This window comes from Nyctereutes procyonoides, unplaced genomic scaffold (assembly GCF_905146905.1).
Source record: "Nyctereutes procyonoides isolate TBG_1078 unplaced genomic scaffold, NYPRO_anot_genome, whole genome shotgun sequence".
Lineage (NCBI taxonomy): Eukaryota > Metazoa > Chordata > Mammalia > Carnivora > Canidae > Nyctereutes > Nyctereutes procyonoides.
The window spans coordinates 61,109,223-61,250,789 of record NW_026575121.1 but is presented as its reverse complement, the minus strand read 5'-3'; the positions used below and the strand labels follow the sequence as shown (position 1 = coordinate 61,250,789).

At 51.7% G+C, this 141,567-nt stretch overlaps 2 protein-coding genes across 2 annotated transcripts; both read left to right on the top strand.

Annotated features, from left to right (window-relative positions):
• The first annotated feature begins 23,880 nt into the window (after positions 1 to 23,880).
• On the top strand, positions 23,881 to 129,923 carry RASA3 (RAS p21 protein activator 3). The gene is made up of 24 exons (XM_055335819.1): positions 23,881 to 24,044; positions 70,921 to 71,038; positions 80,976 to 81,079; positions 88,087 to 88,181; positions 95,397 to 95,473; positions 104,111 to 104,191; positions 104,578 to 104,650; positions 106,911 to 106,987; positions 108,582 to 108,686; positions 110,196 to 110,352; positions 111,131 to 111,279; positions 112,283 to 112,397; positions 113,117 to 113,191; positions 113,924 to 114,047; positions 115,099 to 115,205; positions 115,970 to 116,047; positions 116,750 to 116,827; positions 117,789 to 117,862; positions 118,576 to 118,682; positions 119,138 to 119,220; positions 121,811 to 122,019; positions 123,461 to 123,564; positions 127,829 to 128,012; positions 128,500 to 129,923. Exons 1-24 carry the CDS (start codon positions 23,990 to 23,992, stop codon positions 128,573 to 128,575), a joined length of 2,505 nt encoding a protein of 834 aa, XP_055191794.1. The 5' UTR covers positions 23,881 to 23,989; the 3' UTR covers positions 128,576 to 129,923.
• Positions 129,924 to 132,680: 2,757 nt separating this feature from the next.
• CUNH13orf46 (chromosome unknown C13orf46 homolog) lies at positions 132,681 to 141,040 on the top strand. The gene is made up of 7 exons (XM_055335888.1): positions 132,681 to 132,867; positions 135,627 to 135,678; positions 136,194 to 136,302; positions 136,407 to 136,454; positions 137,341 to 137,388; positions 139,012 to 139,079; positions 140,974 to 141,040. The coding sequence occupies exons 1-7, from the start codon at positions 132,681 to 132,683 to the stop codon at positions 141,038 to 141,040; spliced, it is 579 nt and encodes a 192-aa protein (XP_055191863.1).
• Positions 141,041 to 141,567: the final 527 nt, after the last annotated feature.

Below are 141,567 nucleotides of genomic sequence, written 5' to 3'. Positions count from 1 at the left end.
CAAAAGACTAAAAAATGTCCATTATGAATGATCTGATGAGAATTCATTATAACAGAATTAACAAGGAAATTTGGTTATTTCTGTGCCACACAATATTTGAAGATAGTAACAGAATAATGACTGATAACATTATATCAGGATGTATCAGATTTCTAGGAATGTCACACAGTTTTTGGAACACTTTATACCTAGACAAATGCAACATAAGGAAGGGTTATTATTTCTTATTTGACAATATTTCCCATGTATCTTAACATATTAAATAAGCCTAATTAGTTCAACATCTCCCTTTTCATAAGAGGAAAGCAAATCTTTTGAGAAGTTTCAGGGACCCTTTGGAAAACCCAAAGATAGTTCAAGGTCAAAAAGATTTTATTTAGAATTGGATTTGGGGAAGTTTATAAAAAATATTAAAAGTCTTAAAAATATTTCATTTGTTTATTTTGAGAGAGAGAGAAAGAGAGAGAGACAGCAGGAGCAGAGGGAGGGGCACATGGAGAGGGAGAAGCAGACTCCCCACTGAGCAGGGAGCCTGATACAGAGCTTGATCCCAGAATCCTGGGATAATGACCTGAGCTGAAGGCAGAGGCTTCACCAATTGAGTCACCCAGGTGCCCAAAAATATCAAAAGGTTTTAAAACACTTGGTAAAGTAGGATCATAGGTCATTGTGAAAAAATATTTCCTTAAATAACAAACACTTCACAGGCAAATACAGAAAGTTAAATAGTTGTTTAAAAATAATTTCGTCTTTTTAAATAATAGCATTAATACAGAATATTTTCCCTGAAATTCATTTGGGTTAGTTTCTATCACATTCATGAGAATTTAACTTATATAAGTGCTCAATTTTCTTTAAGCCAATTCAATAGAGCTCATTTACAAATTAATTTTGGCAATATCATCCAGAGACAGAAAACACCACACATCTATAATATATATACATAGACAGGCATGAACTTATGGACAGACATAAGCAGAGACTCACTGCTTTTGTTCTCAAATTACTGCCATGAGTGAAAGTTTCAAATGTCTTCTCCCCTTTTGTTTCTCTTCTGATGAGAATTACCTCCCTGAAGTTAGTATTTTATTTTATTATTCTATTTTTTGAGGTTCTATTTATTTATTTGAGAGAGGGAGAGAGACACTTGAGTGGTGAGAGGGGCAAAAGGAGAGGGAGAGAGAGAGAGAAAGAGAATGAGCAGAGGGGAGGGGCAGAGGGAGAGGGAGAAACAGACTCCCCCACTGAACAGGGAGTCTGATGTGGGACTCCATCCCAGGACCCTGAGATCATGACCTGAGCAGAAGGCAGACGCTTCACTGACTGACCCCCCAGGGGCCCCTAAAGTTGATATTTTATTTTATTTTATTTTATTTTATTTATTTATTTTTTAAAGATTTATTTATTTACTCAGAGAGAGAGAGAAAGGCAGAGACACAGGCAGAGGGAGAAGCAGGCTCCATGCAGGAAGCCCGACGTGGGACTCGATCCCAGGTCTCCAGGATCACACCCCAGGCTGCAGGAGGCGCCAAACCGCTGTGCCACCGGGGCTGCCCTAAAGTTGATATTTTAAAGAACTGACCTGGATGAGAATATAAGAGTTCCCAGAGAAGGCCAGGCAGGACATTGATATCTCAAAGGCATGGGGAAAGAACCTTCTAGAAGGTTTGCTTTGGTGCTCTTAAGATCAGAATTTTTGCAAAGCTTACAGCCCTTCTGACATCAATAGCGGAGGTTTGGGGTTGGTAAAAAATGTTGGTGGACTTTGAATTGTCTTAGAACCACACTTTTGGTTCTATAAAGACTACAATTGTAAAACAAGGACAGTTGTTTTTCAGGCCACCTCCTACATGATATCAAGTCTGAAATGCCCATCCATTTATGTTGGAATGTTTTCCTTTCTTTCCAGGTACATTTAGCCTAGGAGAAAAGTCCTTAAAAAATTCCCACCACACTCTGAAAATCAGCTTCCAATTTGGCCAAATTGCTAATCATAGAGTCACTAAATTCTTTCAAATGTCTTGTAAGGTTTCAGTGGGGGATAAACTGTACATACTTCTGGCAGCATTAAACAACCCATGGGGCTAAGAAGTGTCCTTAAAGAGGGTGCAAAAGTCACCACCTTCCCAAGACCTAGAGTCACCCCTAAAGGTGACCAAAGGTAGAACTGACAGTCTGTATATCCCAGATAGAAATCCAGCCAAGTTCTTAGGACACAAAACAAGACAAGCAAGAAGGCAGCAGCTGTCCCTGACGGAAGGATCAATAACCAGTGGACCCAAAGTTGATAAGGAAGGGATAATGTGAAATTTTATTTCTCTCTCTCAACTGAGTACCACAGACAGAAATTTGGGAGAGCTGACTCTGATAAAAATGTTCACCTTCATCCAGCTTCTGTTTTTCCAGGATCCCCTCTGTAAACTCCAGTATCAACCAGAATTTGGCAAGGTTTTCATTAATTTTGATTTTTTACTTTCCCTTCATTGTTTAAGAGAATAACACAGCAGTTTATCAGACAATCCCTGAGAGGTTGGGTGGGGCCCATGTAGGAGACCTCCTCTGAAGGTAGATATGAACGCATTTGAGTGCATGTTGAAGGATTTACACAAAACCTTTGAGGACAATCTCTTTCCTGGTGTCTCAGTCAGTTGCAAATCAGACACCAATTTTTGGGCCGCTTTTGATGATGAACCTCTAGGAGGGTATAATGGGGAAGTCTAAATGTTGTCAAAGGTACTTTTAGTGGCTTTTATTTTTCATTAGTCTTTTGCAGTGACACTTTCTTTTATTTTTTTTAGTGATTTATTTATTTATTTATTTATTTATTTATTTGTAATTGGAGTTCAATTTGCCAACATATAGCATAACACCCAGTGCTCATCCCACCCAGTGCCCCCCTCAGTGCCCATCACCCAGTCACCCCAGCCCCCCACCCACCTCCCTTTCCACTACCCCTTGTTCATTTCCCAGAGTTAGGTGTCTCTCATGTTTTGTCACCCTCACTGATATTTTCACTTATTTTCTCTCCTTTCCCTTTATTCCCTTTCATTAATTTTTATATTCCCTAAATGAATGAGACCATATAATGTTTGTCCTTCTCCGATTGACTTACTTCACTCAGCATAATACCCTCCAGTTCCATCCACGTTGAAGCAAATGGTGGGTATGTGTCATTTCTAAGAGCTGAGTAATACTCCATTGTATACATAAACTGCATCGTCTTTATCCATTAATTTTTCGATGGACACCGAGGCTCCTTCCACAGTTTGGCTATTGTGGACATCACTGCTATAAACATTGGGGTGCAGGTGTTCCGGCGTTTGCAGTGACACTTTCAATAAAGCTATTTGGGAATCTTAAAGCCTTTCAGAAACTTCTAAAATAAATATCCCATTCTGTTTGTTTAATATGGGAATCTTTATTTACAAGTGCACTTCTTAATTGATCTTATCTAACTGAAACACTCCTCAAAATGGCAATTGTAATTCTAGGTTGTTTTTCATAAGATTTTACATTTTTGTAAATATTTTTGCTTCCAGGACTACAGTTTTTAAGCATAAAATTAGCAAGTGTGCCAGGAGGTGTACTTACCTCTTTTAGAGTTTAAAGATCCTATTTCTTTTAGTTAAGCCCTTGGGCCTCTTGCAACCAAACAGATACATACAAGAGATGTGCCACTGGGTTGAGAGTTGTGTAATGTTTTAGTGTACCTTGTTGCATGGAAACATTCTTAAGTTTGGAGAGTGACCTAATGTCAGTGTAGCCCATTCCATAACCAACTTATCTTAACTTGGGGTCTTTGAGTTGGTCCACCAATTTTTGTGTCTTTTGGCCTCCAAGATACCTGTTAGCAATAGCCTTTATCTACACAAAACAAGGAAAGCAAATATGCAACCTTCATGTATTTGAATTGTATTTACTGGGAGATGTTCCTGTGTCTTGGTCATAGGAAGACCCAGTGGTTCCTACCATTGGTTCCTGTGGAGCCTTGGAGTAAGGAAGGATTGAACAAGCAAACAGCCAATGGGGCTGTGGATGGGGAAACTCTGCATAAATGGGGAGTTACAGACTACCACTATCCATTCTCATGTGGATCTTGGAAAGGAGTCAAAGGCTGGGAATTTCCACCAGTTGGGAATTGTGGTCTGAAAAGACAATTAGGTGAGGAGTTCCCTGCAAGGACAGTGGATCTCAGAGCTGAAAAGAACTTATCCACAGCCCTTTGAAATGGCAGAAGAGCCAGAAAACTTAAGACAGGTTCATGGGTACCACACCCATAATTCTTGCCCCCACGTGTTGTCAGAAGTTTGCTTCAGATCCCACCACTGCCACCTAATCTGTCAAACAATGAAATCCACCTGAAAAAAAAATGTGAAAATCTAATTGGCTCCTTGAATCATGAATCAGGCAGGATCCCGTCTGTTAAATGGAAAGGATTTCCAAGGAGCTGTACAAAATGGAGGGCTTTTATAGGTAGGAAGAAAGGACAAAGGAAGTTTTTAGGAAAAGGTGGATTGTTTCGGGCAAGGTCACCTGCCTTTGGGGAATGGTGGGAGTCTATCAGTCAGCTTCACTAGCAGTAGCAGAAATTCCAGATGGATAGGCTCAAGGTCATGGTCTGGGAGAAGTTGTAGCTGCATCTTAAATCTTGGTTTGCTGTCCGTGGGGCAAATGACTCCATTTTGGATCTGCTGTTTCTTTTTTGGGCAGAAGATTTGACCAGGCCTTTAGCTGGGCTAAGCTATTGTTTTCCTTGAGGTAATGAAGTGCAGGTGGAGGGTTTTCATTCCTGCATGTTACTAACAAAGTGAGTCTGGGAAAAGTGAGTAAAGGGACAGAGCTAGTCAGGGGCCATGGTGTCCTCCATTCCTTCATCTGGTTCACCAGCTGCCATAAACTGCTTCCTCTTCTGAGTGAGCTTCCTGACAACTAATGCTCAATGGACCCTTTCCAAATAGGTTCCTGGCCTTTAGTCTTTATGGAGACCACACTAATTAAGATTTCCATAGTTTTACTTACTCATTGCCAAACCCAAAGATTCCTGTTCCCATCCCATCCCCAACCTCTCTGCAGGTTCTCTGACAGGCTCTTGTGTCACTAGCTTCTCTGTGGGAAAGATGCCAATTTACCCTGAAGCCGGAGGAGATTATGTCAGAGTCCCCCTGCACAGGCCTCCCAGGCCTTAGGAAGACCCTGCTCATTTCTCTCTGTGATTTTAATTCTTTTTTTTTTTTTTTTTCATTGATGCCTTACCTTCACCTCCCAACATGACCAAAGTATATCAGCTTCAGCCTCCACCAAACCTGGATCGGCTTCTCTTCATCTGGAAAATGCTTCCTGCTCCCATGGATTCCATTGTTGTCTCTCCACGAGTGATGTCTACTTAACACACATACTTTTGAAATGAGCTCTTGGTTCATTCCTCATGTGTTTTCTCTACAATGATGTCCCCTAAGGGAGATGCATGAGCCAGAGTATGAGGCCCAGAGGGCAGTACCCTGTGTGCCTCCCACACAATCATAGCAGCTCTTCTTGAATGCACTTAATATGTTGGAGTTATGCTTAATTTTGTTTGAAGAAAATATCCTAGAACTCATAGAAATTATGAAAACCATAGTTCCAAGTAGTCCATAGCTAGTATCTTAAATATTAATGTTAATAACAGGCTAATATATATGATTTTGCTCATAAGCATGAAATAATAATTTGTTATAATATCCAATTTTAAGAGATATCAGTGAATTACACAATGAATCAGCACAGTTCTCAATCTGATGGAGCCACTGGGTGAAACATGCAGCTAGGAGTATGTCATCAGAATGCAGTTTTTTCTTTTCTTCACATTTTGAGCGTAGAGATTTGGCATGTTAGTGAAGCCATAAGGTTTTTACTCACACCACAAAGCATTCTTTTAACTAGAGGTGAGATGGCATGCAGGAAGATAAAACACGAAGAATGGTGGTCAATGGGAACAAGTTACATCCGTGCTGCATATTATTTTACCCAAAGAAATTGAAAACACTAATTCAAAGGGATACATGCATTCTCATATTTACTGTTGCATTATCTATAATAACTATAGATAACTATATCTATAATACCACATCTTCTTTATCCATTCATCTCTCAATGGATATCTGTGCTGCTTCCATAACTTGTCCTGATGAGCACTGGGTGATATATGAAAGTGTCAAATCACTGTATAGTACACCCAAAACTTACATTACATTGCATGTTAACCATATTGGAATTAAAAAAAAAAGAAATATCACCAAAAAAGGAAGATAGAAAGAAAGAAAGGAAGAAAGAAAGAAAGAAAGAAAGAAAGAAAGAAAGAAAGAAAGAAAAAAGAGGGGTGGCCAATGGGAATGTGCTGTGTCCTGCAGAGCATCCAAGAGCAGAGTGGTAGAATCGTGTAAGCAGTTAGAGGTCTCCTACAAACTCTACACACACAAGGATTCAAGATGAAACTATACCAGAGGCCTTCAGTGTACACTGTGTGTACATTAGCCTTATCTTTCTGAGATTGACCATTAGCTAGAAAACCATTTCATCCCCAGGGACCACATTCAATGGTGACAAAAGTGTCCGGAGGATCAACAGTGTCAGAGCATTTCCTCATAAGCTGGAAAATAATGAACAAACAACAGGACAATGGAAAGATGATTGAGGATCATAAAAAAAAATGATGCATTAAAGTGAGTCAGCAATAGAATAAATGTGGTTTTAAAGAGACAGCCTGCTACAGAGTACCCTACAAGGAGTGTGGCTCAAGGCAGTAATTTGCCCTCTGTACTCAGCATTGTCCAAGCTCTTAAGAGAGTAATAGACTCAATTTTTATTTCTACATTTTAAGAAGGATCCTAGGAGTACTATGTAGGGGGTGCTTCAAGTGGCAGAATGACCCCAAGTTTTGGGCACTGTCCTATGCTCAAGCAGTGGAGGGGTGTCATCTTGTTGAAGGACCCCTAGACTGGCTCTGAGAGGTGGGCTGTAATTGTGATGCACAAGCTTTCAGCACCTGCAGTCTGCTCCCCTGCCCTCTTCTTCCCTCTCACCCAGTAAGCCACGTTTCCAGCCTGCAGACAACCAAAGAGGTCTTCTTCAAAGACCTAAAATCATCAGTCTCTGGGCTACAGCTTCTCGTGTGGGTAATTGAACTTTGGGTGAGTGCTTCCACTCTTTTTTTCTTTGTAAAAAGAAAGAATCAAGTAAAAATCACACAAGGGAAGTTACCTGAGAAACAATACAAGAGCACTTCCCAAAGTTGAGGAGGAACATCTTGAGAGTGGAAGAGCTGACAGCATGGATAACCCTTAGAATCCCAAGAGTGAGCAAGCGAGTGAGTGAGCAAGTCCCTCCAGAGGGACGGGGTGGGGCTGGCACCTGGAGGGCAGAGGTGATGCTGGCAGCAACCTCGGCAGGAAGACCATGAAGGGAAACCTGGTTAAAACCAGGTCTAGGTCAAGTGCATGGATAAAGAATAATGTAGTCAAGAATACAGACCTTTTGAGAACCGCAGACTCAAAAGTTTAGAGAGAACTTGTTTGAATTCTCCCCACCGCGGGAGGAAGTCTGTAACAGGCCGCTCTCCCAAGTAAAACTGAGGAGTGGACAGGGTGACTGATGTTAGTGCTTGGATAGAGGAAATGCTCAGCCGGCTGAAAAGGTGGGGTGTGCCCACTTGGAGGGGAGATGGGGAAGGTGAGGCAGGCACCTCTGGTTGCTGCGAGGGCCCTTGGCACTACTAAGTATTTTTTAAATAAATGCGTATATTTCGACACAAAACAAGCTTTTCAAATCCTGAGCCAGGCACACTCCAAGATTCACCGCGTGTTTCTGCGAGGTGTCAAGCCTTGTCTGAGTAAGGAAGAGCTCTCACTGGCTTGTGCTTCTGTCTTAGAGCTGCTCAGAGACCCTGCCCAGGCCCTGCCAATTCCGCTCACACTCTGCCCAACACAGAAGGGCCCTGCTCAGGCTCCACTTAACCAGGAGAAGACTCACTGGGAAGTGGTGGGTCACTTAATTTTTAAACCAACCAGTGGCAACTTATACAACCAAATGAGGGCGGTTTTCCAAGCAGTGGAGTGGGAAGACCTGGTGCTTTGGGACCAAGAACCTGCTGTGGAAATTTCTGCCTCAGTGGAGAGGCCCCCATGGTGGGGATGGAGCATGGGCTTGGGACCAGGGCCGGACGCCAACTAGGGTTCTCCTGCTTGCTGCCATGGTGGGTGAGGTGCCAGCAGAAAAGTCTGTCTGGTGGGACTGAGACCCTGCAGGGAGCCTGGCAGTGGACAGGCCCAGGTGTCCACAGCTCCACACACGGGCCTTGCCAAATGCAGCATGATGACTGATTAGACAAGGTGCCAAGCAGAAGAGGACAGGGTGATGCTTTGTCTTTATGTTCTTCAGAGCAGTGACACATTCTTTGGAATGTCCATAAATACAGCAAGCCTTTGTCTATGAAGGAAAATTTGAATCTTATTTTTTGACACAATCAAAGTAATTTGGAATGACCGTTTTAAAGGAAGTGAATGATAACACAGGGCAGTGGAAGCACTCACCCAAGTTCAACGCACCTCTTAGCTGTGGACGCCATATACTTGGCTGTGGTTCTGATGTCCAACTGTCCCAGTCCAGACCTCAGCCTCACTGCTCACTTACAAAAGCATCTGAAATTTCCCCCTCTGTAAAACAAGGTGACGATGGTTGGACCCCCACACGGTGATTAAAGAGTGCCCAAGTGTCTCAGGCTGCCTGGTGCTGAGAGGTGTCCCCCGACACTAGCCCTGAGTAGCCTGGGCAGCCCAGTTAAGCCAGCCCCCTAGGACCTGGGATCATGTAAGGCTTGCCAGTGGATACTTGGCAAGGGCTCTCCTAGCAAACTTTTCCTATTTCTCACAAGTTATTTTATTTACTTATGTTTGTTTGTTTCTGAGGAACAACTGATTTTGAGCTTCGTGTGAGAGGAAGTGAGAACTGGCTATGCTGGACCCGAAGCAGGTGGTATGTGGATTCTGGCGCAGCTCCAGGGAGCACGAAACAGAAGCAGGAGCCTTGGCCGGCATGGGGCTGGGACACTGGTCCTGCGGGCTGCTCGGGGTTGGTGGCAGCTCCAGGGCCTCGCATGGGGAGCCGATTCCTCTGCCTGCAGTAAGCGGGGCGCCGGTGCTCTGAGTGGGTACACCTGCTGCTCCTGCCCCTGAGACTCTGGCTCCCAAGTGCTGGGCACAGTGTGCTTCCCTGAACACGGGAGCACCGGCCCTGGGCCGAGCCTGCTTGTCATCTCAGTCCACAGTCCTGAGAAAGAACACATGATGGCTCCACACATCTTTTTAAACTGGGTCATCGTGTCCCATGCTAGCCTAGGGCTGGATTGATTCTCCACCATCCAAGAAACTGTAGCTCAGTGGAAGAGGGTGGAAGGGAGTGTGATAACACACTTCACTCCATCCTCCTCCTTGTGCATTTACATCTCTAAGGAGGAGGTATGTAATAAAAATACAAAATTTTAAACAATAAATATGAGAAGTGGGACACCTGGGTGGCTCAGCGGTTGAGCACCTGCCTTTGGCTCAGGTCGTGATCCCGGGGTCCTGGGATCTAGTCCCACATCGGGCTCCCCGTGGGGAACCTGCTTCTCCCTCTGCCTGTGTCTCTGCCTCTCTCTCTGTGAGTCTCTCATGAATAAATAAAATCTTTAAAATAAATAAATAAATATGAGAAGCATAACTTCATCACTGGGGTAGGTGCTTCAGGTGGGTGTTCCTAAAATGTGAGCCCAGGAGATCACCCTGTCTTTGTTTGCCCCAAGAATGCTCCAGCTTGAAGACAGAAGTCCTGTGTCCTGAGAGCCCCCCTTGGTCCCTGGCAGACTTGGACTGCTGGTCACCCATTCCTGGAACATGATAGAAATGTCAACTCTGGCCTCCTTGGACATGCTGACTCAGAGCCTCAGGGGGTGTATCCAGCCTGCTGCTTTTATCTGGCCTTCGGGATGTGACAATGCAGCTCCGGGTTGAGGATCTAGTCCTGGGGGTGCTGGGGTCCAGGTTAGTCTGGTGAGGGGTCACCTCTGCAAACCAGCAGCTGAGGTGCAACACCTGCCCTTGGCCACTGGTCCCACCATCTGCTCTCCAGGCTGTCGGGAGTGGTCCTTACTCAGCTAGGATCTGCCGACTTTGCCTGCCTTGCTCTGGGGCCACCTTCTGGACTTCTCTGTTCACCCGGGGACATGGTCATTATTCCCAGCAGGTGGCACATGCTAATCACCCTTCTTAGAAATCTGAGTAAACTCAACACTCAGTTGCTGAAACACCAGGCGTATGTGTTTGCAAAGGACTCACAGTAAGATTAGGCCACCAGCAGTGATGGAGAGGAGCCTGCAGTGGGCATCATCAGGACTTGAGTGTGCTGCTGCGTAATTACAAATATCCTCTTTGGCTCCAGTGACACTGAGACTGGTAATCACAGATTTTTTTTTTTTTTTTTTTGAGGAAAATAGATACAGGAGGATATTCTGAAATTCAGCACCTGTTTGCTGAGTCACATTTTCAGATTTACTTGTGGGTGTTATGCAGGTGCTGCCAGTTTGGTAACAAGTCTCTGAAATGCCTCCACTGGGACAGAGATGAAAACAAGATGCTTTTGTGACGTGTATGTGACCCAAAATGGAATTTCTTGTTTTAAATTGAAGTACAGGTGACATATAATGTTATAGAAATTGCAGGTGTACAATATATTGATTCAACAACTCTTTATGATGTGATGCTCTCCACAACAAGCATGGTCATGGTAAAAGGTCACTATAGTATTATTGACTACATTCCCAATGCCGCACTTTTTTATCTCCCTGACTTACTTATTTTATACCTGAAAGTTTGTAACCCTAATGCACTTCGCCTGTTTCTTCCACCTCCCCCCTCCCCTGTGGTTACAGGTTTATTCTCTGTGTTTATGAGCTTGTTTCTGTTGTGTTGGTTTGGTTTCTTAGGTTCCACATATAGAAGAGATCATAGGATATTTGTCTCCATCTGACTTATTTCCCTTTGCCAACACTTGTTATTTCTTGTCTTTTTGATATTGGCCATTCCAACAGGTGTGAGGTGATACATCATTGTGGTTTTGATTTGTACCTCTTGTACAATGTTTTTATTTCTCTAGGAGAAAATTTGAGACAAAGTAAGACATGGCCCTATACATTTTGTTCAATCCCCATTATTTCAAAGTTGTCTTGTGACAACTGAAAAACTGCCCCATGTAATACTGAGCTCTGGTGACCCTGCATGTGATCACAGTCTTGAGTCTCAGTATCTTTGCACAGGGGCAAAGAACAATGATGACCCCTGGGCATGAACCGGAGTTGCGGGCAGCATAGCAGAGGACATGAGCCCTGAGCCCCTGGCTCTGCCTTGGTCCATGGAGAGAATTTGGTCGCTCACAGCAGCCTGTGGAGGCTACTGTGGAAACCATGAGTCCTACCTCAGGATGGATGTGGTGACGAAATGCAAGTGAGTAGGTGCCCTCAGTACTCTTTCCACCGTGTATGTGGTGCACTGCACCTTGGATGCCTCAGCTCCTGTGGTTCCTGGATTCTGGGAGGAAAGTCAGCAGTGACATGGGCCTTGTAACTTGGCTCAGAGACTGAGCCAGAGATTAAGTGTTTTGGTGTCATTCCTGGAAGTTAATAGAGTTGGTGGTCCCCTCAGTGCTCTAGGTTGAACCGGGTCTTTCCAGTTAGCTCTAAAGTCCATTGAAAAGTCAAACTTTCGAGGGCATGATGGATGTGGTTGTCAGTTTTAAAAAACAGTGTTGCTGCAAACTTCTGGGCACCTGAGTCTGTCTCGAGAGTCTTGTGCTGATGATCACACAATAGTTTGGCATTTGGTTTAGGGAAAAAAAAATATGAAATCAAAGTGAAGCTTTGTATACAAGAATCTTTCAAAAAAGAAGTACCAAATACTGTCCTTTTTGAATAAGAATTTCAAAACAGTATATAGCCTTTTTTTCTGTATTTCTGATTAAGTCACAGGAAAGTGAAGACCCGTATGGGCAGAGACGCTTAACAAGTGAGAAGAGAGCCAGGGGTCATCTGTATGTCTCGACCCTCTTTCTGAGCTGGACGGGCTGTTTCTGCCTACTGCTCTCATCTCTGCCTCAAACCCCCTTGAGAGTCAGAGAAAATAGATCTGCATGTTCTCTTGCTTGGGCCTTCTCAATTGCCTGTTTAAACTTGGCGTGAGGGTTGGAAGGGATTTGGGGAAATCCACAAACAAGGTGTCTCTATTGGGTTAGTGGTTCAGAAATTATGCTGTGGCTTGCCACACCCTCAATGCCTGACGGAACCCCCAGACCTTAGCTTCTGGGATCCTCGACTCCCTGCTCCAGGTGGGCATTGGTTGTCAGGTTCAGAAGACCTGTGAACTTGGGAAAATGTCCTCAGTTACAACCACAGTTATGCCACCACAGATCTTAATTCTCATTTTAGTCTGTCTTTTAATCCCCATTTGGACCTCTAACTTTTCATTTTTTCAGTTTTTTAAAAGTTGCTTATTTGAATGGATGTGAAAGTAGCCTGTGTGTGTAAGTGAAGGGAGGTAAGAGCAGGGAAAACAGGTCCCACCTCCATGCACACGTGCATATACATGTGCACACACGCACACACACATGATCACATGCACACATGATCATATGCACGCACATGGTCAGGACCACACATGTGTCCACATGCACGGGCACATGAGCACACATGTGTATACATGTGCACACACATACATGTACAAGACATACACGTACACGTGTCCACGTGTACAAATTCACACGCATAGGCACAGAACACTTGTTTGGGGACTGCCGGAGCTGCTCTGTGGAGGGAGGCAGTTTTTGCCTCCCTTGTGGAGAGCCCTGCTCTAAAGAGAAGGAAAGAAAGAAGCTGCTGGCTTCCAGTGGGTGAGTCATCCAGATGGGGCTGGGACCCCTGCAGGGATGGCGTGTGAAGTGCTCCCATGGTGCTGAGCTCTGAAGGGATGTGGACCAGACCCAAGTTCTTCAGATTTGTGTCTGAAGAACTATAGTGTATGAAGTTTAGAAAGCCCAACTTTCAGTTCTCAAAGCAAGTGGAAAGTGTTCCCAGTGGATGCTGGACTTTTTTTCTTCTTACGAAGGAAGGCTATGTAAAATTTAAAAAATTACAATTCTGCTTGGCTTCAGGAAAGTCCCTAGAACTGTTTCTGTCCTTCCATGGAGCGGAGACCACAGAGAGTCACCGCCTTGAGGCAGACGGTGTGACACCCAGCATGGCACAGCTTCACCACCATCAGCATCGTCATTCTTATTACCGCTTGAATATGCCAATTTATTCAAGGAGTAGATTCTCAAGGGTTTTCTTTTTTTGAGAGAGAGAGGGAGAGTGCACGCGTGTGCACTAATGGGGGAGGGACTGAAGTAGAGAGAGAGAATCAAGGATTTTTTAATGAAAAAACTTCAGTGCAGCCTGGGTGGCTCAGCGGTTTAGGTTTAGCGCTGCCTGCAGCCCAGGGTGTAATCCTGGAGACCCCGGGCTCGAGTCCCGCAATCGGGCTCCCTGCATGGCGCCTGCTTCTCCCTCTGCCTGTGTCTGTGCCTCTCTCTCTGTGTCTCATGAAAAAATAAATAAAATCTTAAAAAAAAATTTTCAGAGTATCATCAGTCTCAATGTAGATTAATATTCTCTTTGTTATTGTAAACTGAATTTAGGTTATTTTCACACACCAGGTCTGGGAGAGACAGACAATAAGCAATCAATTTAATAAATAGTAGATCAAGTAGTAACAATGTTAATTAAAAAAATAAAGCAAGGTGAAGAGGTGAGAATGAATGGGGGCAGGGGGGCAGTTATTTGATGTAAAGTAGGGAGATATCTCAGGGATCATTTGAACAAAATTTCAGAGGGAGAAGAGAGAGCAACATGTAGCTATGGAGCAACACTCCCTCCAGCAGAGAGTAGCAAGTGCAAAGGTCCTGAGGCAGGCAAGTGCTTGGGGGACAGCATGGAGGCCATGGGTATGGAGCCCTGAGAAGTGGCAAATGGCATGTCAGGAGGTGAGGTCAGAGGATAAGCCGAGTAGAGGCACATGGACTTTGTTTGTATATAGGGTTTGAGATTTTGGGGAGGAGGCCAGTCCAGGGTTTGAGCAGAGGAGTGACACAGCCTGAATTGAATTTACAGAGGACTACTCTCACTGTGAAGTAAAAAATAGATGTTTGTCCTGTTCTCTGGTAGAGCATGGTGACCATGCTCTAATTCATCTCAAATTTCTAGCCTGGTGAACAAAAATGTAGTTTTAAAGAAATCTACCTCAATGAGACTGAGACCCCTCCTACAATTCTACATCTTCACCTTAAAGGTAACTTGAGGGGACACTTGGTGGCTCAGTGGTTGAGCATCTGCCTTTGCCTCAGGTTGTGACCCCAGGGTCCAGGGATCGAGTCCCGCATCGGGCTCCCCGCAGGAAGCCTGCTTCTCCCTCTGCCTGTGTCTCTGCCCCTCTCTCTGTGTCTCTCATGAATAAATAAATAAATATAAAAATATTTTTAAAAGGTAACTTTAGGTGGCAACAGGGTCGAGTAGGACCCCAGGAGTTAGTTAACTCATCATCATAAATGTACGGTCTGCGTCCCTTCAACTGGGGGATCCAGGATTTAACTGGCCTACAGGACATAGTCCAGCTGGGAGCCCTAGGCCTCCAGCCACCCACCAAACGTGGCATTTCAGCCCTGGAGGTTGGTCTATCCCACAGGGCACGCCAGCTCCCTGTGTCCCTGCTGCCCAGGCTTCCAGAGGCTGCTGGCTCTAGCAATTGATAAGGGTGGGAGAAGCAGTGGAGGCAACGAAGGGGCTTCAGGCTGTGGTCTCCCTGGAGCACATAGCACTTTGCAGCATGCTTCCTCCAAAGCCTAGAGGCCCTGATAATTGTATCTGCTCATATTTAAACATGAGACACGCAGGGAGAAGACGGTGCCAGGGGACCAAAGGTGTCTTCACCGGCCTCACCCCTTCACATGCTCATGGGAGAGGGGCTGAGCTTCAACGCCCACCCAGCTAGGAAATGCATGGGCTACTCCATAGCTTGCACGTGGATGGTGCACGGCTCTCGCTGCTCAGGACTTCAACTCTGACTGGGTGAAAATGCTTACTCAGCGAATTAGTGTAGGAACATAAAGATGACTTTTATGCAAGAGGGGTGGGATTGTGATTATATTCTTTTATATTTCCCTTAATGTTGCATTTTTGGCAATGAAAATTGTTGATGGGAGAAAAACACTTTGGAATATTATAACTAGACATATTTTATAGGGTAAGGACCCACTGTGTCTAGCATCATATGCATGTATTTCCCATTAGATTTTCTCTTTCTTTAGGAGTAGCCTTGGAGGAATGCTATAAGGGCTGATGTCTCACCATGTCTAAATAACATATCTCGGATAAGTTTGGAAGTGCAAATAAAGAAGCACACCATGCAGAGGTGCACACCAGGAGGCCAGGCTGAAAGCACAGACCCCCACACCTCCCAGAGCTGGGTGCTGCGTCGGCTAACTGTCCCCTGGTCCAGCAAGAACACCGGTGTCTGGCTGGCCGCAGGTCCTGAGACCTGCTCCTCACCCACCATGTCCACATCTCAGAAAGGGGTGATTAGTCCTGAATGGGAGAGGTTTCTGCTTCCAGCCCCAGAGCCTCGTAGCCCAGCTGCATGCAGACAGTCCTGGTCTGTGGTGTGGGGCAAGAAGCAGGACTTCGGGCTAACAGCATTGGACCTAGAATGGGAAGAGAGGGCACCCCTCCCACTCAGACACTAGCTGGTCCCGGACCCCGGACTCTCCAGTGACCTCCCTTTACTGTCTTCACAGTCAAGCATAAAGGTGGGAGGGGACAGGGAAGGGAACTGTCTAGTGCAGCACATCTCAAACCGAGCCTTGCAGCCAGCCATGTGCTGGTAAGCGCTGACATCTGACTAGAAATAAAAAGGGGGTAGTGTGTAGTGCTTGCCAATTTCCACGGTGTGAATTCTGCAAGGTGGGAAGAGATGCAAGCAACACGTCATTATGTAGTATTTCCACCATCTAATAGGCATTGGCAGCCTCAAGAGCATGAGTTTAAGTAGCTTTGTAAGCTTTGTAAGCCTATATCATTTCATTTTAAAAAATGGTTCTGTTTAATAATCAGCTGGCAAAACTTCTGAATATTTATTGGTTGGATCTTGTGAGCTGGTACCTCCAGCACTCTAGTTGCTCACTAGTGAATGGAGGATCCTGAAATCAATTAAAAATTAAATAAACAAGATTAGTTTAAGTGAAGCTACAATAGAATATAAAATTTTAGAACACATTATATCTGGTCAGGATAGGTTTTCATCTCATAAAATTTGTGAGTATATCATGTCATCACCTAAAATGTATTTACTTATGTGGGTCTTTTAATAAGAAGTTTGAACAATTCTGCAATCGACACCTCCAGCAGCATTTCTGTACACTGTTGGTTTGAGAGTGACTGTCAGGAGGGCCACCCCACCCACCAGGAGAGCTAAAATCTGACTAAAGAGAGCCCGGTTCTGAATATCTCCTGCCTTCTAGGGGAGGAGGGAGCAAACGAGGCTCTGAGGGATGCCTGTGAGCCATATGAGCCCTGAGGTGTGCACTGTGACTCCTGAGGTCAAACCCCTTGTTTGTGAGCAAGGACACCAAAGGGCATGGTTTCCTCAGGTGTGGCAGATAAACACGATGTCACGCCCTTCCTGTGGGTAGAGAGATCAGCTCCCCACAGGAGAGGATGTCTGCCCACGTGGGGCTGTAGCAAGCGCGGGAGGGGACTGGCGATGAGTCGGTATCTACTGCCATATCGTCCTTCCTTCAGTTGTTTTGTTTTATTTCAAGAAAACTGTAGATTCACAACCCTTATAAGGCACGACACATAGGTCCCGGGCACTCTTCACCATTGTCTCCACTGCTGACATCTTGCAGAACTGCGGTGACTGCAAAAGGATCCCAACCAGAAGACCGCCAGGGTCCCATCCGTGCACCCACCTGGAGGGCTTGCTCCTCATGCACACGTGTGTGTGAGTCTGTCACGTGTGGGTTCCTGTGGCCACCAATGTGGCTAGGACACAGACCATTTCCCTCCACGGGGTCCCTCCTCCTGCTCCCCGCCCCCCCCCCCATGGCCCCACCTGCTCCCCTCTCCACATTTTGTCATTTAACAACGCTGTGGAAAAGGAGTTGTAGGGCCCCTGTGATAGGCTGTCCTCTGGGAGCCTGGGGACAGCCGGCAGCCTGGGGATCTGTGTCAGCACTTTATTCCTGTTTGTCTTTCTCCCACCCCCTGCCAGTGAAGGCCTGTGGGACACCGTTTCCTGGTTGTACCTTTTTTTTTTTTTTCCTGATTTTATTTTTTATTTATCCATGAGAGACGCAGAGCGAGAGAGAGAGGCAGAGACACAGGCAGAGGGAGAAGCAGGCCCCATGCAGGGAGCCCGACGTGGGGACTCGATTCCAGGACTCCAGGATCACACCCCGGGCTGCAGGCGGCGCTAAACCGCTGCACCACTGGGGCTGCCCTCCTGGTTGTACCTTACTGCAAAGATGCTTTGTGTGCAGGATGCCTTTGGGATGTGGGCCACAGTCACCTTGGGTGGCCATGCCTAGTGCTGCTCCGAGCACACCCCCCAAACAGAAGACTTTGGTCCCCTGTTTGGGAAGAGGTGCAGGCCTGCAGGGGCAGCTGACCTCCTGGTGAGGAAATCCTGGGATCCCAGAGCAGGAGCCGGGTGGGTGCTTCTGGACACCTCCCTGCGGTGGGCGAGGGGCAGCTGGCACCCACCAGGTGCTCAGGTGGTTTGTGGCAGCCGCGGGCAGGAGAGGAAAGAGCCCCGCCCTTACCCTGGTGGGGGAGGGGGCGACGAAAACGCCGGCGGCCGCCGGGTGGGGGCAGGCGGAGGCTGATCCCAGAGCCCTGCGAGCAGGCGCCGCCTCTCCCCGCTTTACAGACACTTAGATCTAGTCTTGGGGAAATAGTCATGTTCACATCAAATTATTGGGAAGGAATAGAAAGTGAGGTCGAGCAGTGCAGTCGCTCACTCTTCATACTTGAAGGTAAATGAACGCCCCAACGCGCACGGATGCTGTGCTTGTTCCCGGCCCCCCGCCTTGTCTTTCTTCCACTCTGTCGTCACTGGGCCCCATGACGCGCCCTCTGGCAGGTTTCCTTGTCAGCAGCTGCCACCACCCACTCCCTCTGGTGCCACTCACACCCCGGGGGGCTGGGAGAAGCGAGCGCCACGCCTGGGGCTGGGGCCATCGCCTGGCTCCTGGGCTTCCCAGACCCCGCGTTCACTGCAGCGCTGCTGGGGTGTCCATACTGACAGACTGCACCTGCCTCTAGGACGCTCTCCTCTTTATCTTCTTACCGTGCAGATGCACACCACAGTAAAGCAGGCCGAGGGAAAACTTCGGGGTAGCGACATAAGTAGTTCAAGGGCCCTTAGGTCAGGGGTATGTGCGTGTTTCTCTGGTATTCCCACAGGATCTAGCTGGTTCCAGACACATGCTAGGTGCCCATTAAACATTTGCTAAATAAATGAATTGCTAAACAGAGTAAGTATGCATTCAGACAAATTATATGGCCACTGTGTAAAAGTGTCTATAAATGTTAATAGAACCTTGAAGGAAGCAAAGAAATAAAAATATTTATGATAGGCATGCAAATACATTTTGCCCTTTTATTATTTTTTTAAATTTCATTTACTTATTTTAGAGAGAATCTGAAGCAGACTCCTTGCTGAGCACCAAGCCCAACAGTGGCTCCAGCTCAGGACCAGCTCAAGAGTGCAAGATCACAACCCAAGCTGAAACCAAGAGTCAGATGCCCAACCGACTGAGCCCACTAGGGCCCCCATTCTTGCCCTTCTGAAGTCTTTATTATTATTACCAAAGGGCCAGCTCCTACTGGGCATTTGCCTGGTCGTGGTGCTGAGGAGCACGCCAAGGCTCGCTGCTGCTCCTGTGCTATCTCAGCAGTCTGGTTCCCTGCAGGGAGCATCTGTGGGTCAAAGGGTTTTCTAAAGCCCTGGGCCTCTTCTTCTTTGGAGCTTGTGCTGTGACTCTGCTGAGTATCGGATGTCAGAATAGTCTTGACAACAAATCCCCATTCCAAATGGTGTGAATCAGGTACCCCTCTCCTTTTAACTTTTTCTGGCAATGGGCCAGGTTAGGGTTAGGGTTTCAGATTGATAGGGGGGGGGGAGAGAGAGAGAGGCCGAAGGAGAGGGAGAGAGAGAGAGAACCCCAAGCAGGCTCCACACCCAGCGTGAAACCCGACATGGGGCTCCATCCCATGACCCCGAGATCCTGACCTGAACTGGAATCAAGAGTTGGACACTTCACCAACTGTGCCACTCTGGTGCCCCTTGACAGAGATTTTAAAAGGACAACATATATTCCTGCTATAGGTAAGAAGACAAGATTTGGAGTGTAATTAATTGGATTTCAGGGCTGTCTTCAAAGAGTACATTGATATTTAGCTAATTCACGGTCAAAAGTCACAAGTTAGATGTTATGTTAAAAAACAGTAATTTTGAGCAAATATTCTTCATAGTAAGCAATCAAGATATTACACAAATCTATTCAATGGGTGAATCTTTTAGACATTTAGGGTGATATTTTATGATTACTCAAATTGACAGATGATTGATATTAATAATGATTAGTATTGCATCAATATTAATCAAATAGCATTCCATCAAAACTTTATTTTTTTAAGGTTATATTTTAATTCCACTTCGTTAATATACAGTTTAACATTAGTTTCCATACAACACAGGGTGCTGATCAGGCCAGGTGCACCCCTTCATCCCTGTCACCTGTTTCTCCCACCCCCATCCACCTCCCCTCAGGTTCCCACCAGTGTGTTCTCTGTAGTTAAGAGTCTGTTTCTTGGTTTCTCTCTCTTTTTTTCCCCTTTTTTTTATTTGTGTTGTCTTATATTCTACATATGAGTGAAATCATATGATATTTATGCTTCTTTGATTGACTTATTTTGCTAAGCACAATACACTCTAGTTCCATCCATATTGCAAATGGCAAGATTTCCTTATTTTTATGGATGAGTAATATTCCATTACATATGTACACCACATCTTCTTTACCTATGCATCTATCAACAGACACTTGGGCTGTTTCCATATCTTGCCTATGGTAAATAATGCTGCCTTAAACATCGGGGTGCAAGCCAATCTGTGGAAGGGGCCTCGGTGCCCATCGAAAGATGAATGGATAAAGAAGACGTGGTCTATGCATACAATGGAATATTCCTCAGCCATTAGAAACGACAAATACCCACCATTTGCTTCAACGTGGATGGAATTGGAGGGTATTATGCTGAGTGAAGTAAGTCAGTCAGAGAAGGACAAACAGTGTATGTTCTCATTCATTTGGGGAATATGAATAATAGTGAAAGGGAATATAAGGGAAGGGAGAAGAAATGTGTGGGAAATATCAGAAAGGGAGACAGAACATAAAGACTCCTAACTCTGGGAAACGAACTAGGGGTGGTGGAAGGGGAGGAGGGCGGGGGGTGGGGGTGAATGGGTGATGGGCACTGAGGGGGGCACTTGACGGGATGAGCACTGGGTGTTATTCTGTATGTTGGTAAATTGAACACCAATAAAAAATAAATTATAAAAAAATCGGGGTGCATATATCCCTTTGATAATTTTGTACACTTTGGGTAAATATCCAGTAGTGTGATTGCCCGGATCCCAGGGTAGTTCTTGTTTTAACTTCTTGAGGATGCTCTGTCCTGTTTTCCAGAGTGGCTGCACCAGCATGCATTCCCAGGAGCCATGTTCGAGGGCTCCCCTTTCTCTGCGTCCCTGCTACACCTGTTGTTTCTTGTGTTGTTGAATTTACCATATACACTTTATCAAAGACTTTATTAGTAAGGATAGGAGAGGCTTGGGTTATGCTGATTCCTCAATGCTATTGGCTTTACCCAGGAAGAAGTGAGAAGCTCATTTCTCATTTTTGTGGCTGCAGATCCTAGCAGCCCTCCAGGAGTTACTCAGGGATCTGGGCTTCTTCTATCTCATCTCCAAGTTTCAAAGTGGGTCCTCTTCAATTGCCACTGCAGGAGAGACTGGAAAACATCCCAGTGGCTTTTCTCAGCTTCCAGCCAGATGTGATGTCCCTTCCTTCCCATTTCTGGGCACATGGTTCCTCACTGAGCTGTGATGAGGGCAGGTGGTGTGGCCTCCATGCCCCGCAGAAGAGCTATTGGTACACACCTGTGAGGCTCACGGATGCCTCCTCGGAGTGGGCTCTGGGCCTACTTTCTACCAGCTGCATGACGTCTGGGCTTCAAGCATCCAGAAGGAACCTTAGCGTAGATGTGTTCACTGTTCGGCTTCTGTCTCCAAACACCTAATATTTGAGAAATATTACCCAAAGGTGTGCTATGACTCATTTCTCTAGATTCTCTAAATGCTTTCTCTCACAGACACTCAGGCCTTTGGAGAGCTACCCTCCTTGACTCCTGAGAGCCTGAGTAAATCTTATCAGAGAATTATGAACTAACATCATGTCCCTAAGTTAGCCATGAGACAATGGGAGAAACCAGTATATTCATTCAACAAATTTTAATGGAGCTCCCTCTGTGCCAGATGCTGGAACAAGCATATCCTTGAAGGTTAGTCATTTGAGATTAAAAACATCCTTCCTGAATGTGCTGAATATCCCTACAAAAAAAATTCCATATTGCTTAGTTGGCCAAAAGAGTATTTTCTGAAAAACTAACATACTTCAGTTTATTAAATAATTTGTCTAAAATACTATATTTCTGTATTTCCTTTTCACCTTGATGACCAGGGAACTCAGAGCTGGGCTTTACAAACATTGCTGTAGCTCTATTTACTGTAGATATTTGACACAATAGCTTCTTCCTTCAACACTTTTTTTGGTAACCTTTAAAAATCATTCAGTTATATACTGGTCATTTATTTTATGCCATTTTAAATCCTTTGAAAGTATATTGATCAAATAGGAATAATAAATGATCTAATCATGCTGTCTGAGCAATGCATAAATACCAACTTGTTTATAGATTGATACTTTTCAGGAAATATTTTTTGGGGGTGTACAGAAGAGGATTCTATCAAAGGGAGAGAAATGCAAATGTTAGTCATAAAAAAAAAAAGGATTATACTTTCAGCAAAGCCCTCATGTTTCCCTTAAACCCCAATATTTTCCTGTTTCTTTTTAAGTAGGCTCCATGCCCAATGTGGGGCCTAAACAGTCAAACTCTTCAGCCTTTCTGATACCCATCTTTTCCTCTGGTTGTATGAATGGAGCAATACTCTTGCTAGCAGGCTGACTGCCCTGCTCCTGATACCACGTTTGGCTGACCATCTGTGTTACTCCTTGCAGTTCAGAGTACCCGGGCTGCCACTCCTGCCTCGTTGCTCAATGTAATAATAGCACCTGGCTTGCTTCCGATGGTTAAACGTCACCACTAGGTTTCTATATGTCACTATCTGGTCATCGTCACTGCTATCAGGGAGCTCGGTGTTCTCTCTGTAATGGCCCAGTCATAGAATGGCCAGCTACCGCTGAGACCCTCATCTGTACATTCCTCATCACTTTTGTAACTGAAGTGTCCTCTGGGTTTTCCAGGAAACCTTGTCTGCAACTAGGTTTCCTGGTCGTGGGAGTATATTTACTCGCTTGTGCCACTTCTCTGAGCATTCTGGGGTTTTTCTCTGCTATCTGCCACAACTACTTGGCATTTCCACTTAGTGTGGGATATCACTTTTTATGAGCTTCCCAAGACCATGCTAGTAGCATGGGGTACTTGCCAATGTGCCAAATCCTGCATCATGATGGAATAATTCCTTATCAGTAAACTCTAACCTCATCTACCTTTTTGTTCTGCCCGCCCAAATCCACGGTTCTCTGGATCCGGTTGTGTTTATTCTCCCAGCCCTTTGGGCACATGTTTCCATGGCCGCGAGGCTCTTCTGCAGATAGGACCTTCTTCCTTTGTCAGATCTGGCACTTCTCCAGCTGGGTGATGGTGACATGGTGGAGGAATGGGGCTGGGGGCTGACCCCTGGTGTAATACTGTCTTGCAGAGGTCTCTGCAGTCCTCATCAAACACAGAGAGAGCATTTGTCTGTAACAGGGAGAAGTGGGATATCTCTTCAGGTCCAGAAGATTTTGAGCGGGTTAATCTAGACCTTCTCCTAAGCCTCAGGGTCTCCCTTCTTCCCCGGTTCCCCTGCCTGGTCTCAGTCCATTCCCCTGCCTGGCTTCCTTCTAGCCTGGGCCCCCCCTCGCCCCACTGGGTCCTCCTAACCTAGCAAGCTGCTCTCCCCTGTTTCCCCCATTCCCACTTCTGGTTCCACCTCCTCGCCTCCTCCTCCTGCTTCAGCGCCCCATTCCCTTCCCATCCTCTCTACCAGTGTCCCCCATCCCCCTGCCCAGTTCCTTCTCCTCATTGCCCCACGCCCCAACTCGGCGCCCCGGTCTCCCCTCCCGGGCCCCCTCCATCCCCTCGCCCCCGCCTCCCACCGTAGGGGCCCTTGGGCTCCCTCCCCCGGAGACCGACTCCGCCCCCCTTCAGGCCTCGGCTGAGGCGGAGCTGGGGCTGTTCTGAGGGCGGGGCCGTCTCGCTCCCGCCTCCTAGAGCTTCGCCGAGGGGCCGTTGGGGTCGCTCTGTGGGCGGAGCCATCCTGCCCCGCCTCCCCGCGGGCGCGACCAACGGGCAGAGCCGGGCGGGCGCGGGGGCGGGCCCTGGGGGCGGGGGCGGGCCCTGGGGGCGGGGGCGGGCGCGGGGGCGCCGCGGACCCGGAGCGCGCGGGGCCGGCGCAGAGCGCGGGGGGTGAGCTGCGGCTCGGGTCCGGCTGCTCCGCGGGGCTGGGCGCGCGCGTTCTGGCGAGGCCCGCGGGCTCCCAGCGGGCGACCCAGCATGGCGGTGGAGGAAGAGGGGCTCCGGGTGTTCCAGAGCGTGAAGATCAAGATCGGTGAGTGCAGGGCGCCCCCTCCCCCGACGGCGGGCCGGGCTGCGGCGGGCGGGCGGCTCTGGGGACGCGGCTCCCCGGGGGCGCGCCCCGGGGCGGGCTGGGTTCGTGCGCCCCCGGGGCCGCATCCGCCGGGCTCGGATGCCGCATCTCCCCCGGGCTGCTGCACCCAGAAACTTCCTTCCACGCGTTCCCCAGGGGCGTGGGCCCGGGCCCGCTGCGGGGGGTGCGCCCGGCCCGGGCTCGCGCCCCCGCGCCCCCGCGCCCCCGCGCCCCCCCGGTTGAGAACTGGCTGGAGGAGCCCCGGGCCCCCGGCGCCTCGGGTGTAGGCCGAGTCAGCGGGGAGGTTTCTGCCCTTCTCGCTGGCCCGGAGCTGGGCGAGGGAGATGAGGTCCAGATTCTGGACTAATTGGCGCTATCTGGAGAGGCGCGCTTTTTCCCAGCGCTGTGTTGTCTCGGGAGGGTGACGGGCAAGGTCTTCCTCCCTCCTAAGAACAGGATCCTTGCCTGGAGTGATGTCACACACCGAAGCGGTCCATGTGCGGGATGAGCGGACCCAGAGAGCGCCCGTGCTGGGGTCCTCCCTGCCGCCACGTTGCCGTCTCTTCCCGTGTGAAAAGGGGCCGCTGGGAACGCAGCCAGGCACCCAGTGACTGTCAGTTGTTGGTGACATCTGATGCTGCCTGAGGAACTCCAGCTACCCCAAATCAGCGTGCTCTTTCCTGTCTGCTTTATTTTGGTTTATGGATCATTGCTGAGACACTGTTGATATTTGGCTGAGGAGCACCGTGGACTGAGTGTAGCAGTTCTTCAGGCATGAGGAGTCCGCCTGCAGAGGATTTCTCTTGTTTACTTGGTTGAAATCTGCTGTCACTTTTGTACTGAGAGATTCAAGGTTGCGCTGCTGCTGTAGGGGGGTCAGGGAACTTGCCAGTACTAGGGTCTTTCAGCCAAGAGCCCTCACTCAGCCCTGGGCCCACTGAGCCTTAGTCAAGGGAGCAGGAGGGGAACCTGGGGTGGACGAGGGTGCCAGGCTTTGCAGGTACAGCTGGCAGGAATGGGTCTGAGGTCTTCATGGTTCAGGCCAGGCACCTCCAGTCTCCTGCTCGGTTCCAGGAGTGTTCAGGAACAGTGGTAGACTGAGCAGAGAATGGCACAGTACATGAAGCAGGGTAGTGAGGAGACTGTGGAGATGTAGGAGAGCAGCCTCACTAGCCTACCAGTCCATGTCCATGGGTGGGTTCTGGATCTTGACAAGGATGGGGCTGGTGTGGAAGGTAGGGGATTTGAAGACCCTGCTTGGTTAGGCTTCCTGTCTTTCATGTTCTACTTTAAACACACAAGAGAAACACCCAGCTCAGCTGAGGAATGGTGCAGTGCCTGTGTACTTAAAAATCCTAAACATCTGCTGTCTCTAACCCCACATGAGAGTGGGTACTGTTGGAAGTTTTGAAACACCTTTCTCATGTTTGGGGGCTCAGCAGTGAACACAGCACCACCTTCCAACTCCCCAGATGTTGGTCCAGCTTCAGGAAACTCTTATCTCTCTCTCATCTCTGGGGGTCTTTGTCCACAACGCTGGGCTGCAAGAGGGAGATATCTCTGTGTCACCTTTGTAGCTGGGGGCATTCAGGGAGCAAGGGCCTACACCCAGCACAGACAGGGCATCCTCCTGTGTTTGAGCACAGACATGGTTCTAGGCTGTGCCCCTGAGAGCCTGGGCTGGAGGCCCTGAAGGTTAAGTGGAGGGGCTGGTTTGGGGCTTAGTCTCATTTAACTCGAGGGGTGGTCTGTTAATAGAATGGGATGAGGATGGTCCTGAGCATGGAAGGTGGTATGCTGAGCTTTTGATTTCTTTCCCTAGTCATCTCTCGTGGCCAGTCTTGGCTCTGGCTTGCCTGAATGCCCTGGTCTTTAAGGTACAAGATGATGAGGAACACCACAATTGATCTGGAAGAGGGGCACACATGCATAATCATACACACAGTCACATGCACACTTGCCTCTTCTTGTTCGGGGACACACTGGCCAGGCCATCCATTCATCTTTGAACCTTGTCTCCAGGCTAGCTGGCTGCATGCCTGTGTGCTCTTGGCTGGCTGACCCAGTGCAAATGTCTTCCCCTTCCATAGCCTCATGTTTCCATGTACAAAATGCAGGCAGTAATTGTCTACTGCATCCGGTGGGGGCTTACAAGACGATATTGTTCCGGCTCACATTCATGCCCACCCCCTCACTCCCGGAAAAGCAGAGAAAGAAAAGAGTCTCCCTGAAGTTACACTGGTAAGCAATATCCCTAATCTTGTTGCTAGCTAAAAAAGAAAGGCAGTACGTTTTTGGGGGATGAGTTTTTTAGGTGTCAGGGCCTTGGGTTGTCTGGTGGTTGTGGTCCCCAGGCCGAGGCTGGGGACAATGGGAAGAATCTTTTCCTTGTCTTCCTCTTCCCCTTTCTCTGGCCCTTCTACCTTCTGCAAAAGCCAAATCAGAGCGAGGCATTCTTATTAGATCTGTTTCGGGCCTTGTGGTGAGGAACCTATTGCCTTCCCCATGGAGATCTTGCAGTTATTTTGGGTGGTTCTTCTGTATACTTAAAAATCCTAAACATCGCCTACCTTTGGTAGTAGTTGTTGCTGTTTTTATGCTAGTGTCTCTTGTGTAAGGCCAAGTGCACTTCCTATGAGATTGTAGTTTTGAGGAAGTGTGCCTTTCTGACTTTCCATGAGTCAGGGCCTTTGTGCTGGGAGGGAAGCAACTTGAAGACTGTGAGTGAGGCGTGTGTGGAGGACCCACAGAGAAAGCCCTCTGGGAAGCATTATTTTGGACTCAGTGCTCCTCTCGGCTTTGTGGTATAGCTCTACCTCTCAGTGGTACTTTCCTTTTCCATAATAGTTACCTCTGGTTTTTAAAAGTGTCATCTTATCTTGATAAATGTGTTCAGTTAAGAGCAACATACAAAGGTTTTTCTCTAGAGCTAAAAAACAAACAACAAAAATCAAAATCTAGCCTTGCACTTGAATGAGAAAAGCCCTCTTGCTCTGTTTTTTTTTTTTTTAAATATTTATTTATTTATTCAGAGAGACAGAGAGAGAGAGAGGCAGAGAGAGAGAGAGAGAGAGACAGAGACACAGGCAGAGGGAGAAGCAGGCTCCATGCAGGGAGCCCGACGTGGGACTCGATCCCAGGTCTCCAAGATCATAACCCAAGCTGCAGGCAGTGCCAAACCACTGCGCCACTGGGGCTGCCCTCCCTCTTGCTCTGTTAATGGTTTTCATCATCAGGTTTGACGGCCCAGTTTGGATCCACTGGGCATGTTGGCCTCTGTGTCCCCAGTGAGGCCACGCCCTGCCTGGTTCCAGGCTATCCTCTTTTGCCTGTCTCTCCCTCCCTTCTCCTTGGGCTCAGAGCACACTCTCGTGTTTTTTCTCTGTAAAGTTACCACTTGTCCACCATCAGGGTCGATGGCAGGTGGGGTCCAGTGCAAGCACATTGGAACTGACAGTGCCCATCATTCAGCACAGCATGGCCCAGCCATGGGCCCTGGCGGGCCTGCCCCAGCCTCATGCCCTCCCTCCAGCTAGTTACAGACACAATCCCTCCAGAAGCAGGAGGCCTCTCAGGCAGGAACCAAGGGAGGTGAGAACAGGACATGGTGGCTGAGGGTCTCTGGCCTGTACCTACCTGGGCCAGGTGGCTGCTCAGGTGGGGCGTGGTGAAGATGGCCCAGACCACAGGGCCTGGACACAGGGTTCTGCATCTGCTCTGTTGAAAGTGGGATATTTAACCAAATTTCTGGCATGGGAAGGAGTAGCGCGCTCATCCCAGGGTCCTGTGAGGGTCAGATGAGGTGCTGCTCCTGCTTGATAAGGTAAAGTAGTTATCGTTAGTACTTCCCAGGGCTAAGGAGACATGGTTTTCCTGACCAGAGAAAACATTTTGTGAATATGAGGAAGTGATATTAGTGATGTTAGCTTTTTCATTGTGTGTGTGTGTGTGTGTGTGTGTGTGTGAGAGAGAGAGAGAGAGACAGTGGGAGAAGGGGCCATGCAGGCCACACATGGTTCTTGGCATTAGGGATTTTGTATTCTCTTGAGCTGTCTCATGCTAAAATTAACCTGGATATTCTATTAACCGAGCTGAGCTAGCTGCTGCTGCTGCTATTTTTAACCCTTAAGGACTAGTGTGCAGACCTGGGCTCTGCCTGGGGAGCAGCCAGGCTCAGAGGCCATGGGCGATTTCAGTTTGTGGCTCCCTCGCTGGGGAGGGCTGGGTTTGCTGTGCACACGTGTGGCATGCAGAGGGTTGCAGACTTCAGGATCTAGTTTATGCGTATTATCTCATTTTAATTTAAGTTTCCACAACTCCGTGACATTGAAGTTGAGAAAAGGAGAGCCATATAACTTAAATAACCTGCCAAAGTCACCCAGCCCATGAAAGCAGAGCTGGGGGCCTTATACCGATGCCAGTGTTATTATTGCTACTTTACTACAGCCTGTCTTTCTGTGTGATCTTGGGTTTGAATGGTGGAGGTGCAATGAAGAGCTGGGAAAGACCGGTTCTAGGCCCAGGAGGGAACAGGGCCACTGTCTCCTGTGGGTGGACCATCAGGGCCACTGGCCTGATTGTCTGCAGACTTGGAGTCATGGACTAGGGCTGCTGGGGTAGAAGGTCGAGAGGAGAGAATTGTGGAGATGGGGTCTTCAACAGAATACAGAAATCCAGAGATGAATTGTTAAGCAGGGTCACCAGCGAAACATGTTTTGGAAAGAGGCATGGGGCAGGTGAGCGGAGCATGGGTTCCTATCGGTGGAATCATTTGGCTGGAATATAGCATTTGGTGGGAACGTTCGGTTTGCTTCTCTGAAACCAATGAAGCATCTGAGTATGTAACACTCACACATTCCTGAAGGCATCGGGGAGTCGGAGCATCGGCATATCATGTTGTAGTCATAGATGTGCACATGTTTAGAGAGGAGATGGATATATTTGCTTGAAGCAAGCAGAAGTAGTAGCCGCTCATGCCTGAGAATTGAGATGTGCAAATTGCCCTTGAATGTGTGGCTGTGGGTCTACCGCCTACTTTCCTAGTGACCTTGGAGGTAGTTTCAGGCCTTGGTGGGCACAGGCAGAGTGTCCATGGCTGCTGTAGGGACCACAGCCCCCAGGAGCCAGTGAGGTGAGGAGGGTATGCCTAACGACACCGAGATCCCAGACCCAAGTCTTTGTTTCTCACTACTTCTGTGACTCCAGACAAATCTTTGAAACCCTCTCTGCCTCAGTTTCTTTGTTTGTCAAAGTGGAGAATAAGACGTTTTTCGTGAAGTTTAATGAGACTGTGTGAACAAAGGCACGTCCTCTGTGTGACTTTCCAGGCAGGAGGTGTTCTGTTAATTTGTGACAAAGTGGGGTTCCAGCCAAAGCAAGATGCATTAGTTCAGAGAAAGCTGGACTTCCATATGCGTGTTTGCTCATGGGTGAGTTCTGGAAAGATGTTGGGAGAAAGTGGCCCTGAACCTGCCATGAGGTTTTGAGACATAGGGAACCAGTGTGTGATGTAGATCCTCATGGACACATGGGTGGTTGGCATGGCCCACATGGCCAGCGCTGTGTATGGATGGATGGCCCTCTGGCCTCTGGGTGAACCTTGTGGGGACTTGACGTCCTGTGTGGTGGTGATGGTTGTCCCTGGAAGGTCTGAGGCTGGAGAGCAGAGGAGAAATCAGGATGCTTGAGCAGGGAGTCCTCACTGTCTGGTCTCCTGTTCCTGATGTTGGGGTGGGGGTTTGTATTGGCACAGTGACGGAGGGGCTTCTGTCATGATGGGGAGAAGGGCTTTGACCAGCAGGTATTGATGTACAGGTATGATCATACCCTACATAGTCTGCTGGGAAGTGAAGCCTAGCAGAGAGTGGACACAAAGGAAATACCAATGGGAAGGGTGATTATGCTATGGGGCTTCCACAGTGTGGAATATTGTGCAGCTTCCAGAGCAAGGAGTTAGAGCCAGGCCAGGCTGTGTGACATGCAGGAGTTCCCAGGGGTATGACTAGAAAGAGAAACAAAACGCAGAAATATCTACCGAAGATCATCCCTTATAGAAGAGTAAAGCGTACACAAGAATGGCGATGTGGATGTCAGGGCGCACACGAGCCTATCAGCTAGACTCCCTATGCTGGGGACTGTGGACTAGGAAAGACAGCAAGAAAGATCTGTTTCAGAAAATCAAGGATGTTACTGTCAGGTGCATACACGAACTAGGTATATAGGTAGGCATATGAAGAGTTTAAAAATCACAACCTTAAAAATGGGAAGAACAACTTTTTGGAGAGGAAGTGCCCAGAAAGGTGAAATAATTTACCTAGACTGCTGACAGGTGTGGAGAGTTGGGAGTGGGGCTGCCATTGGAATCTAGAAACAGCAAACCAGATGCGGGGACAGAGGCAAAGTGGTGGGCACACAGGGCAGGGGCTGGCTCCTGAGTCATCCTTGAGTCTGCTCTGACATGCAGAGACACTGAGCAGACCACAGGGAACTTAATGTCGTGTCATCCGCAGCAGGTGACCCAGTGCTTTTCTTTAAGTGTGAGGCTGTGTTCAACACATTCACACTTCAGTATAAACACAGGTCTCAGGATCACCCTTAGAAGTATGGAGATGTGTGTCCCTGATTCCTGGCTTCCCCCCTGTTCTGCAGGCTGGACCTCCCGAGGTGGTTCTCACACGAGGGTTGTTGGGTCAAACTCAGAGCCACTTGGGCCTCAGCATCAGGGAAGCTTTGGCTTTGAGTGTCTCTGCTGTCTTTGCTGGAGGGGGTAGATGGTCAGGCCGACTATGGGATCAAAGATAGTGATTGCTTGTTTGATGTGTGTCGAAGAGCCAGGCATGTTTCTGCTCACGAGGCTGGACTCCCTGGGCTGTAGCTCTGTCTGTTCTGAAATTTAGCATTGCTGGTTTCAGTTTTCTTTTTTTTTTTTTTTAGAGAAATAAAGAGAGAGAGCGCGAGAGTGCACGTGTGCATGAATGGACTCACCAGCGCTTGTGGGCAGGGAGGGAAAGAGGGAGAGAGAATCTCCAGCAGGCTCCACACCCAGTGAGGAGGCCCATCCGTCACTTGATCTCATGACCCTGAGATCATGACCTGAGCCAAAATCAAGAGTCAGACACTTTCTGACTGAGACACTGAGGTGCCCCTGGTTTCAGTTTTCCAGTAAGCTTGAATCCCTCTCCAGGGACAGCTGCATTTGTCCTAGATACAGCTGGTAAATGCTGCATCTCACACGTTGGCCCACATGGGGCACCTCACACACCTGAGCCCGTGTGGGGCACCCCTCATCTGAACCACACAGGCTGCATCTATATTCTGAAAGATGCTATGAGGTGTAGCACACTCTGAGAGCTGGAAGGAGGCTGGAGGCCATGCTCAGGGTTACACAGTAAATCAAAACTTTTTCTAGAAACAGAACAGAGCAGAGTACCCCTCATTCCTAAGTTTGTGGAGGAATGACTCTCGTGCCTGCTTTTTCCTCCATGTTGTTTCTGTTCCTGTTATCTGAATAATTTCCAAAATGTGAAGCATTATTCTGTCTTGACCCCAGTTGCCAGTAGGATAAAACCCAAAGGTAAAGTCTTTCTCAGACTCGGGGTGACTCAGGCTGGAGACCTGTGGCTGGTGGTGTTTTCCTGTCCTTCAGGCTGTGCCCCCCCCCGCCAAGCATCCTTCGCAGTAAGATCTGCTTGGCAGCTGCAGGTGCCTTCAGCGACTCCTCCAGCACTAGGAGCAGGACCCAGTCCCCAGGCTTTTCCTCAGAGCCATCTTCCCCCTCTGTGTGTGGAGACTCCTGGGATGGAGCTCAGGCTTCCAGATTCTTCAGGACATTTAATAGAGTTGAGAGCGCTAATTATTTGTGTATTTCTTTCTGGAGCCTCATGTGTAGACTCTACAGTCCTTTTTGTGGCAACATGGGTCCGCTGAGGCATGATCTTGGTGTGGGCCGGTCGTCCTGTCACCCAGTCAGGGCGGCTCCTCCCTTTTCGTCGTGTTGGTTGTAAGAGCCCATGGGTGGGTGAGGCCTGTTATGGGGCCTCTAGATCTCTGTGGCTTTGTTGGGTGTTTCCCTTCTTCTGAGGACAAGGATTCGTTTTCCTTTTTTTAGCTCTTGTGGTTTCTTTTTTTGGTCCTGAATCCAGTTCTGGGAGGTACGAGAACAGAAGGTTTGCTCGATTTCGTCCAGTTCATCGCACCCGCTCAGTCATCGCTTCGGGAGCCACAGACACGCTGAGGAAGGCAGCACGTCCTGCCCCACCCAGTGATTCTGTGGAGGGTGAGGGTGGGTACTGCAACTGGCCCGCACCTCTGAGGCTCAGAGAAGCTGCTGACGTTTCTAAAATGACACCAGCCAGAGAGCTTGTGAGGGACCCACAGTGCTCAAGGCCCTCGAGCGTTTGTGGTCAGGGGGGGAGCTGCCTTCTTGGGTGTGTTATGGAACTACTTCCTCCGCAGGAGATAGCTGCCCACCCCGAGCCTGTCTCCTCCTCAGTGAATTTTTAGGTCAGGAGCGCGTCTGTAGCACTTGGACACTTACTCAGCAGAGTGACCCCTGGGGGCTCAGAGCCCCCGACCACTTCTCAGCTGCCTACGGCCCACCGCCCGCAGGCTTCTTTCTGATTATCCCTCCTTCTGGGGGGTGCCCCCTGCCCCCCAGGTGACCCTCTGCCCCCCAGGTGTCTCCTGCCCCTCAGGTGTCCCCACTCCCCCCTCTCCCCCAGTACCCTCACTCCCCGCAATGCCCTCACTCCCCCCCCTGGGTGCCCCCACATCCCGCCCACTCTCCCCACGGCCCCCACTCCTCCCCACTGCCCCCCCAGTGCCCCCACTCTTCCCCACTGCCCCCTCGGTGCCCCCACTCCCCCCTGGCTGCCCCCACTTCCCCCCAAGTGCCCCCACATCCCCCCTTTGGTGCCTCCTTCCCCCCAAGTGTCCCTACTCCCCCCTGGGTACCCCCACTCTCCCTTGGTGCCTCCACTCCTCCCCACTGCCCCCCCAGTGTCTTCACTCCCCCCTGGGTGTCCCCACTCCCCCTTGGGTGTCCCCACTTCCCCCCCTTCCCTCAAGGTGTCCGTATTCCCCCCCCCCCCGCCTCCTCTCCCTCCTTCCCCCTGGAAACCCATACTCTGTACTCTCCCCCTCCGCCCCACCCCCACTCCTCTCCACTCCCCCCAGTGCCCCACTCCCTCTCAAGTGCCCCTGTTCCCTACCAGGTTCCCCAATCTTCTCCCCCATGCCAAACTTAACCTTGTGCAGGGAAACCTCTCCAGCCAAGGCAGGTAGTGAAGACATGGCCTTGTGGCAGGTGGAAGATGGGTCAAGTTGGGGCAGTTACACTTGGATATTTCAGGGTGTGGGTCAGCCCCAGGCCCCTAAGCCTCTGGGCACCTGCTTGTTTTGGCCCAGCTACACTGGGACTTTCCAAGGCTGGGGTCAGAGTGTGGTCCGGAGCTATGAGCAGAGATCCAGGAATAGGAGTTGGTTCCGGAAAACCCATCAGTGTGCAGAGCCTAGGGGAACCTGGCCGGGCCTGCTACTTGTTGTGAGGTCTGGGGTGGGTGCTGTGACCCGGCCGGTTTTCCCACGGACTGTGGGATGTGGGCCTGGCAGGGGAATTCCAGACCACTCAGGGTTGAGGCTGGCAAGCGCTGCCTGTTCAGGAGGCCCTGCTAGCCTGTCCTGAGGCTCATTGCCCTAACAGTTGTTAATTTAGGACCAAACAATTGGGTATTTTATTACCTTATAGGGATGAGTTTCAAGGGCAGTAAACTGCCTACATGATGTATACACAGAGAATACTTACACCAACATATAGTATGTCTAGGAGTTGGTCAGGCGTATGGAGGAGCCAAGTATACTTGGACTTTCCTCACAGCTGCACCCTGTGAAGCAGAAGGTTTAGTTAGGGAGGCAGTTGTCCATCTGGTCTTTCTTATGAGGTCTCCCCTTGTTGGAACATGGTTTCATGTGTACACATATACACATGCACAGAATACACACACAGATGCACACATGGGCACACACCATACACACATACAAGGATACACACGCATACATGTGAGCACACCACACGGCCCTGCATACATGTACAAAATACACACAGGCACACAGATGCATACAGGTACACACATGGGCACACACGATACACCCAGACACGTACAGATGTACATATGCACATGCAGGGACACACATGCACATAGGCACACATGGGCACACACCATACGCACAGATATAAGCAGATGCACATATGCACACATGGGCATGTACACATGCACACATGGGCACACACAATGCACACAGGTGCATATATGCACACATGGGCATGTACACACATGGGCACACATGATGCACACACGGACACACATACACAGAACACACACATGCAGGCAGACATACGGGGACACACTGCTCACACAGGTACACACATGGGCCCTAGGGCCTGTCTTGGGGGGTAGAGATGCAGGATGCTGGGTGCCCAGTGTGGGCATAGCATGGAGACTGAAGGGAGGCTCACACCCCTTTGTGACAACGGTTTCCCACTAGCTAAGATCTATGGCACCAGGGAACTGGTCATGCATGACACAGTAGAGTGTGTGGCATTTAAAGAGTTCCTGTTTCTCAAACAAATCAATCTTCTTCTGCCCCATACATTGCAGAGTCATGTGGCCCCTGTGAGCTGATCCCCAGGGGGCCTGGGGTGTGGTTTGGGGGCACCTGTAGTCGGAGAGCCTGCCCTGGAGTCTGTGTATGTGGATACCTAGGTTTCCACTTTCTATGATTTGAGAGCTTTCTCTGGAGTTGTTTTTGAGTTTCTAATTTTTTGTATTTTAATCAGAAGCCTTTTACTTTTCAGGCCCACATCCTGGGCCTTGTAGCTTTTTTTTCCTAGTTGTTTCTGGCCTGTTTGTCAGCTGGCTGCCCTCGGGTGGGAGTTCCCCGTCTTTGGCCAGCTCCAGGGACTCTGGGCTGGGCTGTGCAGCTCAGGAGGACACAGTGGAACTCTGGGAGACAGAAGGCACCGCCGCCAGCACTGGTACTTGAGCTGCGTCCTTGAGGGTCTGCTGCTGGCGTGCTGACTTGGGGCAGGCCTTCTGGGCTCAGGGGTCCAAACCCTGGAACTAACGAGCTTGCTTGTGAGAGCCCCCCTGAGTGGCATCAGTACACACACCTTCCTAGAAGGGGGAGGCCGCACTTGGGGTCACGATTTCCCATTTCCCTCTGAGCCGGTTGGCTGCAGATGGTGACTCCTTGGGAAATCATGGGAGGTGATGGTCAGAAGACCTTCCTTGGCTTCCTGAGCCCCCAGATGGCTCCATCCATCTGGAATCCCCGGCATTCCTTTCTCTGTTCATCATTTCCTGCTGCGAAGTTTGCGACAAGAGTTTGAGAAAGAGTTTCTCAGCATTTGGACCCAAGAATGTGTTTATGCGTGTCCTGACTGGAAAGAAAGGGTCACATGGAAAGAAAAAAACACTTGTCATTATGTTTTTGCTCAGTATCTTGATTTTCTATTTGTGATTATTTCCTAAAGTGTTTCCCAGTGATCCGTTTGGGGAACCCCTTTCCTGGCTTCCTGGACCAGCAGAGCCTTTGGTCAAGGGAGTGGACAGGGTGGTGAGGAGGGAGCAGGAGGGGCCAGCCAAGAACCAGACTCTTACTTCTCCTGTACCACTGTGATCGATAACAGTGTAGTCCAGTGTCTCTCCCTCTGGAACGCACCCCTGCCCGCACTCCCCCCTCCACCCCACTACCGTCGTGCACTGCTGTCTACCCAGCCTGCATTGGCTTCCCTGTGGCAACTGTACAGAATTGCTGGTTTTGTGAACATAGGAATGTTGGCTTTCAAAAGTAGGATGTGTGTGTTGGTTTTCAGCGGAGAGGGTGAGCCGATGAGCAAGCTGCCTCACACTCCGGAAGCTAGTTCCGAGTTCCCTGTTGCCATGGCCTAAAGTGGTGATGCTGCCGTTCATCAGACCTGTGTGGGAGGTCTCCTGTGCACCGAAGCTGGGAGGTGCTGTGGGTCCTGTAAGTTGGTGTTGAGTCTCCGGGTTGGGATGGGGAGGTAGGAGGGGCGGCATCCACAAGTAGGGGTGAGACAGGTGACTTCTGGGGTCACCACAAGGCAATGGCAAGAACTTGATGTGTTAATCACAAATGTTTGTTTGGGGGAAAAGTTAGTTGCTGTTAGTTGCTCCTGCTGTAAAGTGCTCGCAGGTTGCTTAGGTGGTGAGTCTGAGTCACGCAGATCGACCATTGACCGAAGTCAACCAAGGGGGGCCCGATGTTTCTGTTTCATGGTGGTTGGATGCTCTCATCAAATGCTGCACAAACTGGGTATTTCACAGCACACACAAGAAGTGGAGGACTTTCTTTCCAGGTTTTTACAGACTGAAGGATAAATAAAACAAAGTCTTGTATTTATGGGACTAATAGTAGCAGGGATTTTCAGTTCTTGGGGAGGCGAGCCTTCCTCTGTGCTAAGAAGCCTGGGGCGGTCTGGCCTGCTCCTGCCCTCTGGGGAGCAGATGTGTCCATGTGCACCTTGCACACAGGGTACTTCCCTACTCTGCAGATTCATTTTTCATTATTCAGAGTGGTCCCCATTGAACAAGAAGAGCACTTTTATCTTTAAAAATAAATTAAAAATCAACTCCGTGTTCTATGTATTTGAAGATTTTATCTGTTCTAAAGTGCAATTTCCCCCACATTCAACAGCTCTGAAGATTTGCTTCCCCCTCCTTGGCAGCAGGTGACAGTGGTCTGTTTTACAACAGAGGCTTCTCAGGCTCCTTGAAATGGGGGGTATTCCGGGGAAAACGGAAGCAGGGAAGGCTAGGGACCAGGTCTAGAGACTGGGTGACTGGACAGGACGCTGTCTTGTACATTTATGTCTGCAGGTGTGCATTTCAGAGTAGCAAACCGTCTTCAGCTAAAACAGAGCCTGCAGGGCGGGAGAGGGTGGCATGGCACAGGTGACGGTGCCACGGGGTTGGTCCCATATGCCTCCTTCCTTTCCAAACTCCTCTGTAGTTTGCAGAGGCCTTGGCGGGAGGGTGAGGGGGTGAGAGTAAGAAAGCAGTCATTGAAAATGCTTCAGAAATGAGGCTCCCAACTGGGATGTGTGTGGACAGCAAGGCTCGCCCCTTTCTGGGAGGCCTTCCTGATTCTGGGGTTTCCTGAGTGAGTACAGTGGGAAGGCCCCAGCACTGTCTCTCTGGGACCCCAGCTCCTAGCTTCCTGGGCTTTTGCTCAGCACTTGAGAGTCATTGATCTTGTGAAAGCAGAGTGGAAAACCAGAGGAGACAGGGGTCTTCGGGACGGGTGCACCACCATCTTCACACCCAGCACCATGAGACCCATCGTAGGTCCTGCCCCAGCATATCTGGTCCAGGCAGTGCTGATCGCCCGGGAGTGAGTGTGTCCAGACACACACCTTTCCCCTAATGCCAGGGCAGTTTTCACCCTGGGGGACGTCCGGCCATGTGTGGGGTTGTTTTTGTTTGTCACCGCTGGGAGGGGGAGGGTGGCACCCAGAGCCCAGCACATGACAGCGCACAGGCACCCACCTGGAGAATGTCAACACCGGGTGGGCAGAAGAGAGGCCTGGGGCGTCGTGCTGGTGCCTGTGAAAACCAAGGGTGTGTCCGACTAGTGCTTTTGGCTTCTCCCTAGGAAGTGGCCAGGAGGGGAGTAGATGGATCTCATGCTTGCTTGATGGAAAGACCTAGCAGTGTGGACCACATGGATACGGCCTGAGGGTCTAGGGTGTGGACAAGGGTCTAGGGTGTGGACAAGAAGGGCAGTGCCTCTGAAAGGGAGTGTGGCCATAGCTGGTAACCTGGCTCTGCACCTTACTTGCTGTGTGAACTTTGGCAAGTCACTTAACCTCTCTGTGTCTGTAAGATGAGGGAGGATAACAATAGGCTTTATAGGATTCTTCAGTGGTGCGGTGGCTACGTGCTGGGCCTACGTGTGCCTTACCTAAGTGGCCCCGTCCCTCTCTCTCCAGCTCTTCCTCACTCTTAGGAGGAGCCTGAGGCCTCACAGAGCCGGAAGGGACAACTGATGGTATTTTCGGGGCCTATGGAAAGCAGGACTGCTGGCCAGATTCCTCAAAAGGACGTGGCTGAGGGGAAGGGCTGGGCTGGGAGGGCATGAGTTGGTGGCGGGCGTTTGGGGTCTGGCCCCATGCTCCTGGCTGTGGTCTCACCTCATAACTGACCCCTGGACCTTGGGGCCCTCTTGTCCCATCAGGCTGCTCTCCCGGGGACCCGGGGATGTCTCCAGTGCCACTGCAGGCTGGTTCCGAGGCTCTCCTTCTCTTCACAGAGCCTGGCCCTGGTTATTCCTTAAGTGTGCTGCCTGGGACTTGCAAGTAGAACATTAACTAGGAAGCATGATTTCACAATTAAATGCAGGTTTGCAGGGATGTTGGTGCCCGTAGTTAGGAGGCTGTACTTTCCCTTGGGGTGCAGTAGAAGTAGGAAGTGGGAAGCATGTTCTCTGCTACTTTAAACCTCGAGTGCAGCAAAAACCTTCACGCACGGCTGCGGGAGCTTCGGGAGAAGCTGTAGGCACTGTGGTCACAGTCCTGTAGATACCATGGTGACAATCGAAGTTATTTCCAATGTTCTTGTGGCTTTTGTAGCTTCTTTCTGGATCATTTCATGGTTTTATCTCTGTGCCACAGGCCCTGATGGGGAAGTGGTAGTAATGAATCAGATAACTATTTTGGAAACTATGGGAAGTTGTCTTGTGATGAGTCTGCACTTAGAGTGTGCTGGTGCCCCCTGCCCCCCGCCTAACACCAGTGAGGCGAGCGCCGGTTTTGTGTGCTGGGCAGCCCTGCGAGACCAGGCTGGGAGGCTGACGGCCTGGCTGCCTCCTCCTGTTCAGGGTCTTTGGCACGGAGGCATGACGTTCACGTGCTGACCTTGCCCATCAGACACCCAGGAAAACTGACTTCTTTTGCCTCCTGACAACATGCAAATGCTGGGTTGCCCCGCAGTAAGGGAGGCCCTCAGGCTGGAGCTGTTTCCAGGTGGGGCAGTCGTGCCCTGCTGCTCACTTGCTCCGCTGCCCTCGCACACCCATACTGGTCAAGGCACGAGCCTAGCACTTGAGCTGACCTCTCCCTGCCCCAGGGCTAACGGGGTTCTGGATGACTCACTGCACTGGCACTTTATAGAGTCTGCCTTCCCCCTGCGTGTGGAAGTGGGGCTGTGGACAGGTCAATGGAAACACATTTTGGAGTGAGGGTTTATGTACTCTTAGGTTTATACTGAAAACCTGCTCACGTTATATGAATGGATAAGAGCAAACAAGGTTAGTGAAGAATGAAGAAAAACAAATTGGTTTTATAAGTAAAGTTAAATGCATCATAATGTTCCACTCATTTTGCTTTGTGCAGTTTAAAGGCCAGCGAAGAGTGAGGTGTTATTTTTTCAGGGGTGGAATGAGGGTTCTGGCCTACTTGGTACCATGACCCGCTACATTGGGTACCCCCCCATGACACTTGATACCATGTGATGAGCTGGAGGCCGGCGATGCTCTTCCTGCCCCCTGTCCTCACCCCTGCGTGGACAAGGCTGAGATGACCTAGCCTCCTTCCCAGGCACTGAGTCTGGGAAACGAAGCCCCAGGAAATCCAGAATTGGGAGCTAGCACAGTGACGAGAGGAAATCCGTTCCCAGCTGCACAGGTGAATGTGTGGTTTGACTTTGTGTCACTGCGGGGCAGACTCCTGCACATGCAATAACAGTTTGTGGAGTAAATGCTACAAATCTCTAGTATAGATTGTCTCACAATCTTGAAAGGCAGGTGACAGAGTTCACTGGCCTGGTTTCCCCTGACTGTCTTCTTTAGCAGTCTGTCTGTCCACAGCAGCTTCATTCCCGGGGGCTCAGCAGGGACCCCTTTCGTGTCAGGTGTCACACTCAGCAGCCACAAGGATGCTATCTGAGTCATCTCGTGACTGTCCACAGGGTGCCTGGGACCTCCTTGCCCCAGGTGCCACCCTGACAGCAGAGCAGGGAAAGCTTCCACCTTTGGGGCCCGGCGTCGCTCACCTGCTCACTGGGGCTGTTCCAGGACCACCCCAAGCCCCTCTCTGGGTCAGGAAAGGGTGCCCATTTCCCTTCCCTCAGCTTCTGGTCACCTCCCCCCATCCACCACCTTGCCCTGGGGATCCTGGCTCTCTTTATCGTGATATCAGCACATGCCCACCCAGCCCCCACCCTCCCTGCCTTCCTGCTCTCCCTCCCTCTGTTCCCCCAGCCCCTGCCCTCTGCCACCCTACCCCTCCCCTGACAGCCCCCCTCCCCCTGCCCTGGCCCTTTGCATGTCCCAGCCCCCTCCCCAGACACTCACTTACTCACTCCCATGTCCCCCCAGGAGATGGTCTGCTTTCTACTGAGGTTCCTTCCTGAAATTTTTTGCACTGATTGCTGAGTCTGTGGCTGAGCTGGTTCAGCTCTGTTGCTTTTCAGAAAGACAAGGCTGCTGGCCCCCCTGGACGTGCACCCATCACACCGTCCTTAAAGTTTCCACCAGGGCTCTCCAAGTGGGGTCCTCACTGCCACAGCAGCACCTGGGGACTGGTTTGATGTGTAGATGTGAGGGCCCCACTGCAGACCTGCAGAATTGGGGGCTCTGGCACTGGGCCTGGAACCCCATGTCTCCCGGGGTTCCCCTGTGGCGTGAGGTTGAGGCGCCTCTGGTCCAAGAGGAGAATCCAGCAGGGCCTCTGATGTGCTCATCTGTGGAAGGTGCTCAGGTTCTGGGGAGAGGCCCTGACTTTCCTGGTGGACGTCCTTGCCAGGACCACATGTCTGAGCACCTGGCAGGGACAGAGCTTTCCAGGAGCCCCTCTGGGTGCTGTGCTAACACCCATTCGCAGAGACGGGGTGCTTTGTTCCTCGTATTTGCATTTGCTGTCAGCAGATTGGTGTGAGCCCTTCCCGCTCAGGCTGTACAGGGCACCCAGACTGAGGGGCCAGTGAGGTGCCTGGGGCCAGATTCTGTCGGGACGGGGCAGTGTCATGCACCCAGCCCCATGAAGGGGCTGATTTGATGTTTGCTTTTGTTTCTTCCAGTAACACCTGCACCTCATTCTTTGGCGTGAAAGGATAGGGTGCAATGTGTGCGTCCTCCAACAGCAGCATGAACAGAAGGCACTTGGAGTTGGTCATGTTCTATTTTGAATTACTGCTGTGGTACCTTGTTACTCCAACCACTGCTTGGATTTGATATGCCCCTAGAAGTACGGGTCTTGCTCAAATTACAAGCAGGGAGTGCTCTAATTACTGACCTTGGATAGAGGTTTTACATATTCTGCTATTATATTTGAGGTTTTTTTGAACAGCTTGTGTGGTTAGAGGCTATTTTGGAAAGGAAGGTTGTCACGAATGTCGTCAAATACTGAGCTTCTTGGTGGGAGTTGTTGAGAGGTGGGCTTCTGCGTGGGGCTTTTGTCACAGCCCCCTTGTGGCATCAGCATTTTGTTTTTCCCTTGAGTAGCCCTGAACGTCAGCCCCACATCTTTGCCAGGCCTCACGGTGGAAGAAGCCCTGGTGCAGCCGGCATCTGGGGTCAGCACCACACCCCCCCCCACCCCCCACCTGCCCACCCCAGTCAGTCCCAATGGTTGATCAGGCTTTTAAAGTGTAATCACAGTCTCCAAGCAAGCATGAGCTGGAGTTCAGCGTGTCAGTTTTTGGGGGAGCGTGTCCCTGTGCAGTCCCTCTCAGGAGCCTCGGCTCAGCAGCCTGTGGGTGTGTCTCAATTGGTGCTGAGGGCAGGCCAGTGCTGCCACCCTCAGTGTTTGACACCCCACCTCCTGGTTACTCTGCAGGACATGCTGTGGCACCCCTAAACCAGAAAGGCCCACAAGGGCCAGTGCCCACTTCCCTTGTCCACTGTTTCGGCTCCCAGGGCCTCTGGCCCAGGTGTACTTAACCCTCATCTCATAGAGTTCCAGCAGCTGTTTGTGCTGTGTCTTCTGGGTGCTATGCATGTGTTTACAAAAGTAAACATTTTCACTGAAGAAGATTTGGGGGATATAGAAAAGCAAAGTTAGAATATGAAAAATTGTAATTCTACATTGGGTGGCCCCCAGACACTTCCTTTCTGGGGGTGAGATGGGACCGTCACAGTTGTGTGTGGGTGACTAAGACACAGGTATGTTTTGTGGGGCTGCTGCCGCCAGGTGCCAACATCCCATGTGGGTTCAGACCGTCATCTCCACCACTGTCTCTGCTGTCGAAGCTAGCAGGACATTGTCCACTGTGTTCAGAGATTTGAGGGCCTGGCATTAGTTTCACAGGTGGATGTGCAAGACCTTAGTGCAGTGTTAAGAGGACAAGCTAAAGTCTGGTGGCCTGGGGTTCAGTTTTAGCTTTTGACGTTGGCTAGTTTTGTGCTTTGCGAGAAGGCTGATGTAAATGTGGGTTGGATTTATCACTCTTTTCGGGTTGTCAGTGGTTTGGGATTAAGTGAACATGAAGGGTACGGATGGGACATGAGCTGTGCATCCGGTGCTGGAAGCAAGAGGAAGCTATGAACAGGCTCCTGGAGCTTGGATGCAGCTCTGCTATTGGTGGGGAAGAACCCTTGGTGCAGGGGCATGAAGTGAAGGAAGAAACCCGCTGTTTACATAATGCCTTTCTCTAGATGAGGTCACAGTGCCAGGGCTTTGGCCTGACCCAGAGCCAGCCAAGCATCCTGTGACCGAGATGAAGTTCTAAGAACCCATTTGTCAGCCTGGCTCTGGGCTGCCCCTTGTCTGACCTGAGGCTTTCTCAGAAGTTTCCCTTGGGAAACCTGGATCTTGATCTCATTGAAAGTTGTAAGCAGATTGATGTGGGTGCTGTGTCTGGCTCTGGTGCCGGTACTGCCCTGTTTTCATGCGCCCTCCAGGGCCTGGTGGCCTTCTGCCCTGGCCTCTGCTGGGAACTGGGTGATGTTGCCATTTCCTCCTGCTTCTCTCATTTTGCAGGACCTCTCTGGGACCAATGGAATATTCACTGGGACCAGATCTTTCTGGAAAGACCATAATTTACTAGGGGGACATTTGGAGGTGGTAATAAGCCCAAGTGGAGCAGCTGTTGTTGTGGACAGGAGATGGACACCCCTCTGTGTCTGCAACCTCCACATATGCTGCTGCCCCAATCTACCAGGGTCTCCATGGCTCCCCTCAGCGGGTGGACTCCCTGCTCTCCTGTAGTAGCAACAGCGCCCTGTGGAGGGGACGGTGCCTGCTCCCTGCTCAGACACTAACTACTGAAGCTCCTGTGCTGGGTGTGAGGGCCGATTCAGAATGATCCCCATGGGTTCAGACTCTGTGGGTAGGCCAGGAACCATGCTGGGCATTCTCAGGCACTGTAACCCCCGTGTTGTTGATGGGGAAACTGAGACTTAGCAGGAGGCTCATATCCAGTCTGAGGGGAGAGTAGGGGAAGGTGGTTCTGCCAGCTGTCGGGCATCCCTGTGAGTCTGTGTTTCAGGGACAACTGTACATGGCTCCATTCTGGGAATTGCAGTGGTCGTGGGAGCCCCTCTAGAGGCACTGAGGCAGGCCCTGGACTCCTCTGACCCTGGCAGCTCTGAGCTTCTCGGGTGGGTTGGGACAGACTTTCATGGGAGTGGAGTCCATGAGGGGCAGTTGCTGCCACAGGAACCTCCTAGAGGTGCTCCCAGCCACCTGCTTGGCCGCAACAGACATCCAGGTTGGGGAGGCCCAGCCCCAGCCTCCTGGGGAGACTCACACACTTGCTGGGATGTGAAACACAGATACTGCTAGAGCAGTTTGTGAAGGAGGAATTATAGCACAAAAAGGCAAGACGCAAGCTGTGACCGCCAGTGTGAGGAGGACTGAGGGCTGTGCCGGCACCCAGGCTTGCCTGTGACACTTCCTCCTTTCCCTGTGATCCAGATGGTCTTTGTGGTCATTTGGCCTCCTCTGTCTCTAATTTAGGCCACCGTGTGTTTGGGTGTCTGCCCGGACTGGGCTCTCTGTCCCCTGACCTCATGGCCTTTGTACGCCCCCCTCCGCCAGGCTGGACCTCCACCTTTGCTGCCCTTCTCTGCCCTGGGTCCCCCTGGCCCTGGCCACTGCAGAAGCCTCCTTCCTCTGTGTTCTGGTGAGGTCAGGGCTACAGAAGATCTTCATGGCTCAGACTACTTTTCATTTCTTAGACATAATAGTAGAAATTAAGAGTGGGGAGTTTTCTATGAATTAAACTTGTTTTGATTCATGGAGAATTGTGAATTAGTCCTTCATTGAATAATAGGCAGACTGCCTGGGCCAGCCAAAGCCTCAGATTCTAGGTGCTAAAAATAGGAGTGGTGGGTGAAGGGCAGGTTGGCAGAGTGTAGAGGCTCCGACGGGACAGCGAGCTGACACGCGCGCGGACAGTGGAGCCCTGCCCTCCAGGCCGCTGGTGGAGGTCGGGCCAGCCCAGGTTTGGCGAGAGAGAGCTTTCTCTAGAGTTAAATGTTGTAATTAAGCAGCCATGTACGTGCTGTGAAGAGGGGGACTGGAGAGTTTAAGTTTAATTTATGATAAATTAAAGACTAAATGTGGAAATTTCAGCATTGGTTTGTTATTAGCTGCAGCTATACTTCAACAGAAAAAATTGTTCAGATCAGAGGGCAAGGTGCCTGCTTTGTATATAAGTCAGCTGTGTGAAACTTGGGGGATTGGGGAGGTGTCTAGCTCTCGATTTTGGCTCAGGCCATAATCTCAGGGTCATGGGATCAAGCCCCTTGGGGAGGGCTGCCTTCAGTGGGATTCTCTCCCTCAAGTCCCCCAAGTATATATATAAATAAATGATCTCTTTCTTTAAAAAAGTAACTTGGAGAGTGACAAAAGTGCTAGAATTGCTAACTAAGGTGGGTTATTTTTGGTGGTATAGTTGACTTTTTAAAATATCAGGCAGGATCTTCTTAGGTTTCTAATAGAAAGTATCATAGAGAACTCAGGAGATCAGAGCATGTATGGGAGCCTAATGGATGATAAAGATGGCATGTGAGCTCACTGAGGAAAAGGTGGTATATTTAGTAAGCGGAGTTGGCTTCATTGGCTCTCAGTCTTGAAAATATGATGTCCTAATGTCCACCATACAAAATAACTCCAAATGGATTGATGGTTTCAATGTGTAAAAATAAAACAAAAATATCAGGAATGCTTTGGAGACTGTTGTGAATGACCTCTGGAATGTGGGAGAACTTCCCAAGTGGTCCGTAAACTAAAGGCTGAAGAGGAAAAGATGACAAGTGTGATTATATAAGAGTTAAAATGTGGGTAAGGCAAAAGCCATCAAATAACAAATGGCACACCGAAGGAAGCGTCTGGCTCATGGTCATGACCTCTTGCTTGCACTCCGACCTGTGTGCTCACAGCGGACAGAGCAGCTGCCAGAGGCATGGGATGCACATGCCCCCCGACCTCTCCCCGGAAACCCCGGGTGTACAGCAGTGACATTCCCCTGGCGCTTGGCACATGCCCTCAGTCCTGTGGGCAGCCCTGCTCTCTTCCCCCAAGAGGTGGAGGCTGTAGCATGGTATGGTGTGGTTGGGGCACACGGGGCCTGGCGGCAGCAAGTCAGTAGTTGGGTGGGCTCATCCCTCTTTGTGCCGCCTGTGCCATTCCTGAAAAGGAAGGAGGTAAATCCACAGGTCATAGCAGATTTATCGTATGGCGAGGGGAAGCAGCTGGTTGTCTTAGTGAACTCGCTGGGAACCACCCCCTTCCACGCATGCATCCCTTATACAGTGGTGAGATCTCAGAGAAAGCTCTGGAAGCTTTGGAACCAAGGGTCAGCCCAGCAGTGTGAAGGGAAGGAAAGATGACTTACTGTTTCTGTGTGAGCTTTCTTAGTGTGGTTACAATGAATCCGAAATTTCCTTGTAATAGAAATGTTTGAAGATTGATAAAGAATACAGTTTCCTTTTAAAACTTAATTTTATACATAGAGCTTTTTAAAAGGAACTATGCATGTTATTCACTTACTATTAATTATGTGCCTACTGTATACCCAGAAACGGGGTAGATGACTTTGTAGAATGTGTTAGAATTTGGATCCAATTGTTTCTGGAGCTGAAGAGAAAATAACTAATAAAATTATTAAAGTGATCAATTCAGCAGATAGAGATGACACATCTGCCAGTCACCAGGGATCCAGACATCACAGTAGGAAGTGCCTGGCGTAACTGGGGTTTATGGAGGAGTTTCTAACTTAAGGTAGATAAAGTGAGCATTTAATCTCAAAGCTTCATTTTACATTTATTATGTTTCATTTTACATTTAAGCTTTATCAGAAATTGCCTTTATTATTACACATAATAAATTGATGTGGTCAGTGTTTAATATAAAAGGAAAGAATTTTTGGCTATTAAATTTGTAAGCATTTCTATTTAATTATAAACATGCTCTATAGAAATTTGGAAAAATTCAATTCTGAATATTTAAGAATAAGAAGAAAGTGACTCATTTCCCCAGTGGGGGCTTAGCACAGTCAACATTTGGGTACCATTCTGGTTCTTCGGTTCAGCCATTTCTTCTCCATTCTTATTTTTTATTTGGGGATATCTGTATTGCATATGTACTTATCAGATGTTAAATGCACATGTATACACACATATACTCCATATATGCTTTAAAAATTTAACTTCAAACATTTCCATGTACTTCCAGAAGAAGTTCCTCATAAAAATCAATCACTTTGATTGCTGTGTGGCCATCTCCTTAGCCTTACCGCCCCATCCACCCCTCCCCTCGGCCCTCTGCTGACCCACAGACAGGCCACTCTGGAGGCAGCGACCTACCTGCCCTCTGCAGCCTTGTGTCCTGGCCCAGCACTGGCCAAAGGCACTTTGTTTGTTGGAGTTTCCCATTGTTGAATGTTTAAGTATTTCCTTGTTTTCTTGCCAACATAAATATTGTTATACTAAACATTGATCATTAAATCATTTATAAATTTTAATCATTTATAAATCTTTGTCTTATGGATTATAGTTGACCCTTAAACAACATAGGTTGAACTGTGTGGGTGCACTTACCTGTGGTTTTTTTAAAAAAAATATAGCAAAGTACGGTAAATGTATTTTCTCTCCCTTATGATTCTCTTAATAACTTTTTTTTTCTCCAGCTTACTTCATTATAAGGACACAGTATATAATACGTACACTTGCAAAATATGTGTCAATCAGCTGTCTGTGTTATTAGTAAGGCTCTTGGTCAGCAGTTGGCTTGTTAGTTTTTTTTTTTTAAGTCGAAATATAATGTATAATGCTGTTTTTTTTTTTAAAGATTTTATTTATTTGTTCATGAGACACACACACACAGAGAGGCAGAGATACAGGCAGAGGGAGAAGCAGGCTCCCTGCAGGGAGCCCGATGTGGGACTTGATCCCGGGACTCCAGGACCATGACCTGAGCTGAAGGCAGATGCTCAACCACTGAGCCACCTAGGTGTCCCTGTATAATGCTGCATTAATTTCAGGCATACAACATAGTGATTTGATAATTCTATACATTACTCGGTGCTCATCACCACAGGTGTGTCACGATCTGTCACTGTACAAGGTCACTATAGTATTGTTGACTGCATTCCCTATGCTGTCATCTTCATCTCCCTGATTTATTTATTTTATACCTGGAAGTTTGTATCCGTAATGCCCTTCACCTGTTTCTCCCACTCCCTACCCTCTCCCCTCTGGCAACCACTAGATAATCTCTGTATTTATGAGTCTGGTTTTTGTTTGTTTTGTTTTTAAGATTCCATATGTAAGTGAAATTGTATGCTATTTATCTTTCTCTGACATATTTCACTTAGCAGTGTACCCTCTAGGTCATCCATGTTGTCACAAATGCCAAGATCTCTTTGTTTTATGACCGAGTAATATATATAATAATAATAAAGTAATACATATTAATGTAAACATTATAACATCTAATTATAATATAAAAATAATTATGAAGGTGATATAATGTTATAGTAAACATAGGGGTGCACATATCTTTTCAAATTAGTGTTTTGATTTTCTTTGGATAAATACCCAGCAGTGGAATTATTGGATTGTAGGGTCTATATTTAACTTCCTGAGGAACCTCCACACTGTTTTCCAGAGCATCTGATCCAGTTTGCATTCCCACCAACAGTGCACGAGGGCTCCCCTTTCTCCATATCCTCACCAATACCTGTTGTTTCCTGTGTTGTTGATTTTAGCCATTTTACAGGTGTGGGGTGGTATCTCATTGTGATTTTGATTTGGGATCAAAATGATGATGAGTGATGCTGAGCATCTTTTCATGTGTCTGTTGGCTGTGTGTATGTCTTCTTTGGAGAAAGTCTATTCAGGTCTTCTGCCCATTTTTGAATTGGACTATTTCTTTTTTCTTTTTTTTTGGTGTTGAGTTATACAAGTTTTTAAAAATATATTTTTGGATATTAATCCTTTATCGGTTATATCCTTTGCAAATATCTTCTCTCATTTGGTAGGTTCCCTTTTGATTTTGTTGGAAGTTTCCTTTGTTGTGCAAAAGATTTTTATCTTGGTGTAGTCCCAGTAATTTATTTTTGTTTTTGTTTTGTTGCTAAGGCTGGTGTCCACGTGATTATTGCCTATGTTTTCTTTTAGGAGTTTTACGGGTTCAGGTCTTACGTTTAGGTCCTTGATCCATTTTGAGTTTATTTTTGTGTGTGGTGCAAGAAAGTGGTCCAGTTTCATCTTTCTGCATGTGCTGTCCTGTTTTCCCAACACCATTAAATGAAAGTGACTGTCTTTTTCCCTTGGCATATTCTTGCCTCCTTTGTCATAGACTAATTGAAAATATAAGTGAGGGTTTATTACTCTGTTCTGTTCTATTGATCTGTATGTCTGTTTTGGTGCTAGTGCCATAGTATTTTATTATAGCTTTGTAGTATATCTTGGAACCTGGGATTGTGATACCTCTCACTTTGTTGTTCTTTCTCAAGATTGTTTTGGCTATTTGGGGTCTTTTGTAGATACAGATTTTAGGATTATTTGTTCTAATTCTTGAAAAATGCTGTTGACATTTTGATAGTGATTACATTAAAGCTGTAGATTACTTTTGGTAGTATGGACATTTTAGCAATATTCGTTCTTCCAATCCATGAGCATGGAATGTCTTTCCATTTGTTTGTATCATATTCAATTTCTTTAATGAATATTTCATAATTTTTGAAGTATAAGTCTTTTACCTCCTTGATTAAATTTATTTATAAGCACTTTAGTATTTTTGGTGCAGTTGGAAATGGGATTATTGTCTTAATTCCTCTTTCTGCTACTCCATTATTACTGTAAAGGCATGCAACAGATTTCTGTATATTAATTTTGTATCTTGCAACTTGACTGAATTCATTTATTAGTTCTAACAGATTTTTGGTCTTTAGGGTTTTCTATATATAGTATCATATATCTGCAAATAGTGAAAGTTTACTTTTTCCTTACCAATTTGGATGCCGTTTATTTCTTTTTGTTGTTTGATTGCCATGGCTAGGGCGTCTAGTACTATGCTGAATAAAAGTGGTGAGAGTGGACATCCCTGTCTTGTTCCTGACCTCAGGGGGAAAGCTCTCAGTTTTTACCCATTGAATATGATGTGGACTATGAGTTTGTCATAAATGGCCTTTATTATTATGTTGAAATGTGTTCCCACTAGACCTACTTTGTTGAGGGTTTTAATTTTTTTTTATATCATGAATGGATGTTGTCAAATGCTTTTTCTGCATCTTTTGAGTGATTAGATGTTTTTTTTTTCCTTTCTCTTATTGATGTGATGTATCTCATAGATTGAATGCAAGGAACCACCCTTGCATTCCTAGAATAGATTCCACTTGATCGTGGTGAATGATTCTTTTAATGTACTCTTGCATTTGGTTTGCTAATATCTTGTTGAGGATTTTGCATCTATGTTCATGAGAGATATTGGCTTGTAGTTATCTTTTTTTAGTGGAGTCTTTATCTAATTTTGGTATCAGGGTAAGCTGGCTTCGTAGAATGAGTTTGACAGTTTTCCTTTTTTCTATTTTTTGGAATAGTTTGAGAAGAGTAGTTAACTTTTGGGAGAATAAAAATAATACATGGATTTTTTTACTGTGCAGGGTGTTGTCACTGTAACCACTGTGTTGTTTAAGGGTCAACTATATTTTCTTAGGAGACTTAGTTACTGACTTATTCATGGTTTTTTTAAAAAAATTTTTTTTTGAGAGGAAGTACCTGTGGGGGTGGGGAGGGGCAGAGGGAAAGGGAGAGAGAGACTCTCAAGCAGACTCCACACCTAGTGAGGAGTCCAACTCAGGGCTTAACCCCATGACGCTGAGATCATGACGTGAGCTGAAATCAAGAGTTAGATGTTTCACCAATGGAGCCACTAGGTGCCCCTCAGCTGCTGTTATACAGATAAACCTGTCACTTGCTTATTATACAACCTCAATTGTCCAGGGTGTTGGGACGCGGGCAGGAGGCATCCTAGGTGTATCAGATAGTTGATGGCCCTCTGGGGACATGGCCAGGAACCCCTGGGGGCAGGGGCTTAGGACCTTGGGTGGTAGCTGTCCCTCCACCCAGAAGAGGCTGGTGGCGTTTTCCTTCAGGGTATTAGGGCCTCCTTGTTCATCTGTGGGCTGGGAAGGCCTGCAGGAAGCCCCTGCTTTGGGCGGCCAGGAAAGCCCTCTCTGTGGGGTCCTTGGTTTGGGCGGCAGGGAAAGGCCAGCACTTGTCTTTGCAGGGCCTCTGAGTGGGAGACGGTGCGGGTGACTGGGGTGCATTTCTTTGTGAGCTACTGGCTTGCTGATGTTTTGTGGTGTTAGGAAGAGGAAGGTACATCGATCTCTCCTGAGCAGTCTTGCACAGTGATAAATAAGGAAAGAGAAACCAAAGTTTCACATTGTCAGTTTCTTCCTATTCTAAAATTGTTATTAGGACTCAAATCCGGTGGGCAGCGCAGCCTTTTCGTGTGTGGTTCTCCATGGGAGGTGGTAGAGTGGAGCTGCCTTTGTGGCTGGTGACTGCCCTGGGCAGTTGCTCACACTGTGGTGGTGCTGGAGGCAGGGCCATCGGCTGATTCCCAGTGACCAGGCTCAGGCAGGGAGCCTGTGTCTGCTGGCTGAAGGCTCAGAATACGACAGCCCAGCAGTGCTAGACTTTGATGCTGGCCGTGGTTCTGCTGGTGGGTGACTGGTGGTGGCTGGTGGTGACTGGTAGTGGGCGCTGTGGGTCTCTTCTAAGGTTTGGCTGCCTCTGGCCGTTGGCCAGGCTTTAGGCAGGAGCTTTAGGCTTTAGGCAGGAGCTCCCTCCAGGGCTCAGTCCGTGTGCCTCAACCAGCCTGCAGCTCCTGTTGGAGGTGGGGAGTCTCTGTAATTTGTACTGGGTGCTTCTGGGCTTCTCAGTGCATATGTTGGTACCTCAGGTGCTCTGATCAGACGAGAACAGGTGTGCAGAGGACACACCTGGACTGGCCGAGGCCACTTGGAGAGTGTGCACTTAGACTGCAGTCCAGTAGCCATCAGACCATTAGGCACTTGTCCTGTGAAGAATCCCGAGGAATCCTTCAGTCTTGGGGCATTACAGAGCCAGTGGATGGCTATCCGTGACATTGGCAGCAGGCAGTCGCGTTGATCTTTCCCTGTGCCAGTGTGCTTGTCAAAGGAAGACGTGGCCTGGCCCTTGCTTTGGCAGGTGAGGACAGTGAAAGCTAGGGAGTTGCAGGGTGGACTCATTGCTTGTTGAGGACCCAGAGCAACACACACCTTCCATGGAAAGCCGGTCCACAGACTTGGCTTTTGCTGTTTTTTTGTTCCATTGGTCCCAGGCCCTGAAAGGATGGTGCCTGGTCCAAGTTTCAAGCCCAGAAAGGAGAGAGGTCAGGGCACCACTCAGTGCTCTGAGGACAGCAAGTATTAGGGCCCCTGACCTACCGAGTCGCTGTGGTGTGGTGTAAGGTTGCTGAGTGTGAGCTTGGTCTCCACCCAAGCGAGCACTGGGGTCCACTGGCCCTGGTCCTGGTGAGGCTCTGCAGCAAGAATGGTTTAGGTGAAGAGCCTGACTCTGGAAGACCCACATCCAGGTGTGAAGGCCCCCCCGGGTCTGGCTGGTCAGGGTAGCGGGGTGAGCCCAGGGCAGACCACTGTCGAGGAAGCCCAGCGAGAAGACCATACCCTTTGTTACTGGTGGGATTCGCACCCGAGGCCTTGAGGCTCTGCCTTGAGGGAGTAGAAACTAGCGGGACAAGAGACCTTTTCAGGGGAAGCCCCTGGAATCCCTGCCAGTGTGCCTGCAGGCCGTCTCAGGCTTCTGTCAGACTCAGCCAGCATCTCAGGGACACACGTGGTGTGCTGATCAAGCTGCCACCGCAGTGTGGTGAGGAGCTCACACAACCCCATCAGTTTGAGTCTGGGCCCCAGCTCTGCTTCGAGACGGGGGTCACACATAGAAGGTGGTGCCCGCAGCTGGTGAGGTCTGCAAGGTCCCCAGTGCTTGTTGGGGGCATCATGACACATGCGGTCCACTCTTCCCTCCTGAGCATGCCACTGGGGGACTTCTCCACAGCCCTTGGATTTTAAGGCTAAGGTGGCTGGGTTCGAGGAGGCGGACACACGGCTGCACAGAAGTTCCGCACCAGGGAGGGTGTTGGGTGATCTCAATGTGGAGGTAAAATCAGAGCTGTCTCTCCTATGAGTTCTTTTATTCACTATTCCAGCAAAATTTAAAAAACATCCTGTGTGTGTCAGTATGTCCTCGTTCCTAATGGCCCCTGGCTCTCCCAGGGCAGCCGGCTTGTAAACTGGGCAGTGTTTCCTGCCTAATTAGACCAATAGCAATGTTAAAAATAACTTGGGGGTTTTGAGCAAGTGGAACTCCTTGGAGAGCTCTGGCTTCTGTAGCTCGCTGTGTCTGGAATAGCCCTGCCTAGGCCCCAGGGAAGAAGGGGTCACTGCAGCCTGGGGTGCGTCTGGGGAGTGACTCAAGTGCAGGCGGGGACAGCAGCCACATGTGCTGGGTGGGTCCGAGACCTGGCGAAGCTTTCCCCCTCCTGTGCATGAATCAGCGAACACAACAGCCCATGGCCCTTTAGAAATAAGTTTAAAGCTTGTATTACTTCATTCTTTAAATCCCTCTGTAGGTCCTGCCTCCCCATCCCAAGCATCTTCCAGCTGCCTCTCTCCTTGCTGGCCTGTCGTAAAGAAGTCTATCTTCCGGGACATTCCACGGGTGACACATATGAGGTCATCTTGGCAGGCCCAGGACTTTTGGCCTCTGGGTGGTTCCCAGTTAGCTGCAAGGATGTTCTTTTGTTCGACATGTGTTTGCTGAGAACCAGGAATGGCTTTGTGAAGCTAACAAGGAGTGACAGAGCCCATGAGGCAGCCTGGTCTTTGCAGCAAGGAGGGGGCCTCCTGCACAAAATCACAGCGTGTGTGTAGGGTAGAAGGGGAGCATCACGATGGAGAAATGCAGCCCTGCCGGGCGGCTCCAAAGCCCAGAGGGGATGTGGGTGCTCAGGATGTCAAGGCTCAGCGTGACCCACACATGAGGGGGCTCAGGGATGGGTCTGGCATGTGCTTTGGCTCAGGTGAAGTGAGTCGTTGAAGATTGTCCTATACGTGCCAAAGGGCATCAGCTGTGGGCAGAAGTTCCTTCTTTGGTGGGTCATGGGGTGCTTTTGAGGCGTGAGGGTGAGGACGGAAGGACAGTCATGCAGGTGGGGTCAGATGTCACTGGAAGCACGGTTCTTCTGCAGAGGGTGCTGAGGCTTCACGGCCTGGCCGTTCTGCCACGAAGGAGGGTGGCTGTGCCCGGAGGCCTGTGAGAAGCTCGAGCGCCCTGCTTGGCCCGTGTGTGCAGCTGGCCTGCGTGGGCCATTCACAGAGGGTCCCCTGAGGTGAGGAGGAGGTGCTCTGGCAGGGGCAGGTCCGAGCCCGAGTGTCAGAATGGCTGGCTGTTGTTGAGGCGCCGCGAGGTGGGCTTAGGACAGTGAGTGAGAGCTCAGAGTCACCTAGGGGCTGGTGAGGATGCGGTTTCTGTGTTCAGGAGCCCGCCTGGGACGCCCGGGGTCTGCCCTTCCCATGGCACCTGGTGGTGCCCGCTGCTGGTTTGAGAACTGCTGGACACCCAGGTACGGGCACTTCTGGTCCTGGTGCCTGGCCACCCGGTTCACGGAGGGGAAACAGGCAGGGGGGATGGTGCTGATGTGCCCAGGTTGGGGTAATGTTGCCCCAGGCCCTTCCTCCTGCGTCTCTGGGGTGTGTATGTGAACACTTGCATGCGAAGCTGTGTGCAAACGCTACTCCAAGACAGGCCATGCTGGGGAGTCCTGGAGGGCAAGATGCCGAGCCAAAGGGGCCAGACTCGGAGGCAGGATGTGCAGGTTCTGTTACTGTGGAACATTCCCAAGAGGCAGCTCCGTCAGCCGGCAGCGGGGCGGTGGTTGCCCGAGCGGAGGTGGGATCAGGGTGAGTGCTCTCTGGGCTGGCTGCTTCGTCAGTTGATGAAAATGCTTTGGAATTAATGCTGATAGTTGTGCGACTCTGTGAATGTGCCAAAACCCCCTGAATTGTACATTTTAAAAGGTTGGATTTTGTATGTAAAGTATGTCAATAATATGGTAGTAATAATTGCAAACAAATTACAAAAAATGCCCCATTTATTCACTTGTACGGTCACTAACTCATTATTTGAAAATCTGGTAAATAAATGGAATCATCAAGCATTTACCCTTTCTGTGTGACCTTCACTAAAGGGTCACCAAATGGTAGACAAGGGGCAAGCATCTCTGTAAGATCACCACAGTTTGTTTGTTTGTTTATTTATTTATTTATTTATTTTTTAAAGTTTATTTATTTATTCAGATTGAGAGAGAGAGTCAGAGACACAGGCAGAGGGAGAAGCAGGCTCCATGCAGGGAGCCCGACGTGGGACTCGAGCCCGGGTCTCCAGGATCACATCCTGGGCTGCAGGCGGCGCTAAACCGCTGCGCCACTGGGGCTGCTCATCACCACAGTTTATAAATTAAAATGAGAGGTAAAGTTAGGATCTATTTTGCAGCCTCTAATTGATTAACAGACCAGGCTGCACTTTTATGAGGTGTAACCTGGCAGGACTGTGAGCCACATGAGAGGTTTTGGAGGAATGCTGAGCCCTGGCTGGGGAGGGGGTTGACCTGTAATGACAAAGGACGTTGCAGGTGTCGGTGTGGCTGCTGACTCCATGCTGTGCACATACGTGGAGTTCGCTGTGTTGTGTTACACTCCAGCAAGAATGTACATATGCACACCGTTTTCCGCTCCATCCGGCAGAGGAGGTTGGGTGTGATAACCACAGTCCCACAGAGTGGCTACTGCCTTGGTCATCACACTGCCAACCATCTTTACTTTTCTTTTTTACAGTGTGATAGAATGTGCATAAAACTCACCATTGAGCCAATTTTAAGTGTACACTTCAGTGGCCTTTGGTGCACATACTACCACCTCTCTTTAGTTTCAAAGAGAAACTTTGTAATCGCCCTGAGGGGCACCGTGTGACCCCCTCACAGCCAGCGATGGCACCGTCCTGCTACTGCCCACACCCCAAGAGACACATGGATGCGTAACTCCATCTGTCCAGCATTGGCTGCCGTGGCTGCTGGACATCCATGGGTGTGTTCCTGTCTTCGGTTCTTGTGTGTGCATGGCCTGCAGTGGGGTTGCTGGGTCATGCCCTAGCTGTTTCCCATGACAGCTGTACCACCAGCAGTGTATGGCCACCCCACTTTCTCTATATCCTTACCAGCACTTGTTATTTTTCCACTTAAAAAAATTCTGGCCATCCTCGTGGTGAAGTGTTATCTCACAGCAGGGTCGACTTGCATTTCCGTGACACGTGATGCTCAGCATCTTTTAGTGTTCACGCAGACAGTTTGGGTATCTTTGGAAAAATGTCTTTCACATTCTTTGCCCATTATTAAGTGTCTTTAGTTGTTGAGTTGTAGAAGCTCTTTATATGTTTTGGATCACAGAATACTCATCGGGTATGTGGCTTGCAGGAATCTTCTCCTGCTCTGTTGATAACTGTCACCCACATCCACATTGCTGCCGATCTTTGCTTTCGAGGCCTTGAGCTGCATCACCTGTTTCTCTTTATGTCACAGTTGGAGAGAGGCATCAGGTAGCCTGGCGGTTGTAGCACCTTGTTTTGGGTTCTTCCGGCCTGGGGCCCACCCCCAACCCTCCCTGGGTCGGCACTGTCATGGTGGCTGGGCCCTCTTGTTGTCTGCCACCCTCTGCACATGGAGGCTAGCCCTGTTGGAGTTTCGGTAATGCTGCCTTCCTATGGAGGAGCAAAAACAGGTGCGTCACAGCACTGGTACTGTGAGACATGCTGACGTGGATGTTACCTGTGAGTGACTTCAGGGAGCAGGTAGCCCCCCACGATGCTGCCCTAATTGTCTGCATTCTCCCAGAGACCGTCAGTCAAAGACCACCCTGACAAGGAAATGCCAAGTGCTTGAGTGCCTGGGGTGTATTGGGCCACCCGAAAAGATCAAGCTTTCATGAGAAAGGCCTCCCAGTGTCTCTTTATCCCAGAATAATATATCAAGTCTCACTTTTGCCACAGACCCAGGATTTCCACCATATGTCTGTCTGGACCTAGGCCATTCCCTTCAGGCCAGATGTGAGTGAAGAGAGGAACACTTTCGTTTAAAAGTCTTCCTAGAACTTTGTTTTGCGCGGCAGGCATGAATGGCAGGCTCTGATTGTATAAGGTAGAAAATGTTTTTTCTGATCTTTTGTTATTGTCTAGGAATTTCCTTTCTCAAGCTTAAGCCAGGACTCTTTCAGAGAATGGTGTGGGGAAAAGAGAGAAAAGCAGAGTTAGTACCAGTGTGTTCAGGACAGAAAACAGCTGCCTGAAATCCTAAGTTGATTGCTTCTGAACAATAAATCTAGATCTTGCAGAAGACTCTTTCTGCCTGGGACTGGCCAGGTCAGGGTGGGCGTCTTATTTTACATATCAAGGCATTGCTGCCAGTGGAAGAGGCAGGCTGTAGGTGGGAAGGGAAATTTGGAGCATTTAATGTATTAAAAATTTTTTTTTTATTGGAGTTCAATTTGCCAACATATAGCCTAACACCCAATGCTCATCACTCCAAGTGCTCATCAGTGCCCATCACCCAGTCACCCCCACTCCCCACCCACCTTCCTTCCCACAACCGCTTGTTCGTTTCCCAGAGTTAGGTGTCTCATGTTTTGTTACCCTCACTGATATTTTCACTCATTTTCTCTCCTTTCCCTTTATTCCCTTTCACTAATTTTTATATTCCCTAAATGAATGAGCCATATAATGTTTGTCCTTCTCTGATTGATTTATTTCACTCAGCATAATACCCTCCAGTACAATCCACGTCAAAGCAAATGGTGGGTATTTGTCATTTCTAATGGCTGAGGAATATTCCATTGTATACATAAACCACATCTTCTTTATCCATTCATCTTTCGATGGACACCGAGGCTCCTTCCACAGTTTGGCTACTGTGGACATGGCTGCTAGAAACATCGGGGTGCAGGTGTCCCGGCGTTTCACTGCATCTGTATCTTTGGGGTAAATCCCCAACAGTGCAATTGCTGGGTCGTAGGGCAGGTCTATTTTTAACTCTTTGAGGAATCTCCACACAGTTTTCCAGAGTGGCTGCACCAGTTCACATCCACACCAACAGTGCAAGAGGGTTCCCCTTCTCCGCATCCTCTCCAGCCTTTGTTGTTTCCTGCCTTGTTAATTTTCCCCCTTCTCACTGGTGTGAGGTGGGATCTCATTGTGGTTTGGATTTGTATTTCCTTGATGGCCAGTGATGCGGAGCATTTTCTCATGTGCGTGTTGGCCATGTCTGTGTCTCCCTCTGTGAGATTTCTCTTCATGTCTTTTGCCCATTTCATGATTGGATTGTTTGTTTCTTTGCTGTTGAGTTTAATAAGTTCTTTATAGATCTTGGAAACTAGCCCGTTATCTGATATGTTATTTGCAAATATCTTCTCCCATTCTGTAGGTTGTCTTTTAGTTTTGTGGACTGATTCTTTTGCTGTGCAGAAGCTTTTTATCTTGATGAAGTCCCAATAGTTCATTTTTGCTTTTGTTTCTCTTGCCTTCCTGGATGTATTTTGCAAGAAGTTACTGTGGCCAAGTTCAAAAAGGGTGTTGCCTGTGTTCTCCTCTAGGATTTTGATGGAATCTTGTCTCAAATTTAGATCTTTCATCTATATTGAGTTTATCTTTGTGTCTGGTGTAAGAGAATGTTCTAGTTTCATTCTTCTGCATGTGGATGTCCAATTTTCCCAGCACCATTTATTGAAGAGACTGTCTTTTTTCCAGTGGATAGTCTTTCCTCCTTTGTCGAATATTAGTTGACCATAGAGTTGAGGGCCCATTTCTGGGTTCTCTGTTCTGTTCCATTGATCTATGTGTCTGTTTTTGTGCCAGTACCACACTGTCTTGATGACCACAGCTTTGTAGTACAACCTGAAATCTGGCATTGTGATGCCCTAAGCTATGATTTTCTTTTTTAATATTCCCCTGGCTATTTGGGATCTTTTCTGATTCCACACAAATCTGAAGATGATTTTTTCCGACTCTCTGAAGAAAGACCATGGTATTTTGATAGGGATTGCATTAAATGTGTACATTGCCCTGGGTAACATTGACATTTTCACAATATTAATTCTTCCAATCCATGAGCATGGACTATTTTTCCATCTCTTTGTATCTTCCTCCACTTCTTTCAGAAGTGTTCTGTAGTTTTTAGGGTATAGATCCTTTACCTGTTTGGTTAGGTTTATTCCTAGGTATCTTATGCTTTTGGGTGCAATTGTAAATGGGATTGACTCCTTAAATTCTCTTCTTTCAGTCTCATTGTTAGGGTATAGAAATGCCACTGATTTCTGGGCATTGATTTTGTATCTTGCCGCGCTCCTGAATTGCTGTATGAGTTCTAGCAATCTTGGGGTGGAGTCTTTTGGGTTTTCTATGGACAGTATCATGTCATCTGCAAAGAGGGAGAGTTTGAGTTCTTCTTTGCCAATTTGAATGCTATTTATTTCTTTTTGTTGCCTGATTGCTGAGGTTAGGACTTCCAGTACTATGTTGAATAGCAGTGGTGAGAGAGTAGACATCCCTGTCGTGTTCCTGATCTTAGGGGAAAGGCTCCCAGTGTTTCCCCATTGAGAATTATACTTGCTGTGGGCTTTTTGTAGATGGCTTTTAAGATGCTGAGGAATGTTCCCTCTATCCATGACCTTGCACCTAAAGGAGCTGGGGAAGGAACAGCAAATAAAACCTTCACCCAGCAGAAGAAGAGAGTTAATAAAGATTCAAGCAGAACTCAATGAAATAGAGACCAGAAGAACTGTGGAACAGATTAACAAAACCAGGAGTTGGTTCTTTGAAAGAATTAATAAGATACAGAAACCATTGGCTAGCCTTATTAAATAGAAGAGAGAAAAAACTCAATAAAATCATGAATGAGAAAGGAGAGATCACCACCCATACCAAGGAAATACAAATGATTTAAAAACTTATTATGTGCAGCTATATGCCAATAAATTAGGCAATCTAGAAAAAATGGACGCATTTCTGGAAAACCACAAACTACCAAAACTGGAACAGGAAGAAATAGAAAACCTGAACAGGCTGATAACCAGGGAGGAGATTGAAGCAGTCATCAGACACCTCCCAAGACACAAAAGTCCAGGGCCAGATGGCTTCCCAGGGGAATTCTATCAAACTTTTAAAGAAGAAACCATACCTATTCTACTAAAGCTGTTCAGAAATATAGAAAGAGATGGAGTACTTCCAAACTCGTTTTATGAGGCCAGCATCACCTTAATTCCAAAACCAGACAAAGACCCCACCAAAAAGGAGAATTATAGGCCAATATCCCTGATGAACACAGATGCAGAAATTCTCAACAAGATACTAGCCAATAGGATCCAATAGTACATTAAGAAGATGATTCACCATGACCAAGTGGGTTTTAACCCAGGATGCAAGGCTGGTTCAACACTCGTAAAGCAATCAGTGTGATAGATCATAGATCATATCAACAAGAGAAAAAACAAGAACCATATGATACTCTCAATAGATGCAGAGAAAGCATTTGACAAAATACAGCCTCCATTCCTGAGCATTTAGTGTATTTAAAGAGCTGTTAGAAGGGGAGCAGTACCTGAAACACGGCAAGTTGACCCAAATGCTGATTTTTTTACTTTGTCAAAGGATGAGGACCCTCAGACAGGCAGAGATGTGTCCTCCTCACAGCCCAGAGCAGTGCAGGAGGTGCTCAGGTCCCATGGGAAGGAGGGAGGTGAAGGGCCACAGTGTCTGGTGACCCTGATGATAATGGCATGTGGCAGGGTTAGCGTATTTACAAACTGCAGAAACGATAGGTGAGGCATTGATCGGTACAGCACAGTGTGAAATGTTGAATTCTTGACATTGTAAAATGATTGTGAAAACATCATCTTTCATAGCATGGAGTCAATAGCTGATTTTAAATTGATCAACCGAGAAACATCAGTGATGCTCTTTGAATTGATGATGCTTGCTCAGAAACTAAGAAACAGAAATGGGTGAATGTGACTTTCTGGAGACTGTGTTTGTAGCAGGGCCAGGAAGACGTAATATTTACTCTCAGATTCCCACAGCTGCGTTATGGGTTTCTCTGAACAATAACAACAACACAGCATATAAGTAAACAAAATATTTTAACAGAAACCTGTACGTACAGAATGTTCCCACCTCTGTCCACTGCCACTGAGACTCTGAGCCAGAGTAGACTAGCCTCTGGAAGCTCTGCTGTCTTCAGGAGAGGACCTAGTTTTTCTCTTGGGCTGGCTCTGCAGGCTGGAAGCATGCAGATGGACCTGGTTTGTGCATGTCTGGGGACAGAAGTGCCCCTGCCATCACATGCCTGCCCGTCAGGCCCCACTCTCTTTGTGTCTTCAGAGCCGGTGCTTGGACACAGGCGGCATAAACCCAGCATCACTCATGCTGGGGGAAGGGTTGGGGCATCGACTGTCCTGGCAGATGTGGGACATGGAGACCAATGTGGATCAGCCTTGCCACTGGGCCCCAAGTATTTACTGTCTTAAGAAACTTGTTGACACCATCACCTGTCCTCCCTCCCATTTTGTCATCGTAAAAATAGGAAAGCATTTCTCTGATTCCAAGCAATGTTTAACTGAAAAGAATGTCATCCACTGCTGGTGGAAATGTGAAGTATCCCAGCCGCCATGGGAAACAGTTTGGAAGCTCATCAGACAGTGCAGCCCAGGGTGACCCCATTCCCCAGCACCTCCACTGCTGGGCAAGCTCATGTCCACACGGAAACTGCTATGCAGACACCACAGCAGCCCAGACAGATGTCCGTCGGCTGGAGAACAGACACACAGGTCATGGCAAGTCTGCACGGTGGAATATTACTCACCATGAGAAGGAACGGGCCCTGACCCAGGCTGCAGTGTGGACGAACCTTGAACATTACACTACGTGAAAGAAGTCAGACTCAAAAGATCACATGTTATGTGATTCTGTTCATATGAATGTCCAGGAGAGCCAGAGCAATAGAGATGGAAGGTCGGTTAGTGGTTGCCAGGGCCTGGGGGAAGCAGAAAGGATGTGCCAGTAAATAGGTCCACTTTTATCTCAGGGCTTGAAAACGTTCCATCACTTGACTGTGGGGATAGTTGCACAGACCAGTGAGTGTACAAAAAACATGGAATTGTACACTTTAAACAGGTGAATTCCATGGTATGCTGCTCTTATCATAATAAAGCTGTTAAAGTGCAGAAATCAAAACACACACATACACACACAGACACAGACATATACACATAAGCAAGTGTGTGACACCTGGATAGGAGGAAACGGCAGGCTTTGGGCATGGCCCTTGGCCCTGGTGTCCACAGCCAGTCATTCTCCAGGTATTCACCCAAGTGTTCTCCCAAGTGTTCTCCCAGGTGATTGCCCAGGTGTTGTCACAGGTGTTTTCCCAAGTGGTCTCCCAGGTGATCCCCCAGGTGTTCTCCTAGGTGATCCTCCAGCTGATCCCCCAGGTGTTCTCCCAGGTGATCTCTCAGATGTTCTTCTAGGTGATCTCCTAGGTATTGTCAGGGGTGATCTCCCAGGTGATCTCCCAGGTGACCTCTTGGATGTTGTCACAGGTGATCTCCCAAGTGTTCTCCCACATGATCCCCCAGGTGTTCTTCCAGGTGATCTCTCAGGTGTTCTCCTTGGTGATCTCCCAGGTGTTATCACAGGTGATCTCCCAGGTGTTCTCCTAGGTAATCTCCCAGGTGTTGTCACAGGTGATCTCCTAAGTGTTCTCCCAGGTGATTTTCCATGTGATCTCTCAGCTAATCCCCCAGGTGTTCTTCTAGGCGATCCCCTATTTGATCTCTCATGTGTTCTCAAAGATGTTTTGCTCTCTTCCTGTTTCTTATTTGGGTCAGATGATAACTGCTCTGGAGATGGGAGTGCCAGGTGAAAACCATTCAGAGGCTGAGGTCTCGTATGGCCCTGGGGCATCCTGCAGACTGCTTGCTTGCTTTTGTGTAGCCTCCTGTTTACTGTGCAGACATACAGGGGTGATGTTCTAGGAGGGCCCAGAGCCAGCTTGGCAACAGCTTGGATCCTTGTCTTCACCAGGGTCCAGGGACTTTCAGTCTTCCAGACATTTCCATAGTACCTCACCTTAGTTTCCTGCATTAAAAAAAAAAAAAAATCTCAGCATATTCTTGCTGTCTGTGTTCCTGTTACATTCCTTACCCTCCTCCCCTTACTGTAATCTCCTAGAAATTCTTACACAACTAGTGGAAACAAAGCATACAAGAGCAGAAGACTTTGGGCAGCAGAGCCGTGCTGGAAGGTGTGGGGGAAGCACAAACCCTATGGTTTCATTATTTACCTGCTGCAAGTGGGTCTTCCAGCCAGAAATTCCCATTATTCAAGGGCACCCCAGATGCTGCTCACGCTGTGGGGGAAGTGGAGAGCTCCAGGGCAGGTGTGCCTCGATGACAGACTGCCTGAGGGGTGGGGGTGGGGGGACAGACCCACACGTGTGGCTGGAGTGCCCCAAATGCACAAGGCCAGGCAGGTGGCCCCTGAGAGGGTCCGCCCCCACCAGACCCACAACCATTTCAGCAAGGGGAAGTGGCCAGCATGGATAGATCTGCAGAGTTTCCAAAAGGGTTTTTTTTTTTTAAAGATTTATTTATTTATTTATTTATTTATTTATTTATTTATTTATTTATTTATGATAGACACACACACAGAGAGAGAGACACAGGCAGAGGAAGAAGCAGGCTCCATGCCGGGAGCCCGACACGGGACTCGATCCTGGGACTCCAGGATCGCCCCCTGGGCCAAAGGCAGGCTCCAAACTGCTGAGCCACCCAGGGATTCCCCCCCTCAAAAGGGTTTAAAAGAAATGTGAAATAACTTTATTTTTAAGTGGCATCCAGTAACTCAAAATTTAGAGCAGTCTGTATCTCAGGATCACTTTCGACTGAGGGCCCAGACTGAGACTTCAGGGTAGCACCCAGCACAGGATGTTGTCTTCACTGGGGCCACGGCCAGAGTCATAGCACCTTTGGATGCCGATGCCAAAGATCTGTGTGTTTTTATGACAGTGGTGGCTGATGGTGGGAAAGTGTCTCCCATTCCCAGGCTCAGAATATTATGGCTTCCTGACAAATGGACATGACAGTCAGGGCAGCCGCACTTTTCCCTGGTGGGTAACTGCAAGGTCACGGAAAGGCTAATGGCCAGCAAGGCCATGGGTGTAGAACTGGTGGGAGCACAGCCCTTGTCTGGTGCAGTTCAGGCACAGAGAATCCCAGCAGGCCCCCTGGGGGCTAGGGACCCTCATTCAGGGCATCAGTTGTCTTTGCTTGAGTCTGTTGGTTTGTTGAGAACAATATGAATAGCAGTTGGAGCAGCCAGCACAGTTCACCATGGTGGGCCTACTCTGCGGTCCTTTCCCGCTGGAGTGACTGCTCAGAGAGGTTCGCTCATGAGCACTTGTAGCTCTGGCTGGTCCAGCCTTCAGGATAATCTGCAGATAATCTGAGTAATGGTCCCTCCAGTCTTCCTGCAAGGGAAGGAAAAGGAAAGTCTCTTTTTCTGCTAATGCAGGAGCTCCTAATCCTGAGGACACTGTGTGTGCCTTGGTATTGTTTTCCGCAGAGCATTAAGGCTGGGAAACAACAGCTTGTATCTCACATCTTTGGGACCGCAAAAGGCCTGGGTGTGGCTGTGTGAACCCTCTCTACCGTGAGGTCTCCATGGGAGACCTGGTGGATGGGCTGGGCTGCAGGCCCCAGGTGCAAGCCTCACGTGTTGTGTGTCTGCAGGGGTGCAGGGAGGTCATGCTGTGGTTGGGCAGCCCCCAGAGCACTTTTGTGCTGTCTCTTCAGCAGTGGCCATTGGGCTCTGATGTGTTGGCTCAGGTTGGACCAGGTGGAATCCACAGGCTCTGTCCTTGCCTGCTCACCACTGGATGGCTCAGTCCTCAAGGGGAGACAGTGGGCTCGCCTCTCAGTGGCAGGAAGTGAGAGGAATCCACGACTGTCTGTTGGGTGTTTGGCAGGTCTTTGACAGCTGAAGTGCATAATCAGGACTCCTTAATCCCTACCCAGGTGGTCATTTTATTCTTGTATTTACTGGTCTGTTAATTTGAGCAAACATTTATAGGATGCCTACTATTTGGCAGACTAGCAGGCTGTTTCAGCTGCTGGAGAAGAAAGGAAGGAGGCCCAGTCATGTCTCCAGTTCCCCAGGGAGGAGGGAGGAGACAAGCCAGTGGGCCATGGGGCTGGAGGCTGTAGCTGGAGGGTGGAGGTGTGGCTGAGGATCTCTGCTGCATCCCAGTGAGGACTGGTGGCTGGCTCTGCTATCATCCTCGGGAGTCATACCAGCCTTCTTCCTTGGATGTGGGAAGAGATCTAGACATCTCCAGGAGCCGTGGCCATGAGATGTTGGGAGTGCAAATGCTGGTCGCAGCAAGCCGCCCACAGTAAGTATATGGAGTTCTAGCCTCAGCCAGGTGAGGCACAGAAGGCAGAGTCTCCTTGTTCACACCACCTCCTCTGCTGAGACTTCACAGCGTTTATAATTCATCCCCTGTTTCTCAGGATGGACAGGGCAAGTAGTAGCCACAGGAAGCATGCTTTTGAACCTCCTATACACAGGCACATGAACACAGGTACATGCCCAGCCCCTCATCTCCTGCTTCCTGCATGAGGATGGCAGAGGGTTGCTCTAGAACAGTGTGTCCTCCTGGAGGGTTGGTGTGCTTTTTTCTCAAGTAAATTCTGAGAAGTGCGTTTGGCTATGTTTCCACTTGTACCTTGGCGCTCAATTGGTCACTGACTCGCATATGTTGAGGCTGGATAGATATAATTTTCCTTTTCATTATATTTTGAACTTTTAATTTCCACATGAACGGCTTTATTTTTTTTTAAGATATATATTTTTTTATTTGAGAGAAAGCATGTGTCACAAGCAGCAGAAGGAAAGAGAATCCCAAGCAGACCCCTTGCTGAGCACGGAGCCCAACATGGGACTTGATCCCATGACCCTGAGATCATGACCTGACCCGAAACCAAGAATTGGACACTTCACTGACTGTGCCACCCAGGCACCCCATGAACAGCTTGATTTTATTCTTGTGTTTTACCTACCCCTATTACCTCTTGGAAGAAATCTGAAATGTGTATTAAGTAGTTCTTCCTGGCCATGGTTGCCCTGGATGCAGAGAAGGCAGGCATCCAGGCAACTCAGCATGGAGTTTTCAGGCTGACTCTTGTCTGCACTAAGAGAAGCTGCTTATAACTTGATTTAGAAATCGAGTTTTGTCTGTTTTTATGGAGTTTTCTATTTAATATCAAGTGATAAAATAGCAACATATTAAAAAATATATTCAAAAACCTATGTTCAGGATAATAGAATATTTTAGTCATGAAAGTGATGTTTTTGGGGAAATAGACTCTTATGTTGCTATGATAAGCTGTGCTGGCTACCAGGATCTGGACCCATGTAAGTGTGCTGAGCCAGAGTGACTGTGTAAATTCTCCCACGATGTTGCCTTCCACAAGTGGAGCTCCCGAGCTGGGGCGGACCCACTAGCGCTGTGTGGACTTGGTACATCTGAGCATGTCCAGAGAGAACACCCAAGGCTCACGGGCGAACTGTCAGTAGGGCTCTCATCCACAGGCTCCTCTCCTCTCTCCTCCACGCCCCTCTTCCTGAGGTTGTACTGGGTGCTATGCATGGGGTCAGCGGCCTCCATGCTGGGTGCTGTGTGCAAGGTTAGTGGCCTCTGTGCTGGGTACTGTGTGCAGGGTCAGTGACCTCTGAGCTGGGTGCTGGGTGCTATGTGTGAGGTCAGCGGCCTCTGTACTGGGTGCTGTGTGCTCGGTGCTTGTGAGAGGTCAGTGGCCTCCATGCTGTATGCTAGGTGCTTATGAGGTCGGTGGCCTCCACGCTGTGTGCTGTGTGCTGAGTGCTTGTGCGAGGTTGGCGGCCTCCATGCTGGGTGCTGTGTGCAGGGTGCTTGTGTGAGGTCGGCAGCCTCCATGCTGGGTGCTGTGTGCTGGGTGGTTGTGCGAGGTCAGCAGCCTCTGTGCTGTGTGCTGGGTGCTTGTATGAGGTCGGCAGCCTCCATGCTGGGTGCTGTGTGTTGGGTGCTTGTGCGAGGTTGGCAGCCTCTGTGCTGGGGTACTGGAGGGAAGCAAACAAGATCCGGCTCTCAGAGGGGAGGTGGCTGAGAGCCACCGCAGAGTTTGTGGTGTTGGGGTCTGCACCTCCTGTAGTGTCTCTCAGGGCACACACAGCCCCGTTCCTGGGCACCCCAGAGTGTCCTGACGGGGCAGGGGCCGCCTCAGGAGGCTGAACACCCCCTGGTGGCAGTGAAGTGTGGGCATCCACACGTGGGGGCTCCCTCTCTGGGGGTTTGTGGCCCGGGAAGTGCTGCCTGTGGAGGCTCAGGACTGTGGCCTCAGGACTAGCCTCGGGCTTCCGGCCCTGTGCCTGGTTCCTGAGGTGGGAACCGAGTTTGCTCTTTCCAGGTCTTTTGCTCCACATGTTTTAAGGGCTGCCTTTACTTCTGTTGGTAAATGAGGTGCTTGGGGATGGAGTCCGGGTCCTGACCTTCTGCCCTTGTCACAGTTGCGGGTGCAGAGTGTATGCCCCAGACACAGTTGGTCGGAAAAAGACTCATGAAAATGATCCTAATTTAGTTCTTAAAATGAAACCAATGTTTACCCTTCTTTTACCTGGTGGTCATTTATTCATTCATCCATTCACTCAACAATTCAGCACCTACTGTATACTGAAACAGCTTTACTCTCCTATGTCAATGTCTCCATGTGCTGAGAAAGGACATGCTTTTCCTCAGGGACAGAAAGGCATCGTAATATGTAGCCAGGCAGGGAAATGACCTCTGGCCTTTGGGGTAAGTAGTCAGCATGGAGGAAGATGGTTGGGGTGGGACAGCTGAGAGCTGGGATGTCATCCCTGTCCTGGGGTGGGGCCCCAGGCAGGGGCTCAGGATGACCCCTCGTTCTCAGCCTTTTTGGTCCAGAGAGGCCCCCAACTGTAGGGGGCAGAGGACGTGGCTGGGGGTGCCACCTGCTGGGCCCCCCTCCTGGTCCTCGTGGCTTGTCAGTGCTAGCTCGCTGCGGCCCTGCCGTCTCGCCAGTGGGCTTGTGTCTGGGGCCAGCAGGGTGGGGCGGATGCGGCCCAGTCCGTGTTCCCACTGCATGTCCACGGTGTCAGGTGTCTCATCTTTTCCTTCTCTCTTTGAGGAATGTCAGCTACTATTGCTCATGTTCTGAGGTTCTTTGGAGACTAAACAGGAACAAAACCCTAGTTCTCTATTTTCCACCAGTGATCATCTCCTATGAGACTTTCAAACAAGTTTCTTTTCTCCTTTTAAGAAACACAGGAACTTGCAGCTAAATATCTCATTTTTACTGCAAAAAAAATTCTGAAGGGCAGCATGGTCAGCCCTGATTCCCATCATAAAGATGTCAGCTGAAAGTACACAACGTCGGGCTGGTTTTAAGGTTAAACATTTGTGAATGCTGCACAAGTGGTCAGTTCCCAAAGGAGAACCGGGAAGGAAGACAGAAAGCGCTTGTTTGGAGCCTGCCAGGTGTGCAGTGATGGCCTTGTTGGGTCAGCTTGGCAGATGGAGCCCTGTGTCTGCCCTCTTGCCCTCACCGCCTGCTGCCTCTCTGCATGTGTTGGCGAACCTTGCCATCCCCTCTGGTGCCTGTGGAACGGTCACCCAGCCTGCACGTGCACGTGACCTTTCCTATCTGCCAGGAGCCTTCTGAAAGTCTCATTTTTGACATTTAACACCTGACTTGAGGCTGACTCAGATTCACATGCATCTTAGCAGGTTGGCCGTGTTTTCACGTGCTCCACGCGTGGACATAGTGTGTCTGGAACACTGTAATGTTGAGGTGGCTCTACAAGAAAACATTCATCGTTATTTCTCTCTCTTCACCACTAAGAGCCCTTGATGATTCCCCAAAGGAAAAAAACTCTGGATGCTTTTAAATTAAAAGCTTCTTGGGGGATCCCTGGGTGGCTCAGCGGTTTAGTGCCTGCCTTGGGCCTAGGGCCTGATCCTGGAGTCCTGGGATCGAGTCCCACATCGGGCTCTTGCATGGAGCCTGCTTCTCCCTCTGCCTGTGTCTCTGCCTCTCTCTCTCTCTCTCTGTGTCTCTCATGAATAAATAAATAAAAATCTTTAAAGAAATAGATTAATTAAAAGTTTCTTGGAGCTGGAGGAGCCTTGGAGAGCTAGTGTGTCCTCCTGCCCTTGCCATCCTGGACAGTTGGCTCTCTTCCCAGCTGCAGGCAGGAGGGACCCCATGCACTGCCCTGGGGTGTGTAGCTGACATTACATGCAAGTCCAGAAAGCTTCAGAGACACGGAGCTAACCCTGCCTCCTGGAGGCCCTGGCGTGCCCACTCGCAGACTGGCACCTTTTAAATGAGCTGGCTTTCCCCAAGTGCGTTGTAATGTCTGTTTCCATGGGAGTTCCGCAGAAGAGGGTGTGTGTGCCGGGTGTTCTGGTGCTGAGCTCCGAGGAACTCGTGCTCTGGTTCGGGGTTGGTTTCTGTTGCTTCTTCCGTTTTGACAAGACTGAGGCAGTTTGGTCCTTCGTGCTGCTCCAGGTGTTACCGGCTGTGCCCAGGCTGTTGTTGGCATGGGACTGGGCCCTGGGAACTGCCCCATCTCCTGAGCCCTGGGCTGCCCGCGGGGGTCCCCACCAGACGCAGGGACCAGAGGCCTCTGACAGGCAGGAGGGTGTCCGAGGCTCTCCTTCCTCAGAGGACATGTCCCCCAAGCGTCCGCGAGGGTAGCTGCCTGAACGGGGCTGTGGGGCCTGCTGTTCCGGCTTGTTGTGAGCTCACAGTAGGCGACGCTCGATCCCGGCTTTGATAATGCTCTCTAGACAGACCCAGGGTCACACGCGGAGTTGTGTTGTCTGCAGGGCCGTGGGCATGCCGCTGCCTGAGGTTCTTCCATGTGGGGAGGGGCCGCGGGAGGGAGCCCTTTGACCTGCAGCAGGGTCCCCTTGGGACTTACTTCTGGCTGGCTAATCTTCCATAGTTTATTTATTTTTTTTTTAAATTTTTTTAATTTTTATTTATTTATGATAGTCACATAGAATGAGAGAGAGAGAGGCAGAGACACAGGCAGAGGGAGAAGCAGGCTCCATGCACCGGGAGCCCGACGTGGGATTCGATCCCGGGTCTCCAGGATCGCGCCCTGGGCCAAAGGCAGGCGCCAAACCGCTGCGCCACCCAGGGATCCCTCTTCCATAGTTTAGACACCAGGAGGAGCGCCTGGGGCTCAGGTCATGATCCCGGGCCGGGGATTGAGTCCTGCATTGGGCTCCCTGCTCAGAGGAGAGTCTCCCCCTCCCCCTGCTTCTTGTGCTCTCTCTCTCTCTCTCTATGCGTCAAATAAATAAATAAAATCTTAGAAAAAAACCCAAACAGGTGGAGTTTATAGTTTTCTCAATAAAAAACAGTCCTTCTCCCTAATTATTGCCCCAACTGTCAAATCAGATTCAGAATCAAAATCGACCCAGGGAATGAATGGATAAGCAGCAGATCCATCCTCAGTCTTGACAGGGAGGAAGATCCTGACACCTGCTACAACACCCGTGGGCCTTGAGGGCATCCCTGGGAGGACAAATACTGATGAGCCCGCATCCGAGTTACCCAGAAGAGCCAGGTCACAGACACACGGCGCGGGGCAGGGACGACATGTCTCGTGAAGGCGGAGCTTCAGTTTTGCAGGATGAGAAAGTTGCAGAGACTGGTCGCACAGCAGTGTAAATAGGCTTAATGCTACTAAACTTTACACTTAAAGGTGGTTAAGACGATAAATGTTAGGGTATAAGCATCATCCCATAATTTAAACATTAAAGAAATTAATTTAGCAGATTAAAGAAATTAAGGGGGCTAGTGTGAACAAAACAAAACAAATAATCCTAATTGGTAGGCTGATGGATTCCTACTTTTATCAGTTGGTTTTGGAGGTTGTATGTTAGCTTGTGTTCCAATACCAGGGGTGGCACCATCTGTGGCATCTCAACTTGTGGTGGCAGAGAACCAGGATTATGAAGAGCTAGGAGTGTGCAAGAGGGAGAGCAGGTGCATTGCTGTGAAATAAGTTCATTATTTGGAAATGTGCCTGTGATCAGCAAGGGAACTAGATAATTCTGTTCTGCTAACTTGATGGTGTATTGACATTTGCTTTTTAGGTGAAGCCAAAAATCTTCCGACTTATCCGGGGCCGAACAAGATGCGAGATTGTTACTGCACCGTGAACCTTGACCGGGAGGAAGTTTTCAGGACCAAAATCGTGGAGAAGTCGCTCTGGTAATATCTGTGTAGCTTTCTTGATAAGTTTTCCTCATGTGGAGAGCACTGTGAACATGGGTGCTGTTTGCCACCGTCCATGGGGTGTGTGTCCACCTTGGCAGTGGAATGACCCTTTTCCGAGGTGCCTGCTCCTGGGGCACACGTGGGCACCTTCTAGTCACATGAGCGGCAAGGCCCGTGCCATGCACAGTGCAAGTCAAGCACTTTGAGAAGCTGAATGTTTGGAAGGTTTTTGTTTTGTTTTGTTTAACACCTTCCTTTAAATGTTCTGGGAGGGACACATCTGAGATGGGCGTGGAGGTAAATACTCAGTGAGGAAAGAGGCCTGGACTGTGTTCACTGACCAGAGGGGGTCTGCAGAAGGAGCAGCACCTAATGGGCCCTCAGATTGAGGAATTTGCCAGACAGTGGGATCAGCTATGAAGGACACTCGTCACCCAAGGGCTTGTGGAGACACAGGCATCTGCCCAGGATGTGGAGGGTGGGCCATAATGTGCATTGCTACCAGGCTCCCTGGGGTGAGGCCCCCAGGCCACACCCCAGGGATGGGAGGGCGCCCTGCAGGTCGAGTACTTTACACAGTGGATGGATCCAGAAATGTGAGGTTAGCAGGGCAAGGGGACCATGGTTTGCAGCCGGGTGAAGCAGCCAAGGCTATTAGTGGGGTCCTGAGTGAGTCATGTATCACCGGGCAGTTAAGAGAGTGGGGAAGGCCCCACAAAGCCCCGACTCCACCTTCAGGTTTAGGATTGTGGGTTGTGTGTGTCTATGCACACAGCTGCTCTGGATTTGAGAACATTTTTAGCAGATGAATTATATCCTTGCATATTACTCCTTTTAAGACAGCACAGCACATTCAGACCACTGACCAAAGTCAGTCTTTACAGAATTGTTAGCGGTCTTGTGCCCCTGAAACATGGGGACTGCTGTCATTCCCCATGTGCATGGTTGCCACCAGCACCCAGAGGCTTACCCCTGAGGCCACACAGTCGTATTTCATGCTCCATGTGCTCTAGATTCTCGGAAGCAGCCTGTGGAAGGAAAACGAGGAGCCTGAGACATTTCAGGACTGGAGTCTGGCTTTGTGGCTGAGGATGAAGGTGGTGCCAGGGATGATGATGCTCCTGTGACCTCCTGGGTCACTTTTGTTACCCTGATGGAACATAAACCCTTCTTGTGTTTACACAGTTGAAGCTGGAGCCCACAGGTCACAAGGTCAGAAGGTGACTGTGGCCTCAGGGAAGCCGGGCCCTCCTCAGATCTGCTGAGCCTAGACCTCTGGGAAGAGTCTGTTTGGGAATCTCTATTCTAGGCAAGATTGTGAACGGGGGTCATGGTCTTCAAAACATTTTAGACAAGTTTAGAAATAGAAACCATGGTTCCTGGCTTTGGCGGACCTAGAAAATGCGCTTCTGGAGCAGGAAACGGAGGCTCAGAGACCAATGAAGATAATGATGTGGTAATACTGTCCTGTCAGAAAATCTGAAAAATAGCCAGAATCAGGTGAACTGATGTAGTGGTCCAGACTTGGCCGAATGTTCATGCTCTCCTTACAGTTTTAATTAACTTGGCTATTTTTGTTTATTTATTATTTCAGCGAATATTTATCATTTTAAGATTTATTTGTTTTAGAGAGCACGCACGAGCACATATGTTGGGGGTGGGGGTGGGGGGGCAGAGAGAGAATCTGGAGCAGACCCTTGCTAAGCCTGGAGCCTAGTCCGATCCCACGATCCTGAGGTCATGACCCGAGCTGAAACCAAGAGTCAGACTCTCAATGAACTGAGCCACCAGGTGGCCATCAATGAGTGTTGATTGAGTGCTTATTAACATACAGACAAGGGGAGGGTGCTGTAAAAGAAGGTTAAAACTGATGGGAAAGAAAGACTCCAAAGGAATCACTGCAGGAACTTAAAAAAGTGGGTGCATTAGGCCATTTGATATTGAAACAAAAGCCGTGTTCACACTGGTGGATCGTGTGGCTGGTACCCCCAACGTTCTGCTCAATGGTGTGAAGGCAAAAAGGGAAATAAACGCATCTGTAAAAGAAGTTAGCAAGGAACATTGCTGCCACTGCTTGCTGCCAAATATTTGAAACCAAAAACTAGCTGTCTTGTGGGTTTGCAGGCCTGAATCCCCGTCTGTGGCCCACAAATCTCCGTCCGTGAACATGGGTTGCGGCAGTCCTAGACTAGTGGTTGATAATGTACACTGAGCGATGAAGTGCCAGTGGAAGCAAATACAAATGTGCCCTTCGGTCCAGGCTTGGAAGAACCTTGCTCTGTGATCTCTGAGGAGAAGATACAGAAGGAAATGGGAAGGATGAGAGGTCTGGGGTCAGAACAGAATGGTGTTCACACATGTCTCACAAGGACTCCTGAGGTGAGGGGAAGAGGGTGGGAGCCTGGGCGAGGGTAGCTGGAAGAAGGCGGTATTGTGAGATTCCGGCTCGAGTGGCCTTGGTTGGAGGGCAGAGCCCAGGAGCAGAAGCCCCACATGGAGGCCTCTGCCAGTGTAGAGGCCCGAGGAGGAAAGCCAGGCTCCGAGGATGACTGCCAGCACGAAGGCAGTGGGCACAGAGGGAGCCATGCTGGCGATGCTGAGGGCCACCTGTGTGGGTGGGTCAGTGGTTGTTGCCTCCCCTGACATGTTCCCACTGGCCTCAACATTTCCTCTCAGGCTGGATGCTCCATTTGGCGAAGTCACTGTGGAAAAAAGCCTCCAGCTGGTCTCTGAACTCAGAGCTAGAGGGCTTGGTGGCCTGGCCGGGCACCTGGGCAGGGTCAGCCTCCAGCTCAGTGGCCCTCCAGCTCAGTGGCATCCTGGAGCCATCCTCAGACGTGACGGGAGGTGCCAACAGGATGCGTGGCAGAGAAGGGGACGCGGCTCTCCCCAACTTCTTGCCAGCAGAGGGTTGTCCCTGGGGCCCCTGGGTGGCGACCACGTGGCACGAGTGTCCCTGGCACTCACTAGGGATCACTTGGCAGATGCTGTAGGGAAAGGCCCTAGTTTGTTCTGTTCTTCCTCTCTATATGGAGAGCGGGGCTGGGGGCCTGCTGCTGATGGAAGACTCATTGGATGGGACACTTGGGAGTGCAAGCTCTTTCCTCCTGGCCTTGTCTCTGGTCCAGAAAAGTGGTTTTGGGCAAAGCTTGTTTTTTTTTTTTTTAATTTTTATTTATTTATGATAGTCACAGAGAGAGGCAGAGGGAGAAGCAGGCTCCATGCACCAGGAGCCCGACATGGGATTCGATCCCGAGTCTCCAGGATCGTGCCCCGGGCCAAAGGCAGGCGCCAAACCGCTGCGCCACCCAGGGATCCCCAAAGCTTGTTTTACTAGGAAGAATACTTCCCTGACGTTGAGAGTGAACTTTGTTCACATGTACCTTTCATGGCTTGATCGTGTCAGCACCTCAGTGGCAGCTCGTTGTCTCCTGTTTAAACCCGAGGCTCTAGGACACTGGGCTGGCAAGGTCGGGGCTCAGGGCAGCTGCCCATACTGGATGGCATGCGCATCTGCTGAGTGCCTTCTGGGACCCCACCAGGAGGATCTGCCTCCTGCTTCCGGAACAGGGGTGGGGAAGGTTCCATCATGGAGGAAATCACCATTCTGTCCAGAAAAAGGGGCTTACCCACGTGCCATGCACAAAAGAAGTTAACAACAAGACCTCCTGAGTGCTGGGTTAGCCCACTCATTCTCAAGAGTATTTCAGAGTGGTTTCATTTTTTTCTGTCAACATATATGCTTATTGTGAGGAGGGCATTGCCTACCTTTTCCCACAAAATCCCCACAAAATGTAAGAAGAGCTCCTGTCCTGGAGAGGAGCTGCCCCAGGCTTCCTGATCTGACCGTCAGCTTCTCCGGCAGCCACTCTGACAGATGGGGACGCTGCTCTGGGACCCCCCACGGGCAGCCGCCTCCTTCATCCTCTCACCGGGGTTCATGTGTGTTGCTGTCTGGGGGGATCGCCCGACCACCTGGCCTGCAGCCCCCTCTTATCTTCCCGCAGAGGCCGGGCTCTGGTGCCTCCTCAGGTCCACACGGAATGGTGCTCACTCTGCTGTTAACGGCAGGTCACAGACTGCATTCACAGTAGGGTTCCTTTGGTTCAAAAATTGGGATTGTTCCAAAAATGGCCTGGAATATGTGGACATAAATGTCAGTGTGGTTATTTGGCAGGGGGAGGGGTGTGGGATTATGGGGGGTATTTTTGTTCTTTTGTTAGTATGTTTTTGGTTTTGCTTTTTTACATGAAATTAAAAGTTAGACAGTAAAATAACCACTTTCTGCAGGAAAGTGAGGAGGAGCTAGCTCATCACCATATTTATGGACAGGGGCATGATTATAGCGCCCACATCCTGTCGTTCTTGCTGAAAACGTTCCCTGAGGAAAGGTCGCTCCCAGGCAGGGTGGGTGTGCACTTCCAATCTGGAGTTGAGGGTGCGAGTGGGTCTGTGACGTGACAGTGCCTTTCTGCTCACCCTGGAAGCTGATGGTTGCTCAGAAGCCAGCCCTACAGCGTGCCAGGACCTGCCCCAACAAGGATGCCCCCGTCCTCGGGGCCCCATAGTCCTAGGGGAGAAGCCATCTGGGCCTAGACCCTGAAAGGGACAGCAAGGAGTCTGTGGTTTGGAAAGACAGATTTCAGTTTCTTGGAAGTTTTTAATAAAAACCAAGCTGTTGATGAGCAAACACTGATTTATGAAGCTGTTATGTTTGATTTATGAACACCTAACAGTTTCTCCTAACATTTACTTTTATCTCTAATTTCTCCAGTTAAATTTAAAAGAAGTCTTTTGGACATAAATGTAGGCTTTAGGCCCAGACAATCCTTGCCAGGTGGAATAGGTGAATCCATGCCTCACAATCTTAGGGTGCTCCAGGCAGGGACCTGTCCCCCCAGCATTCCAGGATGCTCCAAGCGGGGACCCATCCCCCCAGCGCTCTGGGGTGCTCCAGGTGGGGATCTGTCTCTCCATGGTCCCCTAGTGCTCTAGGAAGAATCCCAATCCTGGTGCTTTGGGAAGAGTGTGGGCAGCTCTGAGTGTGTTCCTGCCTAGTGCTGTGCCTGCCGGATGCTGAGCTGGGGCTCCTCTGGCCCTGCCTGTCAGACCACCCTCTCAAATGTCCTCACTGTCCTTGGGGTCTGCAGTGGCCATCGTGGACTCATCAGTGCTTCATGGCCAGCACCCCAGCCCTGCGCCCTCCAGTGCAGGCAGTGACTGGTCCAGGTGACTTGTGGGAAGCGCCCAGGCAGGAACTTCTGCCCAACATGGGGACAAACTCTGGGATCCCACCTCAGATTCTCCCCTTCCTGGCGGAGGCTTAGCTACATCCCTCCTGTCCCCGCTGCAAGAGTGCAAGATGCATATCTTCATACTGCCCTTCGTGGGATCAGAGTGGCTTTCTGTCGGGGAGCAGCCCCTCCATGGGGCTGCTGTGAGCAGGTCGGGTTGTGACATGAGTTGGGGTTGGCGTTTAGCACAGAGGCCGAGTATCCTGCCTCCCAGGCAGGTGCCACATCTCATTGGAAGGGCAAGGCTCTGTGGTGAAGGCTCTCGGGTGCTGGGGAGCCAGGTCACACAGGGATTTAAAGAAGGTTTGAGGGAAGTGAGAAACCAGGTTTTCTTCATGCTCTGAGAGCCTGTGGAGGTAACTGGCAACAGAGGCCTGTGTCTCTGGGGCTCCTTTCTGAGCCCACCTGCTGCACATGGACACACGGATGCTTCGGGCTCAGTGGTCCCTGTGGGCCGTGCCCACACACAGCTTCCTTGGTATTTCTTGTTCTTCTCCTATGGACGTTTCAATAGTATTTGGTATAATGAAATTTTAATCCAGCTTTTATTTAGTGATTTAGCCACATTTTATTAGCTGAATTCTGAGCTGTGTGGAGATGGGCTGGTGCCCTTTTTGGAAAACCCATCCTGCCTGCCTGGCATCCAGGTCCTGTTGGGCTGTGGGCTGGACCTGAGTCGCTCTGGGAGCCTGCCCCCACGACTTCTGGAGGCTCTACCCTCAGCCTGGCCTTCTCTGTGGCACATCTACAGCTTCCACCTTGAGGCAGGAATAGTCCTAGTGGGGCTGCTTGTTCTTGGGCACGCAGCCTCTCCAGCTACCCCCAATCTGGAGCAGCTCAGGCAGCCTGCCCGTCCACCCCCCTCCGCCCCGTCCACCCCCTTGCCCCCCTGCCCCTCCACCCCCTTGCCCCCCTGCCCCTCTCCCCGTCCGCCCCCCTCTGCGCCCATCCGCCCCCCTGCCTGTCCGCCCCTCCACCCAGATGTTGGGAAATGCACTTGGGCGTTTGCGACACAGCATGAAACCAGAGAAAACCAGGCGCACAGCTGTTTTCTTGTGAGCAAGCCCCATGGCCGCAGGGCTAGCAGCCTGGGTGTGGGCGGTGCACCGCCGGCCTCGCGCAAATGCTGGGAAGTGACTCATGGAGAAGGCTGCGGTTTCTCCACGGGTCCCAGAGGAGGCCCCGTCTGACCCTCGAGGCTGCACATCTGGGCTCTGGGGGGAGTGGGAGGAAGGCAGGCCATTTCCCTTGTTGGAGTTGCTTACAGATCAACTCCGTGTTTGGTGGGAGGTGTTTTCTTTTCTCCTTGTGAGACTTCCCTGGATTTGGTGAAACCCCATGTGAGCTTCTCGCAGTAATTACAGAAGGAAAGAGCTCGTCACTCTGGCCAGCCTTGGGGGTGGATGCTGCGGCACACGTTAATTTCCTTCTGTCAGATAGCAGTATTTAAGGCGAGCCAAGTCCTCTGGGCTGCTTTTTTCTTTATTTGGAAAGAGGGTTCTGGAGCCCTCAGGCTGCAAGTGGGGCCAAGTATGTGGGGCATGAGTCATGCATCTGACTGCTGCTGACCTCGGCTGGGGACAAAGCGGGGTCTGTGCAGACAGAAAAGTGGGGTCTGTGCAGACAGATACCCCAGGTTAAGCTGCTCATGTGCAGGAGGGGGAAGTTGGGGGCTGGAGCCTCTCTGAGTTCACCAGAAAGAAGATACTGTCTTGCTGGGCACATGGGGAAGGGTGGGCATGAGAGAACCCTTTAGCTTCCCTTGTCTTTGGGAACATGCTTCCAAGCCTGCTGCCTGTGAAGAGACCAGTGTGAACTTAACTGTTGACCAGGAAGGGGATGGGGTTGTCTGGATGATCTGGGGTGGAGGACACACAGGGGAGGGGCACCACTGTGGGTCCGTGTGATGTCCACCCTCCTGCCCTGAAGATGGCACCGCTGCCCAGGCAGCGTCTGCTCCCAAGTGCAGGAACTCTGCTACTTTGCTGGACCACGTACCTGTCCTTGCTGGTTGATGACATATTATTAACAAATCGTGCTGTTTCCAGATAAAAAGATATTTCTTACATGCTGTGTATCAGTTATGTATCTCCCAGTCTGGGACACACAGTAGAAAGTTCTCAGTGGACATGAGAAGGTGGGCAGTAATAGAACACGGGCCCCAGGCGTTGCAACTGAAGTGCCCTACTCAGAACTGCACCAATGACTTCAACTTTGCCAGTGAAAGCAGGAGGCCTGTTTGCCATCACATTAGCCGAGTCTCTAAATGTTGGTAAGACACGGTGTTGGTAGGGGAGTGGACTGTATGTGCGCTCACTTTCTGGAGAGTCGCACAGTGTGATTCCTTCTGCCGAGCAGGCGTGCCCTGGGGGCCCCTCAGGGACAGGTGGATGGCCGGGGGTGCATCTGGACAGCACTGGCGCCCATCGGGGTTGGGAACTTCTGACCCCCAGGGAGGCCCACTCAGACCTCAGGTGCTGTTTGGCAACAAACATTTTATTTATGCACTTATTTGGAAAGTGGTCCATGGCATGATATTAAAAGATTGGGATGTATAATGTAATCCTACTTTTTATTTCAAAAATATGTCTCCATCCACATCTATTTCTGTTCTATAGTCATATGGTTTCAGAGAAAAAAATCCAGGAGGATATTCCCTATGGTGTTAACTTGGTTTTCACTTCCTGACATCTTTATGTATTTTTAAAATTTTGGTTTTTAAAATATAACTTTATTGAGATACAATTCACATACCATGTAATTAACATATGTAAGATGTCTAATTCCGTGGTTTTCAGTGTACTTGGCACATTTTCGTGTCCCTGAAGAGAAACTCATCCCCTTCACTCCTGTTTCTTACTGGCACACTGCTCTCTGGCAGCCATAGCTTTGCCTGTTTAGGGCACTTCGTGGAAATGGAATCACATGAGTGTGTGGCCTTTGTGGCTTCTTTCACTGAGTGTCACGACGTCAGGGTTCACCCGTGGGCCACAGGTCCCCGAGCATGCCTGCTCTCTGAGGTGGATGATGATCCTCCCCTGTGTGGATGTGTGATCCCACTGCTCTGGGCTTGCTGGGCCACACAGTTACTCTGTTCACCATTTTGAGGAACTGCCACTGTCTCCAAAGCAGCCGAACTAGTGCACATCCCTGCATTGTCTGGCTTCTCCACATTCTCACTGCACTTGTTAGTGTTTCTAGTTAAAAATTATAGGAAACATTCTTATCCACGAATGTTCCTCTTTTTAAAGCAGACAACTGAAGTTGTAGGGGACTTTGGAAGCACAGGGAAGCTCTAAGAATGTACACATTTGGCGGAAAGCTATGTCTTGCTGGGGTGGTTTTGCTGAGTTTGGGACAAGCGGGAGTCAGTGGGACGAGCGGGAGTCAGCGGGGAGCTGGTACCTGCAGATGGAGCCCTCAAGGTCAGGCCCGTGCTCTGTCTGGGACCCCGCCAGCCTGCACGAGCATGTGCCTGCCACCCACACCTGGGTGTCGTGCTGCTGCAGGTCACGTGGAGTGTGGCTCCCTGCAGTCTAGTGCTTTCCTTGGGTGCAGACACTACCCTGGTTTTCCTGTGCCCTCGGAGGTGAAGCCTTGCCCCGAGTGGCATGCCTGAGGGCATGGGGTGGGGTTCTGTGTCGCTGAGGAGAATCCATGTGCTGCCCACATGTCACACGTGATTGCTCTGGAGACCATGATGACCTCACGGCTTGTGTTAGACATCTATGGGTATGGAATTAAAGGTTTCTCACCCTGGAGAGGGTTCTCTGGCGTGGAACCTCCAGCTTCCTGCCCCTCGACTGGGATTTGCCGCCATGTTTTCTAAAATGCTGTCCCGGCAGTTCTGGGGACACGTGTGTCCCTCACTGTGAACTTCCGCCATGGGGCACCACACTGGCCACCTTCTCCACCTTCATTCCAGCCTGAGCAGGAGCTCATATCATTCCAGCTTCCCTGATGGGTCACGTTTGCTGCTCTGGACCTTGGCTGTAAACATGCGTGGAAGTGGAATCCTGGCCGAGTCCGAGGCGGTGGTGTGCCGTAATCCGACCATCGCAGAAGCAGCCAGGGCGTCTCCAGTGTGTGTCTGTCTGCTGTGTGCAGACCATGTGCGCGGACTCAGCCTGGCCCCCCACGAGCAGCTGGGGGTCTGTTTAGTGACAGAGCCCTGGGTTTTGGCCGCTTAGCCGGGATTTGCAGCTCTTTTTGGGTCTCTGTGAATCCATGGAGGGTCAGCCTGGGGGGCCCGTCCTCTTCCCGTGAGAGGCGCAGACATCACCCCAACTTCCAGGGAACAAGTAGCATGGCCTGGAGCTGGGACACTGAGCACGCCTTCCCAGGGTCCCAGCAGTCCTGGGGCACTGCAGACACTGTCCTCACTGTGCAGAGCTCCGCCAGCACCGCCAGTGCCCACTCGGTGCAGCGGCCTTATGACCCCACACATTCAACCCCAGCGAACAAACCGCCATTTCCCACCTCACAGATGAAACGCAAAGTGGCGTGTTTATGATACATGTAAAAGCGCGTTAACGTGTGTGCCCAAGGCTGGTGGCCTGTGTGCAGACGGCCGACCCTGGGGGTGGCCGGGCCACTGCATCCAGAACCTAACAGAGCCTGTTCTGCTTCTTTCTCAGCCCCTTCTATGGAGAAGACTTCTACTGCGAAATCCCTCGGAGTTTTCGGCACCTGTCATTTTACATTTTTGATAGAGACGTGTTCCGGAGGGACTCCATCATAGGTAGGTGCTGACACGGGTGTTCTCATCCTTTCCGTCTCTTCTGGGTGGGGCCTCATTCTGGGCTCTCTGCTCTGAGCCAGCAACGTCCGTCACACTCCTGGCCTGGCTTTCCCGGCTGTGCTGAGCAGCACAGGTGGCAGTGGGTACCTGCTGTCCTGGTGGTGGCGTCCCCCCCTGCCCTGGGTGGGTTCCTGAGCTTCCTGTGGCAGGGGTAAGCTGCCTAGGTTCCCTCCAGCCCCGTCAGGTATAGAGGAGCTCCACAATGAGAGCTCACATGGGAGAGACCAGAGCAAGGGCTTCAGACTGTCCTTCAGAGTGAGCATACAGTGACCACGGAGCCTGTCCCCAGATGACCTCCAAGGGCCCTGCCCCTCTGAAGGGACAGTGTGCAGAGGACATGCCCCGCAAATCCCCAGACTACACTTGTCCCTGACTCTTGACATCCCTCTCTGGTATTGGGGTGCTCTCAGGGGCCCTGGGGCTCTCTGAGGTATTGGGGTGCTCTTGGTCCCTGGGGTTCTCAGAGGAATTGGGGTGCTCTCAGGCACTGGCATTTCAGCAGAGCACTCCTGGAGAAAGAAGAGAGCTGTGGAACAGCGCAGCCTCCTCGAGTCAAAAGGGTCCTTGTCCCAGGAGGACCCTATTCATATTCTCTGTGGCACCAAAACTAGAAATTAAGAGGCTAACTGTGGGTGCACATGTATTTGTTGGGTTCCAAGCACCATATGATGGCCCTGTTGTGGCCATGGCCGCTCCTGGGGGATGTCTGAGGGACTTAGCTCCAGGATAGAGCACTTGAACCATGGAGTGTCCATGCCTCATTCCTGGGTGTCCCGGCCCCTGAGGAGGTCACCTACCCAGGCCAGCAGCACTCTGGGCAGTGGTGGCCTCCCCTGTAGCTGTCCCTCGGCCTCTAAGCATCATGCCATCTGGCGGTTACTTCTGGGTCTGGTTGTGCTGAGTTCCTGCTCGTTGCCCAAGGCTCTGCATCACCATGTAAGGCCCATCCCTGCCTCTTCCTCACACTCCTGACCTGGGACCCTGGAGCCCACTCTCTCCCCTCCCAGCGGCAGCCCTGACCCTGTGCTGGGATGGCCTGAGCTGCCTCTTCGGTGTACGGGCCCCAGCACCTCCTCACAGTGTATAGCTCACCTATGAAAAAGCTCCACGCGGAGGCAGGGCTCAGCAGTGACTGTCAGGTCTCTCCCTTTGGCTTGGGAGGCAGTCGCTAAACGTTTGTTGAGAAAATGGATGATTTTTGAAAGTACCTCTGTTCATTATATTTATTCCACCTTAGAAATTCACAGTGTGTTATAGATAGTCTCCCTCCTGAAGAAACCCTGTTCTGGTGTCATGTGCTCCCATTTTAGAGCTCAATTTATCCAGAAGGAGAGAGAGAGAGAGAGAGAGAGAGAGAGAAGGAAGAAAGAAATTGCCGATTTCTTAGCCTCACTGCTGGATTTGGCCTGGAGAAAGAACTCTATTCCATAGCATGCCTTGAAGACCTTCCATAATCTGACCCAAATGGTTATCTGTATTTCTCAATGTATCTGTGTTCACACACACAAGTGTGTGCCCCACTGGGCACCTGTGCAGACTGCCCTCCGCAAGGGGCTCCTATGACACCCTCCCAACATCAGAAGGCTTCTAAACATGCCCTCGCTCTCCAACATCAGACTTGTGCTGCGGCATTGAGCTCATGCTCAGCCTCTCTCCCATGTCCCAGGCACCCAGCCTTCATCCATGCCGACGGACCCACATCGTCAGGGGCTCAGCCTAAAACTCCATAGTGGAGTCCTCAGGTGATTCTTAGAGTTAGATGGAGACATGTATGTACCAGGCACTGTGCCAGGTGTTCCCATGAAAGCATGCGTTTGACCTGTGTCTTCACCCCTGGATATAGATACTCCCTCCACTTGCTACATGAAGTAGACGCAGGCTCAGAGGGCGTGACACACTTGCCTGAAGATACACAGCCAGCAGGTACTAAGTCAATGGGCTAAGTATCTCCTGTCATATTTGGAGGGTCAGAGGCAGGAGAGGAGGAGTTGTGTCCACACCTGCTGTGGTTCCTCCAAAGACCCTTTAATGGGTCTCCCATCCATCACCCCACACCCCCTCCCAGTCTAGATCACCTTTCATCCTACCAGTATGTGACAGGTAGCTTCCTGAACTTCATGCAGAGCATCCCTAGTCCGTCCAGCACTCAGGGTGCCTGCTCTCCCTGGTGCTCTGGGCCCCCATTGCCTGCTGTGTGAGTGAACGTTCCCGTGGCCAATGTTCAGGAGAGGGCAGTAGTCACCTTCCCATGGAAGCAGCAGACCCACTGGTAGTGGCAACAGTCATGACCTGCTGATCTGCTCCTGCCCTGTCCCTGGGGACCAAGAGGGGATGTGCCTTAGAGCCCTGCCCTGCCTGCCCTTCCCTTCCCACCCCACGCTCCATCATGGACACTCTCTCACCTGGTTTTCCTCTTCTGGGTCTTGGACCACGTGTGGGGCAGAGAATGTGTCGATCCTTGCTTTATTCTGGCTAGGGCGGCTTAGCTGAAAAATGATGACGTGTACCAAAGTTGTACCAGAAATCTCTGAATGGAATCCCTGTATTAGGGCCTAAATGATCTATGTTGCTCACTAAAAACATTTCATGGCTGAAGATAGAAATCAGTGTTTGGTCCTGGGAGTGTAAACACACCATCCCATTTAATGAGCCATCTGATTGGCTTTCATTCTGACTTTTCTCCTTTCTTCCCTACCCTTACTCTGAAAGAATGGTAGGTGCTGCCCACTTACTCCAGAACTATCCAGCAGTGATTCATGTTGTAGGAAAGGAAAAGCGATGTAAAATGGAAGTATCTGGTGCATATCTATTTACTTACTTCACATGTTTACAGAGTATTTAGTAGGTGCAGGGGCTTGTTCCAGGTGCTCTATGAATCTGAGCCCTTTAGCCTTCACAATTCTTTGCTGCACTCTACCTTCAGAGGGGGAGCTGGTAGAAACAAGCCAGATGGTGTGCACACCTGCAGCCAGGTCCCCAAGTTTTCGTGTCGCTTTACATTGTGCTTTGCAGACTTCACTTGGAGGCAGTCGTTGGTTGCATGTGCAGGCTGATGGGGAGGGAGAAGCTCCTGGCTATGGGTTTGCATCAGCAGGTGGGGGGTGGTGCTGGGACACACACGGGGCTGGAAATTGTGGATGTGGTCCTAGTGGAGGGTGTGCAGGTGGGACATGGGGATGACAGTGGTAACAGATGATTTACTCGTGCCAGGATGAGATAGCATCTTCCACATCCGCCATGAGCAGAAACCCATCATCACCATATATCACCTTCCACCCATCATGCATCAGCTGCCATCCACCCCCCTCCACTATCAGACTACCATCCACCCTCCTTTACCATCAGACCACCATCCACCCTCTTCCACCATCCACCTTCCTCCACCTTCAGACTACCATCACTTCCTCCACCATCCACCCGCCTCCACCATCACACTACCATCCACCCTCCTTTACCATCAGACCACCACCCTCCACCCACCTCTACCATCAGACCGTCCACCCTTCTCTGCCATCACCACTTATTCTCCACCATCCCCCACTCCCCACCATCCATCACCCTTCATATGTTCTCCATATTCCCCAGCCATCATGTAACATTTACCATCCTCTAGCCCTCATCCTGTACCTTGTTCCACCATCTTTCACCACTGTCCTCACCACTTCCAGCCCCAAATATTTCCCAGCACCAAAAACACACTTGGTGTAAACCCATAAAGCTGACTCATTCAGGACTCCCCATCATCATTGGTATCTGCTCTAGTCCTGGCCACACATTTCTCATTTTTGGAATGGAACCATATGACTGTGAATCTAACATCTAGATACCAGATTCTTGTGCTGGGTTTTCTTCTACCTGAAGAGCGTAGCTCTGCATGGTCCAGGACGGCAGGGTGGGAGATGCCAGCCACAGGCCAGGGAGGCCCTTCTTCTGCAAAGCCTGTTGGTCGGAAGGCAGCATTCTTCCTGTCCCACCAGAAACTCCTTTGACCGTGTGCCTCCTGTGGTGGGAGCCACCTTGAGCGTGCTGCCTGCCTCCGCATTCCTAGTCCAGCAAACACGAGTGGTAGTCTTCTGTTTGACCAATGACCAGAAATTCAAATTTAGAAAGTCTGAAGGCAGCTTTGGTGCTGGGGTAAAGAGGTGCTGATTCAGAAATGATCCATGCCTCTGGTGATGTTTCTGCAGTGTAGGCCAGAGCTTTGCACACTTGCCAAAATGCCACTGCTGATTCACAGGCTGGGGCAAAACCTGAGAGCCTGCATTTCCAACAGCTACCTTCTTGGAGGGTGCTATGATTTAAGGAGAAATAGCTGGAGTTTTTTAGGATGTGCATGGGTCTAGGAGCTTCTCGAGGCAGGGCCTGGGTGTCTCTATTCATTACTTGCTGGGTGTGCAAAGGTCTGTTCAAGGACGAAAGGGGGACGCCTGGGTGGCTCAGTGGTTGACCGCCTCCCTTTGGCCCGGGGCCTGATCCTGGAGTCCCAGGATTGAGTCCCACATCAGGCTCTCTGCGAGGAGCCTGCCTCTCCCTCTGCCTGTGTCTCTGCCTCTCTCTGTATGTCTCTCATGAATAAATAAATAAAATATTCAAAAAACAAAAAAGGACAAAAGGGACGAAGCAGACAGAGATAGAGGGTGTTACATGGTCCCTGGTGGTTCTGCAGATCTGATACCCCAGTATGACGGGTAAACCCCACAGTGGAGCTCTTAGCAATTGGCCTGGATTATACTATAAATAAAGATGAGTTTGTTAATCTTTGGAAACCTATGAAAAATCTTTTCTGAGTGGGAATCCTAAGGAAAAAAAATGCACATTTGCACATTTTAGAGAAACTGCTCAAGTTGATTTGTGAGATTATTTCTCCTCAAAATAACCAAATAAGATATTTGTTAGTTATCCTGTTTAAGGTATCTGTTATTTTATTTATTTTCTTTAAAGGATTTTATTTATTAGAGAGAGCACGAGTGAGGACAAGCAGGGGCAGGAGGAGAAGCAGGCTCCCCAATGAGCAGGGAGCCTGGTGCGGGACTCCATCCCAGGACCCTTGGATCATGACCTGAGCCGAAGGCAGATGCTTACCCAACTGAGCACCCCCGGTGCCCCAAGTATCTGCTATTTTTAAAGATAGCCAGCAAAATCATGGTTTGGCAGCTGTTGGTGGCATTTAAACTGGTGTTTTGGCAGCTGGACCTAGACATTCCACCTCATTTTTGCTGCTGGAGGAATAGTGGCCATCTGGATCTCCAGGAAGAAACCAGAATTATGGCTGGTAATTATGCTGTTATGAGGGTGAGAGTACAGATTGTGTCACGGGAATGAGCACCAGGTCACTGGCCTATCAGGGTTTTTAGTGCCTGATCTGATGGGGTCATAGGCCTGGAGCAGCCTCGTGCATACCCTGGTGACCAGCCAGCCAGAGACACATAGACTTGAGTCTGGAGCTTTGTCCTGAGGGCCCATTCCTAAACCCAAAGCTGCAGGAGTAGGGTGCCATGATCTGGTCCAGGGAGAGCTGACCTCACCGCCCTCCCACCAGTTCACTTGTGGCCATGGGTGCAAGGTCAGCTGCAGGTGAGAGGCAGGCCCCTCGAGGTGAGGAGTGTAGTAGAGAGTGGGCTTGGGGTCAAATGAAAGTGTCCTGTGGAGGAGGGCATGGATCGGGTGCAGTTGTCTGGCTCCCTTGCACTTACTTGGCAGCCTTGGGTTTCCTAGGTAGAGAATTTTAGCACCAGAGGGAGGGGTTCCAAGAACATGGTCTTGGCCTATAACGAATGTCAAGGAGCTGCAGGTCCAGCAGCTGGCTGCTCGCACACAGGGTATGTCCCTTTACCAGGATGAGGCTGCTGGACAGACTGGCTGTCCCCACTGGACAAGAGCTGCACCACCTTCCACCAGTTCTGGATGTAGACCAAATATTGGGTGTTGATGTGCCACATAACATCAGGGGCACAAGTACTGGCCTTGCTGACAACCCCAGTGGGGTGATTCCAGGGTCTTTCCTGAGGCTGTTTGATAACTGGCTATGCAAGGTGACCTTCCTCTTGAGAATGTGAGAGATGTAAATGTGCTGAAGTGATGAATGGCACCGCTGACAGGCAGATGGGGGCTGAAGGCCGGGACATGAGACCCCCAGGTCCCAGCTCTTGGGCACTTGGAATGTCTCTTCTGCACGTGTGTTGCCATCCAGACACCCTTCTGTGCCCCATGGGTGGGTCTCAGAGGGTCTGGAATCCAGGGCAGAGATTGGCTGACCAAGCTCTCAGAACCTCCCTCCACCTGCTGAGGCAGGGCCTGTGAAATCGGGTTCACAGAAGAGATTAGCTGAGAGGAACAGCTCCTCATGCCTGAAGCTTATGTGAGGCAGGAGGCATCTCGTGATGAGTACCTCCAGGAGCTGGCTGGACCTGGGCCAACAAGCAGCCCACACCCAGAGAAGCCACCTGATAAGGGGGGAGGTTCCGGGCTTCTGAGCATGGCTGACCGTGGGAAGGCAAGGGCGTGGGACGAGTGGAGTCAGGTTTGTTCATGCAGGACCATCTTGGGGCACTGCCTGACCTTTTACCCTAACACCTCCCAGCAGAGGGTCTGTGGCAGGCCTCACTCTTCAGAAGTTTCCGTGTGTGGGCAGCTTAGGGGACTCCACAAGGACCTCTTTCTGCACCTGCTCATTCTCATTTGCCGGCAGCTCCTAGTGGCCTATTTTGGGGTGGCCAGTGCTGAGTTCCCAAGGACCGGACAGAAGGGTAGCTTTTTCTTCTTCTAAACCTCATATGGAGGAGCAGGCCAGGCGGCAGCCCCAGACGGATCTCATGGGAGGCCTTCCAGATGAATCGTTGCCTGTATTGATCTTACTGGAAGGAGGACGTGGTTTTAGCAGCTTGCCCGTCCGTGGAGAGAGTGCCACTCATTCCCTCGTGACCTTTGTTCCTCTGCATCTGTTGTAGGGAAGGTGGCCATTCAGAAAGAAGACTTGCCGAAGTATCATAACAGGGACACATGGTTCCAGCTGCAGCATGTGGATGCAGACTCGGAAGTGCAGGTGAGCCCTTGGTGGGGCCGTGGGAGCAGAGGGCACTTTGGTCTCACTGGGGAATGGCAATTATAAGGTAGGTCTTCTTACAGTGAATAGAGGCGTGTTACTTCTGCGTATTCTTTTGGTTATTATCACACTTTGTCATGTGTGATTGAAATAGCTTTAAAAATATAAAATTAGAAAGGAAAAAAATCACACATAACTGAAGGTAAAGAGAAAATACAGGCAAGCAGAAGTAAATCCTGGAGTGGGAGCAATATGCGGAGCCTCAGGCTTCAGGTTCTGGTTGCCAGAGGGGCCTGTGCACTTCCAGCTCCTACACCAGCAAATGAGTGACCAGTCACTGAGTTTCCCATTGTCTGACATGTTCCCAGGGCTCCCCTGGCTCGCCTGGGCCCTGTGTCACCTGAGACTAACTCCCTGCATCCAAAGCTTCCCCCCCGACAGGGACCCCAGTTCCCAGCCCTCCCTTCCCCAAGCTGGGGGCACTACATGTCCCCAAGCATCTGGGACAACACCCGCTGGGAGGGCAACCCTGCTTTTGTGGTTCCAGTTGAGCTCCTAACCCCATGCTCATGCCCAGAGCCCATGATGTCAAACCCTGACCAGACAGCACAGTGCCCCCGACCTCAAGACACAGGAGCATTTTCGTTAGTGGTCCTGTGCAGGGCTGGGGTTTGGCCTGGGTGTGTGACCTAGGGGGCAGCAAGCCTGTTTCCTCCTCTGTAAAGCAGGGTTCTGTGAAGACGAGACAGTGCTTGATGCAGCAGAAGCCCCAAAATAGGAGGCTGGTGGGACCCCCCCCCCCCCACCTCCAGGCACCTGTCCAGCCACGTGTCCTCCATTTCCTTGTTGACCCTTGGCTTCCTCTGGGCTCTCAGGCATGGGGTTTCTGCCTACAGTGGTCACAGGGTGTGCAGGCCCCTGGGAGCCCCAGGGTTCAGCCCACAGACCTGGAGGAAGAGGTGGTGCAAGGGAAGGTCACAGTGCCCCTCACATGTAATTTTGGCCTGGGGGCTGCACGTGCTGCCGAAGTTAGCAGACACGGCAGGTCATGCAGGATGCGTGTCTGTGCCCGAAGCCCAGAGCAGTCCTTGCCGTGATGGTGAGCGCCGCTCCTGCGCAGGCTGCTCGAAAACTTTATCTGTGGGACGTGGGCTGCAGGGGCGTATATGGGGTGATGGGGCTCATCCTGCCACTTGTGCTGGCTATATTGCCATCCCTTCTCCTCTGTGGAGACAGCTTGTGTGTCCAGCATGCCCTTCACACTGTGTTACCCTGATCAGTTTGGCGTCCTTGTTGAGTGGGGCTTGTCTTCCTTCTTGTCTTGTGTTTAAACTTTTCATTTTGAAATGGCTTCAGATTCATAGGAAGTTGCAAAAAAAAAAATAGTACACGAGGAATAATGATGAGCAGCTGTGCACTCTCCTATTTATACAGAACACAGTAAAGAAGGGGCCGTGTTCCTTCACCCTGTTTCCTTGTGGCTGCATCCTGCTGACTGGCCGTAGCCAGGACATGGACCTTGTTTGGACCTCACCAGTTTATGTGTCTAAACCCGCGTGTGTGCATGCACGTGTGTGCACCTGTGTGTTTTAGCACACGTGTAGGTCTGTGCAACCATCACTGCAGTCGAGATCCACCACAAAACCGAGGAACGTGGGTGTGTGTGAGTCATCCGGTGTGTAGACTACATCCCAGTGGACATAGCCAGGGAGGAGGTCCTTGTCCTGCTTAGCCTGATCTCTGGCCTGGATGCTGCCTTTGGGCAGGCCAGTTTCCTGGGAGTCTGAATCATGAACAGCAGGTGGGTGTTGCCCGGACTGTGAGGACAGGACAGGCTATGTGTCGGCTGGCCTGGCTCCAGGCCTGGTGACAGCTCGTGTGCAGTGTGCCTGCCTCGAGGTGTCACCCTGCAGACGGGCAGAGCTCCCCTGGATTCACACAGCCTCCGGAAACACATCAGCATCTTTCCTCGCAGCCCCTTTTCATTCCGAAATGTCGCCCTTACAGTCGTAGAAGGTCAGAGGATGGCAGGTGGTTTCTTGAATCCATCTATTCTGTGATCACAGTAAAAGGCATTTGTCAGAAAGAAGGTGTCACAAACTGGGACCAATGAGAGATGAAGGAGTATTGGGGAGTATTTCCCTAGTATTGGGGGAAAAGGTGATCTAAACAATATCTTGCTTCCTTCTGGAATTGATGTTTTAAAGGTCTCTGGAAAAGCACTTTATTAAAAGAATTAGTTGGTACCCCTGGGTGGCGCAGCGGTTTGGCGCCTGCCTTCAGCCCAGGGCGCGATCCTGGAGACCCGGGATCGAGTCCCACATCGGGCTCCCGGTGCATGGAGCCTGCTTCTCCCTCTGCCTGTGTCTCTGCCTCTCTCTCTCTCTCTCTCTATCTCTCTCTCTCTCACTATCATAAATAAATAAAAAATTAAAAAAAATTTAAAAGAATTAGTTGCTGTACGTGGATGGAACTGGAGGGTATTATGCTGAGTGAAGTAAGTCAATCGGAGAAGGACAAACAGTGTATGTTCTCATTCATTTGGGGAATATAAATAATAGTGAAAGGGAATATAAAGGAAGGGAGAAGAAATGGGTAGGAAATATCAGAAAGGGAGACAGAACATAAAGACTCCTAACTCTGGGAAACGAACTAGGGGTGGTGGAAGGAGAGGAGGGCGGAGGGTGGGGGTGAATGGGTGACGGGCACTGAGGGGGGCACTTGACGGGATGAGCACTGGGTGTTATTCTGTATGTTGGTAAATTGAACACCAATAAAAAATAAATTTATTATAAAAAAAAAAAGAATTAGTTGCTGTGTTCTTTCTCTGACCCTGGGTGGGTAGTATGAGCACAAGGTGTTGGCAGGGAGGGGCCCTTTGTGGTGTCAAAACTGGGAGGGAGACGGTCTCCCACCCACCACTTGAGCGGCCCCGGGGCCCTTCCCCGGCTCCCCCGAGGATGCCCGGCTGCTGCTTAACTCTGCTGTGTGCTCTTCTGTTTGTAGGCTTGCTGTGAAACTGTGTGAGCTCTGAGGGCAAACCTTGGCCTTCTTCTGGCCCCTTTAGAAGCAGGCCTGGGAGCTCTGGGGATGGTGATCATCGTGCATGTCAGAGAGTCCTGCTTGAAGGATTCCCAGCAGTTGTGCACATACGAGGACCCCACTCTGAGGAGGGAAGGGCCGGCACGGCTCCTGGCTTGTTCTCTCCCCTTCTGTGTTCACGGGAGTCTCACCTGCTCTTGGCGCTAGGGTCCAAGTGCTCAGAAGTCTGACCCCACCGCAGCCCCAAGGCCCATGCAGACCAGGGCTCGAGGGGACAGGGAGTGTGCTCGGCTGCCATGACCACAGCCTGTGACCAGGGCTCTCTCTGCAGGCCAGGGATCTGATGTCTGCGGCTTTCCTGAGGAAAATGTGTGTGAACCACTGGTGCTTTTTTCTTTTTAAATTAGTAAACCTTATTTTTCAAGCCATTTCATGTTGCAGAAAGTTGAGCAGAAAGTTGGAGGAAGTCCCACGTCCTTGCCCCACCTGGCGGGTCCTTGCATCCGTTATGGTTGGGGAGCTGACAGTGTGCCTGGAGGGGGGCGCTCTTGGTTGGACAAGGGTGGTGGTGTTGGGAGCCACGGTCCCCGATCCCACAGGACGGCCCCTCTCTCATCCCATTATTAGTGATTTGTGTTCTCCAGCTTCTTAGCTTGGCTAGAGATTGAATCTGTTTGATTTCTGCTCTGATTCTTTTGTTTCTGCTGGTGTCTTGATGTTACTGACGCTAGATCTTTCCTTGTGAACGTGTGCAGTCGCTGCTATAAATGTCCCTGTAAGCACTGCTCTCACCGCATCCCACATGTTATGGTAAGTTTTAGTTTCATTTTCATTTACAAAAAAGAAATGAATTAAAAATATCTCAGCTTCTCTGGAGACTTTTTCTTTGGCCTCTTTGGACTGGGTGGTACGCTGTTTCATCTTCGAGTATTTGGGGACTTCCAAACTGTTTTGTGCCACCGAGTCCAGTTCCCTCATGCTGTTCTGAGAGCAGATGAGTGATTTGATGGCATGGGCTGAGGCTGCAGCCGGTGCCCGGGCTCGGGCGCTGTTCACCTCCCAGCCGCTGTTTGGGCCCCGTGATATCATCATTCACCTTAAATCAAAGGGGGAAACCATTCAATCAGCCTTGGGAATGCACCTAAGACTCTTCTGTTCTCACAGACACAGGGATGCCTGCGGGGTCCAAGCCCACCTGGTCAGGGCCATCCTGCCCCCGCCTGGGCTCTGGGTGCCGCCGGGAGCCCCGCTGCCCCTTCTGCCTTCTGCTCCGCCCGCAGGCCTGCGACGACCTCGCTGGTGGTGGAGGTCAGGATAAGCACAGGCTCAGATTTTTCAGTGGCGGTGGGTGGAGTTCAGTGGGTGTCATGCTGTAGAAGCCACACTTCCTGCCTGCCCTGAGGGGCAGGGTGTGGCCTGGCCCCTCGGGTGGAGGTGTTTGCGGCAGGTTGTTTGTGAGGGACATGGTGTGTCACCCTCTGGCACGGGGCACACCCATGCCAGCGGCCTGGCTACATGAGGACAGATGTGCACTGGTGAACCACAGAGCTCCCGGTTCGTTTCTGGGGGGCAGGGCCGGGGTCCTTTCAGCAACGTGCAGTGCTTGTACCGTTTTGCTCCCTAGTACAGTCGTCTCCCAAGTGTCCAGAGGTGGCGGCACGATCTGCCCCGTCGGTAAGGAAGTGCTTACCCTCAGAGGAAGCGCAGCGGCCACGGGCTCTGTGGTGCGGATGTGTCCCTGCTCTTCTGGGAAAAACAGGAAACCAGTCGCAGGTTGTCCTCGCTGGGGGGTCCGCCTGAGCCAGACACATTCTCTCCCTTCCCAGAGCCTAGTGAAAAGAAAGTGTGATGTGGCCGTTGGGATGGCCGCTGCCAGTCTTAAAATTGAGCCAAGAAAGACTTGGGGTGGGCCCTTTGGAGAACAGGTGAAGAGCCCGTTCTGTGACTCGTCCTGAGCTTTTGTCCTGAGCCTTCACCCTGCATCTGGTTTGGAGGGAGGCTGCCGGTTGCCCTTGGCCTCAGCAGAGTGGTGGTGCCTGCCCCATGAGATGCTTTGGGAGCCCTGCGCCCAGCCTGGCTCAGTGAAAGGAGTGCCGGGAGCCAGCTCCCCAGGGCGCGGCCAGGGTGCTGGCTCCGTCTGCAGAGCCGCCTGGTGCGGAGGCTGCCTTCTCCCAGCTACGCGGGCCAGGAGGTGATGCACCAGGGAGCCTGCGGTGTGCACCTCTGTTGGATGAGGGGTACGGCGGGGCAGAAGCTGCCAGGGCTCTGTAGGAACTGGCCCATTGGTTCCCTCGGGAAGTTGGCTGCTCTTGGTATGCACGCCACTCGGTGAGCACCCTGGAGGTCCGCGTGCGGCACGGACCAGTCAGAGCCCCCGGTGCTCGCAGAGTCTGCTCTGGGTACTAGGTGTTGCCCAGGGGCACACAGGTCTGAGGCTGGTCTGGTCCTGCCATCCAGGAGGTCTCGCTGCCCCCTCCTAAGGCCACTGGTCCTGCAGGGAAGGCTCAGAAAGGGCAGCGCTTGGTCTTGCTCACAACAGGGAGGGGTGGGCACCCTGAGGCTACAGTGCCCGGCTCCCTCCTGCACATCAGGTCTCCCCTGTCAAAGTCGTGGGCGAGCCAGATACCCAAGGGGCTGGCCTCCATGCTGCAAGGCTGGCAGGGAGCTCTGCAGGTGTCTGGGAAGCCACAGGAGACCCGCAGTGGCCACAGTGTTCAGAGGAGCGGACTCAGGAGGCCACTGGGGGCACCGCTGAGTATACTGCCCACGTTCCCCTGGCCTGTCCATCTGTCCATCTGCCTGGCACCCTGGGTTCTCCTGGGACAAGGCAGCCTTCCCAGGGCCCGTCCATCCGTCCATCCGTCTATCCGTCCATTCGTCTGGCACCCTGGGTTCTCCTGGGACAAGGCAGCCTTCTCAGGTTCTGTCCATCCATCCATACACCTGGCACCCTGGGTTCTCCTGGGACAAGGCAGCCTCCCAGGGCCTGTTCATCCATCTGCCTGGCACCCTGAGTTATCCTGGACAAGGCAGCCTTCCCAGGGTCTGTCTATCCATTCATCTGCTTGGCACCCTGGGTTCTCCTCGGACAAGGCAGCCTTCCCAGGGCCCATCCATTTGTCCATGTGCTTGGTACCCTGGGTTCTCTGGGACAAGGCAATCTTGGAGGGCCCTCCCCAAGCTGCAGGCTAGAAGTTTTACTCAGAATGGATGTCGGACATTATCCAGTTCAGTCTCCCTTTCTAACTAAAGAGAGTGTTAATTTTGGGGCACCAAAGGGTGGCTCAGTCATTAAGCATCAGACTCTTGATCTCAGCTCAGGTCTTGACCTCGGGGTAGTGAGTCAGGCCTGGTGTTGGGCTCCAGCTGCAAAGTGTGAATTTTATTTATTTATTTTTTTTAAATTTTTATTTATTTATGATAGTCAGAGAGAGAGAGAGAGAGGCAGAGACACAGGCAGAGGGAGAAGCAGGCTCCATGCACCGGGAGCCCGACGTGGGATTCGATCCCGGGTCTCCAGGATCGCGCCCTGGGCCAAAGGAGGCGCCAAACCGCTGCGCCAACCAGGGATCCCCAAAGTGTGAATTTTAATGTTGTAGTGTGTGTTCATATAAACATGTCTTGTGTCACACGGGCTGCTGTTGGATAGTTTGGAGGGAGCGGGCTTCTCTTCTTCATAGGCCTTGTGCCCCCTGCCCCCGCCCCTGAGCCCTGACCCCTGACAGTAACCTGGTTGGTCCTCCAGCTGGTCTGACCTTTGTGCAGACACAGACACAGGCAGAAACACAGCACTGGTCTTGCTCTCAAAAGTCCAGCCATGTGCTCAAGTCCATCTCCTTCAGAAGGGTCCATGAACACTAAGTTCCTACGGGGGGACGCCCACGCCTGCCCCAGGACTCGGGTGTCCACACAAGCTTATGTATGAAGGGGTACATCCTAAAGCAAGTGAGCAAAAGTGTTGGGAGGCTGCTTTCTCCAGTACCTTTTTCTTGAGCGTTTTGACCTTTCTTCTGAGACGAGCCTGCCCTGGTTTCTGCGGCCTGACTGGGGTCGGGGAAGTGCTGTGGATGCCACGGGGGTCGGGCTCAGCTTCACATCTGTGGGCCGAGGCTCTGGGCGCTCTTCTCTGCTCATGGCCATCCTGTTGTGACCCTCTGTCCTTGTGCCTTTCAGGGCAAGGTCCACCTGGAGCTGCGCCTGAGTGAGGTCATCACTGACACGGGTGTCGTCTGCCACAAGCTGGCTGCACGGTAAGACATGACAGCCGGTCTTCCCAGGAGCAGTGCCCCCCAGGGAGTGGGATGGGTGGTGGTTTTTCAGACAAATGAATCAGAATTGCCAGCCTCCAGGATTCCCCATGATGACATTGTTTTTAGAGGTTTTGGCACATCCTTCCTTATGTCCTCAATAAAGCAGGTGTTTGTCCCTGAGGTAACACATTTGGCTTCTGCAGACGGCCACAGTCAGGCAGACATGTAGGCAGAGGTCGCCGTCTGGCCCCAGGCGGGACACAGGAGGGATCTGTGTGCTGGTGTGTGGACCTGGGGCCCAACCACAGACCTCCGTCTACCCCATAACGCTTGGTGAGTGTGGGCGTCGGTGCATGTGTCTACACATGGTCCCCAGACCTTGTTGTGGGCTCTCGACATTTAGGGTCATGGACCCCACAGATTGTCTGGAGGAGGCTGAGAGGTCCGCCCTCTGACCACAGTGAGGTCTCAGGGGCCCCATCTTTTGCTTCTTGCGCCGTGGGCGCCACATGTGTCCCCCCCCCACTAACGACACTTGCAGGCATCAGGGATCCTGCAAGCGGCTGTCACAGGTACGCTCAGGCCTTCCCTCTGTGGCCTGCATGTTCCCAAGTGAGGCCTCTGAGAAGGGAAAGGGAGGGTGTGCAGAAGCCATCCTCTGGTACTCAGGACCGTGAGAGGGACCAGACGCTCCAGCTTCCTTCGTCTTTGCAGAGATGCTTCCCAAATTCATCCTTTCACCATCTCTGGTGAGCAAGGGCTTCAGTGAGCCCGGGTAATGCTCTTTCCTTGGGCCGAGACCCCGAGTCCTGTGTTAGGCTTGTGTTTCCTCTGTCATGTCCTGGGGTGTGGCATGAGAGGAGTTCCACCCTGTGTCCACCCCGGGGCCTGCCTCGCTGCCTACTGCACTTTTCCAGTTCATTGTCTGGTCAGTTGAGGCTGCGGGGCTGTCACCATGGGACATGGAGGATGTGTGTAGGAACCTATACAGGACATGGCATGGGATGCACAGTAGGACACACCAAACTCATCCTTTCCTTCATCGGTGCTGCCATTCTCCGAAAAATAGCTGCTCTCAGACCCTGTAGCAGTGATGAGAGTTGCCTGTTTTCTTGTTTATTTATAGGGTTATCCCTTGTTCCAAAACAACTTTCAGCTTTTTTTTTTTAAGACTTTATTTACTTATTCATGAGGACACAGAGGGGCAGAGACATGGGCAGAGGGAGAAGCAGGCTCTCTGAAGGGAGCCCGATATGGGACTCAATCCCAGGACCCCGGGATCGTGACCTGAGCCAAAGGCAGATGCCCAACCTCCGAGCCACCCAGGAGCCTCCGATGTAGGGCCTTTTCAGCAGAGGCTCCCGTGGAATAGGAGTATCCATTAGTGGTGGGGGCAGAATGGACTGGGCCGGGCAAAGAACGGAGTTGGTCGCTGAGTGCACATGCTGTCACACACGCCAGTCCACTCTGTTCAAACCCCGAGCAGACAGGTCCCTCATAGGGATGCGGTGAGGAAGAGCAGAGGAACGCACAGAGACCCCCAGGGCTCATGTCCCCCAAGTGTCTGAGACACCAGTGGCCTGCCTTTCTTCACTTAGCCACCCCCTGTCGATTTTTCTTTCACTAAGAAATACCTTTTACCATAAAATTCAGGATTTTCAAAGGCAGACTTCTGGCACAATCCTCACGCTAACCACGTCCAGTTCCAGAACATCTCATCACCCTGAAGATGAAATCCTGTTCCCTGATGGGCCCCATGCTCCTCAGCCCCCGACAGCTGCTGCTCTGCTTCTGTGGGGTTCCCCATTCTGGACGTTTTACGTGAATGAACCCGCATGACATGTGGTTTATTGTGCCTGGCTTCTGTCACTGAGCGTGCCATCTTCAGGGCTCACCCATGCCCTGGCAGGTGTCAGGGCTCCCGTCATGCCGGCACTGAATCATGTCCTTGGTTGTCCCACCTGTCCTCCACTGATAGATGTTTGCCTGTTGTGAAGACGACTGCTGTGAACGTTCCCATATAAGCATCTGTACGGACTTGTGTTCATTTCTCTTGGGCACGAGACATAGGAGAACCAGTGTGGTATCTGGACTGTGTTTAAGCCTCAGCAAGCTCCCGATAGGTTCTCACAGTGCCAGCAGCATGATCCGGTTCCTCTGCCTGGGCTTGCCCACGATGCTCCTTGGGTTCTGCAGCCTCCTGGTGGGTGTGCAGAAGTGTTGGTTTCACACCGTGATGGGACCATCTTTTCTGTCCTTTACTGATTTTCTCATTGGTTATTAATATTTTATTATTAAATTGCAAGAATCTTCTGTATATTCTGGATGCCAGCCTGTTGTCACATACATAACTTGGAAACATCTTCTGTCCTATTATGTTCACTTTCTTGATCACATTCTTTGTAAAACAAGAGTCTTCAATCTTGATCTGCCTCATCCGATGTTTCCTGTTTATATAGATTTCTAAGAGACCTTTTCCTACTCTGAGGTCACATTGACACCTGTGCTTTCCTTCTAACATTTCCACAGTTTTAGTTCTCATCTTCAGGTTCTCAGTACATTTGGAATTAATTTTTTATGTATGGTGTTAGGTAGGGGTCAGCATTATCTCCTTTGCTTTTGAATATCCTGCTGTCTCGGCACCATTTGTAGGAAGGTTCCTTCTTTCCCAGCAAATTGTCTTGCATTTTTGTTGGAAATCCCTGGCCTACAAATGGGTACATTTATTGGTAAACTCTGTTCTGTGCCAGTGACTGCCATGCTGGTCCCCCACAGCTGTGGCCACTTGGGAGCATAGGAGGTTCTGAAATCTTTCATCTTGACCTCCCATCTTGGTCACTCTTTCCTAACTCTTCGGCTGCCCTGAACTCTTTTCATTTCCATATGAGTTTCAGGATCAACATGTTATCCTTTCTGCAAACATAGCAGCCGTACTGAATCTGCACATCAGTTTGGGGAATTAGCCAGATGAACCCTTCCAACCCCAAAACATCGTCTATCCATTTGCTCAGCTATTCTGTAAGCTTTTTAAAAAATGACCTTGTTTCTCTTAGGTCGTTAGAATGTCTCCCTTTCATGGCTGATGTCAGTAATTTGAGTCTGTTTTTCTTGGTTAGCCTGGCTACAGATGTGTCGAGTTTGTGGATATCTTCGAAGGCCACACTTCTATGTCCCTGGTTTCTCTGTTTGCTCTGCTTCCTTACCTTCTAGTGGCCTGTGTGGGCTCTTTGCTCTTCTGTTTTTGGTTTCCTAAGCTGGAAGTTTGGGTTATTGATTTGTGATCTTTTTCCTTTTTTAGTTTGGGCATTTATAGCTGCACGTTGTCCTCTGACACTTCAGTTCCATTTGTATTTTACCACCTTCTTTCTTAGAGCTAAGTCTGCCCTTGCACCTGGGACTTCCCACAGATGGTGCTGCTGTGGGATGGAACAGAAGATTATGGACGCTCCACAGGTGATGAGGTGCAGAAGGCTCTGGACCCGGAATCCTGGTGTCCAGAGCTAGTGCTTGTTCCCAGACTTGTGACCTCCGCTGTCATGTCCTTGTATAAAATCGGAGCAGTAATGTCTATGCTGGCGTCTGTGCAGTATCACACATGCTATTTGTACGGGTCCTCCCCTCGTGCCCTGGCCTCTCAGAAGTTAGCACAGGCTTGAGCCAACCTCACAGTGTGTTATGGGCTTGGGAAAATTCAGAGCGAGGCTGGTGGGCCATTGACGAGAAGTCAGTTAGGCAGAAGCAGCTTTGTTCCAGTGGGGTCCCCACTGGCCTGGGAATCGCCTCATGCCCTCCTCCTGCTAAGCAGCACCTGACTTCTCCCCCTTCCCTCACTGGAAAGTTCTGGGGACAGATACGGCCTGCGTGTACCACCTGGACCTGTTTTTAGCCTCCCAACACATGGCACCCCCTCGTTGTGCCAGTGTGAGGTATGAGGGCTGCTCTAGCCAAACACCACAGTCTCAAGTGTTTTAAAACAACAGGAATTTATTTATCCCAGTTCTGAAGGCCCGACCTGAAGTCTGGCTGGGCCACGCTCCCTCCAGAAACTTCAGGGGCCCACCCCCTCCTCCCTGTTCCAGCTCCTGGGATGCAGGGCACCCTTCTCCCCTCTGCCTGCCTCTTCCTGTGACCCTCTCCACTGCGTCTATGAAATCTCCCTCCTGTAAGAACTCTAGTCAGTGGGTTTAGGGCCCATCCTGGATCCAGGGGAAGCTTATCATCTCAAGATCCTTAGCTTGATTACATCTGCAAAAGGCCTTTTCCAAATAAGGCCACATCTGTTTGAGGACCACCTCCCAGCCTGTGGTGGTTCCTGGACTGTAAGGTCCTTCTGGGCTCTTCTCACCTCTTACCCTGCCAGGGACATTCTTTCATGGGGGGCCTAGGGCATTCTGCAGGGTTGAGTTCTGTTTCTCAGCCTGTCCCTTTCTGTTGTGGGTACACCCTTCCCAGCTGCCTGAAGAGCAAGGGGAGGCCTTGTCTACCTTCCCCAGACTGCAGGTAGCCCTGGGAGTGCTTGTAGTCCTGGACTGGGGGCGTCCCAGCGTTCCCTGCAGAGTCCCTGGACGCTCACCACCCTAAATGTGGCCTCCCTCTGGCTGGTAGTATTATCCACCGGCTTTCCCAGCCACCGGCGGGCAGATTGTCACCTCTCCCTGACTGCCTGGATGGCAAGTGAAGCCTTTCCCCAGGTGGTGCCATTGGCACCGAGCCCCCTTGTGGTTGTGTGGACAGAGGACATACTGGACGTGCTCATACAAGCCTCCCTATCCTTTCCTGACTATAACTACTCTTTTTCATGCTGTTTCCTCATATGTCCACATGTGCTGTCCTGGACGCTTGACTGAGGCCCAGGTGGCTTGGTGACCCGCTGTCCCTGTCTGTGGATGTGGCATCTGCCCCTCCGACCTCGGATGGGTGTCTGTTCATGTGCATGGCTTCTTTCCAAGGAGATCTCAAGCCTGCACGCAGGGGCTGTAACTCATGCTTTCCTTCCCTAACAAAGATTAGCAGACCTTTGTAACATTCGTTCAGAAATATTTCATGAGCCCCTGTTAGGTGCCGAGGACTGTCTCAGACTGTCTCGAGCCTCCTGGGGCCTGCATTCTAGCGGGGGAGGAACGTTATCCTGTGGCACATCTACATTTCATTCACTGGAGGAGCGTTAGAGGAGCCTGGTGGTTGGGAGCTGGCCTGTTGAGCACAGGGTTGGGGTTCTGAGCCATCTGCTGGGCCCCCAAGACCATTGGAGTGTGGGCTGGGGTGAGTGGACAGCATGTTATGACTCCACATCACCTTCATTCACAACACTCATTCCTGTGGGAGACCTGTAGCCACTTTTGGTGCCAGGAGATGAGTGGGAAAGATGATGCATGTGCACCATCTGCTGGCTGGCATTGCAACAGACCTTTACTCACCTTCTTCCTTGTCCCTGTTAGGACAGTGTCTCCTTGGGTCTCCTGTGGCCACCTGCTTTATCCGAAAGTGAGGGCTCCTGTGCTTTTCCACTTCCAAGCTCCACCATCTCACCAGCTGATGAGAAGCCTGTCAGCAGCCCTGTAGATGCCCACTGGGCAGCCCCTCCTGACTGGGGGTGGGGTCCTGCTGCTGGGGGTCTGGGCTCAGGGCTTGACATCCCCATAGATGCCACTGGGCAGCCCCTCTGACCAGAGGTTGGAGTCCTGCTGCTGGGGGGCTAGGCTCAGTGCTGACAGCCAGGCTATGGGAACCACCCCCTTGAGGTATATCCAAGTGAGGAATTACCTGTTTTCAAGTTTCTGACAGCATTTCAAATCCAATAAAGATCTTATTTACTATTACTGGGGAGTTAGAAAAAGAAAACATAGCCACTAGGCTGTTACTATTCTAGCTGCAAGGCATAACCGCGTTTTCAAGGTCAGTTTGAATGTGAAATCCTATAAATGTTATAATACGTGTAAGTATTATACTTGATGCCTTGGACTCCAGATTAGTTGACTGTGTCGCTGTGTCACAGTGTCCTTCCCAGGACACAGGAATAGGCAGCGTAGTAAATATTTTACTCCTTTCCCTTATTTACCTGGAACATTCTGAAGCAGGGGTTGAAGTTGTTTGCAAGAGAATAAGCCTGGAGAGATGCCCTGTGTGTGGAGTGTGGTGAGAGGGGGCTGTGTGGCCGGGCAGCCCTAGCCCACCTACAGGTGCCTGCCGCCCCAGGTGAGCGGGGGGGGGGGGGTTGGAAGCCCTTACCTCAGTTGCATGGTTGGCACACCGATGGAGGGTGCTGGGTTTTCCCTCCACAATGGCTGTGTAGGTGGGCTCGGTATCCCGGTAACTGCTTTGCGTTAGACAATAGGTCATGTGGGAGGAGGCAAGGCAGGGACATTCCCATGGTTGCTGGGGGGGTTGTACAGGCTGCTGCCCTGCGTCTGGTGGTGCTTCTCTGGGACATAGGTGAGGGGACACTTGCTTTCACTTTGATGCTTAGTGATGCCATCTGGTTCCTGGCCATGAAAAGCCGTCATGCCTGAGGATCCAAAACCATCTAAACCTTCTTGAGCAACAAGTGAATGTAATAAAAAAGGTGTTTGTGTTAAACTGTGGTCGTTGGCCCCAGGAGAGGGTGTGGGCCTTGCTGCCCTGTCCTGAGCAGGCTGTTTCCCCACCATCTCAGATCTGCTGCGGGATTCCCCCCCCACCCCCCACCCCGTTTGTCCTTCAGACTTCAGCCTGAGGCCCCCAACTACCACCTTGTGCTCCTCTGTTGTCATATCTAGTTTCCTTCTTCCCTCACGTGGCTGGGTGTAACAATTGCATGTTCTGTGTTTACCATCTTGCTGTTGCTGCTGCGCCAATGATCAGACCTGAGCTCAGACTGCTCCGTTCCTGGAGACATGCCTGGGCTGCATAAGATCTACACGAATGTTTGCTTCATGATGATGTAATGGATAAATCAGTATTTCTTTAATGAGTTAATGAAGGAAGATAACCAAAGACCAAGTCAGTAATCTGGAGAGAAACCCAGAAATATTTCATCAAGTAAAGAGTTGAAAGTATTAGGTAAGGCTAACAGAAGTAACGAAGTGACCCCTAAGGTTCAACCTCATCTAGCAGAGGTTTCAGGGAAACTCATGGAGAAATGAGAAATGTAGAAAGCTGCCAGGTGTGGGACCCGTGTGGCACCAGCTCCAAGGGCCGTAAGCACCACAAAGGAAACAAAATCCTCAACTGGAGAGATATGTTCTGGGAAATGTTGGAAGCTAAATCCTTCCCAAGAGAGGCACAAGCAGCTCACATTGCTTGGCTGATGGAGCAATGGGGCAGCTGGTTATTCTCTGACTTCCTGATGGCAAGAGAAACGAGCATGCAGCCGTCTGAGGGGATGTGATCCTGCGTCTAAATTGCCACACCGTTCCGCTTCGGGAGTAGAGCTTCTGTTTCCTGCCATGTTGGAATACTGGGACCCAGACCCCCTCTCCTCCCACAGACCACGGAAGAGCTGGTGCTGTACTGGTGGGACATTCTGGATGTTGGGCAATTGGCCTTTGAACTCTGTGACCCCAGACAAGGGGGGCAGACACGGGCCGCAGTGGCCCTGGTTTTGTCCTGTGGTGGGTGGAGAGAGGCCACTGCAGTGTTTTCCGGAGAGGAGGAGGCCTGCATACTGCACAAGCCAATATGGGTATGTCGGGCTAGTGCCATGGGTCTGAACAGAGCATGGGGTCTGTGGGTACGGGGCTCTCGTATGGCTCAGAGGCACCTGCGTATCCGCCAGTGCGGTGGAGATCCTTGCTCCCACTCGGGGCTCAGCATAGCCCCTGGGGGGCGCCACACAGCCCCTGACACAGCCTCAAACAGGAATGGCCGTGACCAGTCTGTACCCAGAGAACCTTAACCGCCAGCTAGCACAAGACCCAGAAAGTCAGCAACCTGAAATTCACAACACAACATCCAGCATGTGCTCAAAACCGGCAGGCCAGGAGCAGGATGACCTGAGCACAACCCAAAGGAGCAGCCCACAGAAGCATACCCAGGGATGACAGTGATGACAGAATAAGTGGAAAGGATGGTCACATAAATTGCATAACCAGCTCTGCTCCAGAATTTAAAGAGACCTGGGCCAGGACTGTTGTACTGGGACCCACAGGAGGGACCAGGCACGAGTAAATCTGAGATTGGGGTGCCCTCTGCAGCCGAGAGGCATGTGTGGCATGGGGGTTGTGCCCAGGCTGGACCCGAAAGCCCAGTCGGTTGTTGGGGCCACCGTTTTCACACCTGTAACACGATGTGCCACAGCAGCTACTTTGTCAGGTTGTGGGAGAGGTAAATTCATGAGCCACGGAAAGCTCTTGCTACTACTGGTTCCCAGGAAATGAATCGGTGGCATCACTCACACAAGTCCCTAGGACCGTGTCATCCTCGGCTAAGACAGCCTTGTCCTGAATGCAGCACACACTTCTTCCTGCCCCAAATGCTTTCTGACTACTAATTGGTCAGGTCAGCACCCACTGCTGCTTGTTAGACAGGAGCTTCTGGGCAGCTGGTGCCAGCAGCACGCAGAACTCCTGGCTCTTGGCCCTGTGGGGGGCTTCAGAGCCCTCGAGAAATGACCTGTGGGCCCCTCAGCTCCTGTTCCTGACACCCCACCTCTCTTCTCAGCATCCTCGAGTGCCAAGGCCTCCCCATCGTGAATGGGCAGTGTGACCCTTACGCTACTGTGACACTGGCAGGACCATACAGGCAAGTATCTTTGCCCACACCTACCACTGCCTCTGGGCCGTGATGGTGACTTGCAGTCAGCTATGATGATGCTGAGGGTTCCAGAGAAATGCAGCCTGGCTGTGAGGAGGGAAGTGTCCTACTGACCCACTCTCATTTTCTCTATTGCCCTAAAGTGCTTTGTAAAAAAAACAAAAAAACAAAAAAACCCTGTGTTCTCCTCTTTGGGTGTTTTGGGCTCAGTAAAGGGTCCTGATTTGTATACCATCTGGGTTGGAGACAAACAGAAATATTTGTAAGTAAAGGCAGTAAGTCACTTGTGTATTTGATCACTTGGTCTTAAGGTCCAGAGAGACTTGGTGTCAACAGTGTTGGTTTTAATCTCAACCTTTCTTCCTTGATTACAGATCGGAAGCAAAGAAGACAAAAGTGAAAAAGAAGACCAACAACCCGCAGTTTGACGAAGTGTTTTATTTTGAGGTTGGTATTAGTGCCACCAATGTCACGTTGAGATCCTTTGGGAGAAGTGTGGCTCTGAAGGGCCTCAGGCAGTGGCTCCCTGCAGCATCCATGGGTCCCAGGACCTTCCCTCATCCCTGGGAAGAAAGGCCATTTGGTGCTTCCTTGGGTTTGAGTTGGCGAGTTTTACCTCCCAAATTATCAGTATTTGGGTTTTTTTTTGGGGGGGGGGAGGTTGGGGGGATTTAATTGTTTGCTGTGGGATTTTGTTTTTTGGTTGCTTCCCCCAGTCTTTCCTGAGCACTGGAGGGAAGCTTGTTTCACCAGAGATAGTGAGGGGTTTTGGGGCAAAAGAGAAAATGCATTTGAACACGGAGAGCCTGTGGCTGCCTCTCAGAATTGTGAGCCACCGAAACTGGGTGGATGGGGGGCATGAGGGCCAAAGTGTGCAAGCAGGGCAGCTGCCTCAGCTTAAATACGAACCATAGGTCATATATTTAGGCATATGCTCTTTGCAGCTACAAAGTTTTCTCGAATGTTTCATATGCACCAGGTCCTGGGGGGCTAAGCATGACTTGGCTACTGGGTAGAACCACCTGTACAGGAGAGGATCATACACGTGGCCAAGTGACTGTTGAGTCAGTGGCTTCAGGGCGGTTCTTCCTGGTGAAGAAGGACAAGCCTTCCCAGGACGGTGACCCTCCAGTACAGTCTGGGACGCTGAGCGTCCACATGTAGGTGAGATTGGTGTGAGAAGGTGCCGTTTTGGTAAATGAAGTTGGAGCGATGGTTAGAACTAAGGAGCTCACGTGCAGAGAACCTGGACCACTCCTAACGTGTCCAGAAGCCCACAGGTCCCTTGCATGTAGGTCAGCAGCCAGGCTTCTTGGGCGGCTGTATGGAGGGCACAGTGCCCTTCTCTGTCCCAGAAGGACATTCTTGCTTCATAGCCGGTGGAGAAAATGGTTTTTAAGAAACTCAAGGTTAGGCAGGAAGCGGATGTGGTCAGCCTCATCTCAGGGGATTCATGCCCAGGCTGCGGAGACAGGGAAGGCGTCTGGAACAGATGATAGAGAACAGTTTCTAATACAGATTATACACAAAGGCAGCAACAGCCTTCCTTGTCTGAGCTGCCCAGCGTGCTGGGCAGTGCTTTCCAACTTGAGGTCAATATGGCACACGGTAAAGCATGGGCTTTCCCTGCAGCATGTGCTCCCCGGGCTCTAACACGCAGCCCTGGGTGCTTCTTACTGAGACTGTGCTATTGACTTACAGTTCACGCTGTAAAAACATCAGTCTCAACTCAGTAGGTGAATTTAACAAGCCCCAGATACAGGTGAGCACAGGGGTAGGCCTGCATCCTGCAGGATCCCAGGGCAGGTCCGGACCTGGGCTCTGAGTGCTGCTGGCCAGGGCCCACCTGACACCTGCCTCACTCTTGGCCTCAGACCACAGGACCTTGGAGTTTTTGGTCTTAGACCGAAAGGGCTGAGCCCTGTTAACAGCTAAATCCCCTGTTTTGGTTCTCTGCAGCCGCTTTCTGCTTCAGTTTGCAAACAACCCCCACAGCTCTGACTCAGCGTAAGGCTGAGCCTCTGGAGTCCCTGTGCTTGGCTTGGGGCCGGCACATGCCTCCTATAGGAGTTTTAACAGGAAAGCATTTTCTTCCAGGGTAATGGCTAGACTTACCTAAAAACCTCTCACTATCTAAATGAAAGTATTCAAAATTCTGTGAAAACCATCTTCCTTCACTGAGTAGACACAGTGGGAACAATGCAGAAACCCTGTGCCCAGCATGCTGGATGCCAGGCAGCAAGCTGCATCAGGCAGTGGAGTCTCTGGGGGGCTTCCTAGAGGAGGTGGCATTTCAGAGTCCCCTTCAAGTTTCCCAGCATGGGCCTGAGAGGTGATGTAGGCAGGGGTGCAGGTGGTAGGAAGACTCCCATGTGCTGGGGGAGGAGAGCTGGTGGGGGCTCCAAGGGGAGGAGGTGGAGGCCAAGCTGGGCTGTGGCTGGAGGTACCCAGATGGGGAGATGGGCAGGTTGGGGAGGAGCGAATGCAGGGCAGAGAGGTGGAGAGCCTGAGAGGAGAGGGAGCTGGCCCAGGTGCTCACAAGGTGAGGCCATGGTGCTGGGAAGACCGGCAGGCACAGCCCCCTGGAGAAGAGGCTCCAGACCACTGAGGCTGGGACCTGGGACACCAGCTCTGCCCCAGGTAGGGGTGCTCGTGGTGGGCAGGGGTCCTCACAGGCCGGCACACAACCTTGCTCCCGCCCCTCCAGGTGACCAGACCGTGCAGCTACAACCGGAAGTCCCACTTTGACTTTGAGGAGGAAGACGTGGACAAACTTGAAATCCGGTGAGCAGTGGCCATGGGGCTCCAGGCTCTGACATGGTGGCTATAGTCTCAACCCACCTCTGCTGTTTGTTTTCTGGTTTGTTTCTGAAAATACAGGACCAGGAAGGATGGGATTTCCAATTTTCTGGTAATTTTAACACTAGGACATCGGGGGTTGGTTGAAAGGAAGAGCTGTGAACTTGCCAGCGATCTGGGGAGTGGCTGAGGACCTGTACTTACCCAAGGGACAAATGTGGTTTTAGAGGCCATACTCTTTTTTTTTTTTTTTTGAGGCCATGTTCTAAGAGGGGTTAACGGCTTGATGCTGCCCAGTGTGTGAGGCTCCGTCCACGTGGCAGCCTCACCCAGCCCCGTGCTCCTGCTGCTTGGAGCCCCCACGGTAAAGCCGTTGGTGTGTGTGCTCTGGGGAAGATGCCAGGGTTCAGGTGCAGCAGCTCTGGCGGGTCTCCCCACCTCCTGCCCCCGGGGCTTCTGCCCACCAGCTGCAGCCATAGGAGGCACCAAGTGACAGTTGAGACCATAAGCTGGGCGGTCTTTCCTGTCACCCTGGGGCCGGGCAGACCACATTGCCAGAACCTGGCAGGTTTTGCAGTCTGGTTTCCTGCAGGGGCAGAGCTTCCTGAGCCAGCTGAGGCCTGCCTGGGATTCTGTGGATGTCCAGCTGGGGGCATGGGCCAGGGACCAAGGCCTTCCCTCCCCTAAGGGTGGGACCCTCTGTGGCTTCGAGCTCTGAGGGATGCCAGGCTCCACACACAGGTCTCAGCTGCTTCTGCTTTAAGTCTTCCATCTCAAAACACTGAAACAGAGGCAGAGTGTCTGAGAGTCCCGATCAAGGTCGGGGCCATGCTAGAGGTTTGGCTGTGCACTGGCTGCTCTCAGCACACAGCTCCCCTTCCCTGTTCAGAAAAACAAGTGTTTATACAAGACTGGACTTTAAACTTGACAATAAAGTCTTAGCTGTTGTATTTTAAGCAAACAAAAACCGTTTTTAAATGTTTTTCTTACTAAAAAGGGGAAAAGACTGCCTGACCACCTTTTGTCCTACTGCTAAGGTGTCATGTGGCAGATTAAGGATTTTCCTTTGTTTATTCTCAAAGAGCCATGGGGCGCTGTTCCTCTGTGTGTTCCTGACACACACATGTTCCTATACCTTCCGTGATGTCCGTGGCTCCTGCTTGGACTTCAGGGCCACAGAGAGCTGGCACAGCCTTTTAGAAGTTTCCCTGTGACAACCAAGTGTGCTGAGAACCAGTCTTAGACTCTCCACTCTGGTTCTGGGGTCTCCATGGCCCCAAATCAGAGGAGCAGTGAGAATCCCATCCACGTGCACTGTCTTCCTGTGCTGTTGAGAAGATGGGCAGCCCCCTCACCCCGAGGCCCTGGGAAGCCACCGTCTTCATGCCATAGTCACATCCTGTGTTGACCTCACATTTCAGATGTCCTCACTGTCACTCTCTTGCCAGAGGCTAGCTTTAGGGACTAAAGGCCCCATCCCACCCCAGACACTCCTGGGGAAGCTAAGGAACACTGCTGCCCACCTGCCCTCCCAAGGTCATCCATTACTGAGATCTGTGTACCATTGGCTGTTTTTCAGAGTTGACCTCTGGAATGCCAGCAACTTGAAATTTGGAGATGAGTTTCTGGGAGAGCTGAGGGTTCCACTGAACGTGCTCCGCCAGTCCAGCTCCTACGAAGCCTGGTAAGGTGGCTGCACACCTGGTGCCATGTGCTCCCGGTGGGCAGACATTCAGAGCTGCTACTGTGCAGCCAGAATGAGATGGCTCAGGTTGGCTCCTACCTGGCCACCCAGTCTGGCTAGCTCTGGTGAGGGGATGGGGTTACAGGTGCTATGAAACGGTGCCGTTTTGGTGGGTGGGCGTGGGGAGAGCGCGAGAGCGGTGGCTGAGAGACAAAGGCAGGACTATGAGAACCTTGCAACTTTGAGAACGGCCCTTTGAGCCTGGCACTCCCACGAGCTCTGCCGCACCAGGCCTGCCCCACAGCTCTCGTACCTGCTGTCGCCTGCTGAGGAAGGAAGCAAAGGCATTGTTCAGGCAAATCCCCCTGAGCTTGGCCTCCAGCCTCATATTTGGATTTCATGATTGCTTAGTGCATCCCTTTATAGCACAGTGAATGTCACTGTGAAGCGCAGACATTCAGGTCTCCTTTAGCAGACATGCAGGATGGGGACGTGGTGTGGTCGCAAGCCGTGTGCTGCATACCACAGCCCTGAACGTCTGCAGACTCACCGTGTGGATAGATGTTTGTGTGTTGTGCCAGATGGCAGTTTACTATTACTGGGTTCTGGTTCCTGCTGGGAGCACTGATGCGCCTAGCAGCCCCTAGCCCAGTAACCAAGATGGCACGTGGCAGCCTTGGCGGACGGCCACCCAGGTCTTCAGGTGGCCAGGTGCCTCAGCCAGATGCACCCACATCCCACCTCAAACTGCCTGGCCCATACACCTCTGCATGGCCACACTGGGTGGGACCTAAGAGAAAAGAGTGTCCAGTCAGAAAACACTGAGAAAGTGTCCATGTACCCTTGTGGTCTGCCTGCCTACCAGCACAAGTCACCATTCCTCTGATGCTGAAAGCTCTGCCACATATTTATGAGAATAATTGCAGCTTTGCTCTTCGTATTGCTAGCTGTTGTCGAGTATTCATCTTCACAGATAAATGACTTTACTGTGTAGTCACTCATTTCCCCCTTCTCATTCTCTTATTCCTTCCATCCTTCCTGCTTTTCAGCCTTAACTTCTGGCCTGTGACTCCAGAATGTCAGCCCCCATAGTAAACATATTGTGCAGGGCGCCCCAGGGCACAGACCCTACAGGGGCTCTGCCTTTGAAAAGACTTCTGGCACAGGGACTCTGTGTTGTGGGGTGCCGCCTGGAATGACTCACCCCCCACTCGGACCCTGTAGAGGGGTCTCCACGAGAAACACCCCATGCAATGCATGCACCCTGCAGGGGGTGTCAGGGAACATCCCCAGCTCCTATGAGGAACAGAGAGGTGTCCTGTAGAATTGCCCTGGAGCCCCTCTTGCCTCAGACCCCGGCCCAGCCCAGGATGCCCCGTGCAGCAGGATCAGCGTGGTGCAGAGCGCCTGGCATACTGGGCCTACCGGGCGTCCTGGAACCAGCCCCGAGGGATCCAGCCCCGGATGGTGCTGCCGCTGCAGCCCGCTGTGTGTCCTGCATTTGTCCAGGTACTTCCTTCAGCCCCGAGACAACGGCAGCAAGAGCCTGAAGCCGGGCGACTTGGGGTCCCTGCGGCTGAACGTGGTGTACACCGAGGACCACGTCTTCTCCTCCGATTACTACAGCCCACTGCGGGACCTGCTGTTGAGGTCCGCGGATGTGGAGGTACCCGTGCACCTGCTATGCCCAGGGCTGCCTGCGGACACCTGTGGGGTTGCGGGGTAGCCTCCCAACACCCGGAACTCCTGCATCCCCAGCCCTGCCCCCCTGCCAGGTTCCAGATCCCAGCTCCACCCCTGGACCCCTCACCTCCTCCCTGCCCCCTCTGGGCCCTGGCCCCACCCCTTCGCTCCCAGCTCCCGCCCACTGACCCTCCGGACCCCGCCCTGCTTCACCCACACCACACACCCCCATCAGCTCCAGCCCTCAGAGCCCTCACCCTGGACCTGGCCCCACCCTGACACCACCTAGCCGCCCACACCAGCCTCCTCCCAGGAGGCAGGGAGCCGGCCCACCCCTTGCCCTGCGTCTGAGCTGCCAGCACTTGGCAATGACTCTCCCCTGCACACCATCCCCACACCTGCTCTGTGCCCAGAAATACCTCCCTCTCCCTTTGCTGGGAGGGTAGAAGCCCTTGCCCCATGCCCTGCCTGCAGTTAGAGCCCTGTGGCAAGCCAGCAAGGCCACAGTTTCTGATCTGTGACCCTGAGGTCCCTGGCCCTAGTGCTAGACTTGGCTTTGGGTGGAAGGATCCTCCAAGAATGCACTCAGAGCACGTTTGCACGTTGGAGGGTTTGGTGTGGGCTTCAGGGGGCCTGGGTCTCTGGTATGGTGACTTGGTACCATCAACCCACTGACCAAGTCGTGTGGGGAGTGGGGATCTGCACCAGCCCCCAAGGTTGGGAAGCGCACCCTGGGGCCATGTGGTGTCTTCCTCTCGCAGCCTGTGTCAGCATCCGCGGCCCACGTCCTGGGTGAGGTCTGCAGGGAGAAGCAGGAGGCCGCCATCCCACTCGTGAGGCTCTTCCTGCACTATGGCAGGGTGGTGCCGTTCATCAGTGCCATTGCCAACGCCGAGGTCCGGAGGACCCAGTGAGTGAACCTCAGCCTCTGCCCATGAGCCCATCCCACCAGGGGTGCAGCCTGGGGTCAGTGAGTGGTGAGGGGCTGGCCTAGGGTAGGTGTGGGTGACTCAGCATAGTGGAAGTCCCCTCAGCAAGGATCAGAGTGCCCATCTGGGACAGCAGAAGGGACCCACAGGCTCAGTTTTTCTTTCGAAGATACATTGTTAAAAGGCACCGTTTCTCTCAGAAATCCTGAGGCATGCATGCAAGAAGGGCACTGGCTGACTTGAGGGTGGTCAGTTCCTGTGGTCTGTGGGTGCAGATTCAGAGTCAGGCCCATGCCAGAGGACGGGGTCACTGCTGCCCCAGGACCTGTGCCCACTTCCTGGAGATGGATTGTGCTAAGAGTCTCTCCCAGGATCCCTGGGTGGCGCAGCGGTTTAGCGCCTGCCTTTGGCCCAGGGCGCGATACTGGAGACCCAGGATCGAATCCCACGTCGGGCTCCCGGTGCATGGAGCCTGCTTCTCCCTCTGCCTATGTCTCTGCCTCTCTCTCTCTCTCTCTCTCTCTCTCTCTCTATCATAAATAAATAAAAATTAAAAAAAATTAAAAAAAAAAAGAAGAGTCTCTCCTTGGAGCTCTTGGTTCAAAGAAACCCAGAATGTACCTTAGTTGAGAGAAGGCATGAAGCACATGTATGCTTCTGTGCTGGACTTCCATGCTGACCCCAGGTTTGGTCTTTGGAAGCATTAACTTGCTGCAAAACCAAGCTTCACAAAGAGCCAAGGCAGTGGGTGTGTGGATGTCCTGCTAAACTGTACTACAGCTATGTGCCGTCCGTCTGCTCCAGACACAGGGCGGCGGGTTCAGGATTCTCAGCTGTAAAACATCTGGCGTGGTCTTGTGTCCCTCTCAGAGCATCTGGGAGCACGCTTAGCAGCGTGGGCATATCTTTGCATCCAGTGGACGGGTGCTCAGAGCAGGCTCTGCTTCCCCTGACACCTGCTGAGATAGTTGCCTGTTCTTGTAGGGACCCCAACACCATTTTCCGAGGAAACTCACTGACGTCTAAGTGCATTGACGAGACGATGAAGCTGGCAGGGATGCACTACCTGCACATGACCCTGAAACCTGCCATAGAGGAGGTGAGTGGGGGTCCCAAGGGCCCCCTGAGCCTGTGAGCCAAGGTCCTCTCTAGAGCACCCCCGGCTGTGCATGGTCCCTCTGTTATCGCTCATGCATTGGGGCACACAGCCGAATGCACCATAAGCATCCTCCCCTGATGGCTCTGAGTCCCTCCCCTGACCGCTCCCGGGACCCTTGAGTAGGCAGCATTTCCCAGAACGGTGTCATTAAATGTAGGGACGTGGGACGCCCAGGTGCCTCAGTGGTTAAGTGTCTGCCTTTGGCTCAGGGCGTGATCCCGGGGTCCTGAGATCGAGCCCCGCATCGGGCTCCCTGCATGGAGCCTGCTTCTCCCTCTGCCTGTGCCCCTGCCTCTGTGTGTATGTATCTCTCATGAATAAATAGATAAAATCTTTAAAAATAAATAAATGAATGCAGGGAAGTGAGGAAGTTTAAACTCGCATTCTGGTTTGGTCTGTGTGTGTGGACCTGCCAACACTGCTCAGTAACCCTGTTTTTAAAATTTATGAAGCCTGATCCCACGTGCGTGGATCTGGAATGGTCTCCAGGAGAGGCCTGATCCTCATGGACCGAGGCACTCTCCATGGCCACTCTGAAGGCTCTCGTCCCCTGCTGCGTGGGGCTGGCGGTGGCCATGACGCCCAATGCCCCTGACCTCCCCCCGCCCATGCTCCTGGAATCTGTGCTGCTCACTCCTTGTTGTCCGTGCACTTTCCAGATATGCCAGAGCCACAAATCTTGTGAGATTGATCCTGTGAAGCTAAAGGATGGAGAGAGCCTTGAAAACAACATGGTAAGGAGTTGTTCTGCACTCTCTGGAGCTGCTTGCCCATCTGTAGGATTTTGGCATTTGGCTGCTTGGGGTGCTCTCATCTCTCTAGGATTTGGGGAGGGGGACCTACGGGGACTGACTGTGCAGGGTGTCCTCAGGAGCCTGTGTCTCCGCCAGAGACAGTCCCTCTCAGCTGCAGTGCAATGCCGTGATGCCCTGCTGCTGATGGCACTGCACTTGGCCTGGCACCTTCCCTTCTGGGAGGACCAAGAGCCTCCCCACCAGGAGGCCTCCTGGCCTGGCTTCTTCCCAGCCTGGTCTGGTCTCCGGCAGCCATAGATACAGGTCCCAAAGCCAGGCTGCCTCCATCTTGTCCCCCCAGAGCACTGTCCTGTGTTTTAAAATAGAACTCCCTGATGTTTTCAATGCACCCTCACCTCCTAATCTTTCACGTGATTTATTCATGCCTTCGGGAGATACAAGGCAGTGAATTTTACCTCTGCGCCCCATGGATGAGGTCGGCATGGAGGGGGGATGCCCCACACCCCCAGAGTTCTGGTCACTGGCCGCGGTGACGACTGTCACTAGTCAGAGAGGCACTTCTGTAAATGGTGATGGTAGTACATCTGTTGCTGCTGCGGCCCCTGCCCCATCCCAGTGTGGTTGGGGCTCCATGGGGCTGGCACAGCAGCCCTGGGGAGACAGTGATTCCAAACAGGCACTGGGGGGTGTCCCACCCGCATCCTGTTGCAGGAAAACCTGCGGCAGTATGTTGACCGCATCTTCAACGTCATCACCAAATCGGGGGTGAGCTGCCCCACCGTCATGTGTGACATATTCTTCTCTCTTCGAGAGGCGGCTGCCAAGCGCTTCCAGGGTGAGTCTTTGGTGTAGAGAACACCCACAGCCCCTTGCTGGGTTGTTCCTCTCCCCACTGTCTCAAAGCAGAGAAGGACGTTTCAGAGTCTGTGTGGACGTGATTCTGGCTGTAGCTGCTGGATCCACACCAGTGGCCCGCACGTCATCCCTCTGCGGCCCGGCTGGGCCCCTCTGTGAACCCAGGCCCAGGCCCCGCACGGGAAGGCCAGCTGGCCATGTTTCATCACACTGGTTCATTTGGGGTGGAGCGTTAATCTCTCCGAGCTTGGGCCTCTCCAGGGGAAGCTGCCTTTCCTGTTTTTCTGTAGTTCTGACTGTGGTAGGTTGAGGGGCAGCTCTGCACCACATGCCCTGCTGCACTTTCAAGAAAGACAGGAGGGACCCCAGGGATGAATTGCCTTTTCATGTGTGTCAGGTCCTCAGGAAGGCACCAGGATTCACCCTGTGCAGAGCTGCCCAGGAGCAGAGAAAAGGTGTCCTGCCCTGACAGGAAGTGCCAGCTGGCCTGAGGACTGGGATGCAGGCAGAGGAGCGGGCTGTAGGGAGCCTGGCCCCCCACCCTGTCCAGCAGGCCCCATCCCTGGCCCTGGCCATCCTTCCCTGAGGAGTCAGGGAACAGCCCAGATGTGTCCTCCTGCCTCAGGGAACCATGGGGCGCCCAGAATGGTCCCTGGGACCCTGACAGAAGCCACCTCCTACCCACCTGCTGAGGTACCTCTCAGCACGTCCGGCCTCCCACCCGACTGTGGACGGGACCTCCTGCTTTCAGAGCATGGTGGCCCCTTCCAGCATGGAAGGGGCCCCTGGTGTCTGGCAAGGGCAGTTACCAAGCATACCCAGCCCTCAGACCCTCTGGGTTAGTGCCCGGCCAGGCCTTGGCTGGTGCAGTGCTACCACCACATGGTGTGGTGTGTTTGGGGATGGTGAAGGGGACTCCTGTGGGGCCGGGCAGACTCTCAGGAGGGGCAGGCGCACTTGGGTGCCGGCTTCCAGGTCCACCGCTGTCTCCAGAAGGCCCGTTGAGCCGGCTCTCTGTGTCCTGGCCACAGATGACCTGGATGTGAGGTACACGGCTGTGAGCAGCTTCATCTTCCTGAGATTCTTTGCTCCGGCCATTCTGTCCCCCAACCTCTTCCAGCTGACGCCTCACCACACAGTAAGTGATGTCAACCCCCGTCAATTGGCAAACCTGCCGTCCCGGGCTCATGGGGGTGTTCAGCGTCCTTGCTGGTGGGGCAGCCGGGGTGTGAACACCCACATGCCCTGAACTCCTTTATACACAAGAAGGCTTAGCACCTCGGCCAGCTGTGTCTGTTAGACACAGTGGACGCTGTGACCAGGATTTCTCACTCCCACCTCGGGAAAAACGGGGCATTTATGGGGCATTTATGATCATGTGTATGTTCCGTCCCATAATCAACAAACGCTTATGGAGCCCTGCAGGGCCCCGCAGTGCTTGGGCTTGGCAGAGACCCCAGGGTGAGGTGATTCTAGGGGCCCATTCCTGTCGGTGAGTTTTAGACTAAACCTCTAGGTCGTACGAAGGGCCGTGGGAGCGGGGGCGGGGCTCAGCATTTCCTCAGCACAGGAAAGCTGCTCATTTAAAGAGGCCCCTAATGTGTGTCAGGCTGGGTGCTTGATGGAGCTGCTCCCTGCGTCCTGCCCGCAGCCCCCTGTTCTGGGAAGCACTGGCATCTGGTCCTCTAGGCGGAGAGCCTGGTCGTGAGCCGCTCCTGGAGCATGTGCCACAGAAGTGCCTGAGCAACTCCTCCAGGTGCACCTGCTCCGTCACACACAGGCAGCACGCTGGAGCTGGGGGGCTCCTAGATGATGTCATCCATCGTCGGCCATGCAGTTCTGGTTCAGTCACATTTCTGTAAAACTGAAAGGAAACATGCATGTCTCCTTCCCATCCGACAGGACCCACAGACGTCTAGGACGCTGACGCTTATCTCTAAGACCATTCAGACTCTTGGCAGCTTGTCCAAGTCAAAATCTGTAAGTCATTTATTTTAATCATGTCTTTTTAACACAGAGGAGTGTGTGTTAAACAGTTATAAGGATAAGGAACAATAAAGCCCACATGGCGTCCCCACTACCATCTTCACGGAGAGAATGTTCCAACAACTTGCACACTCCTCAGCTCTGCTGAACTCTGAAACTTTGCTTTCTAAACCTATTTTGTGTGGGGGCAAATTATCCTCAGAGACTGAGGGTATGTTTGTGAATCATACTTAATCAGGTTCACTGTGGGGATGTTAACTTAGAGTAATATTTCACGAGCCAGTAGCATACACGATGACGTGTCTTAATAAGCAGTAGAGCAGTAACATCCCCCAAACCAGTGGTGGGTCAGTCCCACCGTGTTCCAGGCAGGGGAGGGCAAGGAATAAATTTGAATCCTGTGTCCTCCTAGAGAGAAGGGTTAGCAGTGACAGTGGCCCTTGCCGAGAGATTCCCTGTTCCTAGGAAACCCTGAGGTCTCCCAGGGCCCCCGCAGTCCCCTGGCCAGACCAGAGCTCCCCAGGGCAGGACCTGTCACAGCCCCACTGCAGTGATGAGGAGGCCTCAGCTGTGGGCACCTGAGGACGTCTGGGCCTGAGGGAGACCTGCTGCCCAGATGAGTGGTGCACCTCCACAGGTAGCCTGCAGCTCAGCGCTGTCCTGCAGGCCTTTGTTAAGTGACCTGTTTCATTTTAGGCCAGTTTTAAGGAATCCTACATGGCTGCATTTTATGAATTCTTCAATGAGCAAAAATATGCTGATGCAGTAAAAAATGTGAGTATGGCTGTCCCAGGACCCCTCTGCCCCCAGGGTGCTGTGAGCCCCTTCTGCACCGCTACTGTTCGGAACTGACAGTTCTTGTCCCTAAGGGGTGGCACAGTGCCTTGCCTTGCCGGCCATGTACTCTACTGGTGCCCCACAAATGCCTGAGTCACAGAGCTGGGCATCCAGACCTGGAGTTAGGGACACAGCACATGGGGACAATCTTTTCTGGATGCTAAAGTTTTACTTTCTTTTGGGTTTATTTTTATTTATTGATTTTTAAAGATTTTATTTATTTGAGAGAGAGAGCACAAGCAGGGGGAGCAGCAGAGGGAGAAGCAGACGCCTCACTGAGCAGGGAGCCCGATGCAGAACTTGATCCCAGGACCCCCAGGATCATGACCTGAGCTTCAGGCAGATGCTTTACCCACAGAGCCCCCCAGGTGCCCCACTTTTTCTCTTGTGTTTAGAAACAGTCACACATACTTATTTCTCAGAAATCATAAAAACCAGGACCCAGAAGAGGAGGAAGGGAGAGGAGCCGTGGGCACACTTCAGCACAGTTGGTGGAGGGAATCCAGACAGGTTGAGGAACAGATGAATCCAGGAGGGGCGGGGGCCTGGGAGCCGATCCTGCTATGCATTCCAGGAGAGATGCGTCCTTGGGCTGCCTGTTGCCACACACGTAGGTCTCCAGGTGTGACCTGAAGCAGGTGAAGCCGCAGCTGTGGGTGCAGTGAGTCCTTCCCTGGGGGGACTGATGGGTTGCTGGGGTCAGGACTGGAAGCTTCCAGCTACAGCAGAGACATGCTCAGGACCCCCTGACTCTTGTAGAGGGACCCACGCTCCCCCAATTGCTCTCTCCTCGAGTCAGAAAGAGATTGCAGCATTCTAGCTAACTGTTCCTGTGTGAGCAGGATTGTATCCAACACACCATTTCCCCCTTAAGCATCTCATATTTCTCCTGCTTTAGTTTTTAGATCTGATCTCATCTTCTGGGAGAAGAGACCCTAAGAGTATAGAGCAGCCCATCCTGCTTAAGGAAGGGTAAGGCCTGCGTGCGCTGCTGGGCCAGCAGGACAGACCTGCAGGGGCCGTGCTCCTGGCCGTCCCAGCTCACAGGCAGCCAGACCCCTGAGGCGCCGTCCTGGCCTGGACAAGCATAGCCCCCATCCATGTCTCAGATCCTGCAAGATGGTCTGCAGGGATGTCTGAAATGTGGGGTTGGCCTTACTTTCTTGGTGCCTCTCCCCATGGGTGGTGTGAGTGTCAGTGGGAGAGAGAGGGAGGGCAGGCTGAACCATGCTGAGGTGTTGGCTTGCTCACACTGGAGCCACCCTTCCTGCCCCCGCCAGCCCCCCACTCCTGAAGCGTCTCCTGCCTACCGGGGAGGGCGCTGCAGTCGCTCTCTGTCTCGGAGCGCACCTGCCATGGCTCGTGGGCCCTACCTTCTTCATGGCGTCTCTCGTTGGTCTTCCTGGGGCTTCCCGGGGCGGGAGATGGGGAGGGTGGCTGCTTCACTGAAGGTCTCATGAACTCAGTGTCCTTGTCAACTGGGACTAAAACTTTTCAAAAGTAGAGAGCTTTGCCTTTTGGGTTTAAGGTGTTGAAAACCTGCAGGCTGCCTCAGGTAGGACAGTTGTGAAAGGGGCAGTTTATTTGGATTTTGTGGATATGACTTGGGCTGTGGCGTGGGGGCCGGAGGCGGATGTGCCCTGAGCCCTGACGATGGACCCACAGACACGCCCTCTTCACAACAGATTCATGATTAAGAGGGCACAAGGACGGAAGCGCTTTGGGATGAAGAACTTTAAGAAAAGATGGTTCTGCCTGACCAACCATGAATTTACCTACCAGAAAAGCAAAGGTAACAAGGGAAATTGGCTTTTTAGTTGGTTCACAGCCTTTATCCTGAAGGCCAGAGCCTGCTTCTCCGGAATGAAAACAAAGGGCAGGATGACATGTCCCATGGGTGAGCCGCCGCTGTCACAGGAGTGCTTGGAGACTCATCCACCAGGGTGGCCCGGGGGGGCTGGGGAACAGGCGGGCCGGGCCGCGCCTCTGGGCTCCGGGCAACAGGGTCAGGGTCCTGTGTTGGCGTGTCTTCCCAGATGTGACACGGCTCAGATCACAGGGATGTGGCACTGAGAACAGGGCTCCTCGGAGGCTTTGGGTCACTGCCACGTGTCCTGGGTCCTGCTGGGAGTGCTGCCCAGGCTCAGTGTCCATGCTGGGGTCTCTGTGTTGTCTACCCATTACCCCGAGGGCGGGGACCCACCCTCTGCCCACCGCCTGCCCCCTCATGAACCTTCTCAACCTCAGGAGACCAGCCTCTGTGCAGCATTCCTATTGAGAATATTCTGGCAGTGGAGAAGCTGGAGGAGGAGTCCTTCAAGATGAAGAACGTGAGTGTCCTGTGTGCGCCAGACTTTTCAGGGGTTTCTCCATCCTCTGCTCTCTGCCACAGAGCCCCGTCACCCGCATGTTCACTGGTGTTCACAGCTGTTGTGTGGGAACCCTGGAGCACAGCGGCCTGGCTCATCCTGCTCGGGCAGCCAGGCAGGGAGGAACCTGCTGGAAAGGGCTTCCTGGCAGCTCAGGGATCAGCTCTGGGATCTTGCAGCATTTCTTTGACACTTAATTCTGAGATGGTTGTGAACTTACAGGAAAGTTGTAGAAACAGAGCAGGACCTCCCGTGTCCCCTCACCCAGAGTCGCGGGATGTTTGCGTTTGTCACGTTGGCTGAGCTCTGTTCCTTATCACCCTCCGTGGCCATGCATCCTTCTAAACCACGCAGAAACCCCAGCATGCTGCCTATAAAGAAAGACATCCTGGGATAGGAGCTGTACTGCTCTCAAAGGCAAGGCAGGGTGCCCACGGCACGGATGGCAGTCTCTGAGTGCCCAGCCGAGTGCCGCCTGGTCCACTCGTTCTCTGCCAGTTTCTTGATCTGGAACATTTCTCAGCCTCTCTCTGTGTTTTGCAGCCTTGGGGTGTCTGACGCATGCAGGCCAGGTTTTGTGGGTGTCCCACAGTCTGGGTGTTAGGCCTGAGCTCTACGTGCATCTTGTCATGAGCCGAGCATGGGAAACACTCTGCACCGTATCCTCATCGGGTTCCTCCTCAGACTGTTGCCCCTCCACTCAGGCTTCCCACCTCCCTCACCCCTTCACAACTTTCCTTGGCTTTCTGCCGTGCACAGAGCCACCCAGGGACCTTCTTCGCTTGTCTGTCAGGGCCACAGGGCTCCCAGGGCCACGTTTACCCGGGGTGGCACCCCTCACTGCCCCATGTGGCCATGGGATGTGGCAGCGTTGCTGATCGCATTGTCACCGCTGCTGCCAGCACACACCGTGGGCATGCAGAGTTCGACAGGCTGAACCCAGATGTGGTTTCCATCATGGGTGTGACCTAGAGGCCACCAGGCCCAGCTCACAGATGGCTTTCCTGCTCACCTGCACCCCCTGTTACCTCATGCCGCCCCTGGACCACGGAAGGTGGTTTCTCGGGCAGGCAGATGGGCCCGTGGCAGATGGTGGCATTTTCTCTGGGCCTGAGGATAGTAATGCTGTTGCACCTGCTGCAAGCACCGTCCTCATCTCCTCTGTGGCATGTCTTGTCGCCTTGGGTGTCTGCTGCCTGACCTGTGACCGGCCCTCTCCGGGATGGCAGCCTGGGAGCACTGTGCCCTGAGGGCAGCCCATGGCATTCCCAGATGTGATGGCAGGGCACGAGTGTGAAAACAGCCTAGAAACTGCATTTCCATCCCCTTCACTTCTGTTTAGAAAATCACCCAACTAGCATATCAGCCTGTTGTTTCCCACCGCTTTCCTTCACAGGCAACTGCGTATGGCACTAACTGCAGACCCCTGCCCGTCTACGAGGTGGCCTGCGGTGGCCCTGTCAGAGCGGCCAGTTTGTGAGGGCGGTCAACAGAACTCTGTCTGGGGTTTGTCCCTCCGTGGGGGTCGCAGCCTGCAGAGATGCAGTCTAAGGCCTGTGCAACAGTGCATGTGTGTGCAGGGTGGGGCAGGGGCAGGGCTCAGGTCCCTGAAGATGCCCCAGCTCTCCACTCAGATCCATCAGCTCCTGTCCATGCACACATCCCTCCCCTCCCCCAATCACGTTCTGACAGCAGCGGGGTCGTTGATTTCCTGACTCTTCCTCTGACGTGCCCAGACCCTGCACTTTCTTTTCATTTTTATCTTTCTTGAGGGCTGAAAGTTCATGGAGACAGAAACTGTTTGGGCCACACTGTGTTCCCAGAACACAGGGCAGAGCCTGGCATTTAGGAATGTGGGTGGAATGAATAATAAGAACAGCAGTGGAGGCTCTTAGCAGCCTCTCAGAGGAAGTGACACCTTTCTGGAAGGAGAAGAAGGGTCCCCAGGGTGCTCAGGTGGGTGGGGGAAATTCTTCAGATGGACTCAATAGCACATGCAAAGGTCCTGAGGTAGGTGTGGGGGTAGCACAAGGTAAGCCAGATGCACCTTGCTTAGAAGTCCTCCCACCTTAAAAACCAGGAGACCCAAAGAAAGTCTCGTTTCAGTAATGGGCACAGTGAGCATCAGGAGGACCTGGGGGGGGGGGTAGAGAGTGTGAGCCCTGTGCTTTTACATGGAGCCCCTGACACCCCAGCACAGAGCCTTGGCCAGGGGCTCTTCTCTCTCCTGAGCCCCAGGGAGAAGGCTGTGCCTAGTGGCTCTGTCGTTCAAGGGCAGCAGAAAGTACTTTGAGATGCCATGACCCCCAGGCTGTCCTCCCTCGGGGTCAGCTCCTCTCTCTCCCTCTACATCTCCTGGGCTGTCCTGCCTTGGGGTCAGCTCTTCTCTCTCCCTCCAGTCCCCCCAGTCCCCCATGCCATCTTCCCTCGGGGTCAGCTCCATCATTTCCCTCTGTGGGCCTGGGTCTTGTACGAGTCCATCCCCAGGACTCCGTGGCCCGGGTGGGTGTTTTGCTCTGAGGTCTCTCTGAGCCTTCTCCCCATGTCCCAGATGTTTCAGGTCATTCAGCCCGAGCGAGCGCTGTACATCCAGGCCAACAACTGTGTGGAGGCCAAGGCCTGGATCGACATCCTCACCAAAGTGAGCCAGTGCAACCAGAAACGACTTACCGTCTACCACCCCTCAGCCTACCTGAATGGTCACTGGCTGTGCTGTAGGGCCTCCTCGGACACAGCGCCTGGCTGCTCCCCCTGCACCGGGTAGGTCTGCACTACCGCCAGTGCAGGCGGGCTGGCTCCAAGGACCCAGGGAGGGGGCCTTGGCTTCACAGAGCCCAGGAGTCAGATCTGAGCCAGCAGGAAGTGAAAGCAGAGTTTATTGAATATGTCTGTACAGGGCCTCAGACGAGTCTCATCTTAGCCTGGGTCTGGGATTTTATAGGGATCGTGGTCTGGTGCACACATTGGTGTCCATGGACTGGTCAGCACAAGGGCAGCATCCCAGGGTCTTTGTTAAGTCAGTCCATCTGGCCAGGGTCTTGGCCTCAAGTGGTTTGGAGTGAGTGGTCCTAGAGAATGTTTATGACGACCCCACTAGTCACTCCATAGACATTTTGTGTTGTACTGGAGAACTGGGAAGGTAGCATTGCCTCTGTCCCTGCCCAGGCGTGTGTCGAGTGGTGTGAGGGGTGCAGACTCAGAATAGGAGCTGAAAAAGGAGCATTTAAAAAAAAAATTGTTTCTTTCGTGAGGTCCCCTCAGTCGCTCTGTCTCACATCCACCCCGTGTGGCCCAAGCACCGTAGTTTGGCTTGTGCATTGCGCAAGGAAGTGTGGCCACGGGGCTATGTGGCGTCTTGGCAAGCTGCATATTCACCGCTGAGTCCCGTGGACCATTGTCTTGATTGTTGAGGGGCTTCTGTGTGAGAGAACCCTGGCTCATCCACATGAAGGCTCTCAGGAGACCCATCAGGAGCTGTGAGCCATCCTGGGTCCTCCTGTCTCTGCCAGGGGTCCTAGTGATCCTTGGGGGTGGGTGGCAGTGAGGGAGGTGCTGTCATCCGCCATCCTGCTCACAGGCCCTTCGGTTTCTGCAAGTATCTGCACACACTCCCCTGCACCCTCCGGCTTTGTCAGCTGGGCCTCCTGAGGGCCAGGACAGGCTCACCTTGCCTCTTCTGGAAGGAGGGCCAGGTGCCCCATGGCTTACGAGGACAGTGACAACTGCTGTCTAGTGTGGGCGTGAGGAAAGTCCCAGGCTAATGGAAGCGGGAGTGGAGGATCCGGCTTCTAGGACTCAGGAAAATCCCTGTGGGATCCTGCCCAGGGGAGGCGACATTGCCACACGCTTAGGCGGAGTAGGAGCCACCCCAGGCTGAGGAGGAATGGGGACCTGGCTGTCCCCACCTGGGGTGGCAGGCCGAACCTTCAGGGCACATGGCCCAAGTGCATCAGTAAAGTCCTTTCTTTTCACAGCAGAACAAGTCTGTTTGGCTATCACAGCAGATCTGTGGGCCTCTCGTCCTCCGAGCCCGTGGATGGTCACCTTTAAGTGCTTGTGACCTCTTCCACCAACCACACATGAATGCCATCAGGGATAAGTTCACTTTATAAGACCACTCTGTTAGCTAACTCTTTAAAAAAAGAAATGTCATGATTCCCATTGTTGTTCTTTCTGTTCTGGTCTTGCTGTATTGGGGCAGCGGTCTCCCAGCAAACATCCAGCTGGACATTGATGGGGACCGAGAAACGGAGCGAATCTACTCTCTCTTCAACTCCTACATGAGCAAACTGGAGAAAATGCAAGGTAGGCTCAGCTTACAGCGTGACACTGTCTCACGAGATTGCCAGTGGCTTCAGGGATGCCTGGCTGGGTCCCAGCGACAACGGGAGCCCTCTGCTGGCACAACTAGCCCTCTGAGCCCCCTGTCCTCGTTTGTGGCACCGAGGGGGGAATTACATTCTGCAGCTTGGCAGCTACGTGGGCGAACTAGATCCCGTAGATAATTTTAAGATGGAATTCGGTTGCAGCCTCTGAACTGCCAAGTTCTTGAGAAGATAGTATATTTTATAATCTCCTGTACCCCCAGACTGAGGATTTGGTCTTCTGTGTTTTTCAGAGGGTTGCATGCCTATGTGTGCGTGTGACTCTGCACGTGGGAGCAGACATAATATTGACGCAGCTTTATTATCCTCAACATTTAACCACCTATAATGTTCTGCAGAGCTCAGCAGCATGGGTGGGACACATGAGGTGACATGGGGTGATGTTCAGTTCAGGAGAGGTGGATGGAAGAAGAGCTACTGGGAGGCAGATGAGCTGCCTGGTCCTGGGCCGAGCCTGGCAGTTGTCAGAGCCACATTCAGAGACTCGGTGACCCAGCCTTTAAGCCCCACTCTGAAGGTGAAATAAAGCGGAGTGGGCCTGGAAACACACCTGTTAGATATTTTTCCTTTTCTTTTTCCTGATCTAACACAGCAAAATGGCGATGGTGTGGCAAGCATGCCATGCTGAGCTTCCCATCTGAGGGGGCCACACCTGTTCTCTGGTCTCCTCATGTGACTCATCTGGGTGCACTTCCAGGCTCTGGGCACATGCACAATCACACATGCATGCACACACATGCAAGACAACTGTGTTATACACCTGAACATATGCTCGTGTGCACACGCACACATCCACCCACCCAGTGGGTCCTCCCCCAGCAAGTGTGCTGTACACAGCACGTGGCTCCAGGGCTCCAGGAGGCCTTGCAGTGGTGGCCCTGGCACTCTACACCAGGCTTCAAGGTGGCAAAGGCATTGGAGCCAGGGGGTGCCAGCCCCTTCCCAGCCGCCTGAGAGGAGTGACCAGTCCAGAGGAGGGTAGAAGTAAGGAGTCTTAGGAGGCCAAAGCCACCATGTGAGATCCGGGGTTGTGAAGGGGGCTGCCTAAGCCTTGCATGATCAACCACCTTGCAGCCACCTCTTCCACACACTGTCTCCCTTTTGCTTCCAGACATATTGTCTGGGGTCTCCCCAGCATCATGCCATTGCAGGCCTCTGCCTCTGCCCCTCAGTCTGGCCAATACCTGGTTGTCTTGTGAATCTCCTCCTCCAGGGAGCTTTTTCTAAACCTGTGTGTATCTCTGTCTTTGCCATGACAACTGTCTCAATATACTTGACCCTTTGAGAGCAGAAGCAGGTGTTATTTATCCTAGAGCCTGACATGAAGGAGGAACTAAATACATATTTTCTAGATAGATGGATAGGCAATGGATGACAGATGGATGGATGATAGATGATGGATGGATGGGTGGATGATAGATGATTGATGATGGATGGATGGTGGATAATAGATGATTGATGATGGATGGATGGTGGATGATGGGTAGATGGGTGGATGATGGATGGATGGATGATGGATGGATGGTGGATGATGGATGCATGGATAATGAGTGGTGGGTGGATGGATGGATGGATGGATGGACCTCCCTCAAAGTATAGGAATCATCTGGACAAGTGTTCATAGAGTGTCAACAGGATTGGAGACCTTACAGTACACTTCACCTGGGCACTGTGGCACTGAATCACTTCTCAGACCATCTTCCAGCCTCTGTCTGGAGTCTCAGTGCTTCTTTGAGGCAGATAGTTTGTTGTCAGAGCAACCTAATCATCTCAAGATACTCCTTTTATATTAATCAAACTGTTCTCTTTGGCACTGACCATGGGGCTTATTAACACCTGACATGGTCAGTCCTTTTCTCTTGGGCATGGCAGCCTTTAGGTGATCAGAGGAAGCTGTGTTGTAGTTGCCTGTGCAGGCGGAGAGATTTGGTCTCCTCCACCTCCCTCATGTGGTATGGAGTCACCTGCTTATCTTCCTTGGGGCCTGCCCTGGTTCTTTAACCCTCCCCCTGCAATCTGCTGACAGCAGAACCCAGTACTTTAGGCAGAGGAGGGTTAGCATGGGGCCTGGCAGGGGCCTGGCTAACGAGCTGACAGGGGGCTTGGGCTGTGGGGCTGAGATGAGTGCAGATGAGCCTTTCAAGGTGGCAGCAGGTCACCATTCTCGTGGTATATCCTGGGATAGCAGCTTGCTTCATCCTCTGCAAAGTAGGCACAAGGGCCCATTTATCAGGTGTTGGGACGGTTAGGGGGAGGATTCACACAGAGCACTGTGCTGTCTCCCCCACACAATCACCTTCTCTCGGGCCTGGGCCTCTGGGGTCACTCCGAACACATCTGCTCAGGGCTCCTCGGGGCCCTGCGTGCAGCTTGTCTGCCATTCTCAGGCTGCAACCCAGAGACAGCTTTGGTGTCCACTGTGAGACAACTGGGCAAGGCCTGTTGTCCTCTCCTGTGAGACCAGGCAGTGATGGTACCATCCTGTGTGGGTTAATCCAGGATTAAATCAAATAACCCCTGGGAGACAGTGAGGGCTTGGGGCTGAATACAGCCTGGCCCTGGCTGCCTGTATCCTTGTCCAGGCCACCTCCACTGTACTCCCTCCCCTTTGGGTCTGAGTCCTCTGGCCGTCTGGAACTCTGCAGAAAGTGCAGATCCTTGTGTCAGGAAGGCGTCTGCCCATTCTCTGCCGGCACCATGCTGGCAGTGAATTTGTTTGGTTTTGGTCACCGTGAGCAGTGATCAGAGATGTGAGCTTGTTCAGGGGTGATCCCTCTTGATCTGTCCACACTGGCTGTCTTTAAAACAGCCAAGCTGGGCAGCCTGGGTGGCCCAGGAGTTTAGTGCTGCCTTCAGCCCAGGTTGTGATCCTGGAGTCCCGGGATTGAGTCCCATGTCAGGCTCCCCGTGTGGAGCCTGCTTCTCCCTCTGCCTGTGTCTCTGCCTCTCTGTGTGTCTCTCATGAATAAATAAATAAAATCTTAAAATAAAATAAAATAAAATAAAATAATAAAATTAAAATAAAATAAAATAAAATAAAATAAAATAAAATAAAATAAAATAAAATAACCAAGCTCTCGGTATTGCCAGGCCCCCAGGCAGGAGCCTCTCAGGGACACCGGTGTCCCTCCTCCCCAGAGGGTTCACAGAGGCTTGAACTTACATAACGTGCTCCAGGCTGGGTAGCTCCCACAGGTAGGGCTGTGGGGAGGGGTCCAGACCATGAGATCAGCACCCTTCCACCTGACTCTTCCTCCTTTGCGTCCTCTGCTCATTCGTCCCTCATGTTTAGACCTGCTTATCTTTCTTACATCAGATTCTCTTTTTCTTTGAAATGTTAAATCTTCCTAGTTTTCTTTTGTACAGACTTGTGGTTTTTCAAGAAATAAGAGATTTCTCCTGGGTTAGAAATAAAGACAATGAAGTGGACACCAGAGCTTCTGTGATAATGAAACAGCAATACAGATAGGGTGAGGAGCCCCCTAGATGCTGGCTCACCTAGGCCAGGTACTATCCAAACGGCATGTCTTCCCACCTGGTCTCTTTGTGGCCCTGGAATGTAGGGCTCAGCTCAGGTGACTGGGGGCAGGTTGTGTGGGGAGGGGGCCAGGCCCAGCTCAGATGACTTGGCGCTTCCTGTGGATACCTGGAGGCCACAGTGTGGTCTTCAGCAGGAGTGAGGTGGTCCAATGAGAAAGTCACTGCACAGCAGATAGGGGTCACAGAGGTCGCAGGAAGCTGCTAGTGCAGACTGGCTGAGAGGTGACACCTTTTTACGCACCTCATACCCACGGTTCCCAGCATAGGGTGTGTGTGTGCATGCTGGGTGAGTGAACCCCTGGCACCCGTTTCTAAGATGGGGCCTTCATGGAGGAGGTTGTCTCCCCAGACTGACCCTGGGTGACCACAGGCTCTTGAGCCAACTTGGCCCAGTGTCCGTGAACAGACATCTGCTGGTTCTGGTCTGGTGAGCCATGGGGCGTGGATAGATGCAGGTCGCCCAGAAAATAGGCTGGTCAGAAAGAGGCATCAGACCCTGGCTTCTCTAGGGCTCAGTGCAGGCCCGGCTCTTGGGGATGGCTTCTGTGTCTTTGTGCATTTGTGTGGGCAGTGCCAGCCCTTCCCTGAGGCTACTGCCCTGAGGAGCTCCCGCCCTGACCTCCAGCCCTCTCCCAACACCACAGAGGCCTGTGGAAGCAGATCTGTGTACGACGGGCCCGAGCAGGAGGAGTACTCGACGTTCATCATTGACGACCCTCAGGAGACCTATAAGACACTGAAGCAGGTCATCACTGGGGTTGGGGCTCTGGAGCAGGAGCACGCCCAGTACAGAAGGGACAAGTTCAAGAAGACCAAGTATGGGAGCCAGTGAGTATGGCGACGGGATTGCGGGCAGCTCTTGGCAAAGGTAGCAGAGAAGGGGACCTCAGGGAGTGTCCTGGGCCGGGCGCTACCGTGAAGCCACCTGCATGCACCCATGAGGACTAGGGCAGCTTTCCTGTCCCTTCAGACGGGCTTACCATGCTCTCCAGGGCATGCTGGGCAGTGTCCCAGGGGCAGCACCTCCCTCACCTCCTGCCTCCAGACCCTCCTGCCTTCAGATCCATTGCTTCCAAAATTAGGCTTTCCTGGGCCAGAAGTTGCACACATCATGCCTCTCTCTGGGCCACAAATACATTTCTATAGCCAACTTCTGGCTTAGTTTGTTTTTTCTTTGCTTGTCTGTATTTTTCATATTTATTGCGATGAACATGTATCACGTTTAAAGATAGAAGAGAGAGTATTAAAGCACGCAGCTGAGCACTGGCCGTAGGAGACTACACCCCACTCCCTCCTCCCCATTTCTGCTTTGCAGGGAGCACCCCATTGGAGACAAGAGCTTCCAGAGCTACATCAGGCAGCAGTCTGAGACCTCCACCCATTCCATTTGAAGTCTGTAGGAGGTCCTGTCCAAGGACGGGCACCAGGAAGACCACCACCTTCGGGAAGGAGGGAACAAAGACAGGACAAAAGGGCAAGGGATCCATACTTGTTCCGCTCACATAGAGCTCACACGCCAAGCTCCTGGGACTGGTGAACCTCCGCGGGCTGTGTCTGTGGTTGCCGTGCACTTTATTCACACTGTGGCAGGTGACTGGAACCGGCCTTTCTGGAATGAGCTGCTGGGGACACTGTGCCCTCTGTAGAGCTTGTACTTCTGTGTCGTGTGCACTTCTGCCATTGCTGCGCTGCGTGGCGCTGTGCCCCTGGAGCCCTGTTCCTTAGCGTATTCTGCTTCAGCGAGACCGGACATTAAATAGCATCATTCGTCTCCCGTGAGCCTGTTTAGGCGGCCGTGGGCCGTGGCCCTCCAGCTCCAGCCTTTGGTGTTTCTGTGATTCCTGGCTGAAAGGTCGGTTTTGTGGCTTCATTGTGCATAATGGCACAAAGATCCGAATTTGAGGATGTTCTTGATGTTTTGGAGGTACGGGATCCTTCTGCAGAGAGCACTAGGGTGTTCCCACCCCCGTGGGCTGCAGACACTGCCAGAGCTGGCAATGGGCTGAGGTCAGTGTCCACCCCATCCCCTTCTGAGCAAAAGTTGTAGTTCTGCTGTCAGTGGAACTGCAGAGTACGATCCACATTAGCCACCACTTCTGGAGGTTTGCGGAAGGTTTTTAAAATAGAAATGTGCATTATTTTCAAGCTGTTTTTCTTAATGTTTTTAAAGGACCATTTCTCATTAGGTCTTTGATATAAGGTACCTTGGAACATCTAGACCTGTTCTCATCAAAGGGCAGGGTGCCACAGGAGAGCCACAGAGGGAAGGAGGCGCATCTCCTAGAAGCCAGTTAAAGGCCGTCCAGAGCACATCAGGGAAAGTGAGGCCCTGAGCTGTGCAGACTTGGCTCCTCCTGAGCTGGAGGCTGTGTCTCTGTGAAGCCCCTGGGAGCTGCCAGGCAGTGGTGGGGTGCTTTTCTGTGGAGGTGGGGATCCTGACATGAGGCAGGCAGCCTTTGAGCTTTGGAGAGCGCTGTTCACACACACAGACCCTGTGCCCATCTCTGCTTTTACTTGCAAACACTGTCCTGCAGATTCTGAACGATGGCAGTTAGTAACATGTCTTGTCACAAAACGGTGAGGGAGATGTTGCAAAAAATAAACTTTGGGACACACAGCTATGAGGCTGCACCAAACTGCAATTTTTAACATGGATTTGTAACTTAATGTTTCTGTTTATAAGATACTAATGATTTGCAATGTATTTTACTGGCCAATTAAAACAGATGTTTTATTCTTTCTGAAGACTGGTTTGTTTTTGCGGGAGTGCCCCCTGCGTGTGGCGGAGCGGGCACGTGGGACAGGTGAGGGTGAGGGTCAGACTGGAAACCACAGTGCTCTGTGGGATGGAAGGATGTGGGTTAGGCACCCAGCATTCCCTCAGTGTATGTTGTGCCGGGAGCCTTCAGTGAGGGTGGAGGCGGCCTCGAGCCCACACGAGGAGGACAGGCTCCAGCATGTGTTACCATCTCCGAGACACAGTGGGGCCTGAGCTCCAGGACCAGACACAGGCCGGCATCCATGGGAAGCAACAGGAGGGGCTCCCAGATTGGGGGGGTGCTGCGTGTGTGGGGGCAGCGCCTGGAGGAGACCTGCCTCCAGAGCAGGGATGCATCATTTCCCTGTTCTTCCTCTCCATGTGGTGTTGACTCCGTTGTTCAACTTCCAGCCTGAGTCACCTGTTAGGAAAGAATCAAGTGGTCTGGCTCTGAGGACACGAGGTCAGGTTTGGGATGACGGGGGGTCAGCCCCTCCTGGGGGACTTGGGGAGGGAGGTGTCATTGCTGCTCCCAGCGGCCGCTCCTGGCAGCCCTGGGCAGCAAGATGGGCTGGGGGAGGACGGTGCAGGGGTCAAGCCGGCAGCATCAGTCCCCCGGGACATGCAGGCATCCACGGCAGGTCCATGGGGCATCTTCAGGGAGCCTGGCTGACTCAGATACATGCAGGACCCAGGGAATCAGGAGAGCCAAGTTCTGTCCCCATGGGAGGACGTGGGACCGGAGGCAGAAAGCCTGGCAGCCAAGGCCTTCTCCCAGGAGCCTCATGACCGGCTATGGTGGCTTCCAGGGGCCTCCATGTGCGCCCACCTGCTCTGCCTCCAGACAACACATCTCAGCATCACACCCTCCTGGTTGTAGGCCTGGCACCTCTGCTCTCATGTCCCTGGGCTCATCAGCAGCTGCACCAGCCCCTTGGCTGGGTGACTGGAGCCCCCATGTGTAGATGTGCCGGGAAGTGGTTTGGAAGATAAACGTGCATGTGGAATTAACAGAGTCCCTTTTGCTTCATTCTATTTATGATCTGCTGGTTGCTCAGGGAAAGCACCTGTTATGATTTGTCTCCCATGGCCTTGGATGCCTCAAGATAAAAAATATCTGCTGGGATGAGACCAGATGTTCTCTGCTAAGCTGTATTATGGGCTGAATGTGTCCCCCAAAAACTCATGGCAAAATCCTGACCCCAGCCCCTCAGACTGTGACCGTGTTTGGAGATGGGATCCTTAAAGGGGTTAGTTAAGGTTACACGAAGTCATTTGGGTGGACCCCAATCCCATGTGACCAGCGTCCTTCTAAGATTAGGATGTGGCCAACAGTCACGTGAGATGTTCAACATCACTGATCACCAGGAGATGCAAAACACAACCACAATGAGACACTACCTCACACCTGTCACCATGGCTAAGATCAATAACACAAGAAACAACAGGGGCTGGTGAGGCTGTGGAGGAAGCGGAGCCCTCATGCACTGCCGCTGGGAATGTCAGCTGGTGCAGCCACTCTGGAGAACAGTGTGAAGAGTCCTCAGGAAGTTGAAAATAGAAGCTACCCTACCACCCAGCAATTGCATTGCTGGTAATTTACCCCAAAGGATAGAAAAACACTAATGCAAAGGGGTACATGCTCCCCAGAACTTTATAGCAGCGTTATCTACAATGTCCAGATATGGAAGCAGCTGAGATGTCCACCGACAGATGAGTGGGTGAAGAGAAGGTGGCATTTATAATGGAATATTATTCAGAAGTCAAGAGATGAGATTGTGCCATTTGTGACATGATTGGACCGAGAAGGTACAACGCTAAGTGAAATAAATCAGACTAAGACGAATATCCTAGGACTCCACCGATAAGTGGAGTCTAAACAAACAGCAGTGACAAACCAACTGAATAAAAAAGAATCAGAGCCATAAACACAGAGAGCAAACGTGGCTGGTGGCTGGAAGGCGGGCAGGGGACGCGGGGAGCACGAGGTCCAGACCCTGGTGTGAGTGACTTGATCATGGGGTGAAATGGAACAGCGTCCGTTCGGCAGGTGGCCGTGCTAACGGGGGGCACAGCATCACAGCCAGAGGAGCTGACCCACTCGTCAAACTCCTGAAACAAATGTGTGTCAACCAGACTCAAACAGAAGAAGAAAAATAGAAAAAAACAAAAGATGAGGTCCCGGAAGCGCCGAGGGACGACTGTGGAGGACCGAGGCGGCGGCGGCACCTGCACGTCGGGCTTCCCGCCTCCCAGCTTGAGACCCGAGCGCCCGGGCCATCAGCGGCCTCGCTGCAGTGCGCTCGCAGCCGACGCGGACAGCACAGCGGGGCCGGGCTCTGCTCCGCGCAGCTCGCACCTGCCCTTTGGCCTCTGGCTGCTGATGAGCCTGTGACACCAGCACTGCCACTCTGAACCCTTGGTCCCTTGGGTCGTGATGGCATCGTCCCTGAAAAAAGATTCTCAACTACAAGGGACTCAGCCATCTGCCTCCGCATCCGCTGGGGGGAAGGCCGGGGAAGGCCTCAGAAGGAAGCTAACCCACGGAAAGAGCTGCCTGCACTGACTTCTGACCTCTGAACTTGGTGGTGATGTCATAGGGGCCGCTTGGCAACAGGGGCCCCCGGCCACACGGGGCTGCTGGTGGGACAGAGGTTGGAAGCCATGCTCTCTGTCTGAGGGTGCGCTTGGGAGCCCACGTCCCTCTTCATTCCTGAAGCCTGATGGAGGGGAGGAGGATGGAGAAAGACGCAGCTGCACATAGGAGGCACCGGCCAGGCCCCGGGGCCCCTCCACCAGGGGTGGCCCCCGGACACCTCAAGGCAGCCAGCGAGATAGCTGAGCTCCAGAGGAGCCGGAGTGTGGGCGGCCTGCATCAGAAGGGGGACCCTCCGAGCTGCATCAAGAAGCCATCCAAGGAGCTGGGTAGGCCCCAGCAGCGTCCCTCTCTCCTGCCTGCCCACGCCCTTGTCCCTGCTGAGGATCCTAAGGCCTGGGCAGAGCATGCTTGACCCTGGGGTCAGCAGGCAGCAGGCGAGGGGGGCTGTGCATCCAGGAGGCCGTGGCCACGTGAAGTGTCTCTGGTCAGTCCTGCGCGGGTAACCGGCCAGGCAGGGTCAGCGGTGGGCCCAGGGGGTAGTGGACCCAGGACACGGGACACAGGTGAGCTAACGTACACTTGGCTGTACGTGCCACCTAGGATATCCTGGGACATGGAACTGGGGCTGGGTGCAGAGTGCTCTCCCAGGAAGAGCCAGACCCTGGCCTGGCTGACAGATGAAGGTGACCACTTCAGTCCTGTGCCAGGCTCTTGGCAGCTCTGGCTCTGCTGGGAAGGCCCACCTGGTGAGTGGCCCTTTGTGAGGATGTCGGGACGCCATCGCAATGAAGCAGTAGGAAATGCGGTTTGCTGCTCATGCCCTAGGGACGACTTTGAGAGGCGGTGGCATAAGAATGTTGTTCTGTTAGTGTAAACATGCAGAGGTGTTCCAGCGGGTAGGGGAAAGGAGGTGCCGGCTGGTGGGCCACACAGGGCCACTGCAAGGCTCTCGGCACCACCGTCCCAGCAAACTCTGGGCACCTGAGCCTTTCGCAGCAAGAGGAGCAAAGTTTCCCAAAGAAGTCGGCCTAAGTCTATGTGGGAAATACTGTGAATGGATGCGAGGGTGTCTGAGATGCCGCCGCGGGGCAGCCACAGAGCACCGTCTGGGCCCCACCGTTCCCGGCTATTCCTACCAGTGCTGCATTTCCCCCAACAAGAGGCAGGGCAGAGACTTCTCTGTGGCACCATCCTGCCACATACACCTGGTGGCCCCAGTGTCACCATTTGGAGCAGTGGTGTCTGCACAGAGGAGCCAATGTCGCCTCCCCAGAGTCCACACACCAAGAACAGGAGGCTCACTGATGGGATGCCCACAGCGTAGGGAGCAGGGGCGAAGGGACCTCTGCTGCCTGAACCCCTGGCACCAGGATGCAGTGGACACAGGACACGGGCCACCTAAGTCAAGGGGCGGGCCTGGGGGGTGGCCAGAGTGAGCTGGCCTCAGGACAAGCCCGGTCTGGGAGGGAACAGCAGAAGTCCATGTGCTGAGTGCCCCAACCCTGAGCGACTGCACCCTGAGCCCACCTCCCAACCCTGGCCGCCTGCACGGGATCCACCAGGGGACCCACTGGGGCACGGGCTGCTACATCCTTGACGCCCTCCCGTACCTTGGTACTCGGGCCTGCTCTGTGACCCTGCCCTCGAGGGCACCCTCGCCCTCACCCCACTGCCTGTGCACCACCCACTGCAGTTCCCAGGCAGGTGTGGGGGGGACCTGCTCCTGAGAGGGGTGGGCGAGAGGGACCTGCTGAAAGCTTCAGCTGGGTGGCCAAGCAGCAAGGCAGTGTGGTCCTGCCTCTGGGCGCCTGCACCCTGGCCCCAGCCTGCACCCTCAGCCTGCCGATACCCAAGGGGGCATGTCGTGGCCAAAAAAGAATCTGTGAGCATTTGGAGACATTCACATCTCAGCCAAGGACGACAGGTAGAGAAGGGAATGCTCTGGAGGCCCCACTTCTCTGTTCTTGGACCTCACTGGGCTCAGTGGAGCGCATTTCAGGCCCCAGCCTACCACCCTGATAGCCACAGGAGCCCCTTAGGGGAGGGCAAGGGCCGAAACCTGCGAACACTAGATGTAGCTTCTGTCAGGAAGAAGATGCACTGCAGAAAACATATCATGTCTCTCTTTTTACTGATTCTTTCCTTTTTGCCAGATACATATTATAGGATGGAGCAGGTTCAGGGATGAGCCTGTGCCCTGTAAAATATGAGGACACACATACCCACGGGTAGGGGCAGATCAAGATTTTCCACAAGAAATCAATTGTAAAATCCCTACTAGAAAACCACAGCTTCCGAGTCACTCGGGTCCTGTTCTCTGAGGTGGAGACTGGCTGGGCCCTTTATCCCTGAGGGACGGCTCCACAGCTGCCGAGCTCCAGAATGCTCTCTGAAGACGTGAGAGCAGCACCCCTGCACCCCTGCTCCCTTGGACCCCTGCCCATTGCCTGTGAGGCTCTGGCTCTAGAGTGGTGGTGTCTGCACAGAGGAGCCAATGTCGCTGAGTTTGTGCAGGTGCAGCCAACAGGAGCAGGGCTGACAACCCCAGGTCTTCCCCGCAGGGAACTCAGATGAGCCTGAGAGGGGTGCACGTAACCCCCTGGAGGCCTGTCTGAGACGAATCTCCTGCTGAGGCAGGTCACCTTCCATGGGGCGGGGCTCCCCATGAGACCAGGCCCAGGGCAGGGATGGTGTCAGGGACTCCTGCAGAGAAGCAGGAGTAGTGTGCAGGCTACCAACCCAAGCCTGGTCATTGCCTCCTGTGTCAGCAGGTGCCCCAGCCCTAAGGCCTGGGAGCCGAATAGACGCACCCACTTCTGTAAGGACATCTTCTCTGTGGTATTGAGGTGTTCAGAGGCGTCTCCCCAGCCTTCCACACCCAGCTTCCGCTTTGTAATTTCCCAGTCAGCTGGACTATGTGCCTCTCAGGCCCCGGGTGTGTCGAGCTGGACAAGGGGGGACCAAGGCACTGGCAGGGACAAGTGCAGCAGCTGAGGGGACTCCCCCAATCTGGGCCCCATCCTCATGGGGCCAGGCCAGAGGGTCCAGGGATGGGAGCTGACAACTGCCGCTCCTTCCTCCCCAGAGTCTGAGGACCAGGGAAGGGACCTACGAAGTGACTTTGAAGATGCCAGCTGGTGAGTGGTCTGTATCCAGCAGAGGTGGTTTCCAGAGACATGAGGGTGGCACAGGGGTCCTGAGAAGACCGTGAAAGCTCCGAGGGGAGGATTTCCCAGGGCTGCCAGCCACCCCCTCCCCAGCCCCTACTCCTGCTCCCCCAGGCAGGCCTGCAGCTGGCCATGGCCTAGAGTCTCAGAGCTGATGCCTGTCTTGGCAAATGTTTGCACTCAGCTCTCCAGACCCCTGGGCACGCAGAGGTCTAGTTTGTTGGGGAAGTCCTGGATGTGCAGCACCATTGGTGGACAGGCCCCTGGCACTACCATCATTGCCAAGAACCATCCTCAAGTAGCACTGCCTCTTCCCCCAGAGTCCCTACCCTCACCCCAACCCCGGGCAGGAGGAAGGCTTCCACACCCAGCTTCCGTGAAGGCACATCCCAGAGCTCTCCCAACGCCCAGGGGCAGGAAGGACCAGCTCGAAGCTGCGTCTCCTCGGTACCCATCCTGATCCACTGCCCCTGCTCCTCCTACAGTCAGGCAGACCCAGAGGAGGACAAGCAGGAAAAGAATCAGGATGCCCTTGAGAAGTTGGACACTGATGGAGGAAGGACGGAGCCAGAGGGGAAGGGCTGCCGCCCAGAGGCCAGTGGCAAGAGTGGGAGCACTGGCTGGGCACACCTGTATGGGCACACATGTCCGTCGTTCTCGGGTCCCGCTGTTATTTACCTGTTTGGTTTCTTCCCCAGGAACAGGAACCAGAGTCCGTCAAGCTGGATGAGCCTCCAGGAAAAGAGGCAAGGGCCTTTGACTTTGGTAACAGGGAGGTCCCTTCAGGCATGTTCCCATGTGAGCACAAGAAGGGTATGCAGATGTGGTCTTAGGGCCTCTTGGTAGGGCCATGCCATAGGCTGGACCCGGCGCTGCCATAGCCCAAAAGCCTTTGGGTCAAGCTCTATGCTCCCAGCTGATGCTGTGCATCCTAAGCCCAGTATCCCAAACAGTGCAGTTGCCAAAGCATATGACAAGAGGTGGCCAGGGACCCACTGTAGCTGGGGTATGAATTCTCACCAGGCACTTTCCAAGAGAAGGAGGCTCTCATTCTCTTCCAAGTCCACATGGGAAGGAACAGAGAAGGGGCTGGACCTGTTTTACCAGCACCTACAACAGATGGTCCCTAATGGGATTCCCAGGGTTCATCCCCAAATACCTTCCACACTAACTGAAGTGCTTCCATTGGAAACCCCTTCTGGGCTGGTTAGAGACGCTGGGGCAGCAACACCTGGAGCCACTTGAGGCCCCCACTCCTCACTAGTGCAGGGCCCAGGGGGCCCAGGAGCTTCGTGGGCAGTGTACCGGTGTGGGCCAGCGCTGGGCATTGCCCTGTGACCTGCAGGCCCTGCTTCTCTTAGGGCGAAGCCAGGGGACACCTGGGGCCTCAGAGACCTGACAGAATGTCGGGAGAGGTGGGAGGCCAGAGCTGGCCATGGTCACCTCACTATCCACACTGCGCAGCTCCCCAGGAGCCCTCACTGAGCTCTGCCATCATCTGGTGGTCCCAGTGCTAATCATGCAGACCTCAGCTGCCCCAGGGCCCAGAGCCCACTGCTCCTCCCAGGAGCCTCCTCTCCTCTCCAGCCCACCCTGGACTGCCATCCACATCTCTTTGGTTTCCATTCACAGAAACCATCTGAGTTTGTGGAGATTGATCTGGGAGACCATGCCGAGGAGGTAAAAGCCCTCAGACCACCTGCTAGGAATGCTGGTGCTCAGGGCCCGTGGAGCTTGTCCAGGGAACCTGTCCCACATGCATGTCGTGGAGGCTGAGGTAGAGGCAGGCCAGCAGTGCCAGGAGGACTCTGGGATGCTGACGACTGGCCTGGGAACTCAACAGCCACCTTGCCTCCTCCTTATCTTCCAACCTGCATGCATTCTGGCATCATCAGAGACTCTAGGGCCAGGGTCAACCTTCAGGGTGCCCATGGGCCCTGAGAACCTCTTCGAGGATCATACTGGGGTGGTATAAAGGGCATAGGCTTGGGAGTCAGAGACTGGGTGTCCACATCTGGCTCTGCCACTAAATACTCAAGTCACTCTACCTCTCACTGCCTCAGTTTTATCCATACAGTGGGGATCTTAGTAGTACCCACATCCCCAGGGTTGTACGTAAAGCTCAGCATGGTGCTTATACTCAGAAAGCCTCAGTATCAGGTATTATCACCACCACCATCACTATCATCCCCACCATCACCATCATCACCATAACTATCATCATTGGCACCACTGCCACCACCACCATCACTGCCATTACCACCTCACCACCATCACCAGTACCATCATCATTATTGCCACCACCACCACCACCATCACTGCCATCACCTCCAACACTGCCATCACCACCATCACCATCACTACCATTACTACCACCACCATCACCATCATCATTGTCACAGCATCATTTTCTGTAAAACGAAGGTGTTGACCAATGGCCTATCTGGACCATCCAACACAAATGTCCTAGTATGTCCTCTGTTTCTCAGATGTTGTGGGCAGCCATCTCTGGAAGTATTTTGAGGTTCTATCTTGGAAATTTAAGTTCTTGTGTGGGATTGTTCTTTTCCAGATTGTGCCTCCTAGCTCTTTGCCCTCAGAACATGTGGTACAGTGAACATGTTATTAACCCCTCACAAGATTATCTTGGGATCACCACAGGTTTTAAGGACTCAAGGAAGGTCATCCAGTGGCAGAGTTGGATTATAGTCTGGAGGTCACAGTGATGCACATCAAAGGCATAGTTCCTTGGTCGGGGGTCTCCTAATTAGGAAGTAACTTATGACTTTCTTTCTTTCTTTCTTTCTTCTTTCTTTCTTTCTTTCTTTCTTTCTTTCTTTCTTTCTTTCTTTCTTTCTTTCTCTTTTTCTTCTTTCTTTCTTTCTCTCTCTCTCTGTCTCTCTCTTTCTTTCTTTTCTTTTGAGAGAGAGACATAGAATGAGAGAGAGTGGGGCAGGGGAAAAGGCAGAGGAAAGGAGGGAAAATCTTAAGCACATTCCATGCCAAGCGTGTAAGCCCAAACTCAAGGCTTGATCTCACGATGCTGACTGAGATCTTGACCTGAGCTGAAATCAAGAGTCGGACACTCACCTGACTGAACCACACAGGTGCCCTCACCCTTACTTTTGGGGGAAACTTTCCCTTGACAGTGCCCCAACTCATGGGAAGATGCTCAGTGCTGGTACTGTCTCCATGCCCCCATCTGATCCTTGAGCAGGTCTAGCAGGCCTAGCCTTGGTGGCTGTGGTGGATGAGTTGATTCCCTCCACTTGTTCCCTAAACTGCTTCTGCCACTCGCCACAGGTGGTCACAGGTGCCGTGAGAGAAGAGAAACGGTCCCAGATGGATGTGGGGGATTTGTCAGAAGACGAGTGAGTGATGCTTGTGGGTTTCTACATGGAGAGGTGGGGGTTCTCCTGCACCACGGTGTCTGCTGGGTCCGTTGTGCCTCCTGGGGGAAGGGCAGAACCCGCTACTTGCTTGCCTTCCTCTCCCATGTCTGCAGAGACCAGGCATTGACTGGCCTGGAGGGCTGACAGGCGAGCAGTGGGACTCAGGGACAACCCTTACCTTGAGTGCCCCTCACCCCACAGCCAGACCCTTTCTCCCCATCCCATCAGCCAACAGATCAGCCATACTATGAGGTGAGAGAGGTGGGAGGAGGCCGAGGAGGTGAGAGGAAAGTGTTGCCGTGTGGATGGTTCTAGCTGGTCAGTTTGGGGTTTTGCTGGGGGGCGGGGGGCACACCATCGGCCAGAGTGTCTGCAGAGTGGACCAGGCCCGAGGGCTGGGGTGGGAGGCACATTTGTCCTGACTGCCTAGACCCACTTAGGGTGGACACTGGGCAGGGCCAGCTTAGGCCTATGAAGTCCTGAGGCCATAAGGGGTGCTGGGAGCAGGCCACTGTATCATCCAAGCGCCCGTGGATCTGTTTTTATTTTAAACAACGTAGAGAAACAGTAAGAAGGAAATCACAGTTAACCCTGTTTCCCACTTCTTGGAATCAACAGCTATTTTAATATCTGGGCTCATTTGCTGAAACATTTTTTAAAAGAAAAATGTCTCTAATAGAGATATTTAGATACAACGTAAATTACTTGGTAAAACTGACACACAGCCCTTTTAAATAACTGGAACTCACACGCTTCTAGGTCACCCAGACTCCGGCTCACAGCTTGAGGGTCACACAGGAGCTCGTGGGCTGGAGCCCGGACGCACACAGCGCCCACTCGAGTAGGGGCTCCACGTCGGCTGCTTGGGCCTTGAAGGTGTCATTACTACCACCACCTTCCCCCAGACCTGTAGATGGGAGAGCTTCCGTGAGGCAGTGTCACCTCGTGTCCGTGCACATGGCCCGTGTCCTGCCCATTGCTACTCACACGGGGTCTCGCCTGCATCAGCTAAGATGTTGGGATCCCTACCACACTCCCAAATCTAGGCTGAGAATGGGTGGGTCTTTCCTAAGCAGATCCTGATGTTTCCCATTGCTTCTGAGTGGATGTGGTCGTGGATTCAGCCACACTGGAAGCAGCATGGAGGCTTTGTTTTCTGCCCCTGGGACCGGACAGTCCCGAGTCCGCCCACCTGGCCCCATGGTCTTGGCAGCGCACCCGATGCCTCTGCTGCCCAAGAGAGCCCGCTGGCCACGGGCCACAGAACCGGGCCTTGGCTGTTGGCGGCCGCTTGGCCAGTGGGTAGGGGACTAGGGGTAGGTGGGCAGTCTGTCCTGCTGCTCTGCTGTCCTGCCATCTTGGTTTTCTGCAGAGCTGAGGCTCTCTGTCCAGCTCTGTTCACAGTCACTGTGGGGGTCCCTGCAAAGGGAAGGAGGACAGCTGACTTATCCCAGAGGCAGCTGTGATTGGAAGTGGACACCCCGGAGCACACCCCAGAGGGAAAAGCAGAGGCCATGGTCTTCTGAGAATGGACAGGGCTTGGTGTGGGGACACCTGGAGATGGCCTGTCTCTGGGGCCGAGGGGAGCGTTCTGGTTTGGCTGGTCTATGAGGTCTCTCATGGTCAAGGAGCCCCTCCGGTTAGGCCTCCCAGCGCAGAGGATGAAGGCCCTGGGAGGGCTGGAGAAAGCTTGGACAGCTGGTGGGAAGGCAAGCCCAGCTTTGCACGGGAGTCTGCTGGTGTGTGCAGGAAGCTGGGCCTCGATAGGGGCATGCACCTGTGGGGAGGGGTGCTGCCTCTGGCCCAGGCTCTGAACTCAGGGGGTGGGGGGATGCCTGGCTCTCATCTGCTGTGGCCTCCTCTCGGCCTCTAGGACCAAGACCAGCTGGGTGTGCTGCATCCCGTACTCCACCAGAAGGAAGGCGAAGGAGAGCGTGTAGCAGCCTGGGACAAGGTAGTTTGCACTGGGACTGGGTGGAGGCCTACCTCTGCAGGAGGGAGAATAGAGGGGGCTGCTCTCCTGACCTCCCAGCCCTCTCAGTCCTGCAGAGACCTGGGATGGTGGGACGAAGGGATGGGGTTGGGGATGCCACAAGCAGCCCTGAGAAACAGCATTCAAACCCTTTCAGGACATTGATGACCACCCAGGTGTGAACCACTGATCTGCTGGCTAAGCCATGATGCCATCTTTTAAAAAGACACAATAAAGTGTGAACAGAAGGCGTTGTCCTTCTCTGGTCCCGCTTGACAATTCTCCGAAATGTGATGGAGGGAAGGGGGGTGAGCTCAGGGACAGGTGGCTGTGCCTCCCAAATCACGTGTGCACGATGGCAGCTGTGATCACCCAGCCCTACCCTTCAGATCCTAGGAACACCCGGAAGCAAAGTCAGATCCCTTGGGGTCTGGGGGTAGGCTCTACTCTCAGAGATGGCCTGCAAACTTGGCCCCAGTGAGAGCAGCCTGGAGG

Excerpts from the sequence above, each read along its gene's own strand:
- RASA3 (XM_055335819.1), top strand. The coding sequence starts at position 23,990 with ATGGCGGTGGAGGAAGAGGGGCTCCGGGTGTTCCAGAGCGTGAAGATC. Across the intron at positions 112,398-113,116 it reads TGAAACCTGCCATAGAGGAG|ATATGCCAGAGCCACAAATC; the intron begins GTGAGTGGGGGT and ends TGCACTTTCCAG. Across the intron at positions 122,020-123,460 it reads GGCTGCTCCCCCTGCACCGG|CGGTCTCCCAGCAAACATCC; the intron begins GTAGGTCTGCAC and ends GTATTGGGGCAG.
- CUNH13orf46 (XM_055335888.1), top strand. The coding sequence starts at position 132,681 with ATGGAGAAAGACGCAGCTGCACATAGGAGGCACCGGCCAGGCCCCGGG. Across the intron at positions 137,389-139,011 it reads TGGGAGACCATGCCGAGGAG|GTGGTCACAGGTGCCGTGAG; the intron begins GTAAAAGCCCTC and ends CACTCGCCACAG. Across the intron at positions 139,080-140,973 it reads GGGGATTTGTCAGAAGACGA|GACCAAGACCAGCTGGGTGT; the intron begins GTGAGTGATGCT and ends CTCGGCCTCTAG.